The sequence below is a fragment of the Castanea sativa genome, chromosome 7, assembly GCF_040712315.1.
Source record: "Castanea sativa cultivar Marrone di Chiusa Pesio chromosome 7, ASM4071231v1".
In the NCBI taxonomy this organism is placed as follows: domain Eukaryota; kingdom Viridiplantae; phylum Streptophyta; class Magnoliopsida; order Fagales; family Fagaceae; genus Castanea; species Castanea sativa.
The window spans coordinates 21,610,036-21,754,214 of record NC_134019.1 but is presented as its reverse complement, the minus strand read 5'-3'; the positions used below and the strand labels follow the sequence as shown (position 1 = coordinate 21,754,214).

Genomic DNA, 144,179 nt, shown 5'->3' with positions numbered 1-144,179 from the left:
AACATTTGACACATGATGGGATTTTGGAGTGTTTTGCATTAAATGCCAGGATTTCTAGGGCTGAGCTTAACCAATGGGATTAAGGCATGTATCAAGAACGAATCCTAATGCTACAACTGAGATTTGGACTCCAAGAAGTAGGATTCAACACCCCAAGCCAAGTGTTAAACTCTAAGTCCACTTCAGGGGATTCCGTTGAACATCCCTTTATGCTCTCCAAACTACATGTTCCCAATTTTTTCCTTTTAGGATTCATGAGCTTGGCACACGAATCCTGTCTTAAACGTTTTTGACATTTATAACATCAATTTGTTGAGGTTTGGATAACTTAGTTTCAGCTCCCTTTCCCTTGGAGGTACAATCATGAGGAAGATGATGGAGTTCCATCATCCTTTAGACTTCAACTGATATCATAGCCCTTGGGCACTGTTCACGTTAGGTAGAGGGTGACAAAAAGCTAATGGGACAACCCCTAGCTCATCTTCAAAGACTTGGTTCTCTTGTAGGGGCCTTTAGCTGTACTTTAGTCAGGGATGAACAAGGGCTGGTCTGTCCACTTTCAATCCTCTACCTCTTACTGGGGTCTTTTGGATTGGGCTTGCTCACATGGGCTGGTTCCTTTGGGCTGGGTTGTGTGCATCCTACAAAATGGACATTAACAATACATGTTTGCCATGGGTTTTCTTTCCTTATGGACTTTTATTAGTAAATATTTTTGGGTTTTTCATAGATACTTGAAATGGGCTTTTGGACAATTAGTTGTAATGTTTGAAACAATAGGACAAGTTTCAAAATACCTTTGTAAATAACATTTATTATGATGAATTCCATATTGTAAATAATGTCCATGGTTTTTAATAATCGCATCATAATTTAAATGATGAGTTTGTGGGATTGAATACTTACCATGAATGTTGAAGGTATATATTATGGATGTTGTGATGCAAATGATGACCATGTATTTCATGGGTTTATAATATGAGAACATAATCTTCAAGATAACTCCAATGAGCTTTTATAAGACGATTGTCATGGTAATATTATACCATGATATTTTTTCTTTGCCCAGCGTTAATAATCTTGGGCTTTTTTTATATATAAAATAGTGTCAATGAAAAATGGGCTTTGGATATTGCTAGTGGGAATTGGGCTTTTGATACTACCAATGAGGACTAGGCTTTTTGATATTACCAATGAAGATTGGGCTTTTGATATTGCCAGTGGGAACTGGGCTTTTGATATTGATAATTAAAATTGGGCTTTTAATATTGCCAATGGAAACTAGGCTTTTTGACGAATAATTTGCCACGGGTTTGAACCATGGGCTTTGATCATGGGGTTGAATCCCATTGGAAAAAATAGTATTGCCATGAATTTGAATCATGGGTTTTTTCAAATATTTGCTAAGTATAAAATTCTTGGTCTTTAGAAAAGATTAGATTTTATCTCACTCAATAAATAATTCGGGTTTTACGAGAAAATATGAGGTCCTATAGTGTTTTGCATTTGTAGCCCAATTTTATGATAGAAAGGAGAAAGGTTGTGGGCTAGCATAGTGATAGTCAAAAGAAATATCTAGGCATGCCCAATAATTTGTTTGTGACATTTGAAAAGAAATAAACAGGTGTTATTTAAATAATATTAGGCGTAAAGAAATGTACCCCAATAGTATTATACTTCTGTCTAAAACTTTGAGTGTATAATACTTCCAACCTATTTATAAAACTACATCTATTCCATTCTATTTAGATCCCTTTTGAAACTAGTTTTAATCTATTTAAAACTAATCTAAGTTTTCTCACAAAAACTTATTATTAGTTCAAACAAAAATTTAAATGAAGAAGTGTACCATGATCTAACATTTGGTTGTTAATATCCTATTTGAAAATGCACACGTGAAATAAATTTACTTCACCACAATGAGAAAAATTAAGTTAAGAGGTAACAAAATATTTCTCTTTTTCTTTTTTTTTTTCTAAAGTAAAATACCCAACAACGAGCAATTTGCATATTTTACCAAATAATATTCTTATAAGTGTTTTTTTTTTTAAGAGTTGTCAAGATAGGAGAATGACTATCAATTGTATTTTACTTATATAGTAATTTTAAAGTACATCTAATTTTGTTTATTTTTAAATGCATGGGTTTACAAACTAGTAATATATATTTATATATATATATATATTTATATATATATATAAACTTCAACAAATATAATAGGCCTCCATTTCACGTCCAACATAAAATCCATTTGCAGGAAAGAAAACCAATGCTTTAGATTTTGGATGGATGCCAAATGAGAAGATACTTTGAATACTTTAATAACTTTAACTTGATTTTTCTACCAAACTTGAAAAAAAAAAAAAAAAAAAAATTTAACTTTATTCGGTCCCAAACATATACATTACTGAGCATAACTTGAAATTTATTCTCTCTAATCTTTAATTGTTTTGCAATTAATTGATTTTCCTCAGCTTCTTATATATTGAGAGTAATTTGTAAGAGTCTTATAACTCAATGACATAATCTACTCTCCTCTATTAAGGGAATCATGGCTTAAATTCTTATTCCTCTATTCTTGTAATTATTGAATGATAATATAAAAATCAACCAAATCCTTGGATTTGTAGCTTCAAAATCAACTTCAATGGCATAGCATTCAAAGAAGAAAATCAAGCTGGTATTGGGGTTGTGATCAAAGACAATAGAGGATTGGTTATTGCTTTGATGTTCCAAAAAATAGGTCTTCCACATTTGATTGGAGAAGTAGAAGCTATGGCAGCCGTAAGAACTTTTAAATTTTCTTTGGAAGTTGGAATAGATACAACTCTCTTGAAGAAAAGAATGCTTTTCTGGCCTCTTTTGGTCATCTGATACTTGATGCAAAGGTGTTTGTAGATATCTTTAGATATCTGGCCCTAGGCCCGTTTGGTAATTTTGTTTAGTAATGTTGTTTATATTTTTCTTAAAATATGTGTGAGTAAAAAAGTGTATAGAAATATATGTAATGTTGTTTAAAAACTAAAAACATGTGTTTAAACACATATACCAAACGGACCCTAAGTTTTTCTCAATTTCATTGCTAAGGTAATTTTGTTGCTCATAATCTTGCTAAATATGTAATATATGCCACAAGTTTATCAATGTGGATAGAAGATAGCCCTCTCCAACTTACAACTGAAATTCAAAGGCTGTTTCTTAATAAAATTGACAATTTTCTTCTTCAAAAAAACGGTATGGTCTTGTCAAATATGCTGATCTCTCCATTCAAAGTTTATCTTCCATACAATTTTCATCATTTATCTCAAGCAACTCAAATTTCCTCTTCAATAATTTTCACCTCTTTCTTGAAAGATAATATCTTCAATATTTAATTCTTTGTGTCATTTGTTCATCTTCTCAAAATTGTAGCTCTCTTGTTGTAAAGTTTCGTTGAGCAGCTTCAAATTTGTGGCTGTACATCTTCGACCCTCATATTGAGAACTTCTTTGATGGTTACCTATAAAACTAATCATGTCGATTAAAGTAAAAGTTCATAATTGTAGGTAAGTTAAAGAATGTTCCACCATAATCGTAAAGGAATTTTTTTTTTTCAACAATAATCTCATTCTTGCCCATAAACAAATTTTAGAACACCATATCTCGTCCCACCAATTTGGATTAGAATGCCTTTGTACTTCTTCCCTAGTCAATTTCATGAAATGACGAGCACGTGTTTGACAGTTCTGAGTCTCTTTGAACAAGCACACTTGAATTGAATGATTAATGTCCATCAATCCATCGAGTTATCATGATCATTGTAAAAAATATTTCACATGTATTTTGTACCAAAATTTTAAAATTTTATTTTATGCCATAGATTTTTTTAAAAATTTCCAAGCTGCTACGTTTTCCTGTCATTTGCATAGTATGCAAAGGAGTTTTGTAAACAATTTTTTTCTCAAAAAAAATTCACAACCCAATCATTTGTAAAGGGAAATACTAGAATTCAACCAAGGCCAATGTACAGAAAGGAATGTAGCCTATGGATTGACCATTGGGTTGTGCAAAACATATGACCAGAAAACAAAGGATAAGTTAAGGAGAGAAACATTGGCTTTTCAAGCGGAGAGAAGAATGATCATTGAACGACTGGCTAAAGTTCAGCAAATGAAACAAGATGGGTAGGCTATAGAAAGTAGAAACCAACGTTTTAAGTTTTAACCCATTCTCTCAATCTAGCTTGTGTTGACCTCTTGTTTTTAAGAGTTAAGACGCATATACTAGCGGTCAAATCAATATCCAACTAGCAACTCTCTAGTATTTTGAATTGGTGCATATATCTTTTTCTTCGTCATCCTCAATATTTGGTGTAATTCATGAAATTAAATTATGGGCACATAAGCTTGATTGACCCTACAGAAGAATAACACTTCAAAATGCTCAAGAAACAACAACAAAAAAATTACTCTTTTACCAAAATGTTTCATCTCCTTCAATATTGATTTTTTTTTTCAAAATCACTTATAAAAAAAGATTAATTTTCTGAAATTTCCAATTAAAATAGTTCTTATCCACTTCCCTAAGCTCCATAAAACATTTAAGATTTAAAAAAAAAAAAATTATTCTTAATCTTAAAAGTGGCTTTAGACTTCATATTTGGCAAGAAATCTTAAAAGTGGAAGATTAAAATTTTACAATGTTATAATTTAATTTAGAAATTCATTTATTATGTTTTCAAATTTAACCAATTATATTTATTACCGCAAGTAAAATTTGTAGTGATTTTAATATTTACCTTATCCAATAAGATTTTTTAATTTTTCATCGTGGAATTTAATGATTCAAGTTTCTTGAACTGGAAGTCCTTTTTATTTGGACTTTTATGCGAAGTGGTTCTAATTCCTAGTGATAGTCAAAAAAGAAAATTAAAACTCCTGTCCATTTAATGTCCGAAAGAGGGTAATATAGTAATTTCGGCAAAGAAGAACAAGTCCATGAACCCAAAACGGGAGCACAAAGTTCCAAATCACACCCCAAAAATGCCACGCAAATTTACCAAAATACCCTTCATCACATCACATAAAAAAGTGGCCGCCACGCGCTTCACCATCATTTCATCAAACCCCTAATGCGCGTTTGCGTTTCCTTCTCGCTCACGCCGCAACCACCCAGTCAGTTTCCCGCCACGTCATCACCAAGTGGGCCCCACAATTTGTTTTTCAAAAATTTTAAAAAAAACCCTAAATGCACGACAAATTCAAACCCAAATGAAAAAGATCAGAAACCCCAATTTCCAAAAACGCGCCACGTGTAGCACCACGCAGATCCACACCGTCCATGACAGGTCACACGGTCACTCCAACGGGCAGAAACAAAACACATCACAACCGTCAGATCAAAGATCAAACAGGATCAACGCACCAAACACTGCCCGTAAAAAACCCGGTCAGATCTCATCGCCTTTAAGAACCGGCCCTAGCCTCCTCTCCTTCCTCGCTCAGATTTAAGGGTTCGATTTTTGGTCCAAAAATCCCAAACCCTTCTCTTCACGATTTTTCATTTCTCTAAATTTTTTTTGTTTTATTTTCCTCTAAATTTTTTTTTTTTCTGCGAGTGGAAAAAAAAAAAAAGAAAAATTTGGGAATTCGTGTTTGGCTTCCGAGAAATTTTTTTTTCCCCAAATACATAATCGGCGCGTGGAGATCACGCCCCACTTGATTCATGGTGGCATTGAGGAATTGGGAGGCATCGATTCTTCTATGGCGTCAGCGGTGTTAGCCAGAACGACATCCAACGGTGGAGGAGCTTTCATGGCGAAACTCCCATTTACAAACCCTAACCCTAACCCTAACCCTAAAAAACGACAACAGCAACAACAATATCACCACCACCACCACCATCACCACCACGATGAATCTCCGGCTGTGACGCAATCGATAGCCTCAGACGACGCGTCGTCGATCAACCATAGAAGACGACACAACAACAACAACAACAACCACCACCACAATCACAACAACAACAACAACAATAGTAGCACGACGACTGAATTACAGGGTTCTCAGAATCACAGCAAGCAATACCTGAGCATCAACATTGCTACGTATTCGAAGAAACAGCTCCGAGACCTAAAGGTTCGGCTCGTGTCGGAACTCGAACAGATTCGCCAGCTCAGGCTGCGAATCGAGCACCACAGCAACAACGGTGGCGGTGGCGGTGGCGGTGGTGCTACAACAGCTCCGATTTCGTCGAAGAAATCGAAGGGGAAGAAACGGAGCTTGGCTTTGGAGAATCCCATTTCGAACCCGAATGCGAATTCCTCAACGGCGGTGGCGGGTTTGGGATCGATGATGAAGGCGTGTAAAGATGTGTTGACGAAGCTGAGGAAGCACAAGAGTGGTTGGGTTTTCAACGAGCCTGTCGACGTGGCAGGTATGGGTCTTCACGATTACTATGATATAATCAAGCAGCCTATGGATTTGGGTACTGTGAAATCGAGGCTCGCTCGGGATTTCTATCGATCGCCGTTGGATTTTGCGGCCGATGTGAGACTCACGTTTACAAACGCCTTGACGTATAATCCAAAGGGTCATCTTGTTCACGGTATGGCTGAGCAATTGTTAGCCAGATTTGAGGAATTGTTTCGACCCATTGGTGAAAAAATCGACCCAATTGAGATCGATCAGCAGCAGCATCATCATCGGCCTCAGATTGAACACCAACAGCAGCAGCAGCAAAGGCAGGTTTTTGATGTGGAGGAAGAGTTGCAAGCGAGTTCTTGGAACAACAAGAAGAATAGTGTTGATGTGGACGATGATGATGCTGCTGATGATGATCATTTGGTGCGGATTGAGGAGAAATCGGAGCGAATTGATAAGGTTTTGGTGGATCGATCGGAGAGATTGCAGGCGCCTGCTAGCTCTTCAAATCCGCCAACAACAACGAAAGCAGCAGCGCAGCCAGTGAAGCCGTTGAAGCAGCCAAAGCCTAAGGCCAAGGATCCGAATAAGAGAGAGATGAGTATTGAGGAGAAGCACAAGTTGGGGCTTGGATTACAAAGCTTGCCGCCGGAGAAGATGGAGCAGGTTGTGCAGATTATAAGGAAGAGAAATGGGCATTTGAAGCAGGATGGGGATGAGATCGAGCTTGATATTGAGGCTGTAGATACGGAGACCCTTTGGGAGCTTGATCGGCTTGTTACCAACTGGAAGAAGATGGTTAGCAAGATTAAGCGGCAAGCACTCATGGGCAACAACATGAAAAACAATGTGGTAATTTGGCTTATGTTTCGGTTTAATGCGGTTTTTTTTTAATTTTTGTTGGCAAATGGGTATTTAATTTGATTCAAAATTTGAGCTATTTTACTAACTTTGTTGTGGTAATGGTGATTGTGTATTATAGGAGTTACCTGTGAGTGAGAAGATTGAAGTTGTGGCGAGTGAGGCAAAGAAGCCTAAGAAAGGAGGAGGGGAAGTTGGAGAGGAAGATGTGGACATTGGCGATGATATGCCGATGTGCAATTTCCCTCCGGTGGAGATTGAGAAAGATGTAGGAGGTCATGCCAGTAGTAGCTCTAGCAGTTCTAGCAGTTCAGACAGTGATTCCTCCTCGTCAAGTGGTATAACCCGAGTCTAAATTTCCATGGTGGGGCTTGAATTCTTTCAAACTTTTGTTGAAGAAAAAATGGCTGATAGTGAGGTTTGTTGCAGATTCAGATTCAGGGAGTTCTTCAGGGAGTGATTCGGATGCTGATAATGCGCAGTCTTGAAGCAGAGCAGCAGCATTGAATTGTTGAAAGGAGCAGGATAAGCAGAATGCCTTCTTTGATGAATGCTTTCCATGAGAAGGGATGTTTTTGTGTTGGATAAGGTATATAGTTTGTGCTACAATTGCTTCCCATTAAATTTTTCTATTTTCTTTGTAGTTTGTCTTTTATGTGCTGAATTTATGAACTCTTTTGGTACAGGGGATGTTGAAACTCTGGATGTGATTTGTGGACTTTTGTGATTGTTGCAATGTATTTTGATGATGGAATTCGGAGTGAGCAAGCACTTTTGGCTGTGGCGTGACATAAATGTAAAAAGCAACCTCTAGTAGGGCATAAAAAGATGAAAAAAAAAAAAAAAAAAAAAAAAAAAACAAATGTTAGGTTAGATGGTAGAGAAATGTAGTGGAAAAAGAAGTTAGGAATGAGTAGGTGATAGGATTAGAGAAAGATTGAGATACCTATGTATACATTAACCGCATTAAACATGATTTTATAAGAAGCAAGCTATCGTGGTTCAATTCTCCAAATCTTTTTGTTGGGTGTGATTCTTTTTAAGCATGGCACAATAGAATAGAAGAGACTTTCCATGAGCCATTCCCTCCTTGGCAGATAAGGGATTCCAAAGGTTACATACATTCCAATTGTGAATAGAAAGAATCATTGGGGAAGAAATATTGAAAGCCGATTAAAACCATAAAGGGTTGTTGCTAATTTAACTTAAAATTAGACATAAATAGTTGTAATATCAAACTCCACTTAAACCCCAACCAAGGCTTTGGATTCCACAATAGGAATCATCAGACTACTAATATAAGTCGGTCGGTCTCAATCTCAAACCTATATGGATTTTTTCATATGGGAACTGAGAAGAATTTTGCTGAACACACACACACGCTGTATACACGTGGGTTGGTTAAGGTCGATGGGTGGAAGAGTATTGCTAAATGCCAATGACTAATGTTCCCCTGGAGAGAGAATCATTGTCCCCATCAAATTTGCTAGTCCAACTATGTATACTGAAAAGAAATGATTTCTGGCCCCCAAAAAAGTATTCGTTTGACACCAAACAAACATGTTCTTGGTATATTAAGGATATTGTATAATCTTTGATAGAGATGGGGGACATTGCTTTTCATTCATTCAGAAAGAAAGCACAGCGCTCGGGGGGTGGGGGGATTTCAAAAGAACAAAGCAAATTTTTTTTTTGAGAAAAAAGAACAAAGCAATTTAGAATAACACATTATATAAAATTATTACTTCCGTTGATTTTTGAGTTGTAAAGGGAGATTCTTCATTGTACAAATTAATTGAGCACAGAACAGAAACGGCCTTAAAATTGTATAGCTGACGCAAGGTACCAGCATTTTAGTCAATACTAGCCGGTCAGAGTGAGAAAGTTGACTTCTGAGATCACATTATCAATACTGTGCGTGCACGCAATTCTTCACTTCAGTGTTACTTCCAAAAGCATAATGAAAGTGTTTAGGAAATACATGAGAATAGTTTTCTGGTTCCATGTAAATGGTGCTCCTAATACAAATGCGTTTATCAACAGATGAAATTCAAAACTTCCCGGTCCAACAATTCGTCAATCATGTGCTTAAATCATACCTTTTGCACTATCAATACAGCCATATTGTTGAATTTAATTGGACACTCATGAAAATGTACCTAAATTTGCCCTTTGGAACTAAATTATGCAATGCTCAATGGATAAATCAAAAGCAGAAGCTGCTAAAGACTTGAGAGAAATACCATCATTAAAAATTTAGCAAAATGTGTGACTGTGTTCAAGAATTTATGTCCCACGGATTCTTTAACAAAAAGTTACGTTCGAGTAAGCTGTAAATTCAAAATTTTCCTGGCTATGACCATAACTCTTCCTATATAAACACTCATGACACAACAGAAAAAATAAATACTAATGCAGACAAAACTTCAAAATTTCAACATCAGACACTGTCCAACGAAACTGAAACCTTACAGGTTAAGGAGCTCCAATTAGAGAAAGCCAGAAAGTGACCACAAGAGTACTCCAAGAAGATTTCTGTTCAATCCATCTGAAGAGTTGAAAATTCTGGTTGATATTTTAACATATCACTTTCAGCACTAAATTTCGTGACTGAAAGATCTTCCTAGGATTGTAGGAATGTAGACACAAACAAATCTGCTAAGTCTTTTCACCAATATCTTTCCTAATCGTGCTACCTTTCCACTTTCTTCAAATTAACAAAATTCTCACCAAGTTGAGCTTCGCAAGCAGCATGAGCATCTGAGCCCAAATGTTTAAGAAAAGACCTGTTCAAGTTAAGGTTGGATATAATCTGAAGGACCCTGCCACAAAACTTCCGCACTTCAGCCCGCCTTGATTGCTTTTCTGGCATGTTTGTTACCAAATCCTTTATCAGATCACAGAGTTCATGCAGATGGCTTTTCATAACTTTCTTTGATGCATCTTGGCCGCTTTCATCAGTGGAAACCAGAGATTTCAGTATCTCCGCAACCAAATCTAGTGCTTCCACTCGCCGGAACTCTGACTTAGTACTACCACATTTCTCCAAAAGGAAGCCAAAGAGATGATGCCCAATCCATGGCCTTCTACGAAATATTTCTTTCAAAAATTCAGATTTTATTTGAGACTTTTTACTTTCAAAGTATCCCACCAAAACACCCTGGAAAATATCAAGAACCCTCTGGAGTTCAGACTCCGAAAACTTTCCAGCATCAATGATCTTCAGGATCCAAAAGGTTGAACTTTGAGCAAGGGAAGTAACCATTTTGTGTCGGGTCCAGGAGGCTGATTGCTTCTTCTTGGATGGACTAACAGCAGATTTCTTCCTCTTAAATGGTTTAGATGCCAGCTTCAAGTTCTTTTCTAACAAAGATTCAAGAGTAGTTAGCTGCACAGCTTCACCCTTTGGATAGTCTTTGGCTTTGAGTACCTTCTTTTGCAGAATTCCCCATATACGCTGTCCAAGCTGTTCAGAACCTTCTGCAATATGTGGGCTAACAAATGCTTGAGCTAAGTTTGAATACACTGTAAGAACCTGTGGCTTACCTGTGAATAAACAGCCACAACTACAAATAAGCAAACAGATTATGTATATCAATCATTTCTTGAGAGCAATGATAATGTAGCAAAAGATCATTCTTGAACTTAAGACACCAATCTTGGGCAACTTCACCTACACTGCCGGCCAAGGTGGCATACTGAACCCCAGCTTTACATGCAAATTTTTAATTTTTAGTTTCAATGATCCAAAAAGCAAATTAAATTTGTCCTACAGGAAATAGTGGGAATCAAGTCCCATCCATTAATATATATATATCAGCTAATATTGATACATGCAACTTCAACTTGCCTGGATTTTCATGCAGGTAAATTTCCAGCAATGACAGGACTCGAAGTTTGAACAGTACAAGCTGGGAATGAGCATTTTCACCCTCAGCCTGATTCTTTCGCTCTTTGAAAATCTGGGCTAGGTAAGTATCCATCCGAAACATTGCATCATCATCCATTCCTCCATCAGAATCATCAGAAGCATCGAGAGCTTCTTTGCCAACTTCCCCAGACACAGCATTATCATCTGCTCCTCCATTAGAATCATCAGAAGTCGCATCATCATCATCATCCTCTCCATCAGAATCATTGGAAGCTTCAGGATCTCTTTTGCCAACTTCCCTTGAACCAACAACAGCCTCAGAATCATCTGTATGCTCATCAGTCTCACCTGTATTACCTGTTTTAGCTTCATCAATTTCCTCGTCTTCCTCAATACCAAGAAAATTTTCATCATCACTATCATCCTCTTCATCCTCAGCCTCCTGATGCCTAGCTGGTTTAAAAGTTTTCTTAATGACCCGCAACATCCGCAGCAGTCCATCATCCGTGATATTATCACAAAAATATCTGAAAACCTACAAAAAGAAACAGATGCCAAATAAATAATCATATAAACTTTTTGCTTGAAATATCATCACCAATATTATGTTTGGTTCATTGGTAGAGGAAATAAAAGAGAAGAAAATCTACAAATTCTCCTCTTGTCCAATGTGTTTCCTTTATCAACAGGGAGAGAGAGAGAGAGAGAGAGACAAAAAAAAAAAAGTGTGAGGATAAAATTTCAGCAGTTTCCACTTAGAGCCACCAAACACAGGTGAGATTTGGAGAGTGTTGAATGCAAAGGAAGAAAAAAAGCATACACTTCATCTTTTTTCCCCCTTTCATTTCCCCACCACTTTCCTTACACAAGCCACTATGCAGATGCAATATGTGTTCAGAAAGAAAAAATACACACACACACACACAAAACCCTTAAAAAGTTTAAAATCTCCCAATTTCAAAACCCATACATACATATGTAATTTTTCCATGTTCTTTCCCCTCTCTCTCATCCGTTTTCATTCTCCTCCCTATCCATATTTTTTTTTCCCAAAGAGAGCCTCTAGCACATGCATAGAGGCATGCTGTATGCCAAGAGGTTAGTTTAACTTGACAGAGTGAGAGAGAGAGAGAGAAAGAGAGAGGCAGAAAATGTCGAAGCAGTAGAGGTAGCTATTCAAAGCACAACTTTTTACATTTTGCTGTAAAATTAATGTAACAGATGAATATTTTTATTTTTGATAAGTAATGAAATAGAAAAACAATTACATAGGAGTATTCTGAAAATTTAACAGACTCTTATAGAGCTGGAATTTTTTTATTGGTAAGTTACACGATCACAATGGGTTTTGAACCGACAACCTCACTCTTCACCTAGAACTTATAAGTAAAGGAAGCACCAGTTGTGGTACAAACACCATAAAGTACTTGCCATTCCCTCCATCCCCACCAAAAAAAAAAAATCATAAAGTATTATGTGATTTCCCTTCTTTTCTGTAGTAATATGTGACCAAAATAGTGTAAGAAATAGAAGTGAAAAACTATTAGTCTAGATATAACCCTCATTTATTGCACTAAATACATGAACAAATAATTCTTGAAAAAATGAACTCATAGTCCTTACTTTTTTATATCAACTATTACTATTTTCTATCAACAAACCTGCTCAATAGCAGTCCGCATAGGATTTGATGACTGCGGCAGCAATGAAAGCAATGTATCCACAAGAACATCCATTAACTGAGGTGTCGCATCACCATCCATCTCATCTTCTCCAGAGGATGGAGGAATATCAGAAGCAGAAAAAGCTTTCTTGCAACAGATGATAAGTTCAGAGGCAGCTTCTGAGAATTCCCCCGGTCGAAGGAGCACTTGCAAAAGCAACTGGATGAGCAAGTACCTCAGTACATGCAATTTATTTGCATCAGTACTAAGCCCGCAATTCCTTTCCTGCAATCATTAATAGCATAAAGTCGCATATCATGTCACAAGTTTAATCAACAAATAAGAAGTGACAGACAAGGATGTAAAAAACTAGATATTAAAATAAAACCTTGCACTTTAATCACAAAGCTGAATAGCAAGGATTTCAAGCAAATTACTGATATACCAGTGATGCATATTTATTGGCCTAGTAAGCAACATAAATTGGGCCCATGGGCCTTGCCCCAGATGGCTAATGGCCCAATATGGCTAATGGCTAGGCAACACTGATTTTAGAAACAGTTTTGTAATTGAGAGAAGGATAAAGCATAAAGGGACCTTATTAAGTTACAGTCCATATCAAGATCCAAAATCTTTAAAATACTCACTATCATACAACACGTCATAGTCAGCCACAAGTCACACCAACCTTTCATTTGTAAGACAAATGTTGTAACATGAGTAGTAAGAATACACACACACACACACACACACACCTTGCCTTCTGTTCATGCATATATAATTAAGATCAATGAAGAGGACAAAACACAAGATACCTCTCTATAAAGCCTTTTTTCCATTGCTTCTAATCTTTCAAATGTGTCTTTGTCATCATCACTCAAACTTCGAAAGAGGGAAACAGAAGGAATGTTGTGCAATGTACTAAGGAACCGCATGAAGTAAGCCCCAAGATCATTTGACTCAAGGCCATTAGCCAAAGCACGTGGCCCCTCTCCCTTTTGAGCATTTGCCAATAATAACTGGAGCTGCTCAATACACATCCTGCAAAGAGCACTTGATGTGGTTGCTTTTGGCCACCTAAACTTCTCTTGTAATTCAAAAGATGTCACTTCAGTGCCAAGAGATGCAGTGAACAAACCCTGAACAGCCAGAAATTTCAAAATTTCTTTTTGCACCCGAAACTTTGCCTCAAGATCCAGCTTCAAATATTTCAAAATACTGGGGAGAGACTCTACAACCCATGTTTTCAAGAAATCAGAATTTCCTGTTGTCCCGACCAAATCCTTATCCTCGATTGAACCTATCTCTGAATTGTCATCTGTTGTTTGACTCTGATCTGAGGGTTCCTCTGAAGCATTACCTTCATCTACAAACAAGTTTGTTAGGTTCTGAATAAACAGCATGCAACCAGATTCTGTTTTGAACCCAGCCATCAAATCTTTAACTGTTTTTATCCGTGTGATGCTATCAAACTTTCCACTGCTGTGTTTCTGTAGGCCAATAATAACCGCAACTCTTCTGACATCGTCATCTCCAACCCAAGCCGCCAACTCTTTAAGAAAATTCTGTGCAACTTTATATAGCCAAGAGTCCTTTGTGGAAAGTACATCCATCAGACACTGAACAAGTTTGTGTGACAGAACAATCGGGACAAAAGAAGCAGGCAACCTTGGGAGAGAAAGAAGCAGAACATCAAATGCCAAGTGTTTACGGTCATGAGATGACATGAGAAGGGATCCCTCAATAATAACATCACAGAAGCACTGAAAATTTTTTGCTATCTCTTCTTCAGAAGAGCTACACTTGCGACTCTTCTTGTGTTTCTTTAAAGAATTTGAAACCGATGCTGAATCTTCGACTTGCAAAACCATCTCAGGTAAAAGAATATTTAAAAGAACAGGCCACAAACTGTGAACTCGAGGCTGACAATAGGTGGATTCCTGTCATATTTCGCAAACACAAATATCTTAAAAGTTCTTCCACAATTATAATTGCAGCAAAAAAGAAATAAATATATGAATAACACCTTCAAGCAATTAGCAAGAGAGGACAGATGGGCAGCAGTAAAAAGGTTGCCGGGGATAAACGGACTGAGCAAAAGCTTGTTGAATATCGGGCTGTCAACAGCAATTTTTTCTCGAAGTTTCAAAGCTAAAAGTAATGCATCTGGGTTTCCTACTTCGGTAGATCCTTCAAACCACTCATGCAGTCCTGGAGCTTCAAGAACATGATTCAACAACGCTTCCTTGGGCAACTGTAAAACCATAATAAGACAGGTCACTAAATATACTAATACAAAACTGCAGCATTAGAAAGACAAACACCCCCCCCCCCCCAGGACGAAGGTTATAGGCAAGGTAAGGCACGTGTGAGGGAGAAATCAGTCCTATAATGTAAAAGGAGAGCCTGATCTTAGGGAATTGTATTGTGTACTGGGAACACAAAATTGGTGGATTGGTGTTGTATGTATAGATTTAATGGCAAGGAATGTGGACCATTTTTTGTGCATTGTGATGTGGAAAGCAGTGGTCTTTCCTTCTCTCAATGTCAAAATTACTGAACTGAAATCTTCATTCATGAGATCTTTGTTTGAGTGGTCTCAATGCATTCCCGTTAGTGATAGACATTCACTTGTCTTCTCATATAGATTATAAATTTTCAGTACTATTCTTTCCTAGAGTTTTGTGTATACACCATGTGTACATAAAATCTCTTTTCAATACCAATAAAAGTAATATTTAATATATATATATATATGACCTATTTTTTTAATATTTTTCCATGTTTAGTAGTAATTAAAGATAATATCCTCCTTCCCTGATAAGTGCTAGGTTAAGGGTGAGGTAATGGGTTCAAGACCCATTGGGTGCATGAAATTAGAATCCAGTCTCCCACTTGGGCACATAAATCATGTAGAACTAGGCATATATGCCCATGCAATAAAAAAATGATATGTAAGCAAAAAATATTTCACTAATATCACAGAAATTGAATTATAAAATAAATAGATAGAATATACCCAAAAAAATCATCTAAAATTATGCAACAGAAGTACATTAGAGTATAGTTTAAATTTTTTGAAAGTTTAGTAAAGGAGTTTCAGCTAGACTCTTTTATGCGAGGACTCTTTTGAATCTTAACTATGTAAAATAAAGGGGGTAAAAGGATTGTACATGTACATAAACAGGTAAAAGTTGCATCCTAAAGCAGTGGTTAAGCCAAGTGGACACCCTCTCCTTGTGCGTGTGTGTGTGTGTGTATAATATGATATTCCTGAAGATGTACAAACTAAATATACCAACATAAAAAGAACAGCCCAAGAAAATACTTACCAATATAAATAAAATGAGGAAACAATGATGAGCAAACAAATGCCCATTAAATTTACAGAAAAAGAAAGGAGGAAAGAAAAAATAAATAAATACATGCATTGGAAAGATTCAAAATCCACTGTCCAGAGTCCAAACAAAAAGTTAGAATCCCAAAAGGCAAGGGATAAGGCTAGTTAGGTAATGTTAATTAGAGCATAGCAGCAGTAACTGAGATATGGTTCAAGTTGAATGTGACAAAAAGGCAAGGGAAATGGCCAAATTAGTAGGTTAAAACAATAAAATAAACAATCTCAAAAAGCCCAATAAAAGAGTTATATTCACTGTTGAAAAGTCCACATATGATCCATATGACAAAGTAAATTGACTGTGGCACTTTGAAAAAAAAAACTATTGTGCTTCAGTATATACCCCCCCCCCCCCAAAAAAAAAAAAAGATGTATCATTATTGTGCTACCCTATAAAAGAAAATAAAATACTGTTACCCCCGTGACATTGTCCCTATGAAAATGAAATGAAATTTATAGTTCCAGAGAAAATTTAGTGTTCAAAAAATTAAGAATTCATTGATTTTTACTATAGTGAAATAAGCATCCCAAAAAATAATTGACAATCCACCGACTAATTACAATTAAAACTAGAGAACTGAAATGACATTTACGCATTATTTAATGACTCAAAACCATTACCATATATTTAGTATGGGTTTTGAAAATTCAATTAAAAAGTCATAAGTATACTTGAAGTGCATTATCAAACTATCAACACTGAAATCTATTACCATTTTCTGCAAAACAAGACAGAAGATATGTGCGTGGAAATACAAAGAAACAGAACCAACTTAACTTATCAGTAATAAAATACCTTTTCAATCAAGTCTAAAAGAACTGAAACAGCAGGTTCTTGCAAGTATCGCTTCTTCAAAGCAAGGGAGATAAGAATACCAGTGAATTCCTTGATGAATGGAGTATTCTTATCAGAATTCCACTCTTTAGTTAGTCTTCCAGATCGGGCAAGTGCACCATAAGCAAATAAGCGACCCAAAAGGCATTCCTTTGCTTCCTGCAATGCCATAAAGAATTTATATAGATAAAATGGCAACTCTATCCACACACAAAAACTAAAATAAAATAAAGAATAACAAAAATGCAAGCCTACCTGACCCTTCATTGATGATGTGACCTCTAACAAATCAACTATGAGTTTCAGCAATGAGTCCAGTGTTATGCTATGTATCGAACCAACCAAAATAGTCAGACCTAATGCAAACCCCTGTCTTGCACACTGCAAAAGCGATTCCAGCATATTACCAATGGGTTAAGTAAGATAATGAACAACAAACTTCTAAATGTTCTAATACAATTAATGATGACCCCAAGCAAGCCATTTTATGGTTTACAAATCCCATGAAAGGAATCACATAATCAGCTGAGTAACAAATTGATGATCCAGTAAGAAGAATGACATCATTTGAACCTCGAAATAAGGTAAGAAACTGACATTTCAAACACTATAGTGCTCTTCTGTATAGACTAAATAGACAATGTAGCATGCCAGAATAGGAAAGCAAATGCAACATAGGCGACCAAAAGTTAGACAATAATGACAACAATACATACATAGATATATATATATATATATATATATATATATATATATATATATATATATATATATATGCATTGTAGATATGATAGTATTTCAAAGCTATATGGCAAGTAATGACAGCTATAATTTTGAAAGAAAAAAATCAGCTAAATGTGTAAAGACATCAAGAAACCTGAAAAAAAAATGAATTTTCTCAAATATTTCTGACCCTAATAATTGTTCAACCGGGTGATGAAAGGATCATATTGAAACCAAAGTTCTTTACCTGTTTAGCATTTGGACCCAGAAGGATTAGTAAAGTTCATTAACCTCTTCTCACTCAAACAAAAGGGTCACTTTCTTACTAGTGCAAACTCAACAAACGGATTTAACTTCCTAACATTAAAATTTAAACATAAATTATGACTTGGAATTTGTTATTAAAGGAGCCTCTAGTTCAGTAGGTTTTGGGAAAATTTAAGGAGGCGTTGCCAGATTTATACAATATTAGTAGGACAAGGGACGCTTCGGTCTCTGAGGTTATGTGCTATGCAAATGGAAGAATATTTTGGGACCTACAATTTCGCCGTTTAGTTAATGATCAAGAGTCTCACTCATTGGATTTGTGTATGGTTTTGATCTATTCCACAAAGGTGCGGGGTGTAGGTTCTAACAAGCTTTGTTGGAAGCTAGCCAGCAGGCGAGGTTACGAGGTGAGTGGGTATTATCACTCCCTTTCCCCCTCCACTTCCACTGCCACTCCTTTCCCTTAGAAAATGATATGGCAATCGAAGGTTCCCCCTCAGGTTGCTTGTTTCTCTTGGACTGCTGCTCTAGGCAAGATTCTTACTATTGATAATCTTCGAAAGATGCATATTGTTGTTCTTCAGTGGTGTTACATGTGCAAAAGGTGTGGGGAATCTGTAGATCATCTCCTCCTTCACTGTCCTATAGCATATGAGATGTGGAGTATGATCTTTTGCTTGTTTGGTATTTGTTGGGTGATGCCGCAAAGGGTAGTGGATCTGTTGGATTGTTGGGCTTGCAATTTTAGGCGTCATCACAATATAGTGATTTGGAGGATGGTGCCGCACTATTTAATGTGGTGTATCGAGCGGGAACGGAATTCTAGAAGCTTTGAGAGTCATGAACGATCCATTCTTGAGTTTAAGTCTTTTTTCTTTTTTACTCTTCTCAAATAGTGGTTAGTTGTACCATCTTTTTCTTGTCTTTCCCTTCCTGTTTTGCTTGATCATTGTAATTTGGTTTCCTGATGTTTTTGCCTCTTTAGTACATTTCCTATGTACGGGGCTGTGTTCTCCTCTAATATATATTTTTCGTTACTTATCAAAAAAAAAAGACTGCCCAATGTGCGATGTCTTTAAATGTTTCACATTTGTAAAGAAAACAAAATAACTTCCAGAACTACGTAGATATGCAGAAGAACTGCTCTTTATGCATCCTGGGTACAGGGTATGAGGTTGCATCCCTTATTGAACTATCTTAATGAAGTTTTCTACTAATCAGAAAAGAGACACTAAATAAATGCTAGGATATTATTATAATATTAATTTCAGATAAGAGAAGGAGAAAGAGCAACAACTATTATACCAAAGAATGATATATATAAGAAAAATATCTTTAGGACATCAAGATATCATTGAGCCACAAATTTTTTTTATAATCCATCTTTTCATCAATCCAAAAGAATTAAAACAGTGGTTCCTATACTAAGGGAGAAAAAAGAAAGGGGGTGGGGGGGGGGGGGGGAAGGAGGAGGTTGTTCATAACTTACTGGGAAAAAAGGATAAATTATAAATGTTCACACGCACACATACGCAACCACGTATGTCTCACCAAAACAATGCTTATAAATAACATTCATAAAAATGAACTTTTATAAAATAAATAAATAAATAACTAAAAGTACCTCTCTTGATGAAGAAACTCCACGGATTAGCCTACGAATAGCATATCTCACAGAAGGTGCACAATTTTTCAAGCCATCATCCTTTACAGCCTCCAATTTCAATCCAACCTCAACAAAATCCTTATTCTCCATCCTCTCATACGCTTCCTGAACTGCCTGTAACTCTTTCACCATTGCTTCAGCAGCTGCCTCCCTTACTTTAACATCCGCCAGTGCTAAGTCCTTAAAAACATCAATATGAAATTCGGGCAAACCACTACTCAAAGAAGACACCACAGGTGCATGATCTTCACCCGCTACAGACTCTACACGCAATTGTTTGGCCTTTTTGGGTTCTTCTTCATTTTCAGAAACTGCAACATGCCTTCTCTCTTTGTCCAATGCTTTCCTCTTCTTAAATCTCTCCATGGGTTTAATGGACAAAGTTTCATCTACTTTCTTATCCTTTTTCATTTTCTTCTTCTCCAATGGATTTGGAACAACAACATTATCCGTAACTGCATCTATTTTACCCTCTACTTCTTCCTCTACTGAACTGGAGCTTCTTTTCTTACTACCCATTTAGACCAAAACTCTTTATTTTGTTCAAAATTTCCTCTACAGTGATAGCATTCAATAAAAACAACCATTAAACCTTGAAAAAAATTGAAGTAAAACGAAAATAAATGAAGCATTATAAGCACTATTGCAAGCATTCTACTTCAAAAACCACAATAATCAGTATAAATCTACAATTTCCTATCCTATAATCTCTGTATTTCATTCAGAAAATAAAACACCCACAAAATAAAGCACACAAATTTTGACAAGAAAACAAAAACCCTTTTTTTTTTTAACACAGGATCATATTCATGGTATTGAAGGTAAAGGAAAGCAGTAACTTTGCTAGTACCTGTTTGGATGCTGAGAAAATGGAAGACGAAAAAAAAAAGCGTTTTAAGTTAAGGAAAGAGAAGAAAGTGAGAACCTTGTAGGGTTTCAGGGATTGAGAAAACCAAAAACGGTGCGTTTTGTCCTCTGTGTTGTGCCTACTGTCACTTTGGCTGCCAATGGCTAAGAGAAAGGGCACAGCTTTGTTGGAAACGAGTTTATTTATATCTGTTTCTGATATTTGCAAAGCTGACCTTTTATTTTATTCTTATTATAGGATATGCCTACAAGAACATGACCTAGACAGACTTTTACTATTGTCTTGTAATAATTCTGATATTGCCCCTCGACTGTTCATATTTTGATTTGGACCTATGAAATCTATAGGATCTAAACACTCAACGAATCAATGAGGTTTTTTTTTTTTTTAATTTATACGTGAGATTGATACAAATTAACAATTTCAAAATAATAATAATAATTAACAGTTTCAAAATTAAATAAATAATGATAATAATAATAAAAATTAACAACATGCGTCAATTAAAAATAATAATGGAGTTTCCTCATGATTATTATATTAGCCAATTTAAAATAGTTTTTTCTTTTTTTTTTTCCAGTGGACCCATGCAATTTAAACCAGCTTTAATACTTTAAATTATTACTTTTTGTCCTAAACTTGTAGGATCTCGAATGTAATGATGATGAGTGTGCATTAGAATTCACGGATTGAGTTCTAGGGTAATACACAATTCACTCTCAAAAAAAACTTCGATCTTTAACCTTTTTTCAACTTTATTTTATTCACTGTTAAGATTAAAAGTTTTTTTTTTTCAATTATTAATCTCAACAATTGAGAGTTATTACACAAAGTGTAATATTTCTTTTTTTTTAATAGAAATAATTATAATATGCTGTTAATCGTGCAATTTAAACCCTTTTTACTCTAGACTCTCAAGCATTTTATACATAGAGAAGTGTCAATTCAACTACTAAATGTAATATGATATTACACTTTATCTCAATCAAGAATTCACCTCAAATTAAAAATAGTTAATGGAAACTCATTATTACAAAGGGCTCTTGGCTAATGTCTTTTACCACTTAATTTTTATTTATTTATTTATTCCAATAGAAAGGATATACGATTTTGGGAGGGCACCCCAAGCAGTGCACCTTCAAACAAAGATTTAGTACTTATTAGCAATCCATTTGGCTAAAGCCATACATGAAAATTCGTTTCTTTCTATATATATATATATATATATGAAGTATGGTGAGAGCATCTATTTCTACCGGGAACAATGTGGAATGATACACATGAAAAAAGTTGGTAGAAGTAGCAAACAACAGAAATCAATGACAAATGAAGGTCGGAAAATGGCTACAAGGATTGGAACATGGATACACTAATGAGAAGAGAGCATCTACTATGGTTGGGGACTCAAGAATGTTTCATAGCAATGACAAGGCGAAGAATTTCAAAACCTGATTTGTATGCTAACCATTTGAATAACTAGAATCAATTGGCTTCAACCAGTTCAACTAGGAACCAAGCACCAATCCAATTTAGAAAAATCCCCAAAACTGATAAAAACTAGTCAAAAATCAGGTAAAACTTGGAACCAGGACCAAACTTATTCTTTGACCGTACCAATTTTTAAAACCATGCTTATGCTATGTGAAGAAAGAATAAAATAAAATAAAAAATGTAGAAATACAAAGTATGAGTAAGCAAATTAACTTTTACTTCAATCTAACGTTTTATGTCCATAGATAGTAGAAAGTGTGAAACAACTACATATTTACTTATGAACTAATGCTATGTTTGGATGTTGGGGGAAGGAGGGGGAGTAGAGTAGAGAGAATGAGAGTAATTTAATTACCTTGTTTGGATGTTTTTTAAGGAAGAAGGTGAGGGATTTGGAGGGGTTTGAACTACTTCTAACTCCTCATTTTGAATTCCTCAAAATTGGAGAGATTTGGAGGGAAAGTTGAGCATAAAAATACTTGACCAAATGAATTATCAAATTTACTCACCCTTACCATATTAACAAAATTACAAATAAAAAGACTAATTATTCATCATCCCCTTAATTTTAAAAACATTCAAACAAATTGGAGGATAACCATTCTCTTCTACTCTCCTCTCCACTACTCTCATTTCTTCTACTCCCCTCTACTCTCCTTTCTCTCAAAATTTCCAAACATATCATAAATATTACAATGAATTCAATACAAAGTATATATAGGAGTACATTTGACTTCCTATTGTAACCCTAAGACAAGAGTAACTAATTGTATTACAAAGCCATTGTCTTCATGTATTTATGACAATATCCTAATACTATATTTTAAGTTTTAACACATACTATTAAAAAAAAGATCTTTATCTCTAATTCTGTCAAAGTCTCACTTTACCAAAATTGCAACTACATCCACGCCTGCATAGTCATGAACTCTGCAACCAAAGGCGGAGCCAGGGGCAAGGAAGTTCTTTCCCCCTTCTCTAGTTAAGTTTTAAGTTTTTTACTCTAGACAATTAAAAATAATAATAATAATAATAATTAAATATAAAAAAAAGAACAAGAGCAATTCCCCATTCTCCCTAAACAAACAACCATACCGTTGGAGTCTTTTGGCTGAATATTGCAGAAAACTGAGTTTAGTGGTGTTATAAGTACTATTTAAAGTTATTTGGCAAAATGAGGAAAGAGAGTGAATTTCGGCAACAGTATTGCCGAAATTGCAACAAAAAAGTATGAAAAAGAAAAAGTAGTGATGTGACGTGAGGAGAGAGGAAAATTTTGAATTTAGGCAATGGGATTACCGAAATTCTTACTGCCCAACATCTTTGCCCAGAAATGCCCAAAGTGCTTGGAGTGCTCAAAGGAAACCAATTGTGGCAACCAAGTTGCCAAAATTGTAGGGAAGGGAGGAGATAGAAAATATGAATTGTGGCAACCAAGTTGCTGAAAATGGGAGGAAAAAAAATTGTGGCAATGGCATTGCCGAAATAGAAGGTAAAAGAAAATGGAAATGGATTTGTGACAATGGCATTGCTGAAATAGAAGGGAAAAAAATTATTGCAATTGATTTGCCGAAAATTGATGGAGAGAGAGAGTTGTTCGGATAAAAAAATATTTTGGAGGAAGTCAATCACCTCACTTCTTCCTCTGACTCTATACTCTTCTCCAAGTACTTTGAAATATATTCCTTGATCGTTCTCAATAAAACCTAGCCTACTAATATGAATCTATGTCATGGATTCTTATTCTTTTTTGTCTTTTCATTTCTCACCTCGTTATAAAAGACAGGCACCATCACTAAAGCATTGCATCTCCTACATTTTTCATATTGCTTCATTTACCTCTGCAATGCTATATTACTCTTCTCTTTGCTCTAGTGTGCACAACTAAGGACCATAAGTTTTAGATTAATATGAGTTTTGTTAATTTTGAAATTATTTAATATTATTTACTGTTATTATTATTATATGACCACAAAAATTTTAATAAATTGTATTATTGTGAGTTTCTTTCAATTTTATTATGAATTACAAGCATTGTAAGTTTTTTTTTTTTTTTTGAGAGACAAGCATTGTAAGTTATATTTAATAATTAGCATAAAAAACTGTAATAGTCACTATATATTAATTTTATTATTTTTTATTATTGTTCTTTTGTTATTATTTAGGATTATATTTTTTAGAAGATATTTATGATTATCTGATTTTTTTTTTTTGTTATTTCTTTCTTTTCTTGCAAGTATCACTCTATAATTCATACATTCCTTCACTTCGTATCGCAATTGTAGTAAGCTTTTGAGCCCCCTAATTTAATTGGAAATTATTTTCTTAGTTTATAATTTTTTATATAGATGGTTTATAAAAAATATACCTTCAGATATTGTAATTTTTTAATTTTAGTGTTTATATATTAAAGATATTGTGAAAACGTGTCTTCACTTACACTATACTTTATATTATGTGTGTATGAATTTAAGAATACGATAATTAGGGTTGATTTCATTCCAATTATGAGTATGAGTATGATTATGATTAATTTCTTATATTATATTTAATTTAGGGTTAACCGACATCTTAATAGTACTTTATTGTCAATTCATTAATGTCATAGAGGTTATCTCAGTCCAAAAAAAAGGTTAATTTAGTTTGATTTATAGACAATTTCCTACTAATATAGAGGTAATGGATGTAGCATGGTTTAACTTATTGTAGCATTTAATGTAGGATATATTTGAAATGGAGCCTGAGCCATTTGACCCTTCTCTACTAACCCAATAACAATATCACATCTCTAATGATGCAATGGAAGGCAATGCACATTGCGAGATCAAAATTTATTAATGTCCTAATAATATCTACAATTATTCAATTTACATGAAAATAATTTTAACATTAGCAATATAACATTGTACATTTTTAAAAAAATTTCAAGTTTCCACCTTACAAGTGTGACCCCAACCATTTGCACCCCCCCCCCCTCCCGGCATTTAGGTGAGCCTATCACCCCATATTTGCATCAATGTAGACTATACCTTATTATCTACCTACCACATATAGATCTTGACTGGGGTCTTATCACTTCTTTAGTGGAGCAGTAGCGATCTGAAACCCTACATTTCACCTATCTACTTGTGAAATGTCAATCACTCTACATGATATAGCAATCATTACAGGATTGCCTATTAATGGCAATGCAGTGTGCAGGGCCACTAATTTGAACTGAGGAACAATTTGTCAGAATTTACTAAGGGTGACACCACCTGCAAATGCATCGGAATATGGTGGCCTTAAAATAACCTGGGTAAGGAATACATTCTCAAACCTACCAGAGGGTGCCAATGCTGTAACAACCCAAGAATATGCTAGGGCATACATGTTCTAGGTTTTGGCTTTACTATTTGGAAATAAGAGCCAAAGTAGATTGCATTACTGTTTTCTCCAACTATTAGAGGACTTTGGTGTAGCTGGGGAATATAATTGGAGTAGTGCCACACTTGCTTTCCTTTATAAAGAGCTGTAATTACTGCTATTAAAAAAAGCACGAAGATTGCAGGCCCTGTTTTCATATTACAATTATGGGCCTAGGAGCATCTTCCATATCTAACCCCTATTCCAATAAATCCAACGAATTTAAATGGTGACAACCCATACGGTTGCAGGTATAATATTTACTTTCTATTTCTATACAACATTGTATATTGTAGCGTTTATCCTTGATACTTCCGAACCCTAAAATCTGTGGCAATCATTAATTGTGTATAGGTGGGCGACCAAGAGAACGTTCACTTACACACCAACGCATGTTCTACGTGTGTATCATTCTTATTAGGACACACATCATAATCAACAAGTAATATATGTTGTCATAATGCATCAATGGTTAATTTACTAGTTATATTATTGTCTTGCTTGATTATAACATAGTTATTGTAATTGGAATTGCAGGTTGTTTGGACACCATACGATAATTATTTGCATCCATGGTGTCTTGCAGAACAACATATATGGGCTAATACATCGCCACTGTTCTGCTTCCAAATTGTGGAGTATTGCCATCTAGAAAGAGTCATCCGACAGTTTAGGTTGTTGCAAAGATGTCCAAAGAGGCCTACTGACAATTTCGATAAATCTGTGCATTTTGTAAGTTGATAGAAAAGTCTTGTGTCAATTGGTGTAAGTAGCATGCATAATACTACCAACTTCAGAACAAGCGAGCTCAAAATGTAGTTGGGGATAACAATTTCCATTTAAGTGTGAACTACACTACATGGTACCAACAATATGGTCACTTATTCACGACACTAGAGGCAGCTGCCCATATATACCAGGTTATTATTTTAACTTTTTCAATAATACTGCACTAATATTGATAACAAATTATTATTTTAGCTTTTTGAAGAATACTGAACTAATTTTTTTTTCTTTTTATGTGGCACCAAACTGAGATCAATAATATTTTAAATTTGGTTGTTGCAAACCAACAGAGGAATGACGTAACTGCACAACAAGTCCTTCCAGCAATGGTAGAGGGCCTTAATCGAGTGAAGTTATCGATGGAAACAAATATTTCCTCCGTCCCTACTGAGAGGGTGACACACTTCGGGCGATGACAGAGGCACCAAGGAAGACAACACCCATAAACCTCTTCTGAAACCCACTCGTCCACCTCTACAATGTGGAAATGATGAAGCTGGACCATCCACCTCTACACAACACAATATGTACAGCTCTACCCAAGCTGGGCCATCAACATTTGCCCGTAATAAGCCAACCACCTTCAATGAGTATAATCCAATTAGTGTCAACGAGTATTGCATGTCTTTATATCAACATATTGGATCATCCACTTCCCTAGGACAAGGATTTAAGGGTTTGTATAGCTATGACCATTATCCCCAACCCCAACCTAGTTCAACACCTCCTTTCTATCACTCATCGCCACCTCCATCTTGTTACGGCCAATACAATTATGACCAAGATAGCCAATCCCCATTTCATAATAATCCATATCCACATGGGCAGTACAGCTATGAATAACATGACTCATTCATCACTCCACAACCTTCCCAACCATCCCCTCATGTTGGTGATTTCTGCACGCCACCAAATACATGGGCATGTGCTCCGAACTCTGAGGAAAATGCCTCCATAACAGACTCTGAGGAAGATGCCTCAAATGAGGACAGTGGGGAAGATGCAAAAGATATGGAGGTGTCATCAGATGATGAAAGTGATGAAGGTGGTAATTATCAAACAGATTTTAATATTCGAACACAGCCAAGGCGCAAGGGGAAAGTCTTGTGCAAGCACAAAGGTACCCTTAACGAGTAAATAGGCATCCTCCATAATGATGCCTATCACCATCGTGTGCTAATGTCCACTTCTGCACCAGTTTTTCTTTTAAATACTTATCACCATCTGCATTTAATTAAATAATTCTATCCCTGGTTATTTGATTCTTTCGTAACTGATTCTCTATGCCTGCCCACATTACCATAGCCTTCAAGTTTTTGTTCCCAATTTTTTTTATTGAAATTGCTAGCCACATGGCGAAGGCAAAAACAATGATACCAACATGTCGATTCACATATAACCCGTATCGCTGACATTATAACAAGGTGACGATCAGATATGACACATAACCCATCTTGATTAGTGACATTATTCTGAATACAACGCAAAAATCAATACCAGCTATCATCAATTTCCTCCTCCACAATGACAAAGGCAAGTGGAAAAAGTCTATTGTCACCATCCCACGTTGATGCAATCAATTACTTATCTATGTACTTAACATATAGGAAAGTTCCATCAATACTAATCACTGACCTACAATGTTGAAAACCTTCAATTGATGGACCAAAAGCCCAGAACACTCTCTTGAATATCACACAGCTTGGTACAGTAGCAGGTACTATTCTCCAAATAACCCTGCTACTCGGGTTTGAATCAGTCAAAACTTTTAACCATTTTGGCAATAATTGGTAAGATTTGTCCCAATCACCAAATGTTCTACCAATTGCCTTTTGTTTCGTCTCCCACACCTTAAAATAAGAAGACCGATATTGGTACTAATTGTAAAGACTCTATTGAAGCGAAGAAATCCTTATGTTTGGATCATCTTTGACAATATCCCTCAACTCTTTCTCAATAATATGGATGTCTAATTGCTAGTGATCTTGTGTGAGCGTGGACTCTGTACATGTGTTTGGACCATTGTATTTCTAATTGCTCGTGATCTTGTGTGAGCGTGGACTCCGTACATGTGTTTGGACCATTGTATTTCCTAACCTTAAAGAACCCATGTGTAGCCTGGAAGCATGCTCGAAGACGCCAAGAATAATGTTTGCAACGTACAGACCAACATGTTGGATCTGACTCTTTTACACTAAATGTTTGGTTCCCCTTGATGTGATATTATTTAACAGTAGCTTGTAGTTCAACCTTATCAGCAAAATGCAAGCCCACATAAAACTCTTGGGTAGGGTCCTAACTCCCAAGTACTCTGAATGGGCTTTTTCAAATGGTGGGGCAGGATCAATCATATTATTCCACGCGTTTTGTGAAAAGCTTAGTGATGAAGGTTGATGGAATGCCGTTGTTGGATTGCTTTCGTGATTAGATTCATTAGGAAGCTCCTGTTCATCTCCAACATCATCAAGGACCTCGTCGTTATCAAGTTGGTCATCACTATCCATGTCCCTCATCCTTTCTGATAATGTATGGACCGCATTTTCAGTAGTAGCAGTTATGCGGTGTGTATCATTGGGATCATTAGCAGCCCTCTGAGTGGCGGTTTGGTCATACTGAGCTTCAAACTATGGTGTGACATGCTCAGTTGGGTTATCATAGTCAACATCACTGGTGTTTATTGGCAGATAAGGGGTAGGGATGGCAATTCATGTTCGCGTGTTGGGTTCGTGTCGTGTCAAGTCATGAGTATTCGACTACATAGGTCAACACTAACCCGACATGTTTATTAAACGGGTCAAGATTTCTCAACCCTAACACCACCCATTTATTAAACGGGTCAGTCGTGTCGACCTGTTTATCAGATTTTATCAAAATGAAAAATAAAAATTAATGAAAAAACAAACAAATAAATATTTTTAATATAAAATTCAGAACTAACGAGTAACTGCATCACAAATAATCATTCAAAATTAAAGCATATCCCAATATCACAAATAATCAATCACAATATGTCAAAGAAAATAAATCACAACAACTAATAAGTTTATATACCTAGAGTTTGAAGGGTATATTGGTAAAATATCATTTAATTAAACGGGTCAGACGGGTCAAACAGGTTCTATGTGTTCAACACTAACCCAACCCATTTATTAAACGGGTTAGTCGTGTCAACCCAATATGACACGAACCCGTTAAGTCTCAACCCATAACCTGCTAATTTCGTGTCGTGTCGTGTCGGGTTCGCGGGTCGTGTCAAATTTTGCCACCCCTAATAAGGGGCATGTTAGTCTTTCGTTGCAACATGGGTATATGAAACATAATAGTCAACACCACCAATGTTGATTGGGGAACGAGCCACCTCTTCAGAATAATGACCAGTATGAATGGCATATAGATCATGAAAGTGCCTACCATGTGAATAACTAAATGATGCACTCAGTCCTTCATTGGCATATCGAATGGAAAAAACATCTCGGTGGCTTCTTATGGGCTCCACACCCACGTACAACTCTGCACCTATAAAACCATACTGGTAGCCTAACACATCGACTATTGCATGGACACCATTATCATTTTCTACCAAAACTTGCTAGTAATTCATAGGATGTGGATGACATTGAAAAGAAAATTTATAGCAAATAGTAAGTTTTGAATCTTCTCTGTTTATATGAAGCATGGATACTACTCTATCACATAGATCTTCAAATGTCACACCCCGACTTAATGGAAGTATAAAAGGAGGTGGTCATTCATAATAAACCCCATTTTCGCTATGTTTAATTATTCCACCGGAATGGATGAGAAAAATGAACAACTTTTCTGCCATTCACACTAAAACATAAAAGTAGTATTAATATATTAACACTACACAACCATTATAATGCAATACAAGAAGGTAATCTATTAAAAATATTCAATGTTTAAGTAGCTAGAGCTGAGAGAATTCTATTAAAGAGGATTGGTTCACTAATAATTTATTATTGTCCATTATTGCAGTTAAAATTATTTAGAATGATCTGTTATGGTTACGTAAATTATTTTATGTAGCTCTTCATTTTGCTTCTTCTAAAACAAGACAAATTATATTTCTCATGCATTCATACTATAATAGATAAAAATTTCTAATATAGTACAATTTTCGTTATTATTATTATACCTAAAACTTAGATTTTTGATTAAGGAGCATATACTAACCCCTTTTTTTTTTGGGTTATCTTATAGCATACATGTATATTATAGGCTAACAAAGTAAGAATTTATTTAAAGAAAATTTATGTCAATTTTGAAATATATTTTCGCTATATGAAATTTTAGGCAAGAATTCATAGACAAATAATTTAAAACATATCATACAAATCAATTCATGTTGCAAAACACATAATACAAAAATAAAATTTTCATGAAAAAATAATTTAACAAAAACAAGATTTTCATGCTTAGCTATGCCCCTAAAACATATCAACATAAATATTATAAAAAAAAAAAAAAGTAATTACTTAAGAGATGTAACTCACCTTGTAAGAGATAAAGAATGGATAGGTATTTACAAGTGTTGTTCCTTATAGTTGTTTGTAGAATGTATGGCACGCATGAATTGAAAATGGTTGATAGAATTATGAGGGGAATAAGAGTGAAGAAGAAGGCTGATAGAATTTTTAGGGGAAAAAGAGTAGAAAATAAGAACCGTGAAAACTAAAGTAACATTAGTGCTGTTTAAATAAGATGCACGTTTCATATAAGTTAAATTCTTATATTTTAAACTGTATTACTAGATATGAGAATTGACCAAATACAACACAGACCAAGATGGGATAGAATCTCTACAAAAATATCAGTGTCTTTGTTTTTTTTTTTGTTTACAGTGTGCACATTAATCATTTATAAATCTTTGCAAAGAATCTCTGCAAAATTCTCATTTTTTTTGTTTTTTGTTTTGTTTTCACTATGCACATCAATCATTTTTTCTTCCATAAATTTCTCTCATGCATGGACTAGAATTTGAATAATAATCTATGTACTTTTCTTATAACAAGAATCAATGTACTTGAATCTATATTATTTATTTAATAGGACAAATGAAAGAACATGACATACACACAAACCAAACTGCTTCGGTAAAAAACCTCCTATGTGTGATAGCTTAGGTTTTATTGGAAATGAACAAAGAATATATTCCAGGTACTTTGGATAAGAAGAAAGGAAAAGCTGAGGTGATGTGAGTGACTCGTCCAATTTTTTTTTTTTTTTATCCAGACAATTCTCTCTCTCTCTCTCTCTCTCTCTCTCTCTCTCCAATTTTCAGCAACTCCATTGCCATAATTTTTTTTCCCACAAATCAATTGGAACAATTTTTTTTTCCTTCCATTTCAGCAACAACATTGCCACAAATCAATTGCTACAATTTTTTTTCCTTCAATTTTCGGCAACTTTATTGCCTAAATTACTATTAATCTTCAAAATTCACTCTCTCTTTTTTCCTCCATTTTCGGCAACTTGGTTGCCACAATTCTTATTTTCTCTCTTCTCACTCTCCTAGAATTTCGACAACTTAGTTGCTATAATTGGTTTCTCTCTGCTTCTTTTTCCCTCCCATTTTCGGCAACTTGGTTGCCACAATCGGTTTCCTTTCAGCCACTCCTCTTTCGGGCACTTCACCTGGCAGCTGGGCAGCAAATTCGGGTAGCAAGAATTTTGGTAATGAGATTACTGAAATTTAAATCTTTCCATCACGTCACTTGGCTTTTCTCTCGCATACTTTATGTTAGAATTTCGGCAATGGTGTTGCCGAAATTCACTCTCTTTCCTCGGTTTTCCAAATAATTTTGAATAGTACCTATATCGCAAATAAACTTAATTTTCTGTAATATTTAATCAAAAGACTCCCGTTGACTTGAAAAGGAAAAAAAAAAAAAAAACTTAAAAACACAAAACATCTCCCAATTTAGACAACCAACCTGACACCTAAATAAATGCCACCAAACTCTCATCTTTAGTTTTAGCTTAACCTGCCACACGTTTTGAGTTTTGACCGCAAATCATGCCACCTTCTGTTTTTTTTTTTGCTTATCCAAATGTATTTCTTTTCGCAAGGTAACTCAACCCATGGATCTCAAATTGCACACATCATAATAATAATAATAATAATAATAATAATAATAATAATTGATGATGCAAAGAAGATCAGTAGGCTGGATGCTTCGGACTTGAAAGGACCACTTGCTCTCTCTGCGGCCTGAAGAAAAAAGAAAAGCGAATCAAAGGTGACCGGGGCTGCCGGCCAAAAACCCTCCGATGGCAAAGTTAGTTTTTCTCTCTATATTTTTGGAGTTCCAACTTTTTTGGAGTAAAATCAACGTACCTTTGCCTTGTCTGAATCAGTCTTTATATAGTGCTCTCATAGACGATTATCGAAATTGGAACCTCCCTTGGATTCAAGGAGGTGCAAGGATCAAACGTAACTCCCATAACCGTTTAGGAGTAATTGCTTCTATTTCACAACGGATACCTGGCAGTTATGTGTGGGATAAGGAATTATCACATTATATTCGGAGATTTTTCTAAGTATGATACCCTCGTCCTGGAATTCTTTAGTTGAGTGTACTTTGGCACATGCGCAGGGGCTGTCTCGTCTAACAGACAAACTCCTTCAAGACGAGGTTGTTCGCGCTCTGGACGAGCGCCTATTCTCTGGTGGTGCTTATCTCGTCCAGAGCTCTTCTTCCTTGGATGAGGTAGTTGCAGGTAGGTTCCAGAAGGTGTTTACAATTCTAGCCGGGTTACGGACGACCTGTATGGACGACTTGGAGATAGGCAAAATCAGTACCCTATCAATAATAATAATAATAATAATAATAATAATAATAATAATAATAATAATAATAATAATGCCTTGTATGGTATAATAAAGCCCTCACAATTTTTTTTTTCATCCTCTATCTCTTATTTTTTACAATTTTAAAGTATGAATTTTTGTTATAAACCCAAATTTTAAATAATTTGGAGAATAGAGAAAAACAAAATGTTAAAAAGCAATCAAGGCCGCAAAGTATATAACTTTTTGTTCGGGGGTCTTTTTTTCGGTTGCTCGGCCACGTGTTATCCGCTAGATTAGTGACCTTGCTAGGCCTGGGTTCTTTTTAGGGAGTTGCGTCCTAGAACTCAACATTGGGTCACGTGGTCCAACAGCTACCGGTGTACTTTTAAACCTACCAAACCATTAAATACAAAGTCTAAGAATCATGATAATGCTCGAATAAATATACAATATGCATTTGATATGATAGCTTTGATTAGTAGTTGAAATAAAGTAGTATTTATTCAGAAGTAAAGTAATCATGTACTCATTGATGTAAATTTATAGATAAGTAAGCAAAGTCACTTATCTTCATATGGTTTGTAGCCCAACTATGTAGCATCAGTGAGCTAATAAAATTCCAGCAGAATGCCAGCGATAGAGGCTAGTTAAGCTCGCCCCTCTTATCATGCATTTAAATAAGTTTAAGTCTTGGTTAATAGTTGTAATAGTAGTTGGAATAAAATAATATGTATTTAAATGTGAAGTAATCATGTACTTAATAATGTAAATTTAAAGATAAGGAAGCAAAGTCACTTATCTTTGGATGGTTTGTAACTCAGCTGTACAGTTTATGTGAGTTGATGATATCCCAGTAGAGTGACCCCAACGGTAGAGAGGCGGTTTGCCATGATAACTTCAAGATTGAGAGGAAAAAATGGGTGCAACTGGAGGGAAAGAGAGTATACCTGCTGTGTGTAGGGGCCGGTTAAACTTGCTCCTCTTATCATGCACTTAAATGAGTTTTTCCCTTGACAATGCTTTTTAGTTGTTGTGAAATTATGAATAATGTTGCCTTCCATGAGAAGGGTTTTTGTATGGAGTATACATGTCTTCTAAGAGAAGGGCTTTATATAAGATGGATTTGTACATTCCATGAGAAGGGTTTTGGTATAAGATCTTGATGCCTTATAGGAGAAGAGCTTTAGTAATAGAAATTCATGTCTTTCATGAGAAGGACTTTTATAAGAGAGATATAGAAGAGTATTGATATGTGTTTATGAGCAGCAAAACAGTAGAACTTCAGAGTGAGAGAGTATGAGAGTGGAGTTTAGATGAGTGTAGTGAGTCATATGTAATGGTGTAGTAAATGTGTATGAGATTGTGTAAGAGAAGTGGAGCAAGAGATGTTTTGTGGGATGTAGTATTTGCAATATGTATAATATAGAAGTATGAGAGATATGGTGGTTAGAGATAGTAAAAATATGAGATTATAACCATTGGAGAAGTTGTAGAGATTACTTTCCAAGAGAAAAGATTTTGTAAGAGAAGAGCATGGAAGTGTGTTTAGGCATTTGGAGATGGGAGCAGTAAGATAGGTATATTTTCTGAATATAGAGAGTGAAAGAATGAGTATATGAGGGGTAATAGTGCTACAGTGTGTTTAGCAAGGTTGCTAGAATTTACTGCTAGGTTTTTCTGCTAGAATATACTGTTGGGATTTTCTGTTGGAGGATGGATGAGGGCTTATGAAGGCATTTATGAGCTAAGGGTTGAAGAGTTTAGTTCTTGATTTTGAAATTAAAATTTCAGAACTTCATTTAGAGCTTAGGGAGAGAGAATAGAGAGGTTTGTCAAAGAGTTCTTCTCCTTTTGGTGTCCCCCTTGAGGTGTTGATGAAGGGTCCTATTTACCTGAGTTTAAGGGAGTATTTTAGCAAAGAATTCTCAGTCAAAATTTGTCCCAAATAGCAATAAATTTTCAGAAAATCCATCTTAAGATTTAGGCAAAAAATGTATGTTTAGCTTTAAGGTATTCTTACTGTTTTGGGTAAGAGTTGCTGGGAAAAAAGCAGCAGAAAAGGAAGGTTTTTTGGCAAGAAAAAGATGGTTAGTTTAGCTGGTTTTGGTTTTAGCCAAATGTGGAAAAAATAGTAATGCTAAGGCTGCTGGGTCAGCTGTTACATCTGTTTTGAAAAAGCTGTCCCAGCTGTCAGGAAAAGCTGTCATAGCTATCAGGATAAGCTGTGACAGCTATCATGAGACAGCTGTCACTTTGGGCAGAAACAAAAGAGGTCAGCATGGTAATTTCAGAGTCTTGGAAAGGTCACTCAGCATTTACTTTATGGTTTTGGCTGAAAATGGTAAGATCTCTTTCGAGGGTATCTTGTTATCTTGGATATAACAGCTGGCAGCTAGGATTTCAGCATTAAATAGCTGCTAATATCACTCCCAACCAGGTGTCAAGTGCTGAATACATTGTTGGGGTTTTGCTAGAAATGTTCCCCTTTTCGGTGTTTGTGTTTTTGGTGCAAGGTTCCATTACAACACATTTCTAGCAAGTAATAAAAGGATTGGTTAAAAGGTAATGAAGGTTTAGAGGTTTAGTCAAGGTCTCATTGTGTTGTGACATAATCTTGGTAAGCAAGAAGAGTATCTAATGTTCTACTCTAGCAGCTGGCAGAGAAATATATGGTCTAATTATGGCAGACAGTAGCTGGGTATGAGATATATAATGAAAATTTTACATATAGTTGGAGATAAAAGATAGCCAATTAGATTAGGCCATGTGTTTGAGTCGGATTTTAGCTGAAAGTAGTGATGTAGTTTATGTAGAATAATATATGAAATTTCTAAATTTATATAGCAACTGCTGGGGATTGAATGGACAATTATTTTCCCAGCAGTAAGATGGCTGGGGATATTGAGTATTTGTCATATGATGAATATTAAGTTTTAGGAAAAGAGAAATAGAGAATTTTATCATTTTAAATGCTATGTGATAAGAGATACTTACCATATGTTATCTGCCACACATGGACTCATCAGAGTTTAGGGAGTTGAAGAAGACACAGCAAACAACATGTTTCTTTTATCAACTTTAAACCGCTGGAGTTTTATTGAACATACCTCTTGGCCCTCTAAACCACGACTCCCAAAGTTTCCCCAAAGAGACTTATGAGCTTGGATCATAAGCCGAAGATGAGATGACGTACCTCGGGTTTTGTTGTCATTTTGTGTAAATATGGACTATTGTTGAAGAAGCCGCTTGTCATGAATATAAGAGAGGTGATATGGGTTATGAGTTTTGATTAATTGCTTAAGCCCGATCCATATGTTGATGTTGATGATGTTGTGGGGTTATGATTCCAATTGATAAAGAGGAAATGTGGACCATAAATCCGCCTCTTGAAGTAAGGATTTCGCGCGTCATGTGAGCCCAATCCATATAGTTGAATGAGATATGAGCTTATTTTGGGTTTTAAAGAGATTTACCAAAAAAATCAATAATATGTTGATGTGGCATGCGTTGCCAATAAAGTAATACCATGTAGGCCGAAAAAAAATCCTCAACACTTTTCATATTTGTACTCTTAAAATTTGAAATTGATTTATTTTCTCAATCTATTTTAAGAAATCAAATTTGATATTAAGTTTTTGTATTTAGATTAAGGGGAAAAATTATTTCACATAGCGTGCAAAGCATATTGTGTGAAAGAAACACGGCCCTTATTTGATTATTAGAAAGTATGAATTGGTTAATTTGTTTCTTTATTTTAATATATGGAATATATATTTGTAGTTAATTGAGATTTTGCATAACAATCACATTTGTTTAATTATTTTATTAGTAATATTGATTAATAATTTTAGGATTTTTTTATTAATGTTTTTTTTTATCTTGCCCTCTTGAATTGAAATTATGGTTCTACCATTGTCTGCAACTATCCATTTTCTATCCTCTATTTCTCCATCCATGACTCCACTAGACACTATTGATGTTTACGTCGAGATCTTTGACAACATTGATGAGGATCAGATCAATTGACTTCAAATCAACTTAAATCTAGATAATATTTGGCTAAGCAACATAAATAACCAAGTGGATTGAGTTTGCAAATTCAAGAGACTCAAAAAATTAATTAGAAGGCCATTTGTGTTTGATAATTTATACCAATGCTAGAATTGGCAATACAAGTTGGTGTACCATTCCCCTCTTATTTTCTTTTATTTTTAATTGGATATAAGACATGCAGCATTCAAATCACAAAATCAAATAATTGAAGAATTCTTACTTTTTACTAAACAATGGGTAGAGCATTTGGTGGCAAACACCAGATCTGATGGGGAGGTAGACTTTCTATGGTGGTGATTTGGCTGTGGTTTGAAGGTGGTAATGGTGCCTTTTGGAAGACAACAAGAAGATGGATGTTTGCATTGTGGTTTTGACTGGCTACGTTTTGTTATGCAAGATGGATATTTGGTTTGAATGCATTCTGTCTCTTATTAGTGTATAAATCCCCAAACCATGTAAGATCATCCAATGTTCCAATTACCATCCAAATAAATATAATAAAATAAAAAAGAAATTTTCATTTGTTTAATTCTATGATTGACACATAACTTTTTAGTGATTTTTGGACTTCTTAAAATAATGCGACTTGCATCCAACTAAATAAGGAAAAAATAATTGGAAGATTTTAGATGGAAGATGAGCTGGACTCTACCAGTGTAGATAAATGCATTATCAAAACGCATCAATTCCATTATGGAAAATGTAAATTTATTGAAAATTTGAAACTCGGGACAATAAGTTTGGTTCCAGGCCAAGACGTCCCAAGCTGTATATCACATAACTAGCAATGAAAAAGAATTCTGACGCTGCAAAAATTTTCGTTAACAACGTATTAAAAGTGCACATACATGTGCCCAAATAAAATAAGGCTTCCTAATACATTCAACCTCCCACATTTAGATACAAAAACCGCTAGAAACTTTTTATGTCCTAAAGAGCAAATGAAGATTAAGATATCCATCTTAGTTTTGGTGATAAAGAGCCACTCAAAGAAACTATCGCAAATAACAACTTCAGCACTCACTTCTTCACCTCTTCATATTCTGCCTCAGGAGCTTGGTCACCACCCTGAGAACCTCCAGAAGATGAGCCACCGCCAGAACCACCTTGCATGTGCTGCCCTATCTTCGATACGGCTTTGTTTGCAGCATCAATCTTTGCCTTAATTTCGTCAATGTTGTCCCCAGCTGTTGCCGTCCTCAAATCTGCAATTGCATCCTCAATCTCTTTTGCAACCTCAGCAGGAATCTTATCCTTGTACTCATTCAAGCTTTTCTCAACACTGTAGGTGGTGGTATCTGCACTGTTTTTTATATCAATCAGAGCTTTTCTTTCTTGATCCTTCAAAGCATGCAACTCAGCTTCCTTAACCATCTTCTCAATTTCATCATCAGAGAGCCCTCCAGATGAACGGATGGTAATCTGTTGTTCCTTCCCAGTGGTCTTGTCTTTGGCAGAGACGGTCACAATCCCATTGGCATCAATGTCAAATGTGACTTCAATCTGAGGCATGCCTCTGGGGGCTGGTGGAAGGCCCATAAGCTCAAACTCTCCAAGAAGCTTGTTGTCAGAAGCCATTTCACGCTCCCCTTGCAATACCTTGATACCCACCTGAGTTTGGTTGTCAGCTGCTGTAGAGAACACCTACAATAATGAAAGTGCCATTCAGGAACTGAGCTTCCTCAACAGTTTGAAAATATATAAAGCAGACTGCTATGAAAGCTAATGCTGCAACATGACGGGTTGAGTTAAGTTGCCATCACATATATTTCCCTAATATTGCATAACCATATCTAATGCTTCTAAACAATGTCTAGTTATCAATTAACACCTCTATTGTATTGTTTTCTTGCTTAAGTGAAAAACGATAGAAAATTAAACTAGTAACCTTGCCCTGCAGTGTATTTGTAGCCCTTCACCAATTTACATGACTTTCCTAATCTAAGCATCGTGGCATGGAAACCATACCTGACTCTTCTTTGTAGGAATGGTTGTGTTTCGGTTGATCAGCCTGGTGAATATACCACCCAGTGTCTCAATGCCAAGTGACAATGGTGTGACATCCAAGAGAAGCAATTCTTTGACATCACCACGTAGAATACCACCCTGGATAGCAGCTCCCATGGCTACTGCTTCATCAGGATTTACTCCTTTGCTTGGGGTCTTTCCAAAAATCTCTGAAACAACATCCTGTACTTTAGGAACACGGGTCATCCCTCCAACCAGAAGTACCTCATCCACCTCCTTCGCAGTTATGTTGGCATCCTTCAAACAGTTCTTACATGGGCCTCTAGTCCTCTCGATCAAATCATTCACCAGGGTTTCGAATTTTGATCTTGTCAGTGTGATATTCAGATGTTTTGCACCAGAAGAATCAGCAGTGATGAAGGGCAGGTTAATTTCAGTTTGAGTGGTGGATGAGAGCTCTATTTTAGCCTTCTCAGCTGCTTCACGAAGCCTCTGCAAGGCAAGCCTGTCTTTGGAAAGATCAATCGCCTCGGTTCTCTTGAACTCACTCACCAAGAAGTCCAACAAGGTATTGTCAAAATCCTCTCCTCCCAAGAAGGTGTCTCCATTTGTTGCTTTCACCTACACAAGAGAGAGTTCTTAGTGGGACTTCAAAAAATGTAGAGGGAGGAAAAGAAAACCACCATTAATTACAATCAAAATACTACCTCAAAAACACCATTAGAGATCTCTAGAATGGAAACATCGAATGTTCCACCTCCAAGGTCAAAAACTGCTATGAGACCCTCCTTGTTGTTCATTCCATAGGAAAGTGCAGCAGCAGTAGGCTCGTTGATTATTCTCTGTACATCAAGGCCTGCAATTCTACCGGCATCTTTTGTTGCCTGTCTCTGAGCGTCATTGAAATACGCTGGAACAGTGATCACAGCTTTTGAAACTGACTTTCCAAGATAAGCCTCTGCCGTTTCTTTCATCTTAGTCAAGATAAAAGCCCCAACTTGGCTTGGGGAATACTGTTGTCCACTGGCTTCAACCCATGCATCTCCGTTTGGAGCCTTGACTATCTTGAATGGAACCATCTTCATCTCTTTCTGTGTTTGAGGATCATCAAAGCGTCTGCCAATTAGACGCTTGGTTCCAAAAAGGGTGTTTGTGGGGTTTGTTACAGCCTGACGTTTTGCCGGAGTACCAACAAGTAGTTCTCCTTTCTGGTTGAAGGCAACCACTGATGGTGTGGTCCGAGCTCCCTCAGAGTTTTCAATAACTTTGGGATTCTACAGATTATCTCAGAATGTCAGAAATAAACCAAAGTGAATAAAAAACAACCCAAAACACTATATTTAATAAATAATGAGTAAGTCATTCAGATCATCATTATGAGAACATTGTTCCATGTGTATACCTTTCCCTCCATAACAGCAACACATGAGTTGGTCGTACCCAAGTCAATACCAATGACATCATTCCCAGCAGGCTTAGAACTGTATTGAAGGAATAAAGTAAACATTAATAACAAACAAAAAATGAACCAAAAAAAGGACAATCAAATACATACAAGACCACACAGATCCACATTATACCTGAATGCTCTGGTCAAACTTGACCAGCTCTGACCCAATTGCGAGGGAGCCCATGATGGCTTGACATTGCTAGTTAACTGCACATACATTAGAATATACCACTAAGGTAAGATGTCACCCATGATTTACAAGCTGGACTTGGACATAACTCTAGGATAAACCTTATACAGCAAACAATAATTCCAAAAACGCAACAACAGATAGTAACTTAAAAAGACTCCAGAAAGTAACAGATAGTTGCATATGAACTTGTACTCCCACGAATGATGGAAACAAAAATTGAATAAAAAATCTAAAACAAAACAAAATTAGAAGAGCGCAAGAAACCGCATAAGAAATGAACAGACAACATGGAACAATGTTACTATTCTGAACAAGATGCACGGATCAGACAAGTAAAACTCATGGAATGACATTTAAGACACCGACAAACGACTAAAAATCATCATTATTTAAAACTTCCTGACTATAAATCCACAATGGCTACCAAAAAAAAACATTTCCAGATCTTAATTCATTGTAACATTCCCCAGTGAAAACAAGGAACAAAAAATCATAAACTTCCTTTTGACCCAGCTTTTATGACCATTAAGCATTTCCAAAACACTTATAATTTGACAGCTAATCATAGTTCACAATCAATAAACATCAGATAAAATGAAAATTTCTAAGCCGCAATTTACAACTCAGTATTACCAAAAATACAGTATGGAACACTAGATTACTAAAACCTCAAAACCAAACTGAGCTCAGTTCCAATCTCTTACCCAACAAACATATAATATAAACCCATGAAATAAAACAGACAAAAAGTTTCCCAAATAACAAAACCCTTTTGTTTACGTTCTTCTTTTGCCTTTTTAATTCACGAGAAATCAGAAAAGGCAAACCTTCTATTCTCAAAGCTATCGACTTTTATCAAGCTCTGTTTTATCGGATCACTACCAAACCGAAACAATAACAATCAAAACTCCTACTTTCATTTCTCAAAACATTCACAAGAACCAAACAGACCATGAACACAGTCACATATAATCGAAGATCAATAATTATCAATTAAAAAAAAGAGAGAGAGAAATGTCTGATAAGGTTGGGATGAGAAATGAGACGTACAGATCGGTAGGTGGAGAAAGAGGCGGAGGCGACGTCACGACGTCGCAGAGAGCGGAGCAAGGCGGCGGTGGCCATAACTTGATGGGCTCTGTGAGAGAAGGGGTTTGAAGGAGAGTTCTAGGGTTTAGGGTTTTTGCGGTGCGTTTGTTTTGTTAAGCCCTGAGTGTGGAGAGTTGAGGCTTTTTATTTTATGAGGCGGAAATGAAAATTTGAGAGATTATTTCTAGCTACCCTACCAACAACAGTAGAACCTTCTAGATCTCGGTTTTGTACATCTCACCCCGAGCAAGCCTCACCGTTGGATTGAGGCCTAAGGGTGTGTGGACTGGTCTTGTTGGGCTTTGGATTACTTTGGACCATTCGTTTTCTGTTTGACGTGGCAGAAAGAAGAGTTCCTATTTCTTGGACAAAAAGTTTCTGAATCACTCCATCCAATGTGTTTAATGCTATATATAATAATTTTTTTTAGGATAAATTACAAAATTGGTCCTATACTTTACACTATATTTTAATTTGGTCTCTAACCTTTCAATTGTGTCAATTTAGTCCCTAACATTTTCAGTGACTTGTCAATTTAGTCATTATCATTATCTTTTGGATGAAAAAAACTGATGTGTCAAACGGAATAATAAAAAAATTATTTTCCATGCTATATCAATTGCTAACTATACTGCCACATAAATATTTTTTTTTAAGAAAAACCCATTTCAAGTGTTCACACGTGAGATTTGTAATCTTGATTCTTGACTCACATGAGTGGGAGTGGGGAGAAGAGAGGGAGGTGAATCCGACGAGAGATTGGAAGGATTTAGAATTTGTGAGGGTCTGTTTTTAGACAGTATTCAGGCCCAAGCTTAAACAAGGACCCCGGACCCTCTAGTTGTAGTTTGAAGGGACTGAGCTTGGTCTACTGCAACTAAATGGGCCGTTTACAGACCAAGTAATGCACAGGGCAAGACTCCTGCAATACACATACACTAGCAAGCGAGAATATATGTATTGATCAACAAGAAAACAGCAAAGGCAGACAAAAGTAATAAATAAATAAAAATACAAGATAATTGTTCGGGATCCTTAAGTCAGTAAGAAATATTTCATTAGTTTTCTTAATTGTGGATTACAATGAGCCCACTAAGACATAATACAAGGTTCAAATAAGCTCAAAAATTACAGACTTAGATGACTCTCTGAGCCTCTAAGACTTGTAAAGTCCAAATCCTTTTGAATCCAAGCATGTGTTGTAATGGCTATTTTTAGGATACTGGGAGATATTTCCTTGTTTTCTTTGAGTTTTACAGAGCATTTTCTTAATGATTCTATGTGATTTCCTTTTTGTTGAATGCCTTTTAACGTTGGCTGCTTCTTCCTTTTATAGTGTCACTTTAGGGTTCTAGGGTACCATTGATTCTTCCCCCTTGGCTCCCTGGGTACCAGAGCCTCTGTTTGTTCCAGTCCTTCTGACGACTGATTCTTTCCTTGTTTCTCATAGTACTCTTCCTTTGGTGTTTTTTCCTTCAAAAGTGACTTGCTGACCTTCCATTTTGTGATGCCTTTTGGAGAGCTGACCTTTAACTTTGCTCCTTCCAAGTTTTCTCTGTCTTCTCTGTTCAGGCTTAGCCCCCTTTTGGCCGCCCCTCTCCTTTTGTCATTTTTTCCTAGGAAGCCAAGTCTTCCTCTGCCAAATCGAAGGTTCCCCTGGCTATTTCCTTCTTTTACTCTGGGTTCCCCTAGGTGCCAGCCTTTCGCTCTTGAGTCGTTGCTCTCCACGCCCTTTGGCTCTGTGCTGCATTGCTGAGCGCTCAAGAAGGACACCTCTGCCTTTCGTTCCTGATACCTTTTAATCCTCCTTTGAGCTATCTTAATCCTATCTTGGTCGTGCTGCCCAGAGGTCCCAGGTAGTCCCCAGTATCCCGGCCTAGCTCCCTTTCTTCTGGACTTTCTTTGTCTCTTTTTTTATTTGATTATGACGGGCTGAATTCTTTTCTTTCTCCTTTTTTTTTTTTGGACTCCTTTCCTCTTCACGAAGCCTGGGCCTCAGGTCCATCATCTTTCTTTCTTTTGTAGCCCCAATCTTTTTTTTCTCAAATTTTTTTTTATTTCCCACGGATTGGCCCAATGTGTCATTTCTTTGGGCATTTTATCATGATTTCTTTTTTTTTAGACCTCAACAGAATTTTCTCTAGACTAATCTGTACGTGTGAACATCTAAACTGATTTTATTTATTTTTTTTTTGTTTAAAATAATCTGAGGGGATTTTTTAAGCCAACAATATCAACTTCAACTTAAAAAATCCAAAGCACAACACATAGCACCCAGAAGCTAAAAATGATCAAAAGATTCAAAACCACGATATATCTTTCTTAGCTTTATGAAATGGATAAGATTAAGGTTGGAAAAAAATGGGTTTGTTTGAAAAAAAAAAAAAAAAAGCTCAACAGAGACAGATGGGAGAAAGAGATAATAATGTGAGTGAGATTGTGGAAGATGGTGTTATATAAGGAGAGAGATAGACACGTAGAGAGAAAGCAAAACTAGGGGCCATTTGAAAGAGTTAAGTCAAAGCTATTGGCTGGAAAGCATTTTGGGAAAGTGAGAGTGAGAGGAAAGGGGGATTGAGAAGAGAGGAAGATGAACCTGATGAGAGACGGGAATTTAGGGATTTAGAATTTTCCCCAATTTGATCTCACGTGTGAACATTTGTAGTAGATTTTTTTAATTTGACGTGGCAGTACAATAGGCCGTTGATGTGACATAAAAATTATTTTTTTATTATCTCATTTGACACATCAACTTTTTTCATCTGAGAGATAATAACAGGGACTAAATTGATACAACACAAAAAATGTTAGGGACCAAATTGATACAAGTGAAAGGTTAAGGACTAAACTAAAGATATGATGTAAAAGACAAGGACCAACTTTGTAATTTACCATTTTTTTAATTTAATTCAAGATAGTGAAGGAGATTATTATGGAGTTTGTGATAAGCTTAGAAGGCTTTTTTTTTTTTTTTATAAAATTTTTCATTCTCACTTTTAGGAAAATGTTTTTTTTTTTCCTGAACACAGGAAAATGTTTTAACTAAAACTAATTTAAAGTTATTTTCCTCTAATTTATTATATGATAATTAAAGAGATTGTTGTTTTTTTTTAATGAATCACATGACTTATACCACGTATCTATTAAGCAAGAGATGGTACCTTCACAAAAGCTTGTGGTTTTGGGGGAACGGGGGGAGTGTCTTGTATTCTAGCTCTAGATGAGCACTTTAGGATAGATTTTTATGTTCCTAATTGGACCCTTTTCTCTATGCTCCTAATTTGTTGAGCATTGAATGCTACTATGCCAGGACATACTTTTTTTTTATTTTTATTTTTATTTTTATGGATGTTTGGATTACCGATAATAAAAATTCTCCGTCTCATGTGCTCACCCTACCCTACTATATCCCTAATGAATTTCTCCTATCTCATAAAGATGACATGATAAGTCAGGTTTTGCTTGTCTTGCCAGTCGCAGCATTCCAAGTTTTATATACATAATTTTTTTTATTATATAAAAAATTAAATTAATCATTTTTACACCTATCTTATTTATAATTTTGTTTATACAAATTCTAATTTCAACTCCCAAAGCACTTGATTTCTCTCTCTTTTAATAGTAACAAGACTAAGCCTCCTCGATATCTTTTACCCTACCTCTCTAATGTCGAAGCCACCTCTTTTGGTATTAGAAAAGGTTCTCCTTTTAAGAAAAACTAGACAATGCCACTAAGATTCTTAGTCCAACCCGTCATTTAAGTCTCCAAAATGAGGGAAACTTGGAGTGGAAGAGGAGGGGATAGGTTCCACTTTTATATATATATCTCAAGTTTGCCCTAATAATGTCAATTGATATCTATCTTTAATTTGAATAGAAGAGAGGTATAATTGTCAAATTATATTATGATATATTATCAATTAGCTTCTTCCCATTATAATTTTTAAGACATTTAAACAAATGGGAGGGATATACCTACTTATTATTAAAAAGTCTAAATCAGGGGAAGAGATAACCATTCCCCTCCCATTTACTTTAATTCACTTTCACATCATACTTCCTTCTTTCTCCAAATTTCCAAACACACCAAACAGTGTTAGAGGAAACAGGAGTGGAAACTTCTAATAACAAGCTACATGTCCAATAGAACCTTGCAAATGTTGTGCTGCTTCTAATTCACAAAAATTGCTAGTTTAGCGAACATTCCATCCGAAGAAGCAAGAAAATAAGGCTCCCATGTAGATTCAATCCTGCAGCCACAATATAAATAACAGGTATTTTTCTTTTGTTTTATTTCTTATGGCAATATGGGTATAATACAATGGATTTTGCAGATAAAAATGATATTAAAATACAAAGCAGCACACACTTTCGGATGATAAAAATCAGTCGAAATTTTCAAAACTCAACTGTGACATTTGGCTAAAGAGAACTATTCCTCTCACCTCTCAAAGTCTCAGACAGCTAGACATAACATGACATCTACCCTGATAATGTTACAAGCCATGCAACAATTAAAAAATGTCATAAGAAAAATTTACTCTATTATAATGCAACTTAATGTAATTTCTCCATTTTAGTTATCCTAGACCAAATTTCAACCAAATGAAAGTAACAGCTTAAGTTTGCAATTTTTATTTTGACATAGTTTAGAGATTTGGACAACAGACATTGTATAGTCTATCCTAATCTTAGTTTCACCAAAAGGGTAAAACACGGCTTGGGCAATGATAATGAGGCTGTTGATAATAGATGGTACTTTTTTTTAAAGAACTTATATACGAAAGGGTGGATCTAACCAATTGAAGCAGTATATATCATTAATATGATATCAGAATTCAGCTCTCAATTTGTGCTGCAAAAAAGGAAAGAAACAAAAAAGAATGCTGTACATGTTAAGAGCTTTCCAAAGATGAAAGAAACTGTTAACTAATTGTATAAAAAAAATCAGAAAAAATGAATAAAAAAAATGACCTGCAACTAGCAACCTTCACCTCCTCTACAGACTAAATGAGAGAAAATGGCAAATAAAAATTCCTATTTGCAGGACACATTAGATGATTTTATTGAAAATGGACCATCCACATTATGTCTCTCCTCCGTATAGGTTATTTATGAATCAGCCTCTGCCACCTGAAGAAAGAACAAAGAGAGAATGAAAACTTAAACATTTAAAAAGCAACAGGAAGAGTATGTAACTCGAAAGAAAATGAGTGAGTAATAAAAGACACATACACAATGATTATAGACACATTTTTTTCCCCTTCAAATCCGAAGGTAACCTCCTCTATCTTGAATGGCTCCATTTTGTACGGTTCTCCTGAGGAATGACTTCCTGTTGAGAGACCAGCTTCTGCCCAAAGCCCTAATCCGTTGCCAGGCAGCTACACGGGAATAAAGAAAAGGAAAACAGAAACACAACAGCACCAAAAGTAGCATTGCCAAACAGAGCATCATTACATTACGAAAACCATCTCTTAACTCCGGGGCATTTTGCCCTGTCCATGGAACTCCTCCCACATTCATGCCAAACACTGTAATAGATAATTGGTGTCAATCCTCCTCACTTTCACAAAAATCATAAACGAGTGCACTGGAAAATTCTTCTTAAAAATGAAAGGTTATATCAAAGAGAAACGTTTACCTCCGGTAATGATGGACAAAGGAAGGAATACTATTGAAAGGAATGAGAGATAATATAGCTTCCTGTTTATTTGCTCGGCCTGCCAGCTATCAAGGCCAGCTTGGATTGCTGTGACGCGATTTGCAATAAACCCTACATTATCTTTCAGCCTCCTTAACCGCCCTATCAACTCTTCAAGGGAGTTAATGTCTTCGCTAGCAAACCAATGCTTTGAAGAACATTTTTCTTTCACTCGTGGAAATACTTGCTCCCCATGCGCTATCACCTGAGTTCAATAAAAGTACAAACCAGAATAAGGTCAAGTTAATAAAGCTTTCAAGTATATCATTAGATCAAAACTCAAGTCAAATAGTGGTAATAATTCTAGCCAATGACATTCCTATGGAAGATCAAGAAAGCATGGACAAGAAAGATTCAATTATAGAAAGATTGTCCATATATTTATTAGTGGAATGTTTTACTTGGCCTCACAACCCTTATGGTCAATTACATATGATATATTGTGATTTAATGAACTTGGCACTGTTGGAAGGAGCTAAAGACCCAGAGAGAGTTGGACTCCATTTATTTGAAGTAACTTCCATAGCCATCTGATTTCGGGCCTTTTCTTCATCAAAACCTAAGTAAAATAGTGGTAATAGTTCTAGCCAATAACGTTCCTATGGAAGATCAAGAAAGATAACATTATAGACAAGATTGTCCATATATTTAGTGGTGCAAGTGCAACGTTTTACTTGGCCTCACAACCCTTATGGCCAATTACATAACTGATATATTGTAATTTAATGAACTTGGCTCTGTGGGAAGGAGATAAAGATCCCAGAGAGAGTTGGGACCCCATTTATTTGAAGCAACTTCCATAGCGATCTGATTTCTGGTCTTTTCTTTTAAGGGTATACTTCTTATCACAGACTTAAAAATTTTAAAATTGTTACTCAGATAAAAGTTAATTGGTTAAGTAACCACTTTGAGTTACTGATAACTATTATCCCTTTCCTTCTGTTTTTGGACGTTATTGAAACTAAATGGGCCTGATAAATTACCTGCAAAAGGCGCTGCAAATCAAGATGCATTTTGGGGAATCTTCTATCATCTAGCATTTGCTTCTTTAAAGCAAACCCACCTGCAATGAAGCAGAAAAATCATGCCTTCATTTCAACCATTTTTTTGATAGGTAAATTTTGACCCAATAGTAAACCAAGCCAATCAACACAGAAAGTGGGAGCTGCCTAAGCACAAACGGAAGTTAGAAAGAGATGGAGGAATTTCGAAAAGGATTGATATCCACTTCCTTTTTCAGTTAAATGGAGCATGTATCCTCAACAGAGAACAGATCTTTCAGATGAAAATCCTGCTACTGGCTCTCACCAAGCTTTTTCAACAGTATCACTATGGGCCGTTGTAGATCAATTGGCATATTCAGGTCAACCAGTGGGAACATGAATGCCCATGCTGAGTATAACAGTGGTTCTTTATTGACCTAAAGAAACAGCTGTGTATGTCACCATTTTGTTGCATGAAGTTTTGTCATCCTGTGTGGCCTTTTACTTATTAAAATATGTTAATTGACTAATAATTTTAAGTAATATTCCAAAACTGTTTTAACAATTTTCCACACTGCAAAAGAATGGCAATAGATATTCTTCATACATGTCATGTTTTGATTTTGGATACCGATTCAAAGACATTTGCATTATGATTAATTTACAACAGATCATGAAGCTCCTTATGAAATAAAATGTTATACAGACTTGGACTTCGCCCTCATCCTTTCATGCATCACTAAGGCTTTGACACACCCATAACATGGACTCAAATGGATTGTCTTACACAATGTTCTTTTTTTTCCCCATATTTTTCATGTCTTGACTATTGGAGATGGGAAAGTACACTTCCAATGCAAGTGCAGGTCCTCCTTCCAATGTTTCCAACATCCTGATTTAAGATGTGAAGAACTTTTAGAACTTTCAAGGGTGCGCCCACAGAAACAAGGCAGAATTTATTTCATCGACCTATGCAGTTACAAACCATTTCTTTTACCAAGTAGTATAATAATCTATAATTCAATTATTTGTTTCCCTCAGATACTTGGTCGAGTTTTCATGTAACTAGTCCAATTTATTTTTTAATTATAAGAAGCAAATAGAATTAAGATTTTATCCATTTTGCTCTCTTTCCCAACAGTGAAGGATCATATTCCAACCCCCCCCCCCCTTTTTTTTTTCAAAAGAGACAAAAAGAAAAAAGTGAACAACAAAAGAGAAGGGTCCTTTTCTCATGTATTAACATGAGCTTGATGGGAATGAACATGCATTTCAATAACATGTTCTCAAGTATGAACTTTTTAGGCAAAAAGAAGTTCTCAAAGTGCAACTCATGCACAAATATATTACACCAACCTTTTCCTGACCAGTTTCTCTACATATTCTAGTACCAATAATAAGGTGTGCATGAATGACATTGGACCAACTCATCATGTTCTTTTAAATTATGAAATTTCTTCCTGGATCTTAAATAATTAATAAAATAAATACATTCACTATTGAGGAAGATTTGCTAAATTAAAGTTGAGGGTATAAGAAAAATGAAGGCCTAAATAAAAATTGGATTTGTAGTGTGCGTTTGGGTCTTGATTATAAGCTAGCTTGTTGCCTTTTTTTCCCTATTATTTGCAGGTCCCATGTGAGTTCTTTACTTATTTTATTTAGCTTTTAGATCTACAGTACTTTTAGCAAAAAGCTAAATAAGTTGTTCCTAAACAGAATCCAATGTAATGAGAAAAGACAATCACCATTCATTAATAACATTCTACAATCCTATTAGAGTAAAATGACAAAAAATGCTTTGTGAAGCTAACCCCAAGTAGTTGGGCATCACAGATTTATTGAGCTAAGATTTATATTCACCATGGTATTGTTTTAATACTGGCTTAAGGCATGCACACGCTTAGGAGTTTAGAGGTTACAAGACCTTTTAAACTTTCCTTGCTGAGCTCAGAGCTTTTTCAACATAATTGAGTCCTTAGCAGTTATAGAGCTAACCACATGATCATGAAAAGTGATACATGAACCCAAAAAATTGATGTTACTGTGAATTATAAACAGATTAGGATATAAAAATTAATAAGAAGTTTCTTCCACAAGCGAATTGATAAGTAGACTGACAGTAATTAGGATACAATACATAAGGAAGACTCAATTATGCAACTAGAATTGAATTAGATTTTACCTTTATCCAATTGAAGCTCCACAGAGTCCAGATCCATCTCGAGTTTAGTCAGAACATCTTGAAGGTGATCCACATGTGTGTCAACAATGTGAACAACAAGATTAGAGACTGATTTTGGCACAGGATTATCAGCTTCCTCAGAGTGATTCATTGTCAACAAGAACTCAAGAACATGCTCTCTGATAACAATCCCAGCTCCTTCCTTCTGTTCACTGCCAGGAGAAGAAGGACTCTCCACCCTGGGAATCTCTGAGAGAAGAGACTGACCAATCTGCGAGAAGCCCAATCTAGGAACACGGCCCAAAGAAACTGTAATCACTGAATTCTCAGTAACTCTTGCAGCAATTCTAAATGTAAACTCACTAGAGGGAGGACCAGGTGAATTAACTCTAAAAACAAGAGCCCCATCCACATGTCCACAAAAGGGTCCATTGCTGACAAGTGAAAGAATGTCTTGTAGTTTCAAAGGTGGACAAAGAACACTAATGAGGTATTGTGCAGATTGTGCAAGTTTCTCAGTTCCTTTTGGGAGTTCCACATGGTACCAACAAAACTCATTGCCTCTACCTTCTGCAAGATCCCATTCCTTATTATAGAAGTTCCCACATCCATCAAATATATAAGCTTTCTGTCTCACCATACCCTGATACTGGGTCCGGTAGACATGGCGCTCCCTGAGAGGAATGTCTCCCAAGGGTTGCCTCTCCATTTCATCTGCCTCTAAGTCATTGATGGGTTCTTCACGAGCTAGGTCCATTATCTTATTCAGATATCTTCAAATAATGAAAATCCAATGACAACAATAAAGTCAATCGACTCAACCCAATCCAGAAAATGCCAATTCAAACTGAAGATTCAGATCATTCAAAAAGTCAAAAGACTCAAAACCCTGCACTTTACAATAAAATGCAAGAGTTCAACCACAAAGCATTTTGTTATCTTATCCTTTGTGACCCAATTCAATAACATTCACATAGCTTATGATATCAAAATAGAATCTACCTGCCTCAAAACAAGGCTCACCCAACACTTAGATCCAAAAAGAACTCAAATCCAGACTTTTTCAACAAATTTGCAACAAACCCACTTGACCTTACCTTTAATCCACCAAGATTCCAAATTCAAAACCTGAAAAACCCACCAAAGTTACAATCTTTCATACCCAACTCAACCCCAACAAATCCAATTCCAACATGAAAATCCTCAATAATACTTTAACTTAACAACAATTGATAAACACGTACCTTATTGAAAAGTCAAAAATAAAATTCCAAATTGCCTCCAATTCCAACAGACATTAATTTGAGTTCTCACAAATCGAATATGTCTTAAGTGAAAAAACTTCAAGAAACGTGTTGCATGGGTCCACCTCAGTTTCTCCGAAACTTCCCTTCATCACCAACTTGTGTTTTAAGGAAAAAAAAAAAATGCATATACGCAGAACTACTGTTATATTCTAGAACTAATTCCAACGCGCCCAGGGACCAATCACTTATTTAAAATTGCGTTAAATTTTATTTTGCTATTAATTTATGGTGTTATGCAATTTATTTTTATCTTTATCTCTTTTCACACCTCATTTTGTTGATTGAGTTAAAAAAAAAAAAAAAAGAGAGATTTGTACTTGGTAGGAAATTATTTATTTTTTGAAGTGAAATAAAAAAAAAATTATGAGGCCAAAGAGTGAAAAGAGGGATATATCGTGGAGAGAGAAGCTTGTGTCCAACCTTTTTCTTTTTTTATAATCTTATTACTATTTATTAAAGAAAATCTCATGATAATTTTCAACTTTTTGTTTTCTGTTGGGGAACTTTTTAAGCTTTTTCAATTATTTGAAAGGTCATTATGTTAAGGATAACCCAAATTATCTCAATTCTTGCTTTGAATTTATAAAATATATAAAAAGAAATTAAATAAATTATGTAACAATTAAACTTTTCATTTTTTTTTTTGAGAAGATAAACTTTTCATTAGTATTTCAATATTCTCATCATTTGTGCAGTTTGCTAAACGTTGATTGATTAATTATGTTAGCCGTACTCATCATTTAAATATTTAATTTAATTGATTGTAATGATTTTGTTAACAAACAAATAACTAACTTCCTTTTGGTAAGCAACATGTGGTTGTGGTGGTGAGAGGTTGCGGGTTGGATCTCACTAGAGTGTAAGAGTTACTTTTAGTGTGATTATGTTGTTGACCAAATGTGCAAGTATTTTTAGTACAAGATAGTATCTAATTTCTTGAATGCGTACAATATTCAAGCTAGATTTTTTCCAAACGGCACTATTTTGGCTTTGTGGTGGTGAGAGGTTGGGGGTTGGATCTCACTAGAGTATAAGAGTTACTTTTAGTGTGATTATGTTGTTGACCAAATGTGCAACTATTTTTAGTACAAGATAGTATCTAATTTCTTGAATGCATACAATATTCAAGCTAGGTTTTTTCCAAACGGCACTATTTTGGATGCCAAGGAATCGGCCTCTACTTCATATGCGTGGAGAAGCATCCTCCATGCGAGGGATGTAATCCTAAAAGGGGCTTTTGTGGAGGGTGGGAGATGGAAAATAAATAAAAATATGGGGCAATAATTGGCTACCGACAAAATTCCAGCCATAGGTTACCTCTCCAATGATTTTTGGACAACAAAACTCATCAATGGAGGCATTAATAAATCAATCAATCAACCTGTAGATGGAGGATTGAGGTGATTGATCACTGTTTTAGCTCGGTAGAGGTAGCATTGATAAAAAGTATTCCACTAAGTTCATCAGCCCAGTAGGATAAACTCATCTTGCCCTTCACCCCAACTGGACAGTACTCTGTAAAGTCGGGTTACAGATTTCTCTATGAAGGAAATAGCGAGCAGTCACCCTCAAGCCTTTCCTCATCACAGTCCATGGGTTTGTGGAGAAAGTTGTGGAGAATGGAGGTCCCTAACAAAGTGAAAAACTTTGTATGGCACACTTGCAGAGAAGCATTTCCAACTAAAGCTAATTTGTGCAGACAGAAAATCATTTCTGATGCGATGTGCAACAAGTGCAAGATGCACACTGAAGACTGCTCACATGCTTTATTTTTTTGTTTTGATGTGCAAGTGGTTTAGGCCTCGAATCCACAATGGCAATGGCTGCTAGCAATGCAAGGACAGATCTTCAAGCAAGTTTTGATGGAAGACAAGGATGCTACTCTATTGGCATTCACGAGCTGGGCACTATGGAATTGAAGGAACCAGATTTGGCCTAACCAGACTGCATGCCCACTAAATCAGATATTGAGCATCTCAAAGGAGAGTAAAAATGAATTTCAACTCCTCCACCCAGGCACACCAAAACAGCAACACAGGAGAAGATCCGTCTGCCTGTTCTTCCGTTTGTTTTTGACTTCTTACGGCGTGGGCTGCTTTATTGATTTTTGATTCTTTATGGCTTGCTGGGCTTTGCCTGATTGTGGGCTTCCCTTCCTTCACGCCCTCCTCCATGTTTTATTGCTAGCCTTGCTATTACTTTCTACTGCATTATTCTGTCATGCATGCCGTGATGTTTACTTGACCCAGGGCTACTGGGCTTCTTTGGGCTTGCTGTTCATCCCTTTTCTAATGGCCCAATAGACTCATTGGACTTTTATTACTTGCGGGCTCCTGCGTCCCGCTTACTTTTTTTGGGCATCCTTGGCTCGTTTACTTTCTTGGGGCATCCTTGGCCCTTTCCAGTTCTGTGCTTTCCATGGGCTTTTACTAACTCCTTGGGCTTCCTTGACCCAAGTACTTTATACTTCATCTTTGGGGTTTATGGATTCTCCATTGCCCATTACTCTCTTTACTTACATTGCTTTGGGCCTGCTGTGGCAGCTATGGCTTATTCTCACATTTCTAGACATCCATACTGCCCATGGGTTTGCTATTTATTTCTTTCTAGGCCTTCTTAGGCCCATTTACTTCTCTAAGGTCCATTTGTTTGCTTTATGGACCTATGATTCATTATTCCTATCGCTTGGGCTTAATGGTATTTCCATCCCACTTTCTTCTACCCACGTCGTTGGGCTTCCTCCTCTTTCTGGGCTTCTAAAAAAATAAGCATCTACAGGAGTATAATGTCATTGTACTTAGGGGTGTCCACGAGTCGGGTTTGTGCTCGACTTGGACCCGATCCGAATTTTTCGGGAGGTAGAAAATCAAAACCAAAATCGACCCATTTTGGATGGTTGAATCATCGGTTCGGGTCCATCGGTTTCGGGTAGGTTGTCGGTCAGTTTTAGGTTTTGAAGCCGGGGTCGATATTTCGCCGCCGATGCCGATATTTTGTCGGATCGGTCAAGATCTGGCCGATATTTGGTCGGATCCGTCGAATCTGGATTAGATCTCAACGAGATCTCGCCGAATCAGGTGGATTTCATATTTCTTTTTTGTTGGAAAATCAAAAATATCGCGTGATCTGGTAGATTACAACAGATTTTAAGAGGCTCTTTGTCAGAAAACCTTTGGATCTCGCTAGATTTTGTTGATTTTATGGTCGGGTAGGGTGGCTCGAGTTTTTGGAGAGGAAACTCACCAGCTGATTTGAAGGGATCGGGTTCTGTGGGTGGTGACCTGCCGGCGACTGTCGGGTTGATCGGTTTGGGTAGTGGCCGGTCGGTTTCAGGCGAGTCTAGCGGGTTGAGCGAGTCACTGGGTTGTGTGGACACCCCTAATTGTACTTGCGAAATATCGAATAATCTATAGTGTGTGTGTATATATATATATATATATATATATAACAACTAAAGATATTTGATTTTTGGTTAACTTCATAATATTTTGCTACATAAACTTTTGTATAATTGAAATTTTACATGTCAATATTCTAATACTAGTCTCTTCGCATGCGAATTGTGTGTACTCATAAAATTGAGTTCCAAAAGGAAAAATTAAGCTCAAAAGTGTGCCGCACAATTTGGTCATGTTTTGCAAGGAATAAACAAAAAAAATTCACATCCCACATCGTTCATTTTTCAACCTCAAATTTATTCTACAGGAAGGGTCCTAATCCATGGGTTTTAGACACATAGGAAAGTGATCAAAGACACCTAAATAGGGTGAAGGCTTGATATGATCAAGATTCAAGGCTCCCGAAAGGGTTTTAGCACTCTTTTCTCAAGTATTTTTTATCCTTTAGTTAAAATTTTCTCTTTTGAGTGCTTTGGTTGGAAAAGGTATAAATCAAAAGTCCAACTGTTATATAGATTATAGAATATTGATGATAATATATGACATGTGTAATTTAATTTTTACAAAAACAAAAAATTTAAGAATTCTTCTTTATGAAATGAAGCTTCACACATCTCATGCCTGCTAGAAATGTTCCATGAAAATAGATGCCATCATTCTTTTTTCTTGTCAAAGACAATTATTTTTTTTACAGAATTGGTGGCATAACTCACAATGGAATGAAGTTAGATAATATAAGGGCGGTGATTGTTACACACATGATGTGTTTTTTTTTTTTTTTTTTGTTGAGAAAAAAAATGAGTAAAGAAGAGCAATTTGAATTGGCGTCTTCTACTAAGGCATGACCATGCCATGGTGTGTTTTTAGTTAACACAATTTACCTATAATATATGTTGGGAAATTTAGACCCCAGTTGATAGAATTAATAAGTTTTAAACCAAAGTTGTTAATTAGATTTATTATAAATAAACCTTGTTAAAATGAACTAATATCAATATCATGCATAACAAAAAAGTAAATTAGACAAGATATGATGACCCAAGAAAACTAATGAAACAAACTAGTTTTACAGTAAAAAACTTAGGGTGAAACCTTCCCGAAATTCAATCCACTATAATAAAGAGAAGTTTCAGATCTAGTGCAAAACCTTTGTCCGTAGACTCTACAATCCCCGTAGATGAACTTACAGTAGAAACTTTCTACCGTTTCAGAATCTTTGAATTTTTTAATATACGAACGTCATCCTTTTGCACAGATCCCAGTACATGACTAACCAATGATGCACAACTCCTAGTATGAGATTAACTCTAGCAATTTGAAGATGTTGTTGGCTGCAAAGTTTTTCACTTCATCAACAATGAAGATCAAGAAACACTTGGTTATAAAACCCTAAGGAGCAAGACGTAGTAGCTTCTTTCAGAGAGAATAAGGCACTAGGTCACTTTTTGCATGTGTTCTCTTTGTATTCTATTATGTGACGGCTTTTAAAATAAGCCTTATATATGTCTAGGGTTATGAGAAAAGAAACCCTACACATACATGCCAGCTTGGGCCGAAAATTAGATCTGAAAATTCTGATTTCGTAGATCTCGATAGATATTTTTGTTGAGCTTCTGTTGAGATATCTATCAAGTTTTCTTCATTAAACCTCGATAGATATTATCTGTTGAAATATTTGTCGAGTTTTAATGAACAACACTTCTTTACTTGTTTCTTGGACAAATTTGCATGGTTTCAATACTAGACTTGAACTCTTGTTCGTTGAAGTACTAAACTCATCCTAGATCTACGTTTTGTCAAAAGATTAGTCAATTTACAATAACATATGTTTTAACAAGTTCCACATATGTCCTAACAATATAAATATTTCATTTATTCAGGAACAAAAATGTACTTAGAAAAAGAGAAAGAAAAGTATATATGACATAACCTATCTCAACGCCGTTAGGTGTCATCCCTCAATGAACAAAATCTATCCTTAAACCATTGACAATTTACACCTAATCCCCCATCCAAATCTTCCCTATTTTAACCTTTTAGAATTCAGATACCTTAGTGGTTTCACTTAGTAAGGACTTGATTAAGCTTTGATGCTATATACTTTGTACAACAATTTTAGTCCTTCTAGTTTGTTTATGTATATAGCCCAAATGTTGGCTTCCTATGGTGGGAATGTTGCATTAAGGAAACTGTTTGATTAGAGAATTAGCTCCATGTTCTCTGTTTGCTTTTTGGAAACTTGTGTGAACTGATTTCGGTTTATCAATAAAAATTTGAAAAGTATATATAGGACCATAATATTTTTCACGACTTCTTGCCACAACTATGATGTGACAAGTGTGATTGGTGAAGAAAAAATGGTGGGTATTTGCGAAAATGATGGTTAACCATTCACAGTCTGTCATGTTAGAATTGTGGCAAAACAGTAGTAGGATAATTTGTGGTCTTAGAACTACTCATAAAAATTTCTGACTTTCTCTCCCTCTCTCTTAAAAAAAAGAAGCTATTACTTGCTATCTTACACAACCTTAGACAATTTGTATCTTGAACAACTAATTCCCCGGTCCAAACCTTTCCCATTCCAACCTTTATAAATTCATATACCTAGGACCTAATTTGACATAACTAGGTCTTGATTAAGGTTGATACTCTTTGCCAAAATTGATGTGACACAATGGAAAATTATTTAGTAATCCCGAAGTATGGAAAAATAGTGTTTCCTCTTCTTACATTTATGATGGATCTTACCATAAATTTAATGAGTGGACCCCACTATAAATGTGAGAAGCGAAAACACCATTCTCCATACTTCAAAAGTACCTAAGAATCACTCAGAACCAGTAAAAATTTGCTAAATTAATAATTTGTAAAAATATTGTAAAGTAATTTATAATTGTAGCATTGTTTTGGAGACTTAAAGAGAGTGGTTGACTTGGGTGTTGGGACGTGAGATGTGTCACATTAATTTTAGCATTTAATTTCCTTAAGAGAAAGTCAAGGAGGATTTAAACCAAAATCAGTTTATAATTAACTATCAAATCATTAAAATACACCAACACCATAAATAGCTAATAAGGCCCTTCTTATTCCAACATCTAGGCTCTTGCTAAAACCAACATTAATTTCTCTCACCCATGGCCACCCTAGAAGTGCGAACACCATACCCTAATACCACCACCACCACTGAAACACACATCTCAGCCACCATGGATGACGTGAATGAAGACGAGCTCTCACCCGTCGAACAAGTCAGGCTAACCGTGCCCAACATCGATGACCCAACACTACCTGTATGGACCTTTCGAATGTGGACCTTAGGCTTACTCTTATGTGCAATCCTTTCCTTCCTAAACCAATTCTTCTCCTACAGGACTAAGCCCCTTCTTGTATCCCAAATCACTGTCTCAGTGGCCTCTCTCCCCATTGGCCGCTTCATGGCTGCCACTCTCACCACAACCAATTTCCGAATACCCGGGTTTGGATCCAGGTTGTTCTCTCTTAACCCGCGTCCATTTAACATGAAGGAGCATGTACTTAATACTATCTTTGCCAATGCTGGCACTGCACTCGGAAATGAACCAACTTATGGTGTTTTTTTTTTGGCTATAACTTATGGTGTTTATATTATTGATATAATCAAAGCCTTTTATCACCAGAATATTTCCTTTTTTGCTAGTTGGCTTCTTATCGTCACTACTCAGGTAATATTCACCTTTTTTTATGGCTTTTTTTACAGTGTGTTTTTCTTTGGTATTTTGGAGGCAAAAGTTGGTTTTCCATTTGGCTAATTATTTTTGCACATAGAGATACGGTCAACATGTGATATCGTGTTTTAAAAACACAATTTCAATTATAATTATAAAATTGTAATTTTGAAAATAGGTTTATACAATTTTAATTGAAGTCATATTTTCAAAATATAATTTCAACTTGTGTATATGTATGTATACACTATACGTAATAATAATTACTTTTTTTCTTTTTAAATTTGAGAAGTGTAGCAAGCACTGACGGCTCCACGTTAGAGTCAGGGTGGTCACAAACTCACAGGACCACCCTGGCCTGAAAAAAAAATCATTATTATATATAAATTTTAAAAATTTATGATTTTTTTTACCTTAAAAAAAAAGTGTGATCACCCTAAATATTTTTTTTTTAGGTCCAATATAATTAAATTTTAGACAAAGTTTAGCAACAAACTTGATTGTAGATTAAGGCTACAACTCCACTAAATATTTTTTATTAGATATGAATTTTAGCCATTCTACAATTAGATTACATTTTTTTTTCTTTTATCCTCCATACTTGCAAAACTTCAAGAAGATTAAAGATAAATAGCTTATGTCATCAATCAAATGTTTAATTTTCGAGTTTTTGTAGTATAAAATTATACGCAAAATATAAGTTTATGGATCAAATAGCAAATAACATCTGATTGACATGAAATTTGACATGTATTTTAAGAACATAAAAAAACATATAATTCAATGGTTAGATTTTCAAAATATGCAGTCATGTTAATTTGTTTAGTGAAAGTTGTAATCTTAGGCTACAATAAGTTTGTAGTCAAACTTTGGTTCTTTTAACAATATATTGGGCCTTTACAAACAAAAAGAAAAAATCCAAAACAAATTTATTTAACTAAAATTTTGAAAGAGATATAACTTGTAGCATTGATAATGAGATATAACTATCTTTCTTATTAATTATTGTATAATTTAAGTTTCTTAATGACCACTGTATAAAATTTTTTGGAGCTGCCACTGGTAGCAAGGTCATTATTATGAATAAGCAATCTTCGTTAAGCCAATGTATATATATATATACACACACACACACACAAAAGAAGGTTCACAACTACAAAACAAGCAGCAACAAAGCTGCAAATAAACCCTCATTGATAAAAAAAGCCGAAAGCCTCAACTACAAATTGACACCAATTCAATACAACAAAGAGAAATGAGATACAAACACCTCTGTAACAAAAAGAAAGAGAGGAAACTCAGCTACACCATGGCCTCTACCAGAGATACAAGCTCCATTGTAGCAAAAAACTCATCTACATCACAACCTAAATTAAAACATAACAACAATTATTTTGGGGTCCAAATTAATTGCAAGCCTTCCACACATTGCCCAATCCTTTGCATTCACCTTACCAGGAATAAAGACAGCAGCTCTCCACTTGACTTCATTCAATATGATAGTCACCATCTGGTCTTCATTCCCTTGCATGCCAGAAAATCTACAATTATTATTAAAAGATTGTTGCTAGGTAAATTTCTCATTTTTTTTATTTTTTAAGGTAAGCAAGGTAACTTGAATTTAGGGCTGTATATGAACCCAACTTGAGCTTGGCTTAAGAAAAATATTGTTTATGTGTGTTTGTTTAGTAAATAAGCCAAGTTCAAGCCCAATTTTAAGCTCAATTAATAAACGAGCCAAGCTCAAATATAATAATTAGTTTGTGAACAAGCTCGTAAAAATGAGAGCTCAAATTAACTATATATAATACTATATAGTTATTTGTATACTTGTCTAAAAGTGTATTTATATAAACTTGAAATTGAGTTGTATAAGTTTGTAAATTAGTTTATATGATATAAAATTATTATTTGTAGTTTATTCATAACATGTTGTAGTAAAAATTTATAAATTTATGAAGGGTTAAAACATTTTAGTCTTGGTTTTATTATATATAGGAAAAAAAATAAGTTAATCAAAAGCTTGTGAACAAGCTCAAGCTCGCGAGACATGTAAATGAACTAAGTTTGAACATGTAATTTTGTTTGATAATAAGCTTGAGCTCGGCTCATGTTCAAAATAAAATTAAATAAATAAGTTTGAACTTTTAATACTTGGCTCAACTCATTTACAACATTTCGTATACTATTGATTGGTTAGTGAGATTGTTATAATCACTAACTAGCATGAAGACTTTTGGCCAGGATTTTAGAAATGGTCACACGTATTACATAATAACTTCCATTTCACCAGACAGGTTGCTTAATGGATTGTACTATAGGATAAAAATATTCCATCTCAAGTAAATTTCTAATAGCCAATTTAATACGGCCTGTTGTGTAATCTTATCTTATGTGATGAAATGGATAGATGGGAAACATTTTCCAATGATGTTGCACATAAAAAAACATAAAATTCTTGCTTAAAGACAGTCAATTCTTGAAAATATGAGGAGGGGATTGCTGATTTGTTATTTATAATTATATAATTTACTAGTATATCATTCACTTCTTTATGTCTTTTAGAAAAAGAATGTTTGCTTCCATTTAATAAAAAGAATGAGTGTGAGAATAAAATAGAATCAACATTCTTGTAAGTGAAATGAATACCTAGGTGAGAATAAAATAGAATTAGCATTCTTGTAAGTTTGTAAGAGCATCCACGTTCATTTTTCCTAATTCTACCCTATTTTACCATCTAAAAAACTACTTTATCAATTATACCATACCATTTTACAAAACCCCAACATCAAGAATTTTTATTTTTCTATCATACTCATTAAAATAATATATCTTCACAATAAAATATATTTTTCCTTTTTTTCCCCAATTTTATCCTCACTGAATCCTATTACTTTACTGTTCAACTTCTTCTCTTCCAGACTCCTCCTCTACACAACTCCAGATCGGCGAAACTAAATAAAAAAAAAAAAAAAACCATCACGCCGATCAACGGCATAGCCATCACAACGCTGATCTTCCAGACTTCTCCTCCATCATCCATATCAACCCAACTCCTCCATCATCCATCAACCTAGATCGGCGAAACTGGAAAAAAAAAAAAAAACCATCACGCCGATCAACGGCACAGCCACCACAACGCCAATCTTCCAGACTCCTCCTCCATCATCCATCAACCTAGATCGGCGAAACTGAAAAAAAAAAAAAAAAAACACATCACGCCGATCAACAGCACAGCCACCACAACGCCGATCTTCCAGACTCCTCCTCTATCATTCATATCAACCCAACTCCTCCACACTACTCCTCCATCATCCATCAACCCAGATCGGCGAAACTGAAGAAAAAAAAAAAAAAAAAAAAACCCCACCAAATCCAAAGAAATCCATGCCGATCGCACACCCAGACTCCTCCTCGATCGGACATATCAACCCACACGCCGATCGCAACCCACACCTCCAAAGAAACCCACGCCGATCACAACCCACAACAAAAAATCCATACGAAACCATCCACAGCTCCGATTCAAACCATTGGGGCCGTCACGCCGACCCATTGGAGCCATCTGATTCCACCGTTGAGCAAACCCACGGGGTCTTGAGTTTGACCAGTGAGAGAGCAAATGAGAAAGAGAGAAGGAAGAGAGAGAAAATAAAAGAAATAATGAGAGAGGAGAGAGAAATTCCCAGGTTAAAAGGGGTGAGGGAGAATTAAGTTTTTTTATTTTTATTTTTATTTTTTATCCCATTAGCTACAGTACCATCTTACATTTGAGATGGTACTGTAGTTCAGTTGTATTTTTTTTTTTCAATAGTTACAAGATACCACATTCAATGGAGCAAAAAATTTGGGCTTGAATTGTAAAAAATTGCAAAAGAGAGCTCCATATCCCATATCCCACATTCAATGCTGATGCTCTAACAATAAGCCTAGAGTTGCAACTTTTCTTACACACTTTTTCACAACTCCTGATAATAAATTATTAATAATAAATAATAAAGTAGTGTCAATTGTATGCTTATATGAGAATTAATAACAACTTATCTATTCAAAAATTGTGAAAAATATTATGTTGCATTACTCTATCTTGAACAGATACAACTTGTGTCTAATGTATTTGTGCATTAGACACGATACAATACTTTCATTCCTTCCCACTGTACTTTCAAATTAAGTGAAGAATAGATAAAATGTTCCTTAAAAATTCTTTGCATTCCATTTATTTATTCATATTCATTTTACCCCTTTAATACGCAAGATGTATAGTTTATCATGAAGTAATATAAAATTGGTATACATCAACTTTTGTTATACTCCAACAAAATGTGTCGCCACAATGTAAAGAGACTATAAATTGACTCGTTAGGAAAATAATTTATGACCAAGTCTAACTTGATAAGAAATACATTTTATGGATAAAATTGAAATTCACCAGTTTTTTTTTTTTTGTAATTTTCCCAATGAATCTCCACATACACATATATTCATGTACACCTACATAAAATATTATATATATATATATATATATATATTATAAAAATGATAAATTGCAAATTTCACTCCTCTCCTTTCAGGAGTAAATGGAATCGATCTTTTCAGGAGTAAACTAATGGAAAAAATAAAATCCCTCAAACCAACAGCAATAATAACGATGACTCTCGCTGCCTCAACTCAACTTCACACCAATCCCAGTCCTCTCTTACTCTTTTCCAAACGACAACTCCAAGTTCGCAAGTTCCGTGTTTTCCAATGCCGAAGACTCAAACAAACAACACGCAGTTCACTCCGTTCCCAATTCGAATTTGAAGACGTTTTTCAATCCCTAATTTCTCAATTCCCTTCTGTCAATTCCTTGGAATTCATCGCTCCGGCACTCAGTTGCGCCTCCGGTTTCGCTCTCAACCAACCGAAGAATCGGCGGAGACTTCGAACGATTCCAATATTGGAGAATGAATGAATTCTCTTCACCAGTCCGACGTCGTTTAACCGGTTCATGTTCCTGCGATGCCCTTCCGTATCGTTCGCCGGAAGTGAAGACGTGAACGAGATGTTGGTGAAGGAAGACAGGCATTTTGTGAGGTTAAAACAGAGGAAGAATGGTGATGAGGAGTGAGATTGAGATTGAGATTGTGAGTGGTTTGCAATTGGAGTTTCAGAAAGTTTGTGTGAGTACGGAGGATGGAGGAGTGGTTTCGTTGGATTGGCTTGCGAATTTGGACTTGGTAGTCCGTTTTAGCTTTGGGCCAGGTTTGCACTTCGTCTTCACTTAAACGGTACCGTTTGAGGTTAATTTGACAAAAATAAAACATGCCAGCATGCACACGTTCCATTTAACAGCAAAAACTAACCGTGGGATGAATTACTAACGGAATCAACCTTCAGGTGTAAAAATTCAAACAATCCAAAATTTCAATGCCGTAATTTGGAATTTACCCTTATAAAGTACAGTGATTACAAGACATCAAATTACAAATTAGTAACGTTATTTCTTATGTTGGATTGGGTTTCAGGTATTAGGCTATGGTTGGGCTGGACTACTGAGGAAATATGTGGTGGAGCTAGCCCATATGCGGTGGCCTGCAACTCTCGTTCAAGTCTCACTTTTTCAGTATGTAACTTTTCCTTGTCACTAATGAGCTTGTAGCTGGTTGGCATCTACCTCTCCTGCTTTCTGTGTCACGAGTTTGAAAAACAAAATCCCTATTACTTGTGACCTAAAAAAAAAAAAGTTCCTTTGCAAACTCAAGTTAAATGTCAAAAAAATTGATTGTTTTAAATTTTACACCATTATACCTACTAGGTGTGAGCTCTTGAACTTCTTACTAGACCTAAAAACAATTGGATTCAAACTCGAAAGAAAAAAAGTGGGTATGGGTAAAAGATTCTAACCTGTGCAAAACTTGGTCAACCTAAAACCCAATCCATGGAGAACAAGGGGATATTGGTTTAACGCATTAGCCGACAGCCGAACACACCTAAGGGTCCAAAACACAAGTTTGTCCAAAACTTAAAAAATAAAAAAATAAAATCATTTATCAATTTTTTTAATGTGAATATTTTAAAAAACCATCATCTCATTTTGGTTTTAATTTATTTAGGTTATTTGACTTTTTTTTTTATAGGCAAGTTATTTGACTTGAATGGTTGTAAGTTGTAAAAATTTTGTGATATACCACCTATTAGAGGGAATATGTATTGTTTATGGTTGTTTGTAGAAGTTTACATGTAATTGTATAGTATATAGAAGAGAGGTTTTCACATGAAAAGAAGCTGCAAGAGATAAACTTCTACTCCAATCTAGACATCTAAGAGTTGTAATGTCTAAGGAGGAAATCACATACCCAAATGCATTTATATTTAAGGAAAATGCTAATAGATGCCCTTAGGGCAATGGTGAACAATTTATTTAAAGAAATTTTTATGGGAAAAGAAAAGAAAAAAAACAATTTAATGTTTTGATAGTTTTTTTCATTTCCCATAAAAGTGGTGTCAAAACTTTTCTAAAATTGATTGTTAACTATTGCCCTAAGAGTACTCGTTAGCATGACCCTATATTTAATCTAAGATCTACCATGGCCATCCCACCCTTTAAGGTCCATGCTCCTAGCCTCATACCAAATTTTGGTTCAAATAGACTTTGGAAGTCCAATATTCTCTAATAAATTAATGTGAACTTTTTAATAAAAATTAAATAAATTCCATAAATATTGTTGTGAAATTTTAAAATATTTGTGAGTGCATGAATAGCACTAAAGTATAGTTTAGCAAGTGCGAGCTCGAGTTCACAGGGACTTGTGTTTATGGAGGAAAAATAAACAAACCTCAACTAAATAAATACTAATCTATAGTCCAATAAAAATGGATTATTTTATAATTAAATAAAACTAAACAAACAATTAATTTAAATAAAAATAATAAAAGGCAATAAAAAGATGTAAACAATCAAGAGAAAAAAAATTAAGGTTTTTGAATCCGCTCTAGAATTCAATCTTGTTATCATGGAAAATATTCTCACTAAAATCCCTATATTCTAAAATCTAAAACATGCTTTTCTTCTCTTCATAAATATAAAATCAAATCATTAAAATTGTATTTGTTAACAAACAAATCATAAGAGATATTCAACCTTAAAATCAAACAATAATAAGCAAAGTATTCAATTGATTAATATCACTCTAAATCACGAGAAAAATATGATTGAACTCATATTTGATTTAAATCATATTTTCAACAATTGATATGAAGTAGAACAATTAAATTATTAAAGAACAATCAATGTGGGAAAAATCAAATCTCATAAATAAATATTGATAATCGTAAACAATGTTTCATCCTCAACTTTATTTGACAATTTGGCTATTCATAGTCATTGAAATAAAACAAAAATAAGCAAATACTAAACATTAAACTAAACAAGAAAAACAAAAATAGATTGAAGAGAAAAGCCACAAAGAAACTCCACATGTGGTCCAATTGTCTCTCTAACAACTCTAATTTGTTTTTCTGTGAAACAATAGAGAAGCTTGAGTTAACAAATAAGCAAGGGTAGTGTTTATCGCATGCTTGTGTGCATATTGAACACAAGTGTATATTAGCACTGAAATCTTGAGTTTACCTCGCGATTTTAAAATTGAAAATGAGAGTTAGACTCACGATTTTAGTGTTATTTAACACTTGTGTGGATGCACACAAGTATGTAATAGGTTTTATTCGATAAGCAATTAGGACTCTCAAGCCCATGCGTAGTTCTCATCTCCATGTCAGATTGACTCTTGGCCTTAACTATTCTCTTCTTCTTTGTTTTTATTCTTCTCTTTTATTCACTCCTGGGCTGGATTGAAAAGATTTGCCATGCATCCGGTGTATGTAATACCCCCTAAGGTTGGATTTAAGTTGGCTTGACAATTGGCCTAGCCTTGTAGCATCTAATGGTTCACATGAACTTAAACTATGAGGATATATATATATATATATATATATTTTTTTTTGTCTTCCACTAATTTTGACTAGCTTGTAACCTCATGCATATGCATAGATACACTTAAATATATACAATTAGATACATAATATAATTCCTAAAATATATAATTTAAATACTGTTGATAATCATTTTAATATTTTATTAACTTTTTAAATTTTTTTGTAAGGATATTATTAGGTATAAAATGTAAATTGTCCATGTTTATTATTATTATTGTGAAACACTTTTTTTTTTACAATTAATTTATTCTAGACTCTTTAGTTTTTGTACTTAATAACTCACTTGGATGAATATTTATGATGTGGTCCCACATTTGATTATAAAATTAAGAAATTAAAATCTTTAAGAATAAATAATTTAGGACACGTGGCGCAAAGTTGGAATTCTAATTTGAGTTTCTCTCCGTTTCACCTATTATATATATATATATAGATAGAGAGAGAGAGAGAGAGAGATTAGCATGTAAGGCCTTTATTATCTATAAAACAATTAAAGTTTATAATTAGTCACAAATTAAAAATAAAAGTATGACTAAATATGCAAATAGAGTAATTTATTTATTATATTTCATGCACATCAAATATTAGTGCATAGTGTAACAATATTTAATTTTATTCTTGGTTTGATTTTAATTTTGAAATGACAAAAGAAATACTCTTACAAATGCAGATTGATATTCATCTCTGAGCATGATATAGTCTCCTTGTGTGGTAATCCACGTCCTTCATATCATAGCATTTTAGTTTTACCCATAGTGGTATTTTCTACACAAAGACTTAAACAATGGTGGAACAGCTAGAAACAAATCCAATATGCAACTGTTGAGATAATCCAATTCCTATTAACTGGTGTTGCATACAAAATCATTCTATCATCATATATTTTGTCGCAACCTCTAGAAATATTTTAGCCACACACTTTCCTGGTAGCCCATAAAATTTTACCACCATTTTTTGAATACTAATCACTCTCAACATAGATGGCTACCAATGTCTCTATGTTCCATAGATGAATGAAATTAAATTACTTCCATTTAACCTAAAATGTTGATATGAATTATGCAAGGCTTTGCACGAGAAAGAAGAGAAACGGTTCTCAGGGGCAAAGTTCTTCCTAATTGCACTCATTTGCAGATTTACATGGTACACAGTGCCAGGGTACCTCTTCTCAACACTATCAAACATCTCATGGGTTTGCTAGGCATTCTCCAAATCAGTCATGGCTCAGCAGATTGGCTCAGGCATGAAAGGACTCGGACTAGGAGCAGTGGCACTGGATTGGGCTGCAGTGTCATCCTTCCTATTTAGCCCCCTTATCAGCCCCTTCTTCGCCATTATGAAAGTTTTTGCAGGCTGTGATTGATTGTCTACATTGCAATTCCTATGGCATATTGGGGATTTGACTTGTACAATGCTAGTAGATTTCCCATTTTCTCTTCTCAGTTGTTTACATCCCAAGGTCAACAATACAACATATTAGCTATTGTCAATAACAAGTTTGAGTTAGATCTAGTCGAGTATGAGAAGCAAGGACCAATTCATTTAAGCATGTTTTTCGCTCTCACTTATGGCTTTGGCTTTGCCACTATTGCTACCACCCTTACACATGTGACACTCTTCTATGGAAGGTAATGTATCATTGAAATGCTTTTTATATATATGGGTTTTCAATTCGAATACTATAAATTATATGCTATCTCCAATTTCATAAGCTTGAATGCTAATTTCATTGTGCTTATATCTTGAAACTCAAAGTTTATACCCAAACCTTCACATTTTGATACAAATTCAATTCACAGAGAGATTTATGAGAGATTTCAAGCTTCTTACAAGGGCAAGGAGGGTATTCATACAAAATTGATGAGGAAATACAAAGACATACCTTCGTGGTGGTTTTACTTGTTACTCATTGTGACACTTGCAGTATTACTTGTTCTCTGTACTGATTTGAATGATCAAGGCCAGCTGCCATGGTGGGGGCTCCTTTTTGCCTCTGCCATAGCCTATTTTTTCACCCTTCCAATTAGTATCTTAACTGCCACAACAAACCAGGTTATTGGGTAAACTTTTTCTCATTTCACCTCTTATTGCGCCAAAAGTTTGATGTAATTAAGAAAAAAAAGTTGAACTTGTTTCATCTCTCATTTCACCTTATCACTTTGGGAACTACATGGAAAGCATAGCATTAGCAAGTTTTTATTGACAGTATGGTATTCACAAATAAACACACAAGTGGAGAAAGTGTTTCATATGGTTTATATTAATATCTAAAAATTCAACTTCAAATGGAAGTGCACATTTTCCTCATAAAGTCTTGAGGGTTTTTTTTTTTTTTTGGAATAATTTAGTCCATGAAGTTTCAAATAAACCTTGTTAATCATCCAAAGTTTTAAAAGAATAGATATTGATCCTCCATCCACTTTTCTTAGTTTTATTTATTTATGGAGTATCTAATAGTGCAATGATTCTCTGCTAAAAAAAATAGTGCAATGATGACTTTTTTAATGACATAAGTTATAACTACTTAACACAATTGCAACTAAGACCTGAGCCCATTTTTATTTGGATCTTTAACCAAACCAAAAGAAATCCTCTTCCCCAATTCAAACATATGCACTATTTTTTAACCCTTAATGTGACCTCTCATCTCTAACTTTCCCCTCCTTGATCTCAGTAAACTTCCTTTTTGATAATCTTCCTCTTTACATTGGCTGGGCTGATTGGAGTCCTTAAAGTTGAATCTTTTTAAGAGTAGAGTGACTTAATTACTGAGCAATTGTGGTGTATTGTGATATTATTTGTATTGGATTTAGATTAATTTAAATAAGTATTCTTATGTGTCCATATTTTTTTTTGGGCTATATTAATTGTTGATTAAAAGTCTATTTCATAATTCGCAGTCCATACTTTAAGTACACTGTAATCCATGTCTTAGTTCCTTGCACATTACAAAATTATGAATCTTGCTTGAGCGACATTTTTGAACTCAGTAATATTTTATTTTAAAATACTCCAAATTGGATATGAAAGTTATATTTTGTTGCTATATGTTAGCTTTTTGGTGATGAAAAAAATTTCCTCACTAAATTTCATTACTAAAAATATTTTTTGTTGTAATGGGAGTATCTTTGACAAATTTCATCAACATGAGCATAGAAGTAGGGTTCCTATGAGAATTTGGGCTAATTCTCTAGAGCACTCATGAGACTGATTAGGCACAAAGTTAAAATGTGTTGGCTTAAAAAAGTTCATGACAACACTCAAATTTTTATGTGTGAGCAAATTTTTTGACAATCATAGTTCAAGTCTGAGTCTATTATTGACTTTGGAATAGAAATTATTGTTTCGCTAAGTGAAGTTCAATTCAAAGCACATTTTAAATGAGACATAGTGATCCATTTTTGGCTAATACACTTTATTATATTAATATTAAAATGAGTGGGAGATTGTTGGTATAATTTTATTATTAATTAATAAATAAATAGTTAATTTTCTTATTACTCTGATATTTATGTGGATTGAAATGGGTTGGTAAATGGGGAAAAAAGTGTAGAAGTTTAATTTCTTAATGGAAGTTAGTGACTTGCACTCTCCCAATTGATTCTGGAACTCCCATAAAGACAACAATTGCCATAGTATTTATATGAATTCATGGGTAGTAATTTTCGTTAGTATTGAATAAGTGCCACAAGCCTATAAATTGATTGCAACATTCGTAAAATACAGAAATATATATATATATATATATATATATAGAGAGAGAGAGAGAGAGAGAGAGAGAGAGAGAGAGAGAGAATCTCCCCTCCCTCATTGTTGTAATTATCAAATTATTAATAAAAAACCGGTTTACATATAATAAAACAATGTATATTTGAAAATGTTTTTGAGAAAAAAGTTTTATTTGGTGGAGCTTTGGATTAAGCTATTAGTATACAACTAGCTTATAACTCCGTGCATATGCATAGATACACTTAAAGATATACAATAAGATGTATAATATAATTCTTATATATATATATAATTTAAATACTATTGATAGTCATTTTTATATTTTGTTAACTCTTTAAAAAGTCTTGTAAGAATATTATTAGGTATAAAATGTAAACTGTCCATGTTTATTTATTTATTTATTTTTCATTTATTTATTACTTCTTAATTTTTATTATTGTGAACCATTTTTTTTTTTACAATTCATTTATCCTAAACTCTTTGGTCTTTGTATTAAATAACTCACTGAGATAAATATATATGATGTGGTCCCACGTTTGATTCTAAAATTATGAAATAAAAATCTCTCTAACAATAAATCATTTACAACACATAACGTAAAATTTGACTCTAATTTGAAATTCTAATTGATCTTTCTCTAAGCTTTACCTTATAATATATATATATATATATATATATATATATTTATAGATTAGTTTAATTTTGTCGGGGGCTTTTTTGCGACAACGGTAAAAAATGATAGAATAAGCCCCAAACTCCCCTTAAGTTTTTTAAAGTGTGATTAATAACCGGAGAGATTCAAGTCCAAAATTCCAATATTCAATGAATAGAGGCGGTGCATCATTAGAACGAAATCAAAGTGCAAAATAAGAAAGAGACGGAAAATATGCATGCATTAAGTTTGGAACTATTTTGCACATACATTAGGAAGAGGAATTTGAGAAAGGTGGTGAGGGAGGGAGAGAAGACTCATAGGTACCACTCCTAGGCCTCAAAATTGTGTTGCTTTTTCATATGGGCTTTTGTTATAAAGTTAGGGTTTCAAAGGAAGAAGAAAAATTGGTTGTGTTTGAGCTAATTGAGGAGTTTTAAATTAAGCTTGGGACGTCCTTAGGTATAGTCTCAGTATAAGGAGTGAAACTATTGATCCCCATATTATTAAACAAGTGGGAAGTCTTAGATTACATTTGTTTACATTCTCAACAAAAAAAAAAAAATACATTTGTTTAGGTAAATGAATGAGCTGTTTTTGGTCATAACTTAGGAAATGATTGACCAAATGTGATTGGCTACACATTCCTAGCAAGTCCAAGAGAGCTTCTCTACGTGGTAGAACGCATCAAATGTTAGCCGTGGAGATAGCTTAGTCTCAATGACCTATAAATAGTTTGTTTGAAAGTTTAGCCATATTCAGCAAGAGTTATAGGCCTTGATTTCGGTGAAAATTTTGGGAACTTGACATTTTTCATGAGTTTTAAGTGCTGCAAGTGTCCTTAACCCACTTTATAGCACACATGAATTAGACTCAAATATGATGTAAAAAGGTCAATTCATACCCTCCAAACTACACACTTTCAAAATTTTCTTATGTCACACGAGCTCAAAAACTATGTTTAAAAGAATAAAATAAATCGTAATGCATAAATTGGCTGACAAGATGGGCTGAATTGGACTTATAAAAAACATGTTGCAAAACCAACCATGAACAAAGTCACACGATGATTTACTTGGACTACTGTATCCTAAGTGAGCGGACAAGTCAAACAAAATATCAATAATTCCACCGATTTGTGGAATTTGTCATCTGGAATAAGTTTTTGCCCAAGACAAGTCTTGCAAGCGAGATTTCCATGTTGCTGATTGCTCTTTTTTTTTTTTTTTTCCTTCGTAAAATACAAAAGTTCCATCTTGATTGAGGAAGCTGTTAAAGACTTCGTTAATTACTTTGATTGGGATCGTAGACTTCTGTTATTACTACTAACGTGTTCTTAAAGTTTGTAATCGCTTGTCTGTATATATCAGTCAAGTCAATTCCATGTAAAGGTCGAATTTTGGAGAAAAACTCCGAAAAAGATGAAGTTGATAGGAACAACTTATAAAATTTTATCCAATACAAATTTTCAATCTTACTTTTGTATTCTATTTTATGCTTAACTAATTATAATTTATAATATATTTATTTTATTTTTCTTATAAAATAATCAAATTTTAAATAAACAAAATTAAATACAGGACAAATTGTGAATAATTAAACATAAAGTGAAAAAGTGGAGTACAAAATTTGTATTTAGTAGCTTATAAATTAATTTATTCTACCTTGTGTCTGTTTATATAATTTATTGGTCAGTTTATTTTTTAAGTTTGTTTTTGACTAATTCTTTAATTAGGACAAGCTTTTAATACTTTATTATGTACACACGTTCAAGTGTTTTTTAATCAAATTAATTAAATTAATAATTAGATTAGACCAAATAATTTATGTAAAAAAAAGGGTCTCAAAAACACTTATGCTAAGAAAAATGGTAATAAAATTGCATACTATTTAGCTAAATTAACGATTAATTTTTTGTACAGTGTAACGTGAATGGAAGATGTTCCACGGTTAATTTTCCCTTTTGTCCAGCTGATTTGGCCATGATTTTGGAATTAAAAAATTCAATAGCTTCTTTCTAAAGAAAAGAAAAAATTAATATAACATGACATGTTGCGGTGGCAGGCAGACCCACATGGGTAAATAATATTTAATTTTTTATACGGTCACTAGACCTTTAATGGTGTGGGTAAAAATGTTCTTTTACCTAAAAGGTCCTGGGCCCATCTGACCATCCACGTGGCGATGATGTCATCATTTCAGGTGTGTCACAAATACCATGAGATCACAAGGGTGAAACCGTCAAATTAGTATGAAGTAGGCCGCATGATTGTAGGCATGATCTGGTTTATGACTACTACCCATCGGGGGCTTGACTCCAGTCGTTCCAGGATTGGTAAACGCTTCCCATCCCGCATTTGAAGCTCCATCAATATTAATCAGGTATGTTTGGTTGGAGCGATAGCATGTCAGATAAAAAAAATAGAAAGAGAAAAATAAGGTAGAAAATGACATTTTTTACTGTTTAGTTGAAAGGGAAAATGGGAGAAAAAAGTAGTGGAGCTCACAAGTTTTTTCTCCTCCTCTTTAAAATACAATCTCTCTAAATTAGAGTAAAAAATGAAAAAAATATTTGGACAAAACTGCCCCATCCTTATTAACTTTTTTTTTTTTTTTTTTTCCTCTGTTTACCGACGTGCTTCGCTTCTTTTCTTTTGATTTTTTTTCTTTCTCTGTTTACCAACATGCTTAGCTTTTTTTTTTTCCTTCTCTTTCTTTGATTTTGTCTAGCCGTCTTAGCTTTCTTCTTCTTCTTCTTCTTCTTCTTCTTCTTTTCTTAATTTTTTGGTGCTCATATGTTTATTTTCTCATTAATTTTGGTGGGTTTTTTTTTTGTACCTCTTTTTTTTTTTTAGAAAATAGTTTTCGGTTAATTTTTTATACTATTTTTTTTTTTTTACTTTAATGAACTGTCCATCTATACACAATTTTTTTAAAAGTATAATGTGTTACTTTTTGTTTTATTCAATAGAGACATAATGGTAAATTTATACAAACTTTATTTTCAATCAAACAAAAAAGTTTTTCATCCCTCCACTTTTCCACCTTCCCAACCAAATACAAATGAGAGAAACCAAAATATTTTCTATCCTCCCACTTTTCCATTCTCTCTCCATTTTCTATTCTCCCACTTTTCCATCTTCCCAACCAAATGCACCCTAAATCTTTTGGCCGATACCCCACAAATTTTAATTGATTGCTAAGCATAATTCACCAATGCCCTAATTCTTCCTGTGCAATACCTCTACGGCTCTACATTGGACTTTTTTTTTGGCAACCTGTAGAGGTGGAATAGTGGTGGAGGAGAGAGAGAGAGAGAGAGAGAGAGAGAGAGAGAGAGAGAGAGAGAGAGTCAGACGTCACGTTTTTGGGTTTAGAGATAGATTTAAAATGTAATATATGAGAGTAATTAATGAAATAAAATAATAAGAATATTTGTAATAATGATAGTCTTTTTTTAACTGTTAGACTTACTTAAATTCAACGGTTTAAAAAATGTGTAATTCTAAAAAGTTATATTAGGTGTAACTTGAATCCATCTATATATGAGACGAGTTCAAGTTACACCTAGTGTAACTCTTATAGACAGTGGTGGCTCTAGGAATTTTTTTCAGAGTGTTTCTCAATAGTGGCGGCTCTAATAAAAATGAAATTTTGTATATTTACAACAACAATAATAAAAAAACACGCAAATACATAAAGTTTACAGTTGTCTTTTACGAGTTTTTATATTTTGAAATCGTTGCATGATAGCCTCATTATCAATGCTACAATAATAATAAAATTATTAATTATTGTTGTTCAGTTGTTTCGTTAATTTATTTTTCTTTTATAAATTATAATTTGTTATAGTTGTTTCATTAATTATAAAATTATTAATTGTTGTTTAGCCTAGCATAATTTAATTTGTTTGTTTTTTATAATGTATTGGTTAATTAAATTATTAATTATTGTTTATTAGTTGCTTCCCCCAATTAATTATTAGTTAATTAAATTATTGTTTATTAGTTGCACTAGCATACACCCCATGTGCATTTGCTTCCCCCAATTTAAAACCTAGAAGTGTATTATTTTCTGAATGAGAAATGATATGTCCACAACATTTTTACAACATTTTTACAACAAATCCTAAATGGCAAGTTGTTATTGGTTGTTATTGTTGGGACAAAAAAGTAATCTTAGTGTTAGATTCAAATTTGAACCTATAACAACTAACCACCTATGATTTGTTGTAAAATTGTTGTAAAAATGTTGTAAACGTAGCACCTCTCTTTCTGAATTGTTATATTTATTTCTTTTGAAGTATGAATTAATGATTATTATCTTTGCCCATATTATCAATTAAATTATAACCCACTAAGTATAATGACTGAGATTCAACAAATACCAATAGTAGACAATTTTTTTTTCAAATTCCGATGTCTAAAATGCTCATAAAAATTTTAAATGTATAAAAAATCTTATTAAATACAACTAATTAAATTTTCTAGTATTATTTTAGATATGATATACTGCAGTATATTATATTCATTCATAATGTTATATAATATAAAATACTTTAACAACAAATAAGCATGAAAAGGAAAAATCATATGGCCCACACCTAACCACTTGTGTGGGTATTATCAATTGCTTTTGAAGACTTCAAGTTCAACCATACACATGGTAGAGGCAACAGGCAATTGATAAGTGTTTCTTGGTTGGGCAAAATGTAACACTCTCTAGCACTCTACTTCGTAAACAACAGAAGAACCAAAAAAGTAATGAAAAGAAAAACAAAAGAATAAAAAGAGCAGATCAGATTAGGATGCCAGAGATTGAGAAAAGTGTGAAGACTCACTTGTTATGGTTGCCACCGTTGCATCATGCGTATGTTGCTCTATTGCTTTAGGTACGTTGGAATGAGATTCTAGCGGACTTGCGGCAATGAATTCGTTGATGTGCTCTGTTCTGGTTTTGCTTTACTTGATGAATTTGTTGCTCAAGTTTCTTTAAGTTAGGTTGTAATCGCATATTTTGGGGTTTTCGTTTTTTATTTTATTTTATTTTGAGAATCCATGGGTTTGCTACCATGTTGGGTTTGATTTACCTTGTTTTCTTTAGATTGGGTTTGTAATCTGTTGTTTAGGATTGATGTTGAGCTTTTTTTCCCTAGTGGGCTTGCTTTGTTACAATTTTTTTTTCCAGATTTTAGTTCAATTTTTTGCTTGAAAGTAGAACAAATATATATATATATATATATATATATATATATATATATATATATATATATATAAATATTTGAGGGTGTTCCTAATTTTGGTTGAGAGTGTTCCTAATTTTTTTTAAGGGTAAACCAATAATTTTTTTTAATTATTATATATATAATTTTTTATTTTCAGGTCAGGGTGTTCCTGGGAACACCCTGGCCTAAACGTGGCACCAGGAACACCCTGACCTAAACGTGGCGCTGCCACTGCTTATAAACTTACACATTTTTTTATACCATAAATTTCTAAAAAATCTAACGGTTAAAAAAAACCTCATTAAATGCTATTATTTTCCACCTTATTACCTAATTAATACTAGCATTCTCTCTCTCTTTCTCTCTCCTTATTTATTACTTTCCACCCTATAATATTTTCTTCAACACAATCTAAAAAAAAAAAAAAAATTGAAAAATAATCTCATAATCATTGATTTCACAAAACTACCCATAACAAGAGTCAAATGAATTTCAATTTGCTCCTTAAAATAAAGAAAAGCATAGGAATAGTGTATAGAAGATTGAGACCTAACCCAATTGCATCTTGGAGGTTAGTAATACAACGACTATATATTCAAAGTTGTTCTAGAAAAAAAAAAGACTATATATTCAAAGTTAACTAATTATTTCCTATTTTAACTTGAGTACGATCTTAAGGCATAAACATACTACGTTGACATTCATACATCCAGACAACGTCATGCCAAGTGAGCTTCAGGCCCATATGCGCATTAAGGGCATCTACGCTACCCAGGACCCTAAACAAATTAGGTGCACATTGGTGGGGACATATTCTATGGGCAATTAGATAGTCCCTAGTCACACTACCCATAGGTAATGTCATTCCCCCTTCTATAAAGGCGATCATGGGAATGATGACTTCACCCTCCTTTCTATGAGTAAGCCATCGCCCTGGGCACAGTATCGAAGGGAAACTCCTGGGGGGATGTGGTATTTAGCCCTAAAGCCCTCCATTCCGATGGGGGAATCTACGAGGTGTTTGAATCTACCCATCTAAACAAACTAAAAAGAGGCGGGGGATATGTCTAAGGAAAGAATATAGAAAAATGAAAGCCGAGAAGACTGGCTGAGGAGAAAACAATCTAAAAGTATAAAAAAATTAAACTTACTAAAGTAAGTAGAAGGAGCGCCTCAGAAACGTCTCGAGAATGGGAAGGGTCAGGAAATCTTGGAAGTTTGGAGAGTTCGAAGGTGTGCAAAATGTGAGAAATGAATTCTCTAGGGGCCTTATATAGAAGGTGGGATTTGGGAGGGAGTTATCCCGCCCAAAATTCAAGGAAAAATACTAATTGTGAGATTTTCATCTCACCTTTGGATGTGGGGAACAAGGTGCCGCCTGGAGCATTAAATGAAGTGTTGTAGACTCTGAAGCATCAAGTACAGTTACGGGACATGCAAAATGACATTCTCGCGCATGGAAGTCAGGGACATGTGTCGGGTTGGTTGCTTATAGTCAAAACCCCATTTTCTCTCCTTGGATGGGAGGAGATAAATTGGAGTTTTGAGGGACAATTGTGGGGTCTAAGAACTCGGAGCAAGCTGATCATGCCACGTGTCACACCTGGCCGAAAAGGACAATTTTTGGGCTGAGGAGGCCATGTCCTTGGATTTTGTGATCACGTCCTTAATACCCTATCAGAAGATGCTTTGCTGGGTAGAAAGGACTTTGGGAAGGGAAATGGTTGTGACGGGACTAAAAGGCTAGGTACTTCCACCACATTTAATGTATCCCACCAAACCTTCTGGCTGCATTTATGTGGAGAAGACCCTTGAACAGTGTTTTTTGGTCGCATTTTATGTGGAGGAAACCTGTGAACAGTGTGATCTTAGGTTCCATACCTCTCAGGGGCGTGAAAAAGAGTGGAGAAGGGATTGGAAAAGGTGAGATGATCCGTGCAATGAACAGATGGATGGCTAGGATCATCTGAAAATGTCTATATAAGCTAAAAGATCCTCCATAGGTAAAGGATGGAAGAAAAAAGGGAAAGGGAAGGAAAATACTGTGGCTTCAAGAATAATATATGTAATTTATCCTGGAAAGAGAAATATAAGAATTAATCTCCTCAGCTTGAGTCCGAGGACAAATTACCACACTTAAACTGATCTATCTCCATCTCACTAGAAATTTTAGTCCGTTGCCATCGTTAACTCAACTTATTAAAATCTAGAGTGATAGCCTACTCTCTACAAATTTATTGTATTGGGCTTTTTGGGCCTACACCCATCTTATCTTGGGTTAAGGTTCGAAACGCGACCTTATAGGATTATTTTGCAATTTTTTTTTTTTGTTAGATTGTGTTGAAGAAAATATTATATGGTGGGAAGCAATAAATAAGGAGAGAGAGAGAGAGAAGAAAAAAATCCTGGCTTCGTCATTATTGACACCCTTAGAAAAGAAATCTTAGAGTTTAATGGAGGTCAATATTGGGTTGGTGGTAGTCACAAAACACAAATTGGTTAGGGGTGGTGGTGGCTGCAAAACAAAGGTTGGAGAGAGAGAGAGAGAGATTTTACGTTACACCAAACACTTGAAATTGAAGAAAATATTTTACATTGAAACAAGAGTAGCCTAACACATTTGGTCCTTAAGGCTTTGTTTGTTTTGGGTGCAAAAAGAATACGGAAAATATTTTACACCATGATGAGTGTTTGGGTTGGCTAGAAAACTTAGTTAAACGAAAAATCTTTTCCGTTGACTATAAAATATTAGCTCCTGAGATGTAAAATAAATTACACTTCTAATTTACCTTCAAACCACTTACACCCATTTCCCTCTTCTATCAGAACCGAGAGAGAGAGAGAGAGAGAGAGGATAACACTTACAATGAAGCACGGAGAGAGCAGGAGCCACTGGAAAAAGGATCGAACCACCTTGTCGACCCAGTGAACGACCCACCCCAAAGCCAATCAGACCACCTTGAGCAACCCACTCTTGAGTCGATTTGACCACCGTGTGAATGACCCACTCCTAGATCTAACCACTGTGGGCGACCCACGCCTAGATCGAGCTGTTACTCTTAGATCAACCCACTGTGTCCATGTTGCCACTATTGTCGCCACCACCACCAAGCCACCTAACCGATCTCTCTCTCTCTCTCTCTCTTTCACGATCAGTGATGTGATTTTGATTCTTTTGTTTTGACTTTTTTCTTTTTTTTTCTTTTTGTGTTTATATATTGAGTTTTCTATAATAATATTTGTTTGGATCTTGGAAAATGTGAGAAACCTGATAAAAATGTGTTTTCTAGAGCATTTTCAAGAATACAACTAAACACAAAAAATATTTTCCAAAGCAATTTTTGGAAAGCAACCAAATATTTGAAAATTTCAAACATTTGAAAATGTTTTCCTTTATGAAAAATATTTTCACTTGAAAATATTTTACACTCGAAAAATATTTTACATATTACCAAACATGGCCTAAATTGAGGTTGAGAGAGATATTTTAAGTCACACCAAACACCTTAAATTGAAAAAATATATATATATATATATATATATATATATATATTTTACATTGAAACAAGAGTAGCCTAACACTTTTGGACTTTTCATTTTAACCCTTTACATTTCATACTTTTTTTTACATTTCATATTTGATTATGCTTTTATACCGACTCTACTATCTTTTTTCGTTAGTAACACTACAAAGACCTATTGCGGCTGCCAAAATTGCTGCTAAAGCCCCAAAAACCACCGCTAAAGGTACATTTGACCTTTAGAGGCGGGTGCTATTATGGCGATTCATCCTGCCAACGTTGCGGTGCCGCTATAGATATGCCTTTTAGTGGCGGTTTTGGTTTATTGTGGCAGAAATAAAACCGCCGTCATATGACCTTCGAATTCGTGTCAATTAACTTTTAGCGGCGGGTTATGTATACCACTATTGGTGTCCACTTTTAGTGGCGGGCACATAACACCACTATAGGCAATCAATTAAAATGGACTAATTGCACTGTTAGCAGCAGGTGGAAATGCTGCTATATGTGCGTACCTTTAGTGGCTAGTGATAAGCGCCGCTATAGGGTTTCATTTAATACATAACATGTGCATCTATTGCAGCGCTTTTTGACCGCCGCTATAGGTTCTTTTTTTTTTTTTTTTTTTTTCAATGGGTTTTAAAACCACTGTTTGCATCAAATATATTGTTCAAATCTGTTGCAAAGAACCTGTAATTGTTTTAGCTCTACTAACACAATACCACAAATGTAATAAATTAACAACACCACAAATGTCTCCAAACTAACGTAATATTAACATAGAAATATATTATAAAAAATATAACATTTTCTATAACCACCATCATAAGATTAACAAAAAAAAGATGTGGTCCTTTGAAAAAAACAACCACTCCAATTAAGCTAATACTATAATCAAAGTTCCCAAGTGTTTAAAAATATCCTTCAACACTTGCAAAAAATGCGGTTGTTCTTTCATAGATCTTTGTACACAAAAAGTCCTCGAACACCAAGATAAAACTTATAAGTTGCTTGGTTGATAGGATGCGGTTGACGATTTTTGGAGAGCTGGAGAATGTTGGACCGAAGGAAAATCCTACATACAAAGTATGATTACTCAATAAGTGTGTATAAATAGAATAGTATGACAAGAAAATATTACCAAGGCAAAAAATGGGAACAAGTTAAATGAAGACATGTCTCTTATGTTTTAAACCTCTAAAAATCATTTTAAAATTGACATGTCTCTTTTTAATATGACTTACTCTTTGTTGATTAATATAACTAATTCACTTAATGATAATTGGGATGAATTTATATTAATTCATAGAGTAGGGCCCTAGTTAAGAAAAAGAGTCACTACACAAAACTATTACTTTGATTATTTACTTTAAACCCCAAATTTTATGGCTTATTCAATTTTAAGCTATAAGCCCAATTGTTAATATACTTGACCAATAATTGACATAAGTAAAAGTAGATAAACACAGTAGCAATCCCAATCACAAAAGAAATCAAGCACTTACAACAACAACGAAGTGCTTACAAAGAGAAAAACATTGACTAAGTCTTTGTTAATATACCTAATTGCATTGGGGATAAATTTGTTGCATTTGTTGAAGCATGAGAGCCATTTTTTGCTCCATTTCTTCGAATTGACTCAGTTTTTCCTTCATTTCATCAAAACTTGCTAGTTTCTCCTCGATAGTAGCCATGGAAGCCTTTAGTTGTGCAACTTCGTTGTCCCTTGCTTGACTTGAGTGTATTTCAATGTCCGTGAGAGCACTCTTGCTACTTTGACCACTTGGGCTTGGACCAAATCCAACCCCACAAATACGACCTTTGTGCTCCTTACCCATCACTTTGGCAAACACATCATATGTTGACCATGCAATACTACTACTTGTGTCAGATGACTTCAATTGATTCGAAGACTCAACCAAAAATTCCTTCATTTTATCCTGATATTTGGGTTTGATCAAAACAAAAAAAGTTAGAAATCATATAGTTAAAATGACCCCACAACATATATATACATATATATACGATGGGACAAGGAAGTACCAATATGTACCAGTAACCCTCAAGACAAAAATTGACAATCTATAGGCAACTCACCATATGAACCTCTCCAAAAAAAACGAAAAAAAGAAGAAAAGGAAGTCATATGCATCCACTAGGTATTCTGTAATATAACAAAGGAACTAAACATAGAGGCCTCAACTTAGTAAGAATAACATTTCCACAATGAAATGAAGTTTGCTATGTAATCCAACAATCAAATGACCCCACAATAAAAAGGAATGCATATTGGCTAACATCAAATTGAAATATATCAATATAAAAATTAAAAGAAACATTAATAACAATTATCATTGATTCAAAATAGTTACACAAGTGTTCAAACAACAACATGGGATTTCATCTTATGCTTGGTTTTTTTTTCAAAAAAGACATGCTGGTTTTAAAAGTTATATACAATATTTTGCAAGACTTCTAAGACTTGAATTATTTGAACAAAGCTTATCTTTGAGACAACTTTGTAGGTAAAAACTATAATATTGTTTCTTGAATTCCTATTTTGTTTACCCCGAACTACAATGGAGAAATTACTCACCATTTTTGCTTTCACTACAGGATTAACTGCAGATCCATCTTTACGAGTATGTAGTATTTGATATAGTACTGCATGCTCTACAAGACGTCCATCCGTTTTTGCCTACATTATGAATAGCATATTTATGTAGTGATGAATATTGGTTCCACATAAACTTTAGGAGAAGTCCAAATCATTTAAAAAATATTCATAATACTTATTACCTTTTTTGCAGCGTGCACAACATAGCTACAAGAACCAGCAGTATGTAAGTCATCCTGTTTAGAATGACGGTCCTTATTATTCTCTGACTCTATCTACATTCAACAAAATTACATGTTTATATATAGTATGCTTTAAGTATCTAAAACCACTTTTAGCTAAAGCCAAAATGCAAACAATATTTACAGAATTTTACTAATTTATCAGAGTTTCACACAAAAAACTGCAATGTATTGGACACAAACTACATAAAAAGGTCACTATAAAATTACCATAAATAAAAATATTAAGCACATCTATCTATACGTTGTACATTAAAAGTGGCAGGAAATATGAAATTTGCTTGATAAATAAGATTACTCAAAGTTGATAGTCAACACTAATCACTTCTCTAATATCAATAATAAATGATTATATTAAAGAAATTTTGAAATGAAGCTAAAATAATTTTACGTATACATGCTATATAGTCAACTATCACCTCAATATAACTGTCACCCACAACCTAGATAGGCTACCTATACTCATAAAGCCACATAACTAAAGTAATCAATTAGTAATAATTAGAATTTATAGAATAGTGCCATATCGAAATTACAAATTCATATCTAATGTATAATCAATTCCAAGTACATACAAGAACAAAATGAAAAAACAATTTTTTTTTTAAGGAAATGCATCTTACCTATTTTCCTTAGCATGTAATTGCACCGTTGGTAGGGCAAAACAAGTCTCTCAATATAAGCATCAACAAAATTAAAAGAATAGAGCCTTCCGGAGTAGAAAAACAAACTTATATATGCGTACAAACGTTACAACCAACGTAAAAAGAATAGGCTTAATCCCATTTATAGAGTCATTTTGCAAATACCTAATTACTAATTAAAGACTTATAGGCTGAAGCACTCATTTATAGAGCCATATGCTTAGGTTAATGATAATACAAAGATCTATCATAATCATGAGTTTCTCACATAAAATAAAAATTAAGTATCATTCATTAAATTCCAATATGTCATTTCAACTTTGCATAACATAAAATAATCAATAAAGCCAAAAAAAAAAAGAAGTTTGATTTTGAGATTTTCTTCATTGCTTATTGATGGGACTGACGAAGTTATACATCGACGAGGAAATCTTACAGACGAACATAACCAGTCATCGGCAGAAGAGTTAATGTCACTAAATGCTGCCAATAAAGCCTCGGCCGTTACAAGACCAGCTAGGCAAACCAACGGGAAGGTATTAACACCCATTACTCCCCTGAAGACGTTACTGCTTCATCACTTATTATTAACACAAATGGTAAAATAAAGCCATGTGCACACACACACACACCAGAGCCTTGTCTCAATTCTCTTAGACTTATGCTAAAAGACTAGAACCATCTAATGCAGTTTGTAGTTACCATTATTATTTTTAACAAATAGTAGAATTCCCACATTCGAACTCACTAAGTTGGGGGCCTCTCCCTCCCCTATTTCTTAGGAATTGTATTGATGTAGTCCCAAAACAAAGAAAGCCCTATGAATCTCTAGTCTGCCTTTCATGTGCATAAAATATGATCTTCACACACTAAATTGGCAAGAATCTTCATCACAATGCAAGCATGGTAGACAACATTAAATGCTTAATCATTTTTGTAAATACACTAAAACCAAACTGCAAATCTTCGAAAATATAACAATGGTGAAGCCACAAAAGGAGTTTAGCATAAAACAACTACAAGCCATTTTGACATAATAAGCTAATTCAGTACTAACAAACTATACACCATCAAAGAGCTTTGTTGAGTCTTTTCATTTGAAATATGAAACACAACTTCTTATATATACCAGTTTCACAAAAAACCCACATAAAACTAACAAATCCTATTTGAAAGCAATCCAATATGTATTCTCTCAATTTCTCAATAATCATTCTCATTTTGGTATGATCCATGATGGAAAAGAGAGAAAAAACAAACATACCACTGCATCATCAGTATACCAATGATTACCAAGTATATCCCAATCTTGTGGTATGCATCCCTAAGGTCAGTTATTCTTTACCAGCGTTTTATTTCTTGAATGAGGTATATAATGCTGTTTCTTTAGCCTAGACTTATGATCCCTCCAAACCTTTCTAATTTTTTGTATGGTAAATGTCTTCAAAGTTGCATATGCAATAGAATTAATAGGGACACAGTATTTTCGCTACAATCAAATAGTTGAGTTATCAAATTACAAATGTTTCCATGCTAAAATACTTATTTAAAACCTAGTACAAAATGTCATAATTACAAGTGATGGTGCAAAGAAAATCAGTAGGTTGGATGCTTCGGACTTGGATGACTCACTAGCTCTTTCAATGGCCTAAAAAAGAAAGAAAAGCGATCAAAGGTGACCGGGGCTGCCGGTCAAGAACCCTCCGATGGCGAAGTTAGTTTTCTCTCTATATTTTTGGAGTTCCAACTTTTTGGGAGCAATCAAAACGTACCTTTGCTTTGTCTAAATAAGCGTTTATATAGTGTTCTAATAGACGGTTATCACAATTGAAACCTCTCCTGGATTCAAGGAGGCGCAAGGATTTAAACATAACTTCCATAACCGTTTAGAAGTTATGCATTTATTTCACAACGGATACCTGGCAGTTACGCGTGAAATAAGGAATTATCACATTATACTCGGAGATTTTCCCAAGTATGATACCCTCGTCCTAGTATTCCCTTGTCGAGTGTACTTTGGCACATGGATAGGGGCCGTCCCGTCCAACGGACGAATTTCTTCAGGACGATTTTGTTAACACTCTGGACGAGCGCCTCATTCCATGGTCACGCGTACCTCGTCCAAGGCTCTTCCTCTTTGGACGAGGTAGTTACAAAAGGTTTTCAAGGGTGCTTGCAATTCTAGCTGGGTTACGGACGACCTTTATGGACGACTTCAAGATGGGCAAAATCAGTACCCTATCAACAAGTATTATAACTTCTTTAATGCCTCTACAACACGCCAACACTCTTCTTTAAGTTCTTCTAGCATGTCCTTCCTATTAAGATATTTAATCAGGGCACATGTGGGGTTTTCGTTCAATTGTACCCAAGAAACCAGTGAAAGTCCTCGCCCCATCATCAACCGGTTGATGCATACTATTTAGCAGCAACTCAATTTCTTTGTCATCGGGAAGATCCCAAATATCCAAGTACTTGCTTGGCCCGTGAGTGACACGTACAGTTGGCTGCACATCTGAATTTTGAAGGAGACAATATCAACCAATGTCAAACAACAGCGCATGCAAAGCTAAGGATGAGTCTAAATATTCTATTAAACAAGTGGTCATTATACGCTAAAGAAAATAAAATATTAGAAACATGCTAAATGGTACATGTTTCCAATCAAGAGGTGAGGAGGCGTTCAAAACTTTGAAGCCTGCATGGTTTTAAGAATAATTCAAAACTTTTTTCAATTAAAAAATTGAACCATGCAACATTATATATATATATGGTGTGAAGCAGGTTTATCATGACCATACTCTTAGCTATTAACATGTTTCTGGTGTGAGTCAAATAGCCTTTCTTTTAAGCAAGCATGATGCAGGATCTCAGAATTAACACTCTAAAGAGAATCTAAGAATTTTGTGGCGGGTAATGGTTGAGAGGAAACCAGCTTACATGCCCATTTGTTTCATAAAATTTCATATAAGGGTTCACAACTTACATGCCGATACCTTGTGTATGAATGGTAAACTATTGAGTAAAAAGCCCGTACCTTGTGTAGAAGCTTCATGAGTTTCTTGGTCCCCCACTTCATCCACATCTTGTGAAGAAGCTCTTTCCAATGTTACACTCTTGGAATGCGTGCTTAGATTTGCCTTTCACCTTCCAATTTTAAGTGTTAAAGTCTAAAATAAACAAGAATATAAGCACAATGACAAGTAATGGTACAAGTAATTGCAAATACAACAGGTCCAACTACTTTCAACACTAAAACTTCTCATAAAGCAAATATATATAAGACTACCCTTAAACAACACAAATACAATATTTTCAACGAGAGCCCCAAATCTATGTTGTTAATTATTAATCTAATAGTTGCTCAAAACATCATAGAAACTTTTCATTCATCAAAATCAAAGTCCAAATCCTGAATTAAGAGGAAATTACATGTGAAAGAACCCATGACCGTGGCAAAAAGAAAAACCCTTTTGCCCCATCACCCTATTGATCAAACAAATAAAGTGAAGCTTCTTTCTCTAGATCTTTTGAGTTTTGACTAAAAAAACAATGGATCTCATTGTAAAATCAAGGACCAAAGTTAGCTTCTTTATAGACAAACAAATATGAATAAGTTTTTTATCAAGACAAGTCCAAGATATTTATGAGCAATTTGGTGCATTTACAATCATAGAATTAAGAAATAAGTTAATGGATCCCATTGTATTGAAAAATAACAAAAGCAAATAAATAAATATTTCTTTAACTAACTCATGTATATCTTTCCAATTGAATATAATATATAAAAGGAATGATTTGAAGATTAATTTATTGAGCAGCATGATCTTGAATTTCTATTCATCCCTGCCTCTTAATAGTGCTGAAATCACTTTCTATTTCAGCTTTCCAATTGAATATAATATATAATTTTGATGGAGATAATTAATTGTGAGTAGTGAATTCATATAAAAGGGTGTTTATTATTCATAATCGATCACTTCGTAAGTGTTTATTACACAAAATTGATCACTTAAACAAATAATGTGATTCAATTTGTTTTGTTTGTGTGAGGTTGAGTGGACAGTAACTCAACAAGTAGGGACTTCAGTTGTACAAGAACAAGTTACAAGTTGGGAATGGGAATGGGAATGGGGATAACTCATACTCTTTGCCTTTGGACTTCAGTTTTACCAACTTTTTTTATTTATTTATTTTTTCATTATGGCCTTTAATAAGTCTTAAAGCCCTTCGTGGTGGATTTAGTTGGAATTCAGTGCCATTTTAATTAGAACCATAATTTATGCATACGACTAATAGCAGCAACATTTTCAATGTATTTCATCAAAAAAAAAAAAAAAACCTAAGACCTACCCATTGCTAGAATCCAAAAAAAGTTTTTAAAAAATGACCAAAGATTTCAACAAAAACGGAACAGTATTAAGAACAACTTGAATAATACCAATTTCGCAAATTCAGTGTCTGAAATTGCAGCTTGTTCACTATGTAACTTGGGCTTTTCTTTTCAATTTTCAAGGGAACCAAACGGGTATTGAAGAAAGTTGATGAGAGAGCTCACCTTGGTAAATTGGGTATAGAGGCCACGAGTTTCAGAGATTTTGGATTGTTTGATAAATATGTATGAATTGTTTGGGACAATCAATTTAGCTTCATAATTTTATAGAAAATAAAAAAAAAAACTGTAAAAAAATTTAATTATTGTTTTCTTTCTCATAAAAAGTTTCTGACAATATATTCTAATACTCTCAAGACATGAAATTCACAAACACATTGAAGTGGGAACAAAATTCTAAGACAACTTTTTCAAGTCTTTAAGACATTCTTATAGTTCATCGTTCCAAGATTAAATACAAAGACCAATTAGAGAGTGTACACAAGTCAAGCCCCCCCAACTCCTTAAAAAGAAAAAAAGGGCATTATAGTAATTTCAACAAACAAGTTGGAAAACCAAAATCGGAAACTTCTCTGAAACCGAAAAGCAAAAACTCAAAAAGAAAAAAATAAAATAAAACCAAAGTATTTGTGGTACAGCTTATCCCAATTCCCAAACCCTCCCCAATAGAAAACTAGTTTAAAGCTCAACTACATCAACCTTCATGATTAGGAAGCTAAAATTTGAAGCTTTTAGGGAACAAAAATCTGCAATTCACTAATCATGCTTTATAAAACTACCACTTTAAAGCATTGTTTAATGCAATTTGTCAAAGACTCAAAAGCCAAAAAAGATAAAAGAGCTTCTCAGTTAAAACTCTCTATTACAAACTACTAAAACTCTATAATTAAAACTCTCTTCCTAAAGTAATGCCAAACATGCATATAATTTTATCAATTTCATTTGATTGTCAAAACTGTTGGTAATTTCTCAGTGGAATAGCAAGTTAAAAGTTCAACATTATAGACAGATCATATAAAAAGAGGCTAACTTTTTAGAAAAACATTTCAAAAAAATTAGTGAATAGAAAAATCCAAAAAAATAAAACCATTGTGAATGATTCAAATGCACTATACCAATAGTAGCAAAACAAAAAACAAAATGTTAGAATGAGTAAGCTTTTAAACTAGTGAATCCTGGACAAACTTCCACATGTTAGATGCATTTCAACCTGGCGGAATCTAAAATTTGCCAATCGAGGATCTCCAACACCAACACATGTGCAATAGATGACATCAGTACTTTGAGAAATCTCCCTTTCAGTTGCCCGCTTCAGTGCTTTATATTTTTTCTCATCACTGCTAGACAATTCTCCTGTACACATTAGGAGAAAGAAATAAGAAAAACCAACTTTGAACTCAAAGATGCAATTTTTATTTGACACTGATTAGGCACGCAAAGTTCAAGAAGGATCTACGTTACTAGGTAAAAGATTAAAAAAAAAATGATATCCAAAGAAAGTGATTATGCAGAACTGTCCCGATATCAAAGCACACTTAACAAGCTTTATTAAAGTTGGACAAAATCTTCTAAAACAATTTGTAAGTTAAGTCAAACTCATTTGTTTCCAACATTTCTTTCTGCCTAACATCTGACTAGACTTTTTGGCTTGAGGGTCCTAAAATGAGACTATGTTCTTGCCTAGAGAAGCTAGGCCAACGAAAGTCGGCAATTGTCAATTTTATCCAAAACAATGATCCTAAACTTGTTGTGCAAGGTCTAACAAGGAGAAATAAGAATAATAATAATAAAAGACCAATGCTTTATAATTCTTCCTTTTCCTCTAGTCTAGTGTACAATGATGAAAGAAGAGGGCCAATGCCAATGCCAATTGAGCTTTAACTCCTTCCATTTTTTTTACTTGTAAAAGTCCTAGTTAGCCAATGCCAAACTGTTAAGTTTGGATTGTCTTCATTTTAGCTTTGAAAACAAAAATCAAGAATAGGGTTAATATAATTTGATCACAAAACCATATTCAATCAAAGGATATAAGGCCTCTATAGCATTACAACTACAAGAGGACTCATTGGCTTTGTAGAGAGTTGGTAAAGAGATCTGTAATGTTTTGTCACACTATTGAACCTAATCAATGTGAATTTTAAAAACATCATGACTTGATACTTGACAACACCCGAAGGCTTTGGACAACATTTGACTAGTGAATATATTTTGGCTTTGCCCACCAATGACCAACCAAGGAGAAGGTAAAAACCAAACAGGCAATTGTGAATTGTAATGGTTGATTCAAGGAAGCTGGGCCTCTTAAGAATATTGGGGGTAGAGATCAGAGTACAAAAAAGAGAAAACTCAGATTATTATTCTTCTAATATTCTTCCTTAAAATCATTGCAGCCTTTTAACTAAGCTGCAGCTGAATTGATTAACTAACTCCTTATCTATCACATGCTTTATAATACGTTAAGCACATGCCTAATTAGACAGGTCATCAATAGCTGAATGTGACCTACCAATAATTACCAAAACATCCTAGGATTCTATATCAATTCTTAGTACAATGCTAATAGCTACCAAGTATCACAATACAGCTAACACCAAGTACAACAGAAGCATAGTGCATATAAGCATGTACAACAACAACAACAACAACAATGCACAAACAGCAGCACTAGCCTTTAGTATAGCAGCACACAGCAGCACTGCACATAGGTAGGCAGACCAGTAGGTTGTAATACCTTTGTCATGATACCCATTGAAAAAGCATCAAATAGGGTCAACAAACCCTTTCACATACATTTTCTTTTAAAGGGATAGATAATAGGTCATACATAATCAATGGATTTGTGGCAAACTATGATGAAATAAGCTTCAAGGCCCCAAGATTTATAAATTATTTAGGTCAAAAAGTAAATTCCCAAAGCCATAATCTATTTATCATTCTAAAGATAAGCACACACAAATACATCTAAATACCAACGGTTCTATATAAGCAAAATTAAAACTTAAAGAAATCAACAAAAACCTCTAATGAATATAATGCTGGAAACATATCACAACTTAGCTTTGAGTATTATCAATTACTAAAATATTAGTCATCTTAATCACAATATCACATAAACACTATTATAACAATACACTAGCTTTGAGCTAAGAATAAAACATGTCACAATCTTAAATAAATCCAAATCTACATCTTAATGGTGTTATTACAGCAATACACAGGATTTAGTTCAAGAAACAATTTAATCATGTGAAAAACAATTAGTGCAATACTAACATACAATAAATTGATTAGGAAGTAAAAAGGCAACAATCAACAAAATTACAACTTCGAATGTTCAAAACCTTATAAACCACAGAAGCACCAACTCGATTTTTTTAATTTATACCTAGGTTTTCCACAATATTTCCTAATCTAGGAAAAAAATATATGGACTACGAAATACTACCAAAGATACCAAAATATTGCTGTATTTGGCCTGCACCAAGGGCGACTGGGCTATGTTGAGATGGCCATATGTGAATCAATGAAACTTTAGGGCCTTTTGGGCTGGGCTGGGAGCTTGGGATAGAGTACTTAATGGCCTGTTTGGATGTTTAAAAAAGGAGGGGGAGTAGAGTAGAGGGAAGGGGAGTAATTCAATTACCTTGTTTGGGAGTTTTTTAAGGAAGGAGGGGGAGGGGTTTGGAGGGGTTTCAAGGGGTTTCAACTACCTCCAACCCCCTCATTTATAATTCCCCCAAATTGGAGAGATTTGGAGGGAGAGTAGAGCACATAAAATTATTGATAAAGTAAATTACCTAATTTACCCTTATTATATTTATAAAATTACAATGTTAAAAACAAGGGGAAGGGCTAATTACTCCCTTCCCCCCTTACTAATTATAAAAACATCTAAACAAGGTGGAGGGTAATCATTTTCCTCTACTCTCCTCCCCACTACTCCCCTCCCCTCTACTCCCCTCTACTCTCCTCCCTCTCTAAACTCCCAAACAGGCCATAAGGTTGCTAACAAAGTAGGTAGTGATGGCTGGACATCGAATTGCTGAGGATTGGGGCTATATTTTACATAAAACGTGGCAGCCATTTGGTCCAATTTGGTTCATATTCTTGACTCGGATTTAGGACAAATAGGCCGTTCTTCGTGGGAAAGATGGATTTGGCTAAATTTTGAAGAAGTGAGAGATTATATAGCGAGACCTTTCACCTCCACATCATTTTTTTGTGGCTCACGCACTGTGCAGGGTACTCCTAGCTTGGAGATTGGGGAGTGAGTTTGAGGTTTGAAAGAGTTTGAGATTTGGTAGGTGATGGTTTTGACTTGGGTTCAAAGAGAGAAAAGGTAAAATCTATGGTTGAGAAACCACCATCTAAGGTGGTGGTGGAGCGAGATACGAATCTTATTGATCCAAAAGGTCGATCAAGGTCTAGAGGGAGATAAAAGCTTTGTCTCCTCATGATACAAATCTTAACTATAACTATAACTAGTTTAAGGTCACAAATTCTTATCCCTCATTCAATCTTCATAGTTACCTTCATTAAGTTTACTTGAACAAATTGTTGGAAAAAAACATGGAAAATACGTATTTGTATCTCATACAGAACATGCACGGCGGAAAAAATTAACGAATCTACTTCACTCGCAATTGATAACATGTACTGTGTAAGTTTCAGAATTAGAGAACAAGAAAGCATACCTTGGTGTGGTGAAATTCAAAACTGAAGATCAGAAGCACTTGGGAAGACTTTTAATCTTCACTCCAATTTCACTTAATCCCTAAGATGTGTGGTCTCTCAATCAGTTTCCAAGGAGAGAATAGGAGAGTGTCCAACAGTCACATACAAATCATTTCATTCCAAGTATGGTCATCATGAAAACACTTATAAAAAAGACTTATGAAAAAAACTCCCATGAAATTCTGTATGTTTCTCTTCTTATATATAACTGATTATCTAATTAGGCTAGCCTTTTGGGCCATTCCAATTGGGCTCTTGTGTGTGGCTTAGAGTGGGACCAAAAGAGACCAATAAGACACTAGCTCCAATGAGTTTTGGGTTTTTCTGTCAATTCTTGACAAATTAAAAGTTACCATTAACTATATTTAATACCACTATATAAATATACTTGCACTCTAGGCCTTATCTATAAATTATATCCCAAGACTTTATTGTACATGCAACCTCTTCAATAAATATTTGTAGTAATACAAAGTCATGGATGTAGACTACCACTTTGAAGATTACTACATCTTAATCCTTAAGTACCCAGTTTAATCCTTTATGTTATTCATTATATATTTATGAAATCCGATTCCATAAATATATATTTTAGTAACTCCTTACTAAAGTGGTTGGGCCCAACTCTCTAAATAACCAAACCCATTAAACTTATCTTAAGAGAATATTTTGTATCTCCGTTAAGAGATTATGAATTCCATCTTGAAAATATATGTTTCATCAATACTAAATGTGGTTGCCCAACATACTGAGGTTTTGATCGTGACTAATAGATCTCACTTCTGATATATCAAAACAACCTACATCTCATGATCAGGTCTATTATTCTCTCATGATTTAGGGTTGATGTAAATAAAAGTCATGAGATTTATTATTCATTTGACAGTCGTTAGGAGAATAATAAATCTCATAGCGGTCCTGTTCAATATGTTTTAACTCTTAAAACATATTAACATACCAACTAGAAATCTCCATTTCCATGATCAAGACAAATCATCTTAGTTGATATGTTATAGTCTTCGTAGATGAAACGCCCAATTTTCATCACCGACTATGAATTACATTTTGAGTTTACAAGGAACTTGTGATTTACATCTTCTGTGACTAAATCACATAAATCACATATAATGCATCTCATGGACTAAGATAATGTCCCATTAGTTCATTTATAAATAGTCTCATATAATTAAACAATTTAATTATTTATGACATGCCAATAAATTGGATTTTAGGGCATAAACCCCCAACACAAATATGAATAGGTATTTGTTGTAATCAGTTTAAAGTCTCACATTCTTATCACTTCTCTAATCATTGTTCAATTTTTTTTCACATTAGACATCAAAATTCATCAACATCTGGAAAATTTCATAATTTCAAAGCATTACTTGAATTCGTACCAATAAAAAAAACCTGTATCGTTGAAACCACAGAAATCTAAACCCTATATTTAGGAACTAAAAAAGGAATTGAACCTCGACTCCGATGCTGGCTTGAAAGCTAACAAGCGAATTCCTCTCTTATGGAACGCAATCCCTAGTAGCCGATCTCAACAGCTCTTGAATTTCCTCTAAATCCTTGTTAGTATATTCAGAATCCCTAGCCGCTATTCAAAAACCAAACAAATCAAACCAAAATAATAATAATAACACCAAAGAATCAGAGAGAAATAGAGAATCATACTGAGTGAGAGATAGAAAAAGCAAAGAATTTCTCGCGAAGCATCAATCGGTGCCAAGATGAACCTCAAGGACTTCCTCTTTTGCTATTTTAACTAGTCTTTCGGTCCTGTTGTGTACCAAACAAGAAATTAGGGTTTCGATAACAATAACCAGGAAAAAGAAATAGGAGTCGATGAATGCAAAAGAGTTGTGCGTACAAATGCCAATGGAGAATGTAGATGCAGAAGTGATTGGAGAGAGGAAAGGAGAGAGAACGATGAATGAGAATGAGAGAAAAGCAATGTATTTGCATGAGAGGGAGATCAAGGTCTAGAGGGAGATAAAAGCTTTATGCCAAGAGGGAGAGAGAGAGCTTGAACCTAGATTAGAGAGATCTCAGTAAGGGTTTTTGATGAGGAGCAAGCCGCCTCCTGTGGTGGTGGTGCTAGTTTGAGGTGATGAGATCTGGTAGCTTAAGCCATGGGTTTTTGTCGAGAGAGTTCGGATGAGATAATAGAAAGATGGGAAGGTTCTAGATTAGGGGAATGAACCGCTAGGGTTAGATATGATAAGAGAAATGGGTCGGGCTAGACCTGATTCATTTGTTTTTGGACCTAACTAGGCTCGATTTTTGGGTGGTGGTGGAGGTGGCTGTGGCTGTGGCTGTGGGTTTGTGGGTAGTGGTAGAGATGAGACAGTGAATAGATTTTTGAAGTGTTTGAGAGAGAGAGTGTGTGTGTGAGAGAGAAAGTGTGTGTGGGAGACTAATGAAATGGCTAAAAACGAAAAGACGCAGGCTATTTCAGGGTCTATTGCAGCAGGTCATTGACACGCTGCTATATCTAAGGTTAACATGGCCCGCCGTTGTAGTATGCTGCAAAATACTAGAACTATTGTGGCGGGCCAATAGAACGATGCAATAGATCTCATGTATAGCGGCGGGCCAAAAACGTGCCGCAATAAGCAACATATAGCGGCAGTTTTCTCACCCACCGCAATAGCTCATTTTTCTTGTAGTGTAATCTACTTGTCCATAGCATGCTTTTCTACTTATAATAATATTATTCTCATATTCCATGACATTTTAAAACTAATTTTTCATAAAAAAAATATAATGGATACTAAATGACTAGATTACTAATGAAAATAGATTACATCCCAAATTTAAAGGATAAAAAAGTATACTTTTTATTACTTAGTACAATTGCTAGACATGTCCAAATTATTCTAGGACTACAACAAACTCTCACACACCCTTATCACAACTATTTTATATTATAGACTGTGATTGGTAATTTATCACTTTCACATTAGCTTACAATTTTTGCTTTATCACTTACAGTCAATCATGTAGTACAGTTATGATAAAAACTGTGTGAACAAAAATGTTAGGATCACAGTCGCAACTTGCTTATATGATAAACGGTGAGTTTTGGATTAAAAGGGGTTGGTCAATATATAGAATGTGTTTGGATCTGGATTATTGCTGCGTTTGTGCGTTTACATTTGTGAATTGCTAGGACCCACGTTGTACAGTAGACACAAAAACGCTGAGGGGAAACGTAGGAAACCACTAAGCTGAGCGCAAGCGTTACGCATCGTTTCATTAAACAAAAACGCGTGTTGGGTACTGTTCATGGACACCTTCAATGCCAGCAAAATTCAATTTGAAAGAGCTAAAACAATTTTGAGACGCATCGTTTCATTAAAAACTCCAAAGCGTGCGTGTACTGTTCTTGGGGTGTCCGTGTAGCCTTCGCTTAACGATTTGTGATGAGACAGTGTGCACAGCTTCCATCTGATCATTGCATAAGCATTGCTCCATTTGATCAAAACAGTGCACTATGTTCAACGGATCTTTTCATTCTCTTCTTCAGCTTTCTTCTTTTCTTTCAACTACCGTGGCAGAATGTCATCAAAGCTCTTCAATGCTCCGTCCGAATCCTCTTCAATGAATTGCACCTACCCACCAACCACAAAGCCATCAAAACAGAGCACACACAGTAGAAGAAAACCCATTACGTGGAACTCTCTGAAAAGACCCCCTCTGTTCTTCCATCGTGCGAGCGAACCTTCTCTTCGCTTCGGACATCGTTGCCGCCACTGTGGGTCTCTGCATTCACGGGTAAGTTGTGTCTAACTTCTCATGCTCTTTGATATGTTGGTGTGGTTATATTGTGATCCATGAGGCTTCATCAATCTGTGGTTTTTTTTTTTTTTTTTTTTTGTGTGTTCAACGGTTGTGTGTGGTGTTTGTGTTCAACGTTTGTGTGTGGTTCTTTTGTGTTTTCCATGACACTATAATTTGGGTTTCTTGATCGATCCTTCGTGTAATACCACATGTAAATTCTCTTCCTAACTCTGTTGTATTTGGATATATGTGAGTTTACTTTGCATTTTTCATGTGGGCATGCCTAATTGATTATATGATATGCACACAAACTGTTTGTTAAAATGCCTTAATGAGTATAGAAGGAAGTTGTAGCAAAAATGGTTAAGGAGAAATCGAAGGACGGTGGTAGTAATGATCCAAGAGCTGATTGGAAAAACCTTAAGGAACTACAAGCTTTTTGTGAGTTCTGTGCTGTTCAAGTCCTAGAAGGCAAGAGGAACGGAGGATTTCTGACCAAAACTGGGGTTGATGCAGTGATTCAGCAGTTGGGTGACATGGGAAGAGTGGCGACTTACTTGCAGATTAAAAACAAATGGGATCATCTGAAAAAAGGGTGGAGGCAGTATAAGGAGTGTTTTGACAATGAGACTGGGTTGGGTTATGATGCTGGCATTGGGCTGCTTCAGGCCAGTGATGAGTGGTGGACCCGAAAGATTGTGGTTAGTTCACTTTACATGATTGTGAAAAACTTTACTGTCTATAACTATATTATTGTGTTCTAACTACTGGTTCTCCACATGTAGGCATGTCCTAATGCAAAAACCTTAAAAAATAAACGTTTGCCGAATCGTGAGTTGCTGAACATCATGAGTTGTCTCGATAGGATTGGTGTAGTAATCGGATTTTCAATGTTCTACCTGTTGCACTATGTTTTTATTTTTATTTTGCTTTTATTGGTAGAAACTAAAATGCTTACCAGGGGTGTGTATGTAAGACAATGGTTACCAATTAATTGTCATGTGTAGTGTATGCTTACCTGTCCCTTTTTCTTATGCTTACCTGTTCCTTTAATTTTATTTATTTTTTATTTATTCATATGTTCTAATATTAATAACCTTTTAGACATTTTTTTTAGGCATAGTTAAGTCCTCAAAGCTTGATCCTTCCCACAACTACATGACCAGTGACCATATGGAAGGTGTGTAGTTTTATACTTGCATGGCATCCTTTATACTTGAGCTCATACATTAGTACTGTTTTCCAATAATCAAGTAATTACTCTACTTGAATTTTTTTTTTTATTCTGAACATTGTCGAATCTGAATTTTATTATTCTGGCTCTACTTGAATTTATTCAAGGTTTCTTTTACCTAATAGCTCTATCAGTGTTAAATTTATGTGTGTTAAATTTATCAGTGTGTTCTATGGATAACAATTAAATGAAACACGTGTTAAATTAAAATCGGTTTATACCATATGACTTTTGTGATATGGCCTCTCTATGTTCTTGACTTTTGGTCTAGTGTGTATGTCTGTGTGTCAATATTTTCCAATAAAACGAAAAAAGAAAAAAGAAAAAGTATTTAAAGACTCCATTAAGGAATTCAAAACGAGCTGCATCAGTTAATAGGTATTTAAAGTTATCTTTACACTTTCACTTTGAAATAGGACCATGTTAGAGAGCTATACTCTACACAAGTGGCTGTCAAATTTTAGCTATCCTTATCTTAAGGGGTGGAGTTACTGATAAGCTAAAATGGCCTCATATAACTCCTAAACATGGTGAGTGAAACTGTATCTTATAAGAATAAGGAAGAGGAAAACTTGGATAATTTATTACTGGAGTGTAGTCTTTGCTTGGGTTGTATGGTTTTGGTCAGATTAGACCCTTAGAACTTTGTGCATTTATCCTTGCTCTTTGAAGCAGTTGGCCTTGTGGCCTTGTGGTATCTACATTTTCATAAGCAGGAATATGTGATGTTCTCAAGATTGTCATATCATAACTCTATTGGCCTTGTGGTATAACCTCAACAAAGTGATGTTTGAGGGTTCAAAACAGGTGCTTATGAAGAGTTAATGCCCAGTAAAGCTTTGTTTTGTAGGTATGAGCAAGCCTATCATGCAGATTTGGATCAGAGTAGCTGTAAGAGAGTACAGGCGAGTGTGCCCAGTTGTGGAGGGATAGCTGGTCTTGCTGACAATTAAGCGACACTGGCAGAGACAGTGCAGATGGAGTGGTTTTGCCAATATAATGTGTTGGCAGGAAAATTTTGAAGGCGTTGCAGTTCTGCCATATGCAGCCGAGTGGCAGCTAGATGCCTAGGTGTTTGGCTTTGCACCATTCATCTCTTATGAGTAATGTTAAAGAAATTTCCAATAGAAAGACTTGGCTCAGATAGGGTGTTGATTGTTGATCATAAAGTGTTTCAATTCAAAAGAACCTAGAAGAAATCTTCTGCAAGCATATTTTCTTGTTAACCACAGAAAGGAGCATCCCCCAACTGCATTTTTAATTTGCCATGCATGAAAGAAAGTGTATGAAACAGCATGACATTTCTTCTACTTCTTTTTTTTCTTTTTTCTTGTTTCTTTATTTTTTTAAAAAAATAATAAAAATCTTTTCAATTTTGGTTTAGTGTACTAACATTAAGGTTTTAAGTTCCCTGCATAGTGTAATCAGCATGCTTGTAGATTGATGTCCTATATTGTTTATTACATCCTTGTTTAGTATAGTATGAAGCCTATACGTGCGTGCTTATTTTGGATGCCTTTTACTTACTGTTTGACTTTGACAACAGTGTAATAGTGTATTAAATCAGGAGAAAAATCAAGCAACTTGTCTCTATCGGTTTTTGGTTTTGCAAAAACTTTGCATGTACTAAAACATCCTAGTAAATAATATATTTTCCTACCTTGATTCTTATAGAGGATTTGTTATCTTTTGCATCTATGGACTGATGATGAAGACTAAAACATCACATTGAAGTATTTACTATCAATCTTTTAGCTCCTTTTGTTGTTAATCTCTTAGGAATTATGGTGCTGTTAGTATTTTGGCTTTTATCTAATAATAGTTATTTACTATCAATCTTTTGGCCCCTTTTGTTGTTAATCTTTTAGGAATTATGATGTTGTTAGTATTTTGGCTTTTATTTGCTAATAGTTTTAAGTTGGTAGTTCTTTGCTGTTTTATCTATGTGGGGATTGTTATCAACTTTATTTTCTGTGTTTATGAACTATTTAAGAAAATAGGTGTATTCTTCTTGAATCTCTTTCATAGTTTTAATTTTATACAAAACTTGAGTGTAAAATCTTTCAAGTATCGACTAGACTCCAGTCCTCAGATGACATGTTGTTGAGCGGAAAATCTTCTTTGAAAAGAAATTAACTCAGCTCAATGCAATGCAATGCAATTCTCTACCAAAAAGAATCGCTCAGAAAATCCTCACCTTGTTTTTGTAGATTTTCTTAATTATCAATTACCTTGATTTTGTAAATTTTCTCAGTAATCAAACAATAGAGCAAAAAAAAAAAAAAAAAGATTAGTTTTCTCTAATATCTTAACAAGTTTTTAATAAAAATAACTTAGTCAAATCATTTTTGTGACATGGTTGATGCATGTGATTAAAATATATTATAAACAATGTTTTGTGAATGAAAAGTTGGTGATTTTTCTAATAAATATAATTGATAATATATTATAGGCTAAAATGGAAAACCCATTCTCTAAACTTCTTTACAATTCTTTTTAGTTCTCTAATTTTGCTTTTATTCATATCAATTGTCTAAGTTTCATATTTATTCAATTAATGCATTTTTGTCAAGTTTTGTTAAGGTTGTTTGGGAAAAAAAAATCTAGAAAATACTTTTCAATCATTTATTGATTTTTGAATTAAAAAAATTTGAAGAAAAATTTTAAAAAATTGGAAAATTAACTACAACATATACCAAAATTTAATGGAAAAGTATTAATTGAATAAAATTTAAAGTTATAAGAGTGAAATGAAAGAAAGTAAAGTTAGAGTACTGAAATGAAATTTAGTAAAACCAGTGCTTATGTAACCAGTACTTTATATTATTTTATGATTATTATTTTTCTTGGTTTTGTAGCATTAGATATCGTTCGTATCTCAAGGCTTTGAATTTTAAGCTAAATATATATTAGATCATTGTTCAATACCTGTAAAGCAATCTCAAGGTATACAAAAGGATGGATTTGCTAAACGACTTATCTGATTCCCAGCACCAGTGAGTTTCTATAGTTTCCCCTCTAGATGTGAATATACAACTTGTAGAAATCTTGGATGAAATCGTGAAAGCATACGATTAGGATTTTTAATTTATTAGTGCCACCATAGTTTGACCCTAGTAGTAATAAAGGTTCAATAACGTGAAGCCTATTGTGAACTTGCCTACATATTATAGTATCACATTAGTATTTGTACATGCAATTAAAGTCGGTAAAATATGCAGGGATAATGACTTCGACCTGAGTGACGACATTGTACTCGTAGCATATCTAGCCGGGTGTGCATGTGCAGTTTACGTGGAGACCTATATGACCAAAGTACCATTGCATACGAATATACAAACAAGGTATAAATCAATACAGTATACATTAACTGAAAATCCTGAGAAATGTCGAAGACATTTTAGAATGTCAAGCCATGTGTTTGGACAATTGTGCAATACATTGCGCCAGTATGGATATAATGGTACTAGAAGAGTTTGCTTGGAAGAGTCTCTAGCAATGACATTGGTGGTACTTGGTCATGCTGAGGGTAACAGATTAGTGCAGGATAGATTTCAGCACTCGAGTGAGACAGTGCATCGCCACATGGTCACAGTAGTTACATTGTTAGCCACCGTTATGGTAGCGAACATTATCAAGCCTGCTGATCGTACATTTCGGGATGTGCCAGAACATATTCAGCATTCAGGTCGATATTGGCCACATTTTAAGGTACTTTGTGAATTTGGTATCTTGACTTTATTTTATTCAAATTATTGTCATGGTCATACCACGTATTTCATTTCACATGGATTCCTTTTTGTGGCAATGGTTAGGGTTGCATTGGTGGGATTGATAGGGTCCACGTCCCTGTGGTCGTACCAGTTGATGAGTAGCACCCGTACTATGGTAGGAAGGGGATCACCACAACAAATTGCATGTGCGCATATGACTTTGACATGAAGTTCACATTCTCATGTGTTGGATGGGAAGGGTCAGCGCATGACACGAGGATTTTTTTTAGCTACCTCAATAATGAGAGTTACAACTTCCCAAAAGCTCCAGCTGGTTTGTAAATATGTAATAAACATGTTCATTTGCAGGAAAGTATTATCTTGTTGATTCAGGGTACCCTATAAAGAAAGGGTTCCTTGCACCATATAAGGGGGAGAGGTACCACATCCCCGAATTTCGGCCTGATGAAGTGCTGCATCGTCTACAGGAGAGATTTAATCATCTCCATTCATCACTCCGTTCGGTCATAGAACGAACTTTTGGAGTTTGGAAGAATAAATGAAAATTTTTGAGAAATATGCCACAATTTCATATACGCACTCAATCGTACATCATTTTTGCTACAATGGTTCTTCATAATTTCATTAGAGCACATGAGATATATAATGACGTTGAACGTTTCAGTGAAAGAGGTTCGTGACAGTATCACAGCATCGATATGTGCGGACCATAACTGATTATGGTGACTACTATTTTTGTTTTGTATAAATTTTGAATGTGGTTGAAAATACCATCAACATTATGAAAATTTTTTTGTGGGGACCATAACTGATGGTTCACAAACTTCAAAGATGTAATACCATTTGTTGTTGTATTGTTGGTACACAGAATTGAGGGCTTACAAAACCCTTTGATTTATGCATTTGTATATATCGTTACATATGAAACTCATGGGTATTGCAACAGTAGATTTCAAGCTTACAAGGGAATTCTAAATAGACTCCAATCTTATCTGAACAACAGATAAACTCAATGGATTTTAAAATTGCAACAGTAATCTGCCAGGAATTTAAAAAATAAAATAAAGAAAACAATATCTACCCTGAATTTCTTTTAAAGACACCAAGAACCTTGAGTGTATATAGATAAATAAATATAATATATATATATATATATATATATATATATATATATATATGTATGTATGTATGTATAGACACACATATACAACAACAAAACTTACAATCTCCATCAACTTGGCCATTAACATCATAGAGCAAATTCAAACGTCTTCACATTGTTTTAAAAAGTACAACTACATACATATCATAAACTGTTACTTGCAATAGTACCATTTGTTGTTGTATTGTTGGTACGCAGAACTGAGGGCTTACAAAACCCTATTGTAATACCTTTGATTTATGCATTTGTATATATTGTTATATGTGAAACTCATGGGTATTGCAACAGTAGATTTCAAGCTTACAAGGGACTTCTAAATAGACTCCAATCTTATCTAAACAACAGATAAACTCAATGGATTTTAAGATTGCAACAGTAATCTGCCAGGAATTTAAAAAATAAAAATAAAGAAAACAATATCTATCCTGAATTTCTTTTAAAGACACCAAGAACCCTGAGTGTATATAGATAAATAAATATTATATATATATATATGTATGTATATATAGACACACATATACAACAACAAAATTTACAATCTCCATCAACTTGGCCATTAACATCATAGAGCAAATTCAAACGTCTTCACATTGTTTTAAAAAGTACAACTACATACATATCATAAACTGTTACTTGCAATAGTACGATTAACCTACAAAACAAATGTAATAATACAAGTCTGTATTATTACATACCTACACATCCCATTATGGCAAACACATGCCTAATTTTGACTTCCCCAAACCTAGTAGAGAAGATAAGCAATACTCGAAACATGACCCAAGATATTACTAGAGCTATTGTCAACTTCTTTGCTTTCTCTTCAGAAATCATGCTTGAAGCCTTCGCTCTTTTGGCCTTTCGTTTTGCAACTCGCTCCCTTTCCAATGCTGCGGCTGTCAGGGTGTGTGCTTGCTTCGACTCTTCATTGGAAACTTCCACCGCATGCTCCAATCGCTTGAATTTGGCGATAACAATAGGTGCTATTGCTGCGCCATATGTACAACAAATGCTTGTGTCTAACCACTTGAAGAACTTGCATGCATGATCATTATCCTACACAATACAATACAACACATAAACATTAATACAACGAATTGGTTCTTTAATGCACAACACAAATATTTTGCTAATACTTGGATATGGTACTTACTGGCGACTAATAGCGACAAGTATAAAACCTCCTACCAAATGTATGAAGTTTCAGGGAAGTCCTAATGATGCAGTTCTCAACATCACAAAGATGTCCATCATAACTGGAGAGATAGTCACTCGTTTCCGACATTGACATATCTTGGGCTTGAAAAAGAAAAATAGAGGAGAAGGTGCATATGTAAGTAGTCAATATAACGGAAGAAATAAGAGAGCTAAATAAAATCAACCTACTAATAAGCAATCTCACCGCAGGAGCTCAAAGCTGCTTAAAACTGATGACTTTGCTTCCTCTAACACAATTCAACTTCAGCACAAAAACACTTTACTGAGATCTACTAATTGCACTACCCTTTACTCTGATGGTCAGCACCAATAATAGCAAATGCTGAGCTTCTCTAGTCCCAAATCAGAATCTGTATTAGCTAAAAAGAATTCTCACAACCATAACCATATTGAAATCCTTTTAACAATAGATCTACCTCTATATAAACAATGGGGCTCTCATTCCCTCTACAGAATAGAGCAATCTCACTTTTCATTTTTCAGTACAGACCAGTCATACACTAGGACAAAAAATATGTTTTCGTTAACAAAAATCACATTAGAGTCATTATAAAAGAGTAAAGGTAATCTTTGAAATGAACTTGCATGTCAAATTCACATGAACTCATGGAATCTCTTAGCAGAGCAAGGACTATATTCATAACATATTCACCAAAATTGGTATTTTTCAAACTAGAATAAGGGGTAGGTCAGTTATGACAATTCTTTTTTAGTGCAATGAAGGTTTTAATCTTATGACTAAGTGGCACTGTAAAGTAGGTTAAGCTGTAACTTAACTTCTGTCCTGTTCAGTGTCATAATTCCAGATGACGATAAACCTTAAATAAAATAGTTGTTGCCTCTCAAAATTCAAAGTTTGGAAATCGAGACACACCAAATTTAGCAGACAATTGCTTCACATGCAAATTGATAGAAATAAATAAATTTTGGACATACCTTATGCCAACTTTACAATATATTGATGTGATCTATTTTACATAAGCCTAACATTTATTATTATTATTATTATTATTGAAGACTTCAAAAAGTTGTGAAATTAGACATGAAATTGACACTTGAAATGCTGCACTAGGATGGTAGGATATATATATATATATATATATATATATATATATTAAAAATTTGTATCATACCATTTTGTGATATAACTTTGTTACAATGTTGATGTAACATTTTGTAAGTGGTAAAAAAAGAGTAAGTTTATATAAAAATAATAAGAGTTTCAATTAATATATGCCCTTAGGTCATACTTTAACAATTTATAAATAAATAATCACAATCTACTAACAGAGCAGATTCCCACTTTTCAATTTTCACCTTTTATTAATGATTAATGGGTAAAATGGGTACCATCTTGACTACCCAATCATACCCTAGGTAATTAAAAGTTCTAATATTAGGAATAAAAATGAATTTGATGAAAACAGAAATGAATCTTTTATCTGATCTTGTTGCTTTATAGGCGGCTTAACATAACAAAAAAAGAAAAAGAAAAAAAAAAAGAACTTTATCAAAAGAAAAATCTAATGAAATAAAATAAATTGATAAGTTACTGAAGTCAAAATATAACCAAATCCATCCCATCATGTGCTGAAGGTTCTCCATCCCTTAACCCGTGATTTTAGGGAATGGATAGCCCTTTAATCTGTGGATTGGGTATTTTAGAGTGAATTCTTGTAGAATCCACGATTTTGACCAAGACAAACCATCAATGGTGGATTTATCTTTTCTACAATAAAACTAGACTCTGTAGACACTAGGGTATGAACCAAAACACACATAACTCATGTCCTTAACCTATCAACCACTGACCAAGACTTCTATGCTTATAATACGTTGCAAACTTTACTTATTTGTTCCTGATCACAAGAACCATACCTTATACTGTTTATACTTAAGAAATTGGACATGCTATAAACCATAGAATTCTTTAATAGTTTCTACTTTGGCTCCTAGTATCCCAATCAATTTTCCTAATTTGTATCACAGGAGAAAATGGAACCACATGTAAATTCTTGTAACTATCAATAAACTTTTGCTTCTTTCATTTTTAATTTTTAAACTTCACAAATTTGGAACCTTTAACCATGTCTTCAATTATCTTTCAAGATTCACGTGCTTTTCACATCATTTTATGCTTAACCCATCAATGGGCTCACTATCAGCATTTCTACAGTGTGCAAGGGTAAGAAATTTCTCCCATTTTAAGTCAATATATTGCAAAATTACAAAGTACAAATCAAATTCTGAAAACAACCAGGAAGAGAGCATTCTGCATATACACTCAAATACAACTGTTGAACCTAGTTGAATTTATTCAAAATGGCTCTTTAAAAACTAAGGCAATGCATTAAGAACTACACCAATCCCAAATCACAAGCACCCTAGAAGCTTCATATAAGGATTAGAAGGAGACAAGGCAGAGTAAATCACTAAAAGCTATAAAGATTCATGCTTTAATCAACTTCACAACAAGAAAATAGGAAACCACTTTTACCTGGCAAACTTGTATCAGTTGATAGTATAATCTTCACATTGGAAGAGGGTGAAATGGGTTTATGGGAAGAGAGGTGTCATGGGTGGGAGGTCGACTGAAATTGGGGAAGAGGGTGAAATGGGTTTATGGTCTAGGGAAGAGTACACGCTGGCGACAAACTTGGGGTTGTCTTCCTCGTGGATTTCTCACCTGAGTTCTTCGTCGGCATCGGACCGATGTAGGTCTTCCTTGTGGATTTCTCTGGTGGGCGTGGTTGAGTACCGAAGGCACATGCGTTAGGGTACGGTGAAGAGTGAATAGAAGAAGGAAAAAAAAAGTTGTATTTATTTGCTACAGTAGTTTCAGCTGAGTTACAGTACCCGTATATCCCAAAATAATCATCCATGTTTTTTCAATTATTTGCTACAGTATTTTTAGTTTTCAGTTTCAGCTAGGCCTGTCCACGGGTCGGTCCGGATCTGGTTTGTGCCCAACCCGGAACTGACCCAATCACTTCAGGTCACCTAAATTTGGACCCGTCGCCAACTTGCCGACAGCAACAGTTTGAGTGGTCGGATGTAGTCGGTTTCCGGTCGAGCTCGAAATGTGCGAATCTTCGCTGAATTTTGCCAAATTTGCTTATTTTTTGCTGGATTGATCGGATTTCGAAGAGATCTTGGCTGATCTCAACGAGATCAGGCTAGATCTCGACAGATCGGGAAAAATCAGAGGGGCGAACTTCTTCAATCGATGGAGAAACCTATTTTCGGGGTGTTTTCTGGTCGGGTCGGTTGAAAATCGGGTTTCCATGCTCTAACCTATCAATCGACCCGCTGGTATCGGGTTTTGGGAGCTGGGATCCGCTGGCCGACCTTCGCCAGCGTCGGATCGGCTGGGTCTCGAGCTGGATCGGCCAGGTTGGACGGGTGGGTCGGGTGACGGGTCTTATTGGACATCCCTAGTTTCAACAAAATAAATTCTATCCAAACGTGTCTTAGTAGTGTGCGGTCCAATAATTATTCATACCCTAGCAGTGGGCGGTCCAATAATTATTCTCATATCCCCACCACCAAAAAGTCTCTCACTCAACAAAACACGCACTAAAGTCTATGGTTAAAACCCAAAAGCACTCTCATCCTTCCATCCTCATGCAATAAGAGGCCAAACCTCCTTCCTATAGTTCCTACCAAAAAGAACCAAAATCCAACTAGCAGCACCAGCAGCAGCCATGGATACACTAAACATACAAACACCATACCCCAACACCAACTCCAACTCCACCAAACCCACAGACCCAGAAAAAGACATCTCCTTCATTGACGAAGATGAGGAGCTCTGTCCCATTGAAGAAGTCAGGCTAACAGTGGCTAACACAGACGACCCTTCTCTCCCCATATGGACTTTCAGGATGTGGTTCTTGGGTCTAATCTCATGTGCTCTTCTTTCCTTCCTCAACCAGTTCTTTGCCTACCGTACTGAGCCTCTTGTCATTACCCAAATCACCGTTCAAGTCGCCACCCTCCCTATCGGTCGCTTCATGGCTTCTGTTCTTCCCAAGACCAAGTTTCAGATACCTGGGTTTGGATCCAGGAGCTTCTCGTTGAACCCTGGTCCGTTTAACATGAAGGAGCACGTACTCATTTCCATCTTTGCTAATGCTGGGAGTGCATTCGGATCTGGCGCAGCATATGCTGTTGGTATTGTCAATATTATCAAAGCCTTCTACCACAGGAATATCTCGTTTTTTGCTGCTTGGCTTCTTATTATCACTACTCAGGTAATTTCTATTATAGTATTAGCTGTCTGTGAACATGATACCCTTTTCTTAAAAAAGTGTCTTTATTGGATGTAAAAGTTTTTGTGGTACTCTTTTCGAGAAGTATTTGGATTATTGTTATCGCTATATATATATATATATATGTTAAAAATTATTTTTCTATGTTAGTATCAGAATCTCTTTTTTTGATCTAGTAGTGTGAGAATCTTGAGGTAGGAGTTGTGTTTTAGCCTTTTAGGGGACACTTTTCTAGTTTTCTTGCTGATTTGGAAATTGAATTGAAGCAAGAAAAAAAAAAAAAAAAAAAGTCTGTAAAAGTAAAAGCTAATAATAGTACAAGCTAGCTAGGCAATACCTTTTGTTTTTGGTATCCCGTCCCATCATTCTGCAATTTGCAGTAATAATGTCCTTGGTTATATTTCAACATCATAGTTCGCTGTTGGGAGAACAGGATTTGGATCCGGTGCAAAATAGGTAAGAGTATCTTCGGTCTATTTTCAAAATTTTTGTACTATTTAGAGAATAAACAGTGATATTTAGTTTTTATTTATTTATTTTTTTAAATATATTTTTTAATAAATTATCTATTATATTTTCTATTTTATTTTTTCGTTCATTCTTTATTTATTTTTTAACAACTACACATCTTTTAATATTTTTTTTAATATCTAATTATTATAATAGAAAAAAATATTTGAAGAATGAATAGTAACCTATCAGATTTGATGAGTTACTGTTCATGAGAAAAAAAAATTTAAGTACAGAAAAGTTGTTAGAGGCTAATTTTATAATCTCATTTTTTATTATAGGCAATATTTTACTTTTATATGTGTCATTGGAGATGCTCTAAGGAGTTGCACGGGTGCAATTGCACCCTAACCACTCTGGCACTCACGTTAATTTTTATCATTTTCATTTTTTAACTTTAACTTTTTAATTTATTTACTCATATTTTGAACAAGTTTGAAAGGGTGATTTATCTGAACATGTATTTAGAGATAACGGGCACGGTGGATTGCATTAATTTGCAGGTATTAGGATATGGTTGGGCTGGACTATTACGGAAGTACGTGGTGGAGCCGGCACATATGTGGTGGCCTGCTACTCTTGTTCAAGTTTCACTTTTCCGGTACGTTTTCTCATTAATCCTCAACTGTCTTTTTGTTATTGGATTTTTTTTTTTGTTTTTATTTTTATTTTTTTGGCCTAATAAAGATACTTTATTCAAAAGCAGACAAACCTTTCCCATGATTTTATTTATAATTTAGTTGCATATGCATTGTTGGGTTTATTATATTAGCTTATCATGAATTTTCCCTTTCCTTTTCTCCATAAAAAAAATTCCCTTTCCTGTTTTGAATATTGCTATTACCACAACAGAATCCAAAATTTCTCCTGCTAAATTGTGACAAAAATTGTAGATTTTGTTATGTTACTAACATTACTTTCTTCTTCTTCTTCTTTTTTTTTGAGAAATATACTTTCTTCTTTGAGTTTGTCCTCTTTTACTTACTAGTGGAGTGGGGCAAGAAGACAAGATAAGGTCTTAGAATTCAAAATCTGGCTCACGATAGCACGCCGTAATGAATACACATAAGAATATTAAAAAACGGGACCAACTTCTAATCCTACCTTATGGACAGGGGCGGCTCCACTTTTAGCCCAGGGGGTTCAAATGAACCCCCTGAATTGAACCCAAAAAAAAAAAAAAAATTTATTATAATTTTTTTTCTTCTGTTTTGACACTTAAAATAAAAATTTTAACACTCTAATCTTAAATATAATCATCTTTACAATATCTTAACTTTTTTTTTTATAAGATATCTTCACCTTTTTAAACACAAAGAAAAATCTCAATAACAAATCAATTTGATCTAAAATTTGGGAAAAAATTTTAATTAGCCCAACAGCAAAAGTAGAATTTGCTAATCTTAAACCTTAAAAAAAAACTCATTTAGATCTTAAGAAATTTTAAATAAATAAATCAAATGAGAAATTAGTAGATGAATGATTGCTTGATTATGTGCATTGAAACACATGTAGCTAATAGGATTGATAACGAAGATATCATGTAATAATTTCAAAATACAAAAAATTATAGAAAGTAGTTGTAAACTTTATGTATTAAAGATTTTTTTTTTGTGATGTCAATATATTTAATTTATCTTTTGTTTAAAATTTTATATAATTTATGTTTCTTATTGAACCCCTAAAAAATAATCCTAAAGCTGCCACTGCTTATAGATCATTAAGTGTTCGTTTGGATCACACTGAAATTGTGCGTTTTTGCAATTTGCTAAAAAATGGTGGGTCACGAACCCACAAAATTCATACAAACACAGATTTTAATATAAATTTGAATCCCATAATATTATACACACCTTTAAAAAAAATTTTATTATAATATTTTTAGTTTTTAATTTTTAGTAATAAGCGATTTTCAAACCAAAAAATCTTAATAATTAATTATGATTTTCGAAAATATCAGAGCTACGCAACGTTCATTAGGTAGAAATTGTGGGTCTGTGTGAACTGACTTAAACATGAAACAAAATTTCAAAGTGCGTCCACAAAATATGAAAATACTTATCGGAAAGGACAGAATTAAATAGTAAATAAGAAATAAGCGGACAAGTCCAGCTGTTCCAGTTAACAAGATTCTAAATGAATCCACCAAGCTGACTTTGGAAAGTAGTACTTTACATCAAGGCGTATCTTGTGTTGAATATGACAAGATACAGTTGTGTGTAAGTTCTTGGGCCACGTATTTTTGGCCCAAAAATTTGACCAACTTTAAGAGAGAGAGAGAGAGAGAGAGTATATTGTCAGTTAGCAGGAAGGTGCATGTGACCCGTAAGGATAAAACAATAATTGATATACAATTTAAATATTCAGAATTCAATATATAGTCGTCTCTAAAATTGCACCAACTTGTCAAACCAAGTAAAATCTGATCCAAAAAGAGATAGCAAGTGGGCATTTTAACAGTTCTAAATTAAATAGATCATGTGGAACGAACTGCGGTACCGTCAAAGTGGCAGTTTATCAATTAAAAAAGAGTAAAGGCTACTACATGGATACTGAGTGATATCTTTCTTTATGTGTCTCCTTATCATGCCTTGATGCTCTTAACCACACAAGCAGGCCACCATGCATCATGCATGCATGTGAGACAGCCAATCCTCTGACCGGTTTTTAGTTTTTATACCAAGTCACCAACTGTAATAATATCAGTAATAAACCTGAATTTTTGTTCCATCACACAAATATAGCGCAATCACTGTCACAAAAGAGTAGTCTATCAATACTTCATTGATGTTTAGTAGAGTAGATAAACAAAGAATTTGCAAATTCAGGAAATTAAGAATGAATGTCACACTAAGGCGGTGTTGTTACAAGCTTCATGCCATTAAAACGAAAAGCGCCTCATCTTGTTATAAACTGTTTAATTATGATGCACCAAAAAAAAAAAAAAAAAAACCTTCATTGATATAAAATTATGATTTATGCAGGGCTTTGCATGAAAATGAAAAGCGGCGCATGTCACGAGCAAAGTTCTTCTTAATTGCACTAGTTTGCAGCTTCTCATGGTATCTGGTCCCAGGGTACCTCTTCTCAACACTCACAAGCATATCATGGGTCTGCTGGGTATTCTCCAAGTCAGTCACAGCCCAGCAGATAGGTTCAGGCATGAGAGGCCTTGGACTTGGAGCCCTAACACTTGACTGGTCTGCTGTGGCATCTTTCTTATTTAGCCCCCTCATCAGCCCTTTCTTTTCTATTGTCAACGTTTTTGCTGGCTACTTCTTTATAGTCTATATTGCAATCCCTATAGGATACTGGGGGTTAGACTTGTACGGTGCAAGGAGATTCCCTATTTTTTCATCACACCTGTTTACAGCCCAAGGTCAAGCCTACAACATATCAGCTATTGTAAATGACAAGTTTGAGTTAAATCTATCCAACTATGAGGAGCAAGGACGGATTCATTTAAGCATGCTTTTTTCTCTCACTTATGGCTTTGGATTTGCCACAATTGCATCCACGCTCACACATGTGGCCCTATTCTACGGCAGGTATATTCCCAATTGATTCTCATATGGTTTGATGTTCACAGTTCTTTGATTGTTTTCAAATATGGTAAAAATGCTATTTGTTTAAGTTAGCAAAATAATTGTGTGAGAACATATTTACACCGCTAGAGTCATTAATTTACTGAGACAGTCAAAAAGTATTTAGCGTACCTTGGATTTTTTCCACATAACAAAAATGGCATAAGCTTTTAAATACAACATGGCTTTAGAATTTAAGACCAATAATTTCTTTTCAAAGTGAGACACAAAATGTTAAACAATACAAACCTCTTTTAAAGTAATCAATGAACAAAACTACTCTTCTTTATTATCAAGTTCTTAAGGTTCTGATATTTTCTGAATTTATTTAGTAAAGTTAAGTTTCATCTACACTTATATGGGCAGGGAAATCTATGAGAGGTATCGTGCTTCTTATACGGGCAAGGAGGATATCCATACCAAATTGATGAAGAGATACAAGGACATACCTTCCTGGTGGTTTTACGTGTTGCTTGGTGTGACAATGGCAGTTTCCCTTGCACTCTGCATATTTTTAAATAATCAAGTTCAAATGCCATGGTGGGGACTTCTCTTTGCTGCAGCTATGGCCTTTACTTTTACTCTTCCAATCAGCATTATAACTGCCACAACAAACCAGGTTATTGAGAACATACTTTTTCCAGATTTTTTTTTCTTTTCTTTTTTTTTTTCTTTTTTCTTGCAGCAACAAAAGTAAAATATTGAATTTATATACTAAAAATCATTAGTAATGCTTGATCTCAATTAGTTGGCCCTGGTCATGCTGTGTCATGTTCTCATATCAGACATACTTATCCATATGTCCTATATAATTCAAGATACCATACCAAGTATAATGACGTTCTTCTATAATTTCATGTAGCATCAAACAACTAGCTATTTTAAATTAAACCATTTTCCCTTGGATGGAGCTACTAGATCACATTTCCAGAATCTATAGTTTAAGGTTGTTTTATTATAGATTTCTTTAACTCAGGCATTAAAATAAGAATGTTATTCAATTCCATGATTTACATATAATTTGTTATTATCTCATTAATTATATAATGTTCTAAATACAGACACCAGGGCTAAATATTATCACAGAGTATGCAATGGGTTTGATATACCCGGGAAGACCAATAGCCAATGTGTGCTTCAAAACCTTTGGTTATATGAGCATGGCTCAAGCTGTCTCCTTCCTCAGTGACTTCAAGTTAGGACATTACATGAAGATTCCCCCAAGATCAATGTTCCTAGTTCAGGTACAAATATATTTTCTACTATCTATAGATCAAAATTTAAGGAAAATAAGTTAAGACATTAGTTTACAATTATTCAGATATAAGACCCTTTTTATATTTGGAAAAACTTTAGTAATATGACTTCTATAACATAGTTATAAATAGCCAAATTCAGGATCAGGAATCAAAGTCAAGAAACCTTCAAGCTATGCCATTCTTTATCCCTTTTTTTTGGGGGAGGGGGGGGGGGGGGTGGTGGTGAAGGGGGAGGATAAGATTAAGCTATCCCATTCACATTACTCAGAATAGATGGCAAGAATTGCTTGACATAACCAAATAAATCATTGTTCAGGAATATGGAAAAGATATTGATTCCTATGTAACATGAGTACATAACTAGGAAGAATCAAATTGCTTTCCAGAGAGCTCTTATGATTTTTTTTTTTTTAATGAAAAAACCAGCACAAACTATAAAAATACATATTTTGAAACAAATGCAATGAAAGCATAAATTTCCGAGACCAAGTAATTTGATCATTTTTTTTCTTATCCAAATAGCATATAGTATAGATTTAAATATGATACTTTTCATGAAAATATTTGACACTATGTGTTGGTCTGGATACGGATGAAATCTCTTGTTTGTGTTTTTTGTTTTTTTTTTTAATCCAGCGCCTCTTGCACGGTTCATTGTCCATGAATAGTGCATGTAGGCTTATAAATTGTAAAAATTTTGTGAACAGTAATTTTATTATTATTATTTTTTATTGTTTTCAATTTTCAGCAAAATAATCTATATCCAAACGGACCTTATATCATTATAAACTTACTGTTGAAAAGAAGTAAAGCCGACTAGATGTGTGTGATGAGTTTTCACAAAACTTCAGTACATTAGAATCACGATTTAATGATCCTTAACCATCTAATATCTATAAACTATTTTTTGAACACTTCCCACCGCATAATTACTGACATTTGTTACTCTGCTGCTGCATTGGCCCATGTGTTTGTCTAGTTCATCGGAACAATTCTGGCTGGAACCATCAATCTTGCAGTGGCATGGTGGTTGCTGACCTCTATTACGAATATATGCCAGGATGAACTTCTTCCCGCTGACAGTCCCTGGACATGCCCTGGGGACCGAGTCTTCTTTGATGCATCTGTTATTTGGGGTCTAGTAGGACCGAGACGTATCTTTGGACCTCTTGGAAACTATGAGGCAATGAATTGGTTCTTCCTTGGAGGTGCAATAGGGCCAGTGATTGTTTGGCTATTGCATAAATCATTCCCCAAGCAATCTTGGATTCCCCTGATCAACCTTCCAGTCCTTCTGGGAGCAACAGGAATGATGCCGCCAGCAACACCAGTGAACTACAATGCATGGATTATTGTAGGAACAATTTTCAATTTTTTCATCTTTCGTTACCGAAAGCAATGGTGGCAGAGGTACAATTACATTCTTTCAGCAGCACTGGATGCTGGAGTAGCTTTCATGGGAGTGCTATTGTATTTTTCAGTGGGCATGGAAGGGAAAGGTTTGACTTGGTGGGGTACCGATGGTGAACATTGTCCATTGGCAACATGTCCAACAGCCAAGGGCATAGTGGTTGATGGTTGTCCATTGAACTGATGCCTATATGCTTCAGTCATGATTTCACTTCTAATGTCAAACAACATAAGGGTAGCAATTACCATGATGGTAGGATTTGAAATGGTGGGCATGTCATGCATTAAAGGGATTGCAGTATTGTATACAAGTTATCCTTTACATTTGAGTATATATTGTTGTAAAGATCTTTCCATAAATAAACAACTCATTAGGATCTCTATATAGGGAAACCAAACCATTTACATTACAATATTACTATGAGAAAAATAACTTAAATTTCTTTTTAAAACGCACAAAATGGGGCAAGCCCAAGTATGGGGATGGGTTGTGCTGAGCACACCATATTATACAATTGTTTATGAGATGCTATCTCCATCCAGCTGGAGCAGTCATCTCCAGCTCAGGAAAACTTGATTAGTTGGGAAAGTTGATCCCTCATGTTTCCTTTGCTTTTTATGGATGGAATGTAATGCACAAATATTTGAAGCACACCACAACACATATATGGGGAATGTGTTGTGTTGAGCACACCACATTATACAATTTTTTATGAGATGCTATCTCCATCCAGCTGGAGCAGTCATTTCCAGCTCAGGAAAATTGATTATTTGGGAAAGTTGATCCCTCATGTTTCCTTTTCTTTTTGTGGATGGAATGTAATGCACAAATATTTGAAGCTATATTTTTCTTTTATAAGTAAAGAAATTAGATATTAGAGATTCTAATTAATTACATTGAATGAATCAGAGTTAGTTGTTCGATGGTGTATTCAAGAAGACAAGGGGATGCAGTGCAATATTAGTCATCCACTCAAATAAGGATTGCAAGTTGCAAAATCATTTGCTCGATTACATAATTAGATCAATCAACACAATCAAAAGTTCTACTATTCTTCTCTTGCCAAATGATCTACAACACACACAAGGGGAGAAGCCTTCCAACTCTTCAAATGAGTACAATGATGCAAATTTCCTTGCCAATAATCCAATATCTGAATCTTGCCCTTGGCATAACTCTTTATTTTTTTTTTTTTGGGGGGGGAAGTAAAAACTATTGATAAAAAAATAAAAAAAGAACAATACCAGGTTACACTAGATGTGTAAAGCTGGAGCGAAGAGAAAAAAAAAAAAAAAACCTCTTTGGCATGACTCAAGAAACCCTAAAGAGAGTAAATACAAATGACCACTGGTTACTAGCCACCGAGCAATGCAAAACAAGATGATCTTTTTTTTTTTGGCAGGTAACAAAAAAAAAAATTATTAAGAAAAAATAGCAAACCCGAGGACATTGGGGATATACTTTTTTGATAAATGACATTGGGGATATACTGTGCAGACAAAAATCAAGAACCAAAATTACAATGATTAAGTAAAGCAAGAAGAGAAAAACAAGAACAATGCGATAAAGCCATACTCCAAACAAGTAGAGTATGCAAGAAGAAAGACTTGATCTCACGCAAGGAGCGCTCACATCCCTCAAAGCATCTAACATTCCTTTCTCTGCAAATACACCACATCAAGCAATGGGGCACAAGTCTCCAAAAAATTATATTGCACTGTTGTCTGAATTTACCTTGCCAAGACTCAACCACCTCAAGTACCTTAGTGACATAACCCAATGGAGTCCAAACAAATAAAATACCAAAGACCACAACTCAAAAGCTATGGGGCAATGAAGTAGAAGATGATCCACCGACTTCCCACACCTCTTACACATATAGCACCAGCCAAGAACAATAATACTCCTTTTGTGAAAATTATCAGTTGTAAGAATCTTACCTAAAGAGGTTGATCATGAAAAGAAAGCCACCCTTGGAGGGACCTTCGATTGTCACACCAACCTCCAAGAAAAAGAGATAGTAGGGGTAGAAAGAAAGATGGAAACTTCTCACCTCAAAACCTCTACTCCTTGATGGCTTCCAACAAACCTTATCAGGGCCAACCCCCCGCACTTTACTAGAGTAAACAATGGCCATAAATTGATCAAAAGAGACTTCCTCCCAATCTTGCGATGGACGATACCAAGATCTACAATCTCTCCATTGCTCTTTCACATGCAACACTAATCCACATTCATAATGTGATATTTCCCAAGATTACCCACTGTTAGTATTTACCTAATGCTACTGTGTAAGCTAAGATAACAATCTTGCGAGGTACCTTAACACTCCATATGCTCCTCCATGGAAATTGAACTCCTGTGGATCCTTTGTGAGTATCGTAGTTAGAGGTGGCTTTAAACTTTCCACTCTTAGTTAATTAAATGCTAATACCAAAAATTGGAGTCAGAAAAGGAAGACAAGAACCAATGAAGCACCTTCTTTGCTTTTGTTTCTACAGAAGTAAGCAACAGTTTGAGAGAGGGAAGAAGAGACTTTGTGATGCAGCCATGGAAAAATGCTCAATTCGCTGCCTTCAGACTTTGGGGAAATTATTGAATGCTAATATGAAGAATTCAGATATAAGCCTGCTTCAAAGGAAAAAGTTTTATGTATTGTATGATGATGTTGGCAATTATCCAATGCTAATGCCAAAAATTGGAGTCAGAAAACATTTGCATGGTTTTAATATGTCATAAAGAGAAATATTATAAAGAAGAAGGCATGGTAATTTAATAATGTCCTATGGCATAAAATATTGAAGGATAGCGTTTCACACCTTGACATGCTCATGATGAATTTACTGAAAGCCACTGGTTATACTCATCCATCCTTATGATGAAGGAACTAGAACTTGGGGAACCTCCTCCACCATATGCCTTCATGTTCCAAGATGTGGACCCAATAATTTAGTCTAAATTATTCCATCATGAAAAAATAAAATAATAATAATAATAATAATAAAAAGAAATGAGCCCTGGTTTAATGGATAATGATGCAAACCTTTGCAACTTCAGAGGTATCAGTGGCACTGTCAATACTTCTCAAGCACATTTTAAGATTATTTCGTTGCATGTATACAACAGCTCCTATAGGCCTGACACCACCAATAGAGAAAGACAACAACAAATGTATAATCAAATACCAATTATTTTTTTTTTTTTTTTGTTGACAACAAGTCGGGAAGGGGAGATGACTCAAGTTCTCCTTATGTTGGGGGGGGGGGGGGGGGGTGACCAAGCAATGCCAATGAGCCACAAAACTCTTGGCACCAATGAAATCAAGATCCTAATACCAAAATGGACAAAACATCGTAGTTTAGAAGAGATGATTTAGTTAATGGTAAATGAACTGAAAAAACCAGAAACATATCTTTTTTTTTTTTCCTTTGAATTATTGGTATAAGTTATACCATGATGTCATCTCAGATAAAGCTTATTGACAACCATAAAAGTAAATAGAGGACGTGTTTTTAATGGCATTTCACCCAAGCATTAAAGTGTGATTCTTTACCAGTTTCTCCAAGTGTCATAGTTTAAACATACCTGATTAAACTTCCTAACCAAAGCATTGCCAAGGAAAAACCTAAGTGAAATAAATTCTTTCACTTGTTCTCAAAAAAGATATTCTTAAACTATAAATTATAATCAAATACCACTGACATCATTATGCTAATACCACAATGGATAAAACAACGTAGTTTAAAAGAGATGATTTAATTGATGGTAAATGAAAGGAAACAACTAAAACATCATTTTTTTTACTAGTAAGTCACACAAGCATCCAGTAGGTCTTGTCACTCTGCTTTTACAACTCATTGGCAACCAAAAAATCAAGAGGAAGCTTTTTTAATGGCAACCAAAGTGGTATTATATGTTTAAACCATGCATGTTACTAGTCTACATATGAAAAAGTGTACAGCTAATTATTATATGTTTAAACTATGCATGTTACTAGTCTACATATGAAAAAGTGTCCAGATAATAATTCTTAAAAAAATATCTAGTTTTGAAATCCCTGAATAGATAGTTTTTATGCTAGCATGAGGCAAGGCTTCACCCCAGGCAACCACTACCAAGGCAGGAGAGAGTGTGATTATCCACTTCAGTTGAGACCCAGGCAACTCAAACTACCCTTCCAAATGGATCTTAAGCCATAGGAAACTCAAGGTTCTCCAATATGTTCTGATATTTTCACCAAATGATAGAAATTGAATTTGTTGCACATCGTTGATAGTTCCAAATAATTCCAGAATATAATGAATAAATGCTGAAATATGTTAAGAATCCCTAAAACATTCCAAATATATATGGACTGTTAGCATATACTTCTCATGCAAATCTTACCCACTTCACATATCCTTACATAATAATTATTACTATTATATATATATATATATATATATATATATATATATATATATATATATATATATATATATATGCATCCATTTGCACTTCAATCATATTACCTTAGACCTGCTGCAGCACTCTTTACACCAAGTTGCTTGCCAATTTCATCACTTAAATTGGAATTCCCGTCCACTCTAACTCCCTAAAAATAACAATGAGGGAATAAAAATTTGCTTAAAATACATTGTAGAAAAGATGTCACATTTAAGTGTTTTATGTAAATCATAATAATTCAAAGGCATTGAATAGTTCCATGTTAGGCAGACTGTTATGGATGGAAAAAAGGTCTTGAAAAGCCATATCAGAAACAAAGCCATACATATTGCACATGCAGCTGATCAAATAAAGTAGGATTTATATTATAGCATAAAAATCCAAAATGTAGTGAGTTATTATTACCAAACACTCCCCATAAAATCCTCTGCCCAAGCGAACTTTGAAAACCTTATTCAGAAATTTATCTGCAGCATTCTGGCAAGAGGAGATATAAGCATTTCCCTTAGAAATTAAATCCACAGAACTTAACTCCAGTAACTGCAACAGAAATAATACATACCAGGTTAAGAAACTTCATCCACGAAACAAAACCAGAAAGGGGCGGAGGGGGGGGGGGGGGGACAGGAATAGAGTCCAACTTCGAGAGACACAAAACCTTGTAGTAATAAAATAGGCTAAAATAATAGGGAGTTTAAGGCCCAAATTTGGAGAAAGTCAGTTTAAACAAAACACGTTTCTATTTTAAATCAATACGTGCCTTTGCTTGTTTGTCTCAAGAAGCTTGCAATAATTGATTTAGCTTCTTCTCAATATAAACATCAAAACTATTGAATACTGAATAAAAAGAACATAAATGCTTTAACTGCAATAATGCTTCTAGAGATAATGCATCAAGACAAGATGTATTTCAAATAGATGTTCATTTGAATATCTATCAGGTAAACGATCACCTTTAAAACAGAAAAAATTCGGGAAAAAACAAAAACAAAAACCAAAAAAAAGAAGCTGGCATGATTTCAAGCAGTCACAGATATATTCACATTTTTTTTATAAGTGTTACAGAAAATTGAAAATGTAAAATTATAAACCCTTGAGCTTGTCTTCTGATGAGATTATGATTTAGTATCTATTTGTCAAAGATTATTTTTGCCAATTTATTTTACTATTCAGCTTATTTTTGCTACTATTCATAGATCCCATTGCACTTTTTGGTGCTATTCATAGGCCTCATTGTACCATTTCATCTAACTTTTACCTTTATCTACAGTACTTTCAGTAAAAAGTTTTCATTAAAAATAAGCGAATCTCAAACAGACCCTTAGTATGCGTTTAGCAACACTTATATTTGCCAACTTATTTTACTATTCAGCTTATTTTTATTATTATTATTCATGGGCCCTACTACACTTTTTGGTACTATTCATGAGTCTCACCGTACTATTTCAGCTAACGTTTACATTTATCTACGGTACTTTCAGCAAAAAATTTTCAGTTTCAGCAAAATAAACGGATCTAAAATAGACCCTTAATAATAGCTATTTTTAAAATTTTGATACTAAAAGTCTTAAATTATATGGGAGCCAAAAATTAGCAATATATGCCTAATAAAGCCATTGGGCTTAGTTACACTTGAAATGCACATCCTTCAAAAGCCAACATCTGAGTCTGTAGCATTCAAATCCAATTTTCTTTTATTCTTTCTCCTTCAAAAGAAAATAATTAAAACCCAACACTTTCTCCATTTTCAATCTGAAGGCCAAGTTAGCATTCAACCAATTGCAAACAGGAAGTACCAAACCGTAAAATTAACCTAAAATAATGATTGTAAAAAATTATCCAGAAATATATATTTAGGGAAAAAAGAAAAGAAATGGGCATCAGATTTAGAACTGCCAAACCTGTTCATACATGTATGGATTAGTGATGCAGTTCAACTTTGAGCGCCATTGATCAATTCCAATATTAAACGCCCTAATATCCGGTAAGCTCCATCGGCGAAGATCACTGTCTGCGATATACTTAAGAACCATTTCAACACGATCTCGGTCTTTTGGGTCTAACAAACTTGCAACCATCCCCTTATTTAAAACATAATGCAATTAATTTCAGCTATCTGAACACAAGGTGCTAGGAAGTAGAAACTCATTCAAGCACAAAGGTCACTAATATCTAATTTGGCCAATATACATCGTTAAACTTTAGCTCATGAGCAATTTTAGCCCTTGAACTTTAAAATGGTCACTTTTAGTCTCTATAAAATTTAAATTGATCATTTTTTAGTCTCTAAAATACTTAAAGTGATAGATTTTAATCCCTGACAATATTAAAGTAATCATTATTAGTCTTTACGGAGTGATGACCTATCAGTTTTTAGTTACTAAAAGAGATCACCATAAACTTTAGGACTAAAAATAGCTCATTGGTTAAACTTTAGAGTAATACTAAGTTCACAATATTTTCACAATAAATTTTATGTGTCAAGCATTGGTTTTAATCTGGGCCTACCACAAAATTACTTTTTTGCCTACAATTACACTCTCTCACCAAGCTCAAACACATAGGATTTGTAGCAGAACTTAGTAGCTAGGATTTGTTGTGAAAATGTTTTTGTATTTAAATGATCTAATCTGTATACATACCTTAGGAAATCCGAAATGTGCAAGTTGATCACAAAAGTAACCATACACAGCACTAGAGCTACTTTTTTCAACATCAACATGAAATTTGAGGTTACGAGGACAATCTTCTTCACAAGGAATCTGTGCAAGCATTGATTTTCGATGATCAAATGCTATAACCCTAATTGACATAAACAAATAACCAAAACTAAGTTACACATTTGAGAAAGAATTCAATCAAAAACAAAAATCAAGTTGGCTTTTGCTTACTGGAACGATGAGCGCTGAGCGAGTTTGAGAGCAAAACCTTTAGGTCCAATTAGGTCAAGCAGATAGCATTTCGAAACGCCATGGATGTCAAAGTCTTCGGGTTTGAGAGGGTGAATTGAAGAGAAAGGGAGAATGAGAGATGGGAGATTGAGGGTAGAGTGGAAGAGGTGAGCGAAGAGAGCGGAGAAAGCTCCAGAGAAGGATGGGTAGTTGTAGAGAATTACGTTTGGGATTTTTTGTTCCGAAGCTTTTGCTATGGCTTCCAACGCCGCATCTGAGCGGAAGCTCCTCCGAACTACGGCTCCCAACGGTGAGCGATTGTTCGGATTTCGAAGCAAGAGAGTGAGAGTCATTGATTAACACACTAGTCCAGTCCACAATTGCTCAGTGCTTTTAAATAGCTTTTAAGCCCAGCCCATGTAAAGTTGCATGGGTTTTGGGGCAAAGATCCAAGTAAAAAGGGGTTCGAATCTTAGTTGATATGATATTTTGTTTTTGTTTTTAAATAAAAAAATAAGTTGACATGTCATTAAAAAAAGTCATATCATTGCACTGTATAGGATACATAGACAAGGGCCAAAATGGCCAAATATCATAATTTTTAGAAATTTGTAGCAAAAAACACACTGTTTTAGAACTAAATAGGGAAATATCACTTTTCTGGAACTCGAGTTTCAGAAACTCGAGTTCCAAATGGTACTCGAGTTTATGAAACTCGAGTTCCTCATCAGTTCCTCCACCGTGGCACTGCTGAGCTGGAATTTATGCAATTTAAAAAAATAATGTAGTACTCGAGCTTGGTAAACTTGAGTTCCATGCAACACAGTACTCGAGTATACCACGCTCGAGTACCTATTATTAAAAAAATTTATGTTCATGTTTATTTCTATGGTACTCGAGCTTGGTGAGCTCGAGTACCTTGTAAGGAACTCGAGTTTATTAAACTCGAGTTCCTTATAACTTTTTTTTTTGTTAATCGACAAATAAACATAAACATAATAATAAGTAGCTTTTTAAATTTATTTAAATAGAAACATTGTAAAATATAGAGATTTTAATTTCAAAATATGAATTAATTTTTACATTAATTAAAATTGTTCATTATTTTCTCATAAAAATTGTTCACTGTTTTTTGCATAAACTATTTCTAGCATTCTGCATAAAATTATTTTATGTTCAGCATTATTTAAAAAATTGTTCACTCTCTTTTCTGCGTAAATTATTCTCTGTTCACTAATTAAAAAATTGTTCACTGTTTTCTCATAAAACACCTAGTGAATGCTTTTTCACGTTTAAATTTCACAATAATCGAATCTATTTTTCTGTATTTATAAAATCTATTTTGATACACAGTTTGTCAAAATTATCCAATAATGATAGACTGTGATTGGTTGTTTATCAATTTATAATAAACTCACTATTTTTTCTACTTCACCTATAGTCTACCATGTAGAAGTATAGAACAAGTGTGACAAAATGAGTAGAAGTTAGAGATGATTTGAATACAATGAATCGTAATGTATTGAAAATCTCCCTTTATTACATTTTATTATTATTATTACTCCTTATTTAGTTTATCTAAAAAGTTAAACATTTTTGGGTTTATCCAAAAATCTATGCCACGAAATACATGGCAGGAAATCTAGACCAAAGAACCACCAAAATAAAAAATCGAGCGACATTGTTGTTGTACTTAAATAAGTTGTCACAAGCAACATAAATTACCAACTAGCCAAAAAAAAAAAAAAATAGAAACTACATCCACCTGATCAAATAAAGGTGGTAGCTTGGGTTTTAAGTTTTCACATACAACTTCGAAGCAGGTTCTTGACCAAATATTTTGTTTCTTTAAAGTCTTTCAATATCAGATTTGTTATATACTTTGCCTCTTGACCAACTTCGAAGCATGTAATGTGGAAAATTGGGATAAAACAATAAGCCACTATTATGAGTGTATAACCATATGCACAATCTAAACTATATTTTCTCTTTGTGGGAAGGTAGGCATGGCACTGCGAGAGTGGCGCAGTGACACGAATCTCAAGGGGTATAGAAGTAAGAAGAAAAAAATGGTTGACAATAGCGATTGGAGGCCATGGTAAGAGCTCCCTAAGGCTTTGTTTGATCGGATAACAAAGTTAGAGCTCCCTAATGGTTCATAAAATCTATTTCTACATTAATAAAATTTGCTTTCTGCACATCATGTTTACTGTATATTCGAATCTGCTTACTGCTTTAAAAAAATTGTTTTCTGCATTAATTAAAACTGTTCATTGTTTTCTCATAAAAATTGTTCATTGTTTTCTGCATAAACTATTTCTAGCATTCTGCATAAAATTATTTTATGTTTAGCATTATTTAAAAAATTGTTTACTCTCTTTTCTGCATAAATTATTTTCTGTTCACTATTTAAAAAATTGTTCACTGTTTTCTCATAAAACACCATGTGAAATTGTGTTCTCTAAATTTAAAAGCCAAATCTGTATGTTTTTTCATGTTTAAATTTCACAATAATCGAATCTGTTTTTCTGCATTGATAAATCTGTTTCTACATTAATAAAATTTGCTCTCTGCAAATCATGTTTACTGTATATTCAAATTTGCTTACTGGATTCATAAATTTTTTTTTTCTGCATTAATTAAAACTATTCATTGTTTTCTCATAAAAATTGTTCACGATTTTACACACTCAACGAATTCGAATTTTGCACACTCACGATTTCACTAGATGTTTTATGAGAAAACAGTGACCAATTTTTTAAATAGTGAACATAAAATAATTTATGCAGAAAAGATAGTGAACAATTTTTTAAATAATGCTGAACAGAAAATAATTTTATGTAGAATCGTAGAAATAGTTAATGCAGAAAACAGTGAACAATTTTTATGAAAAAACAATGAACGGTTTTAATTAATGCAAAAAACAGATTTTATGAATGCAGTAAGCAGATTTGAATAAACAGTAAACATGATGTGCAGAGAGCAAATTTTATTAATGTAGAAACAAATTTTATCAATGCAGAAAAACAAATTCGATTATTGTGAAATTTAAACATGAAAAAGCATTCAGATTTAGCTTTTAAATTTAGAAAACATGATTTCCCTAATAAGTTTCGAAACAATGGTTTTTTGCTACAAATTTCTGAAAATGGTAGTATTTGGCCATTTTCACCTAGAAACTTAAGGCACAAGAAAAAAAAAAAGTTTTCTGCATTGTCAAAAACATTGCAGAACACCCACATAGTATTTCTGCATTATCCCCTCCGAACTTGGCTATCCTTGGTTGTTGATTTTTTTTTATCATAAAAGTTATGGTCAACTAAGCTATAAAAGAATTCTTATGCATTTGTAATTTTTTTTTTTTTGGTACCAATCTAGGATTGGAAGAGAATTTTTTATTGACTACTAATTAGCAATACAATTGTATTTGCTAATATTCAAGTATTTCAATAGAGTAAATATATGTGTTGATATATTTGAACCTTTACACATCTCTAGTGATTCAAAATAGATTCTTTGATCTAGCAAAAGTCCAACAATTGCATCATGCTACACCATGTCTGTAAGCTTGCAGTAATGAAGAATTCAGATGCTAGTGGTCATGCCATAAATGATAAAACATGTCCTTAATTTTTCCTCCACCTCCAGTTACACTCAGAAAGCATAGGAATTTCCCATAAGCTCCTACCTTTGGTCACCTTTTCTTTGAAAAAAAGAACTTCTAGTCATTTTGCCTTAACATTAGTTCATTCTACATTCATTTGGTGTGAAAAAGGCATCTTTTATTTTTAAAAAATGTAAATAAGAAAACAGTGAACAATTTTTTAAATAGTGAACAGAGAATAATTTACGCAAAAAGAGAGTGAATTTTTTTTTTAAATAATTCTAAACAGAAAATAATTTTATGTAGGATGCTAGAAATAGTTTATGTAGAAAACAGTGAACAATTTTTATGAGAAAACAATGAACAGTTTTAGTTAATGTAGAAAACAGATTTTATGAATGCAGTAAGCAGATTCGAAATGGTTCACATATCCAATCAAATGGGAAAAACCACCGAGGCAAAGCCCCACCGGGTGAATTGCAGGTCACCACTCCCGAGAATCCACTATTATCACAACAAGCGGTTAGAAGTAAAGGAATCATAGTACCTTATACCAACCTACAGTTGAACCCTTACCCCAATACACAATTGGACTTGTTCTGTAGCGATAATTTCTTATTTTCAATGCACGACTCCTAATACGTGACTAACCAATCGATGTGCGTATCCTAGTACGCGCCTTACTCATCAACTTGAGAAAGATGTTGGCTGCAAAGTTCTTTAGTTCATCAACACGATGAAGATCACAAAGCTCCAAATCCAATGGCATACAAACACAGCAGCTTTTTCAAGAGAAAGATAAACTAGTGCAAATCACCATGTCATTTTTTTCTCATAAAAATTGTTCACGGTTTTCTCGGGAGTGGTGACCTTAAAATCACCCGGTGGGGTTTTTGCCGTGTTAGTTTTCCCCATTCAAAAACAAATCACCATGTCAATTTAATTTCCACTGCACTTAGTTTAATTGGTGATTTGTTTGTGCTACCACGCGCTTTGCATGTTAATTTGATTAATTAATAAACTTGGCTAATTAATCAATTAATTAATTACTAGGGGTCAATACGTTTTTATCCTATCAAATTTCGTTGAAAGTACAAAATCGTGAAAATTCAAGAGAAAATTGTGTACATTAGATGTACAGATCGTTCGAATTTGTAAAAAAACAAAATTTATTCGTTGAATGTATAAAATCTTGAAAATTAAATGGAAACTATGTACTAATGTATTGATCATCCGAAATCGTTGAATGAAAAAAATTGTGTAAACTCAATGGAAAATCAAAGAATCGTTGAGCAGCACATACAGCACTGCGAACATCAGTGTAGCAATGGTAGACATTAACAACAACGTCTAACGTTCGTAGGTAGAAATTTTTGAAAATCATCATTACTTGAATCTGAGAAGTCTGAAATATCTCTTTCATCATCTAACGCAGTAACTTCATTAATAGACTTGATGGCTCGCTCTTGCGCCTTTCCCTTTAGGTGCTTCCTAACTTTTTGGATTGCATGAAAACGGTCTAATTGCCTTTGCATTTGATTGTTCTCTTGTTCAAGACAAGCAAGTATGTTGGCAGGTTCATTTCTAGGTAACTCGGCTGAGCGTGCCTTAGGAACTCGTAACCCATGCCATCAACAATACACCTCTAACTCACACATTTTCTCATATAGGGTTGACCATGGTGGTTTTGCTACAGTGAACTCTATTGCAATGATATCTATACTTAGTTTTGTAGGTTTGCCGACCATGATGTGTCCGACGCTTCCAAGACTCTCGTACGTGTATATTGGCATATTAAGGAAATCTCTCTTCTTTCCAACCCATTTCCCTCCATAGTGGTCTGTGTATGTCTGTAGTTGTTGATCTGCTGGAACTTGTGATAATCCATTTGTTGAAGTAGATCCAAACTTGTTTCGCATTGTACGATTTGATGTTGAGGCGTTGCGACTCATAGCTTAGTCAATCTACAAAGTTAGTGGGATACAAAGAAGATCATTATTGTGGTGCATTTATAACCTCATTTTCATGTTCCAAGCATTATAATTTCAGTTATTAGGGTTTGTCATGTCAATACATGCTAGAAAAACACTACATGAACAGGATTTTAAATGTTCCCAATGTCACAGTGAGATTTAAAGATGTGGGCAGTGGTTGCAGTGTTCTTGAATAGAGCATCATATTTAATTGACACAGTGCTATGTCCTTGGCACTAGGGTACGATTATTCATATACTTAAGTATTCACATGAATGTGGATGATTTGACTGGACGGTGTGTGAAATCGTGCTGACCTGTTGAGCAGCACGTGTGAAACAGTGGCGTCTGTTGGCGCATGTGGTTCATATGACTACTGTTGGTGCTATAGTAGCGGGCTGGTGATGTGTCTTCAAAAAACTACTCATGCCATAATTGATGCTACATCATGTTTACTATATATTCTAATATGCTTACTGCATTCATAAAATCTGTTTTTTGCATTAATTAAAACTGTTCACTGTTTTCTCATAAAAATTGTTCACTATTTTTTGCATAAACTACTTTTAGCATTCTGCATAAAATTATTTTCTGTTCAGCATTATTTGAAAAATTGTTCACTGTTTTTTCTGCATAAATTATTCACTGTTCATTAGGTGTTTTATGATTCGGATGCTCTAATACCAATGACTACCCAGGAGAGAGAACAACAGTAATATGGAAGCATAAATAATGATAAAATAGATAATAAAGAGAGTAAATAGAAAAATAGATGTATTCAAAATAAGTTAAAATGAAGTATGGAATATGAAAAAAAAAAATAGTAAAATCTTACTTGAATAAAAACTTCAGTCTTTGATAAACTTGAAAACAAACTGTAGAGTTTGTTTAGACCCCTTAAACCACAATTGGATTAACCTAGTTAACAAGCCAAGTTATTACTTAGTCCAAATTCCAGATCTAGGTTATCACAATCATATAATCATATCAATGTAAAGTGCGGAATATAAAAAAACAAAGATATGATGACCCAGGAAAACCAAACCGGTAAAAAACCTGGGGATGATTTAACCTAGCTATCCTCAAGGTAAACCTGAATCCACTATGAAAGAATCGAAGTGTACAATAGCGACTTAGACCACTAACATCCTATTGCTACCCACCAGTTGAACTTATTGACACGACTGCGTGCAAGCTCTGAGACCACGGACTCCTTCTTTCTTGGATTCTCCAGCAAATACAAGCACCCCCGCTTGTGTATCTTTAAGCTCTTATGGTAGCAACTGAACGATCATCAAGTTCTTGAAGTAATCTCCTTCTTGATAATCCCAAGCTTGTGTGAAGGCAAGCACCTTTCTGATCTCATAAGAGATTGACACAAACAGTAATATGAGTAACATCAAAAACGTGACTAGGGTTTGCCTTTTATACCTAGGGCAAAACATAAAACCCTACATGTCATATGGACTTAGGGTTGAGTTGGAAAATCTGTAGAAAAAACAATTTGCACGACTTTTGATTGGTCGAGTCTAATTCTCGATCAATCGAGTTAGGCAGAAATGCACAGTAACTTCTGCAGTTAACTCGATTCCAACTTTACATAAATTACATACTTTGAGCAAGTCTAAAACACAACTAGATACCTGTTTTGATCATGGTTTGCCAACAATACATATTAGAGTTCTAATACATTAGTTCCTAAGTACTTAGAACCTAACACAAACTATTGTCTTTGATACAAGCTTGAAAATAAAACTGTCTGAAGAGAAAGGTTACAAGATTACAAGAGGGGGAGAGAGTACAAAAGTCTTTCTGAGGGAGGGAGAGGGAAGGCTATTACAAAAGGCTTTCTAAAACTTGGAACTTAAAAGCTTAGAATCTTAGAAACTTAGAAACTTTTCTTCTGTCTTCATAGTCCGTCTCTTTTATAGGTGAAATGAAACATGGTAAAGTAACTTGAGTAGGTAAGTTTAACTCAAGTTAATCTGTCGGTGGTATGGAAATTAGTATTGATGATTAATAGTCTGTCTGCGTCTGTCTCGGAATCTTTCAGATCTCGAGAATCTATCAGATCTCTTTTTACGCATGCTAGTAAACAGTAGTAAATTTTGAACATCTGTCTGTATCTGTCTGGACTGTTTGTATCTATCTGGACTATCTTGATTTGTCTGGAAGCTATTCACACGTGCTGGTGAATAGTGATCTGTAGCTAGAGAAATAGTGATTTGTTGCCAATGAATAGTGATCTATTTGTCTGTCTTTCAATTTGTATCATTCTAGGATCCTTAACAATCTTTCTTTTCCCAAATAGTGTCCTTGCTGAAGGTATCAGACCATATACAGCTATCTTGTTTGTGTAACTATATAAGTAGAAGCCTCTATCTAATTCTTTCTGTATCTCATAAATCTTATTACTCATGAAATTAGACAATTCTTGAGCCAGAGCATCCGGATCATTAAGTGGTAAATAAGTATCTCCTATATACTAGTTGTATTTACGGATACAACCCCAATCATGAATAAGAACCAAAATGTGTGCTGGCCGAGCTTCCACATAATAACTACTATCCCAAGCTGGAAGAGTACTCCAAATAGTGATCTTCATATAATTAAGTTCTCTAATCTGTGCGGCTACTTCTTGGATGACTTTGGGAAATAAACTAATCTAAATTCCAAAAGTTATGATTAATTTGCTGATAAACCCTGCTTCTAGCATTTCTGATAACCATAAAGTATCATGAATTACTGGATCTTCTGTCTCTGTATTGATAAGTAATCCCAGATAGGGATTGTATCTGTCTCCTGTTCCTTCATAAACTCTGTCTGCTTCTCCAAAACTTTCATACCATATAGCTTTATGAGATAGCCATATGTCGTCTGTCATGTCTTCTGTTTTGATAAATGCTGTAGAGACTAATACTTTGAAAAGGTATATCCATCTATCATAAGAACTTGTTATGGCTTTATGTGTTAGTATATTTTGTGGGATTTCAGGGGGTAAGGTTCTAATAGCAAGTCTTATTTTTTGCTAAATCTTAGGGTGGAGCTTTGAAAAGCTTGTTCCCATAAGATAGCCTTTAGGAGACTATGATTCTATCTTTGTGGAGCTTGAATCTCCAACCTCCTTGCTAGGGAGTTGACAACCAGATGCTTCAATAAATGCACTAGTGTTAACAAGATGTAATTCCAAAGCCTTTTTGTCAATGTCCTTTTGTAAAGTCCTTTTAAAATGTTTTATAAGAAAATCATCTTTAAAATTTAAAGCATATAAAATAAAACAAACTTTTTTCTGTACACCTTTGTGCTCTTGCTGAATAGTGGTATAAGAGTAGCCATGATGATCAGGGTAACTGGAATTCAAAAACTTTACAAATTCTACCATGATTCTATCTATGTGATAGTGAACAATTTATGCAGTGACCAGAGAATAATTTATGCAGAAAAGAGAGAACAATTTTTTAAATAATGCTGAACAGAAATAATTTTATACAGAATGCTAGAAACAATTTATGCAGAAACAGTGAACAATTTTTATGAGAAAACAATAAATAGTTTTGATTAATGTAGAAATCAAATTTTATGAATGTAGTAAGCAGATTCGAATATACAGTAAACATGATGTGCAGAGAGCAAATTTTATTAATGTAGAAATAGATTTTATCAATGCAGAAAAATAGATTCAATTATTGTGAAATTCAAACATGAAAAAGCATTCAGATTGGCGTTTAAATTTAGAAAACACGATTTCACTAGGTGTTTTATGAGAAAACAGTGAACAATTTTTTAATTAGTGAATAGAGAATAATTTACGTAGAAAAGAGAGTGGACAATTTTTTAAATAATGCTGAACATAAAATAATTTTATGCAGAATGCTAGAAATAGTTTATGCAAAAAACAGTGAACAATTTTTATGAGAAAACAATGAACAATTTTAATTAATGTAGAAATTAATTCATATTTTGAAATTAAAATCTCTATATTTTACAATGCTTCTATTTAAATAAATTAAAAAAGCTACTTATTGTTATGTTTATGTTTATGTTTATTTGTTGATTAACAAAAAAAAAAGTTATAAGGAACACGAGTTTAATAAACTTGAGTTCCTTACAAGATACTCGAGCTCACCAAGCTCGAGTACCATAGAAATAAACATAAACATAAATTTTTTTAATAATAGGTACTCGAGCGTGGTATACTCGAGTACTGTTTTGCATGGAACTCGAGTTTACCAAGCTCGAGTACCACATTATTTTTTTTAATCGCATAAATTCCAGCTCAGCAGTGCCATGGTGGTGAAACTGATGAGGAACTCGAGTTTCATAAACTCGAGTACCATTTGGAACTCGAGTCTCTAAAACTCGAGTTCCAGAAAAGTGGTATTTCCCTATTTAGTTCCGAAACAGTGTTTTTTTGCTACAAATTTCTAAAAATTGTGGTATTTGGCCATTTTGGCCCATAGACAAGAAACTAAACAGGAGGTCATTTAAAATTTAGGGATTGGTAACACTTATTTGAAACTACGTAGACTGGATTTAAGTAAATAAATAAATCTTATGAACTAAAAGCATGTAATGTAATTTTTAAGGACCAAAATGTTTATATGGTTTTTTTTTTTTTTTTTTTGTGTGGCCAACTCAAGTTTCTCTTCAAGTATTTGATTAAATATTTGGATGTATGCAAGACAAAATATGTCTAATCTCATCCTACACATACATAATTACCGAGAAGAAGCATTTAGGGTTATCTCCATATGTGGATTAAGAATTTTGAAATCAAAACCTTAGGAATCTGACATAGTAATTATTATCTTGGAAAAAAAACAATGAGACTTTGGAATCACTAGATATTTACATAAAAGAAAAAAATATTGAGGCATGATAGAATTTCAACTTATGTTGTCTACTTAATGATAATTGTTTTTTATTATCAGGCCAAAACACCAAATAGTTTTCAGAGTTTAAACTCTAAATCTCTTATTCAATAACAATAAATTTTACTAATTAAATTAACTAAAGCCTACTGCATAAAAGAAACCTTTAAGGAATGCTAACATGTTGATTAGGAATTTTTAATTTGATAGCCTGTCAATCTCACTAGGAGGAAAGTATCATTGACCATTTTTTTCTTTGCTGCCAAAAACAATACACACACTCTCTCTCTCTCTGCGCTGCCTTAACCACATGAGTTGCCACTATTATGCCACCATATGAACTGCCAAGTGCCAAGGTCACCTCCACCCCCACACTATACCCACCTCATCATTGTCACCATGTCCATGTAAAGTGTGATGTAGTAACTGTGGCCTATGGTTGTGGGTCATGGTTGAAGCCATGAACATTAGATTTGGATTAAGGTTTGCGAAAAGAGAAGGTGGGACTAAGATTAGGAAGTGACACTTGAAAGAAGAGAGACACTCAAAGGATAGGTAAGATATATGTATTTCTGAAGATCAAAGTGTTGGTTATATTTTAATAATTTACTTTTGTGATAAAGCAAAAGGAACCATACACAGATCTAAGAATAAACAATAACACAAATAGATGTACAAGACAACAATAATAAAAAAATATTGAATATAAATATAAAGAGAAATCTGTAAATAATTAAAAACTCACAGACCAAATGCGTGAATAATGAACAATTCAGATCAAGTCTTGTATTTGACACAATTTTCTTAAAGCAGATTTCGCCCCTCACACAATCACTGTGGTGCTTTGAGACTCATGGACGTCTGCCTCCTAGGATAAAATGATCTACAACACGAAAATGAAACACACAAGGTCGTGCTCTGCGAATTACTCAATGTCTCTTGCTCTCTGTTTGACACAAAATGAAAATGTACAAAATATTCTCACTGGGAGATTTTTTCTGAAAAGTAATTTTTATGAATGAGAGACTATGTATAAATTATACATTACTGAATATGCACTGTTTCAGTAATAACTGCTGTGCACAGACTAACTGACTCAAAAAATTAAAATAATAAAATATTATTATTTGGACAAGTAGGCCTAGTCCACATATACCAAAAGCCTAACCCAATGTCCAACTCATGAGCATATAAACTCATATATTATCTATTTCCTTTCCTATGTGGGACTCAGGATTTTTATCACTTTTAATAACATCTTCAAGTGAATATAGAAATATCAATTTCTTATTTACTCCATGCTATTTTCCCAACAATCCCCCACATGAATAGAAATTGATAAACACAATACAAATGATGATGCAGACACAGAGAGAGTAGAAGAAAAGTTACTATATCGGGAGAAGTAGCTTTTGCCTTTGAACTTTCCTTTGTGAAAGACTATCGAATATACTAGCTAACCAGTGAATATGATGTCTTGAACTGTTTAGCCGTTTGTGTATACCAAGATAATAGAATTCACGTAGCTCCTTTTCAGACATATTTCGTTTTTATATTTGTGTTCATTTCGGCCTTGAACGTATCTTGAAAAATTCATGAAGTGTTTTAGAGAATTCAGCCTTGAAATTCTCATGGAAGCGGCCCACTTCACACTCATATAGGTGATTCTTATTAAGAGTATCTTGCTATACCTCACTCGGAATTTCAAGATATAAGAATCATTAAAAACAAAGCTTACCCTGAACATCGCTTACAGGCATCACTATTTCATCATAGGAATGGGTGGGAGATGTTATTTCCATAGTGATAAAAATTAGTCTCCACAATTTTGTTGTCCCTTTGAAAACCTAGATCTTGGGATCTTCAGTCAATTAGGTGGGATTACTGTCATGGAAACTTTAGGTTATAGGCTTTAACCTCATTCCCCTCGAAAAGCAGTTTACTTGTTCTTCACTCAAACAACCAATTATGGATCCGTTTTATAATTTGGAACAACTTCCAATTGAGAGCAATTGCCTCATGGTAATATATCTCTGACAAATATGCCAAGACCTACCATAACTATGTGTACTATCAAGACACTTAATTGGTAATTACACATTTAGAAAAAGGTAGCATATTTCTCATGTCATTGTTTTGTTTCTTAATCAAAACCTCTTTAAATAAGTCACCTTCTTTTTAAGAAGACACTCCCACATTTAAAGAATTATAAAAAAGTTATTTGACCTTTCCATAATCCATAGTGTCTTACAAATTTTCTTTGAAGTAACAAGTTAGAGAATATTAAATTAGCAAATGAACTCTTCCTTTTAATATATCCAACACCTTTCACACGTGGGAATGTTTTCCTTTTAATGCCTCACTTTGACACTGAACAAGTTCATATGGCTTAAGCATATTAAATAATCTTATAAGTCTATCCTATCACTTTATATGTCTAGGCCATGTGAACTCCTTTTCCTCTATAATATGTCAAGCTATTTTCTCTAAAAAGTAGACAAGAAGAAAGTTGAAAAAGTCGTATACACAAATATAGAGAAGCCAAAAAGTAATAAAGTAGTCTAGATATTTACATCAACACATATATAAGTCAACTTTACAATACAAGGTATATAAACTACTAACTACAAGCTGGCTGGAAATATATATAATATAAGTCATCTCTATATCACACAACTACAATATTACACTTAAATTATTACAAACCAAATCCTCACTTGCAATAATCCAGATTTACTTTATATTAATTTTGAAAAGCTCATTGCTCATATAGCCATTTCCCATGTACATGCCATTCTTTGTGAGTACAAACTTGTCAGATTCAATGACCAATTTGAAACCATTCTTACTCAAAAGTGAGCAAGAAATAAGATTCTTACGAATATCTGACACATGCAGCACATCATTCAAAGTAAGTTTCTTCCCTGAAGTCATCTTCAATATTACCTTTCATTTTCCTACAACCTTAGAGGTTAAGGAATTCTCTATGAATATTTCTTCTCCATTGTCCACAAGATAGTATGAAGAAAATAAATTTTGATATATACATACATGACAAGTAGAACCAGTGTCCATTGACCATTCCTTGGTATCTCCTCCTACCAAGTTCACTTCAGAAATCACTACAGAAAGGTCTACATCATCCACATCTTTAGAAAAATCTTCCACTTCAGTAACGTTGGCTTGAAAGCCTTTCTTGGTCCCTTGATCTTTACGCTTATGGCAGTACTTAGCACGATGCCCCATCTTGCCACACACATAGCATTTTCCGTTGAACTTTGTAAAGTTACCCCCACTAGTTCCTTGACTTGAACTTTCACCAGAGTACTTCCTCTTATTCTTATTATGCTCCACAATGTTTGCTTTAGATTCCATGTAGTGATTCCCTACGGCTTTTTCTGAAGAATGATTGTCTTCCTCAATTCTCAATCTCATGATCAAGTCTTCTAGCCGCATCTCCTTACGCTTATGCTTATGCTTCAAGTAATTTTTGAAATCTTTCCAAGATGGAGGCAGTTTCTCAATGATAGTAGCCACTTGAAATGATTCACTTACAGACATACCCTCAACATGTATTTCATGCGAGATTACTTGAAGCTCTTGCACTTAACTAAGCACAGTTTTGGAATCCACCATTTTGTAATCCAGAAGTTTGCGCACAATGAACTTTTTAATTCCAGCATCTTCTGTCTTGTATTTCTTATCCAAGGAATCTCACAATTCTTTTGTTGTCTTGATTGAACTTTACACACTATATAATGTGTTGTCCAATCTATTCAGAATATAGTTTTTGCACAAGAAGTCAGCATGTTTCCATGCTTCCACAACAGCAACCACTTGCTTATTTGTCTCATTTTCCTTGAGTTTTGGAGCATTCTCATACAACAATTTTGCCAAATTCAGGGTTTTGAGATAGAACAACATTTTTTGTTGCCATCTCTTAAACTCAAGATCATTGAATTTCTTTGACTTTTCTCCATGATTAACAGGAACATTAATAGGGCAGCAATAGGCACAATTTCATTCGACATTTTTGTCAAAATAAAACTCCATCAGATTGAATTCTCAAAATCCAACTGAAGCATGGTTTTATATTACACAACAACCAACATATAAAACAACCAAAAAATATATAAACACAACATTGCATTCAAGTATCACTTTAAAGTAAAAAACATATACAATATAAAAAGCCATCTAACTTTTGTGCAATGTCAGAATATACAAAAAATCTTGACGGTAAAAGTGTTTTACACAGGTACTAAAGAACTACAATCAAAATTCAAAAAGAACATGAATCTGTACAAAAGACAAATCAACAATTGACAAATACTTAGAAGACTAGACAATACATAGCCAACAGGGTAAGGGGTTTAGAGCCATGTGAATAAGAAAGATTATAGCATATATAATATATAATATACTGGATTGCTGGAAAAGAGCCGCACAGTACACATAAACTAAACTATAGACTTTAAACATAGCCTAGCCAAGCAAATAAGACAAACAAGCTTAACACCAAATAGTATATTATACAAAAGATATTTAAAAAGTGAAAGAATTCTACATACAAAGTATCTAAGAAACACAATCTTGCAAAAATATATTGCTCAATCAAACAAAGATTAAAGAATACAAATATCCTAATATAATATATTATAAGCCAACTATTCTTCAAAATCAAACACTGCAAACACAATCTCAGCAAAAATATAAATTAAAGCCAGACAACCAAGGATTCCTATAAGACAAAAAGGCTCTAATAAAATAATATAAAAAGGAAGAAGGAAAGATCAACTAACAATACCAATTTCAGTCAAGCACGTAACCCACATTATCAAAAGATCCAAGTACACGATAAACACAAAACCAGTTTTCTAAGTTTCGCTTAATGTATCTATTGTTACTGATTTAGTGTTTTACAACAAACACAAATTCCTTTCACCGTTAAATCACAAAAATAAATTAAAATATATTTTGAAAATCTGCTTTAAGACTGTTGGTTATATTTCAATAATTTACTTTTGTGATAAAGCAAAAGGAACCATACACAAATCTAAGAATAAGCAATAACACAAATAAATGTACAAGACAACAGCAATAAACAAATACTGAATATATATAAAAAGAAAAATATGCAAATAATTAAAACTCATAGACCAAATGCGTGAAGGATGAACAATTCAGATTAAGTCTTGTGTTTGACACAATCTCTTTAAAATATATTTCGCCCCTCACACAATTACCATGGTGCTTTGAGACTTACAGACATTTGCTTTCCAGGATAAAATGATCTACAACACGAAAACGAAGCCCACAAAGTCGTGCTCTACGAACTACTCAATGTCTTTTGCTCTCTCTTTGACACAAAATGAAAATGCACAAAATATTCTCACTGGGAGAGTTTTTTTTTTTTTTGAAAAGTAGTTTTTATGAATGAGAGACTATGTATAAATCATACGTTACTGAATAAGCACTCTGTTTTAGTAATAACTACTGTGCACAGACTAACTGACTCAAAAAATTAAAATAATAAAATATTATTATTTGGACAAGTAGCTCAGTCCACATATACCAAAAGCTCAATCCAATGTCCAACTCATGAGCATATAAACTCATATATTATTTATTTTATTTCTTATGTGGGACTCAGGATTTTTACCACTTTTAATAACATCTTCAAGTGAACATAGAAACATCAATTTTTTATTCATTCCATGCTGTTTTTCCAACACAAAGGGCCATGCCAATTCATTCTTCACGTATTTCCAAACGTAATTCATAGAATAACAATTATATCAAAACAACATTAAAAGAGTAAAAAGAGTAATATTGCGCAATTCAAAAGAATGACAACCAAATAGAAAACAATAATGAAACTTGGATGACCAAAATTATGCTTTCCAAATGTATTTTTAATTGGTGCTCGGAAGAAGCTCTTGTTCCTGGACATTGGTCATTAATTTAAATATATGTATGATTATATGTTTCCTCCATATCACGCATACAAATTTAAAAAACTGTGCATTTCCATTTGAAGATGAAATTTTAGATATCAATATAAACCATATGAAACACCTTTCTCCACTTATGTTTATTTCTGAACATCATGCTGTCAAAAAACATTTGGTAATACTATGCTATGTTTTATTACAGAATTAAAAAAAAAAAAAAAAAATACAAGCCTTACTTCAATGGACAACCATCAACCACTATGCCCTTTGCCGTTGGACAAACTGCTAAATTACAGTGTTCACCTTTTGTACCCCACCAATTCACACCTTTCCCTTCCATACCCATTGAAAAGTACAGTAGCACTCCCATGAAAGCCAACCCTGCATCCAGTGCTCCTGAAAGAACATAATTGTACTTCTGCCACCACTCTTTGCGGTATCGATATACAAAATAATTAAAGATTGTTCCAACTACAACCCAAGCATTGTAGTTCAAGGCTGTTGCTGGAGGCATATTTCCTGTTGCTCCTAGGAGAACTGGAAGGTTAATGAGTGGAATCCAAGTTTGCTTTGGGAATGCCTTATGCAACAGCCAAACAATAACAGGTCCTATTGCACCTCCAAGGAAAAACCAATTTATTGCCCCATAACTTCCACGACTTCCAAAGATTCGTTTAGGTCCCACCAAACCCCATATAACAGATGCATCAAAGAAAACTCGATCGCTAGGGCATGTCCAAGGACTATTAACAGGAAGGAGTTCTGGTTGGCATATGTTTTGAATTGAGTTTAGCAACCACCATGCCACTCCAATGTTGATGGTTCCAGCAAGAATTGTTCCTATGAACTATGCATACACATGCAAAAGCAGTAGAGTAGATAATAATTGAGTAATTGTACAAAATATGTGAAAACTAGCTATATGTGAGTGTGTCATGAATTTATGATGGCAAAATCCATTTTAATAACATTAGACCAATACTTGCATCACATAGTTGCTCTTATGATAAGTCTAGACTTAGTAAATACGCAAATTCTTGTGTGATGTTTCCATCAGTATCATGATTTTGGAAGTACAACTTGCTATGTAATATGAATGTGTTAGCTTGGAGAGTGAAAAAATGGTATTAGCATAAAACCACATAGGCTAAAATATTAGAGGTATATCATTGGCTATGAGCATTTGTTATTTTTGAAGATGATTATTGCTTATATGTATCTCGATTTCTATTTATTTGACTCAAAAATCTGGATGGTCATAAATTGATGTTTTGACTCATGTTAATTTTAGTTGTTAAATTGATTGTAGTAAAGAAGTGTGCTTTTTTTAAAAGGTTGGGAATGAGGGGGGAACAAGAAAAGAAATGTTTACCTGAACTAAAAACATTGATCTTGGAGGAATCTTCATGTAATGTCCTAGCTTGAAGTCATTGAGGAAAGAGACAGCTTGAGCCATGCTCATATAGCCATAGACTTTAAAACTTACATTGGCTATTGGTCTTCCTGGATATATGAGACCCATCATGTACTCCGTTATTATGTTTAGCCCTGGTGTCTGTAGATCAGATAGAGCATCACAACAATGGTGGAAAAGTACTAGATATTTTACATTGATGGTGACAAGGTAAACTATGTAAATGCTAATTAAGGTACTTTGACAAAACTATAATAATAACTAACATCAATCAAAATTCACAAAATGTGATCAAATAACTCAATTTAATGGGAGCTGGTTTCATAACATATAACCTATTATTTATAGCCATTTTAAAATGTATTAGACCATTGGTGTTGTATATTTTCGAAATTTGAGTGGGACATGAAAAGTTGTGACTGATATAGCTATAGCCAACAAATTAAGAAAATATATTGTAACCAATGAGAGGAAAAACCAGTTCAAGTTTTTTTATTATATTAATCTTTTGTTGCAAGAATAAGGTGAGGTGAGAGAAATTTAACCCAATAACCTGGTTTGTTGTGGCAGTTATGATACTTATTGGAAGGGTGAAAGAAAAGGCTATGACACATGCAAAGAGCAGTCCCCACCATGGCATCTGGACTTGATTATTCAAAACGGTACATAGTACAAAGGAAATTGCAATTGTCACAACTAGCAATAAGTAAAACCACCACGAAGGTATGTCCTTGTATTTCCTCATCAATTTTGTATGAATATCCTCCCTGCCTTTGTAAGAAGCTTGGAATCTCTCATAAATTTCGCTGTGAATTAAATTTGTATCAAAATGTGAATGTTTGGGTATAAACTTGAGTTTCAGGATATAAGCACCAGGAAATTAGCATTCAAGCTACAGAATTTGAGATAACATATATATGTACCACAAATTTAGCATTTGCATTATTTTTTTTCAAAAAATAAAAATAAAAAACCTAAAACATACCACATTTAACATATCTTAATATATTTACCAAAATTTTGTTCTTTGTTGCATGTTTTACATGTATGATTTCTTGCTCATCTAATTTATAGTATTCACATTGAAAACTCATAAAAAGCATTTCGATAATACATTACCTTCCATAGAAGAGTGTCACATGTGAAAGGGTGGCAGCAATAGTGGCAAAGCCAAAGCCATAAGAGAGAGCGAAAAACATGCTTAAATGAATTGGCCCTAGCTCCTCATACTTGGCTAGATCTAACTCAAACTTATTATTGACAATGGCTGATATGTTGTATTGTTGACCTTGGGATGTAAACAGCTGAGAAGAGAAAATGGGAAATCTACTTGCATTGTATAAGTCAAATCCCCAATATGCTATCGGGGTTGCAATGAAGACTATCAATACATAGCCTGCAAAAACGTTCATAATGGAGAAGAAGGGGCTAACGAGGGGGCTAAATAGGAAGGATGACACTGCAGCCCAATCGAGTGTCACTGCTCCTAGTCCAAGTCCTTGCATGCCTGAGCCAATTTGTTGGGCAGTGACTGATTTAGAGAATGCCCAACAGATCCATGAGATGTTTGTTAATGTTGAAAAGAGATACCCTGGCATTGTGTACCATGTAAAACTGCAAATTAGTGCAATTAGGAAGAACTTTGCCCGTGAGAACCGCTTCTCTTCTTTCTCATGCAAAGCCCTGCATAATTCATATCAAAATTTTATGTTAAACATAAGTAGTTTATTGATATTCACATATGGAACATAGAGACATTGGCAGTTATTTATGTTCATCTAGTTTTGGATTGCTAGGAAGTGAAGGTATTACTTTAAAAAATGGAGCCAATTTGAGATAAAAATGTTGAGAGTGATGAGTTTTTAAAATATTAGTTAGCAATGGTTGAAGTAAAATTTTATGAGCCATCAGGAAAATGTATGGTGACAGAATGACTTTGTATGTGACACCAATTGATAGTAATGAGATTTTTTCAAGTTGATTTGCATAATTGGAATTTTGTTTCTAGTCATTCCACCACTGTTTGAGTTCTTTGTGCAGAAAATACCACTGTGGTTATGAAAAAAAATGCTATGATATGAAGAATGTGGATTAATTACCAATCAAGAAGTAGCCTATTTCATGCTCGAGGATGAAGAGTGATCTAGATATTTATTTGCGTTTCAATATATATGTTTGTAAGAGTATTTCTTTTGTCATTTCAAAATTAAAATCAAACCAAGAATAAAATTAATTATTATTACACCTTATACTAATATTCATGGGATTTATTTAACTTATCAAAAAGTTCACATGAATTTTCATGTAGAGAATATTGAACTTCCAGAGTCTATTTGAAACAGAATCTGGTGTAAGGCTAGGAGGATGGTGAAAGGTGGGGAGACAGTGGTAGATCTTGGATTAAAAATAAATGACAGTTCAGTCTAAAAGTTGGTCTCAGCACATTATTGCAGAACATGGATGTGGCACTCTAATTATGATGCTTAATTTCGACGCTCTTTGTTTTATAGAGTTAAAGTTTGATAGTAAATCCATTATATTAAAAAAAAAAGGGGTTTGATAGGAGATGACATTGGATAGATAGCTTTGGGCTTTTGAGAGATTAAATTTAGTGACACTAGTAAGCTTTTTAAGAGCTTCCAACATTTTAGCCATGGTAACTCAATGTACGGAGGGGTTTAAATTTTGGTTGGAGTACTGACTTAGTTTTATTCTATCCATTATGCATGTTGATATTAGAATTGAATAATAATAAAACCATCATTCCCCCCCCCCCCCCTCTCCAAAAATATAATTTTTTAGACCTAAAATAAATAAATAAATTCTATTTAGTAAAACTATCACTTGAGATGGTAATTGAAAGACTGATGATGCATGCGTTTCGTGTCATCACCATTACACCCCAATTGGTTGAGGTGAGTTGGGAGGTGAAAAATGAGGAGGGAAAAATATGGGAGAGTTTGGGTGGGGAGTTGTTTGGTTTTGGGGGAGGGGATTTTGGTGGGACCTGGCCCACCAAATTCCTATCCCCTGGATTTAGGGAGAAAATGAAGGAATGAGAGGAGGCTTGATTGGAAATTACCGATCTATCCCTATTTTAGGTCAACCTCTCTCTCTCTCTCTCTCTTTTCGTCATAAATATAAAAATAAATTAAGTAGTTAATTAATAACCTCAGGAGAGTGGATGAAGGAGGCAGATTGAACCCATGACACAAAAGACAGAAAGAGGTAGATGCCAACTACTTACAGGCTCATTGGTTACATACCGAAAAAGTGAGACTTGAACAAGAGTTGATGGCCACCACATATGGGCTGGCTCCACCACGTATTTCCTCAATAGTCCAGCCCAACCATAGCCTAATACCTGAAATAATCAAACTTAAGAAATAATATTACTAATTTTTTTTATTATATATAAGTAATAATTTTTTTTGGAGAAAAATAAGTAATAATTGGATATCTTATAGTCACGATCTTTACATTTAAAAAAAAAAATACAATACAATACAATACAATACAATATAATTTTATGTATTTTGTGCATGTATACGTGTGTGGAGATTGATTTGACAAATTACAAAAATTTGGTGAATTTCAATGTCATCCCTAGAAACTATTTCTTATCAAGTTAGTCATTATGTATGTTCTTAATAAGTCAATTTATAGTGTCTTGACAGTGGCGTCACATTTTGATATAACAAAAGCTGATATACATGAAATTTATATTACTTGGCTCATGATAAGCTATATATCTTGCATATTAGAAGGGGGAAAATAAATAAAAATAAACGGGATGTAAATAATTTTTATGGAATATCTTCTTATTTATTCTTCTGTTTGAGAGTATAGTGAGAAGGAATGAAAAGAGTCAATTTTAGATGATTAGAAGTAGAGAGAGAGTGATATACTAATAAATTATATATGAATATTATTTCTTTCCCTTTATATTTTAATAAACTCTCAAACACAATAAAAGATGCATTATATTTACTTTCATTCTTTTATAATCTATCCATTTTACTTCCTTGTTTT

At 34.4% G+C, this 144,179-nt stretch overlaps 9 protein-coding genes and 1 pseudogene across 20 annotated transcripts in view; 5 read left to right on the top strand and 5 right to left on the bottom strand.

Moving 5' to 3' along the window:
- The first annotated feature begins 5,474 nt into the window (after positions 1 to 5,474).
- LOC142642402 (transcription factor GTE7-like) lies at positions 5,475 to 8,271 on the top strand. The gene is made up of 4 exons (XM_075816750.1): positions 5,475 to 7,253; positions 7,384 to 7,600; positions 7,692 to 7,851; positions 7,949 to 8,271. Exons 1-3 carry the CDS (start codon positions 5,742 to 5,744, stop codon positions 7,748 to 7,750), a joined length of 1,788 nt encoding a protein of 595 aa, XP_075672865.1. The 5' UTR covers positions 5,475 to 5,741; the 3' UTR covers positions 7,751 to 7,851; positions 7,949 to 8,271.
- A 1,221-nt stretch (positions 8,272 to 9,492) lies between these two features.
- On the bottom strand, positions 9,493 to 20,758 carry LOC142642981 (uncharacterized). 2 transcript variants are annotated; one of them, XM_075817452.1, is made up of 9 exons: positions 20,611 to 20,758; positions 19,644 to 20,240; positions 17,285 to 17,410; positions 16,991 to 17,188; positions 14,824 to 15,051; positions 13,613 to 14,737; positions 12,795 to 13,082; positions 11,113 to 11,668; positions 9,493 to 10,808 (listed from the first exon to the last, which is right to left on the bottom strand). In XM_075817452.1, the coding sequence occupies exons 2-9, from the start codon at positions 20,202 to 20,204 to the stop codon at positions 9,955 to 9,957; spliced, it is 3,936 nt and encodes a 1,311-aa protein (XP_075673567.1). In that variant the 5' UTR covers positions 20,205 to 20,240; positions 20,611 to 20,758; the 3' UTR covers positions 9,493 to 9,954. The 2 variants fall into 2 exon arrangements, with proteins under 2 accessions (XP_075673567.1, XP_075673568.1); XM_075817453.1 differs by having other exon boundaries at positions 20,536 to 20,712.
- A 17,035-nt stretch (positions 20,759 to 37,793) lies between these two features.
- Positions 37,794 to 41,954, bottom strand: LOC142642045 (heat shock 70 kDa protein, mitochondrial). The gene is made up of 6 exons (XM_075816396.1): positions 41,764 to 41,954; positions 40,651 to 40,727; positions 40,473 to 40,551; positions 39,778 to 40,344; positions 39,071 to 39,691; positions 37,794 to 38,746 (listed from the first exon to the last, which is right to left on the bottom strand). The coding sequence occupies exons 1-6, from the start codon at positions 41,836 to 41,838 to the stop codon at positions 38,123 to 38,125; spliced, it is 2,043 nt and encodes a 680-aa protein (XP_075672511.1). The 5' UTR covers positions 41,839 to 41,954; the 3' UTR covers positions 37,794 to 38,122.
- A 3,797-nt stretch (positions 41,955 to 45,751) lies between these two features.
- LOC142643829 (uncharacterized) lies at positions 45,752 to 52,205 on the bottom strand. Of its 9 annotated transcripts, XR_012845923.1 has the most exons (8): positions 51,919 to 52,204; positions 50,675 to 51,802; positions 48,490 to 48,569; positions 47,447 to 47,711; positions 47,038 to 47,336; positions 46,777 to 46,935; positions 46,602 to 46,657; positions 45,752 to 46,052 (listed from the first exon to the last, which is right to left on the bottom strand). XR_012845923.1 is itself a non-coding variant. In XM_075818546.1 (7 exons), exons 3-6 carry the CDS (start codon positions 51,429 to 51,431, stop codon positions 47,068 to 47,070), a joined length of 1,371 nt encoding a protein of 456 aa, XP_075674661.1. In that variant the 5' UTR covers positions 51,432 to 51,447; positions 51,677 to 51,802; positions 51,919 to 52,205; the 3' UTR covers positions 46,415 to 46,935; positions 47,038 to 47,067. The 9 variants fall into 9 exon arrangements, 6 of the variants coding, with proteins under 6 accessions (XP_075674661.1, XP_075674663.1, XP_075674659.1 ...); XR_012845924.1 differs by lacking the exon at positions 46,602 to 46,657 and having other exon boundaries at positions 45,753 to 46,052; XR_012845922.1 differs by lacking the exon at positions 45,752 to 46,052 and having other exon boundaries at positions 46,415 to 46,657.
- Positions 52,206 to 58,513: 6,308 nt separating this feature from the next.
- On the top strand, positions 58,514 to 69,127 carry LOC142644145 (oligopeptide transporter 4-like; annotated as a pseudogene).
- LOC142642936 (oligopeptide transporter 4-like) lies at positions 59,062 to 115,386 on the top strand. 2 transcript variants are annotated; one of them, XM_075817387.1, is made up of 6 exons: positions 59,062 to 59,080; positions 109,244 to 109,341; positions 111,725 to 112,288; positions 112,691 to 112,943; positions 113,386 to 113,568; positions 114,563 to 115,325. In XM_075817387.1, the coding sequence occupies exons 2-6, from the start codon at positions 109,301 to 109,303 to the stop codon at positions 115,175 to 115,177; spliced, it is 1,656 nt and encodes a 551-aa protein (XP_075673502.1). In that variant the 5' UTR covers positions 59,062 to 59,080; positions 109,244 to 109,300; the 3' UTR covers positions 115,178 to 115,325. The 2 variants fall into 2 exon arrangements, with proteins under 2 accessions (XP_075673502.1, XP_075673501.1); XM_075817386.1 differs by lacking the exon at positions 59,062 to 59,080 and adding an exon at positions 107,580 to 108,212 and having other exon boundaries at positions 114,563 to 115,386.
- Positions 96,971 to 98,916, top strand: LOC142644143 (uncharacterized). The gene is made up of 4 exons (XM_075818821.1): positions 96,971 to 97,312; positions 97,397 to 97,503; positions 98,696 to 98,750; positions 98,857 to 98,916. Exons 1-4 carry the CDS (start codon positions 96,971 to 96,973, stop codon positions 98,914 to 98,916), a joined length of 564 nt encoding a protein of 187 aa, XP_075674936.1.
- LOC142644142 (uncharacterized) lies at positions 101,251 to 102,121 on the top strand. Its single transcript, XM_075818820.1, has 2 exons — positions 101,251 to 101,572; positions 101,928 to 102,121. Exons 1-2 carry the CDS (start codon positions 101,251 to 101,253, stop codon positions 102,119 to 102,121), a joined length of 516 nt encoding a protein of 171 aa, XP_075674935.1.
- A 1,308-nt stretch (positions 115,387 to 116,694) lies between the features above and the next one.
- On the bottom strand, positions 116,695 to 122,696 carry LOC142642937 (uncharacterized). 2 transcript variants are annotated; one of them, XM_075817388.1, is made up of 8 exons: positions 122,332 to 122,696; positions 122,083 to 122,242; positions 121,342 to 121,521; positions 119,846 to 119,980; positions 119,506 to 119,588; positions 118,038 to 118,131; positions 117,814 to 117,913; positions 116,695 to 117,622 (listed from the first exon to the last, which is right to left on the bottom strand). In XM_075817388.1, the coding sequence occupies exons 1-7, from the start codon at positions 122,682 to 122,684 to the stop codon at positions 117,824 to 117,826; spliced, it is 1,095 nt and encodes a 364-aa protein (XP_075673503.1). In that variant the 5' UTR covers positions 122,685 to 122,696; the 3' UTR covers positions 116,695 to 117,622; positions 117,814 to 117,823. The 2 variants fall into 2 exon arrangements, with proteins under 2 accessions (XP_075673503.1, XP_075673504.1); XM_075817389.1 differs by lacking the exon at positions 116,695 to 117,622 and having other exon boundaries at positions 117,835 to 117,948.
- A 16,110-nt stretch (positions 122,697 to 138,806) lies between these two features.
- Positions 138,807 to 144,179, bottom strand: part of LOC142642467 (oligopeptide transporter 4-like) — a 6,553-nt gene continuing 1,180 nt past the window's right edge. Inside the window, exons 2-6 of the mRNA XM_075816827.1 lie at positions 143,414 to 143,511; positions 141,267 to 141,830; positions 140,701 to 140,953; positions 140,106 to 140,288; positions 138,807 to 139,580 (exon numbers count right to left, since the gene is read on the bottom strand). Coding sequence (XP_075672942.1) covers positions 138,966 to 139,580; positions 140,106 to 140,288; positions 140,701 to 140,953; positions 141,267 to 141,830; positions 143,414 to 143,511 — 1,713 coding nt within the window. The 3' untranslated portion in view covers positions 138,807 to 138,965. The remainder of the gene's footprint in view (positions 139,581 to 140,105; positions 140,289 to 140,700; positions 140,954 to 141,266; positions 141,831 to 143,413; positions 143,512 to 144,179) is intronic.

Excerpts from the sequence above, each read along its gene's own strand:
- LOC142644143 (XM_075818821.1), top strand. The coding sequence starts at position 96,971 with ATGGTTAAGGAGAAATCGAAGGACGGTGGTAGTAATGATCCAAGAGCT. Across the intron at positions 97,313-97,396 it reads GGTGGACCCGAAAGATTGTG|GCATGTCCTAATGCAAAAAC; the intron begins GTTAGTTCACTT and ends CTCCACATGTAG. Across the intron at positions 98,751-98,856 it reads GTAGCTGTAAGAGAGTACAG|GAAAATTTTGAAGGCGTTGC; the intron begins GCGAGTGTGCCC and ends ATGTGTTGGCAG.
- LOC142643829 (XM_075818546.1), bottom strand. The coding sequence starts at position 51,431 with ATGGACCTAGCTCGTGAAGAACCCATCAATGACTTAGAGGCAGATGAA. Across the intron at positions 48,570-50,674 it reads GGAGCTTCAATTGGATAAAG|GTGGGTTTGCTTTAAAGAAG; the intron begins GTAAAATCTAAT and ends GCTTCATTGCAG. Across the intron at positions 47,712-48,489 it reads ATTTGCAGCGCCTTTTGCAG|GTGATAGCGCATGGGGAGCA; the intron begins GTAATTTATCAG and ends TATTGAACTCAG.
- LOC142642981 (XM_075817452.1), bottom strand. The coding sequence starts at position 20,204 with ATGGGTAGTAAGAAAAGAAGCTCCAGTTCAGTAGAGGAAGAAGTAGAG. Across the intron at positions 11,669-12,794 it reads TGCGGACTGCTATTGAGCAG|GTTTTCAGATATTTTTGTGA; the intron begins GTTTGTTGATAG and ends TTCTTTTTGTAG. Across the intron at positions 10,809-11,112 it reads TTACCTGCATGAAAATCCAG|GTAAGCCACAGGTTCTTACA; the intron begins GCAAGTTGAAGT and ends GTTTATTCACAG.
- LOC142642937 (XM_075817388.1), bottom strand. The coding sequence starts at position 122,684 with ATGACTCTCACTCTCTTGCTTCGAAATCCGAACAATCGCTCACCGTTG. Across the intron at positions 121,522-122,082 it reads CACATTTCGGATTTCCTAAG|GGGATGGTTGCAAGTTTGTT; the intron begins GTATGTATACAG and ends GTTTTAAATAAG. Across the intron at positions 118,132-119,505 it reads AGTGCTGCAGCAGGTCTAAG|GCCTATAGGAGCTGTTGTAT; the intron begins GTAATATGATTG and ends TGGTGGTGTCAG.
- LOC142644142 (XM_075818820.1), top strand. The coding sequence starts at position 101,251 with ATGTCAAGCCATGTGTTTGGACAATTGTGCAATACATTGCGCCAGTAT. Across the intron at positions 101,573-101,927 it reads TAAGGTACTTTGTGAATTTG|GAAAGTATTATCTTGTTGAT; the intron begins GTATCTTGACTT and ends GTTCATTTGCAG.
- LOC142642936 (XM_075817386.1), top strand. The coding sequence starts at position 107,664 with ATGGATACACTAAACATACAAACACCATACCCCAACACCAACTCCAAC. Across the intron at positions 108,213-109,243 it reads TTCTTATTATCACTACTCAG|GTATTAGGATATGGTTGGGC; the intron begins GTAATTTCTATT and ends ATTAATTTGCAG. Across the intron at positions 112,289-112,690 it reads GTGGCCCTATTCTACGGCAG|GGAAATCTATGAGAGGTATC; the intron begins GTATATTCCCAA and ends TTATATGGGCAG.
- LOC142642402 (XM_075816750.1), top strand. The coding sequence starts at position 5,742 with ATGGCGTCAGCGGTGTTAGCCAGAACGACATCCAACGGTGGAGGAGCT. Across the intron at positions 7,254-7,383 it reads ACAACATGAAAAACAATGTG|GAGTTACCTGTGAGTGAGAA; the intron begins GTAATTTGGCTT and ends TGTGTATTATAG. Across the intron at positions 7,601-7,691 it reads TGATTCCTCCTCGTCAAGTG|ATTCAGATTCAGGGAGTTCT; the intron begins GTATAACCCGAG and ends GGTTTGTTGCAG.
- LOC142642045 (XM_075816396.1), bottom strand. The coding sequence starts at position 41,838 with ATGGCCACCGCCGCCTTGCTCCGCTCTCTGCGACGTCGTGACGTCGCC. Across the intron at positions 39,692-39,777 it reads TCTCTAATGGTGTTTTTGAG|GTGAAAGCAACAAATGGAGA; the intron begins GTAGTATTTTGA and ends TCTCTTGTGTAG. Across the intron at positions 38,747-39,070 it reads TTCCTACAAAGAAGAGTCAG|GTGTTCTCTACAGCAGCTGA; the intron begins GTATGGTTTCCA and ends TCATTATTGTAG.